General features: G+C 32.1%; 31 protein-coding genes across 31 annotated transcripts in view; 12 read left to right on the forward strand and 19 right to left on the reverse strand.

Moving 5' to 3' along the window:
* Positions 1–246, reverse strand: part of Tsp_02512 (netrin receptor UNC5A) — a 2,597-nt gene extending 2,351 nt beyond the window's left edge. Inside the window, exon 1 of the mRNA XM_003378789.1 lies at positions 61–246. Within this exon, the coding sequence (XP_003378837.1) occupies positions 61–246 (186 nt within the window). The remainder of the gene's footprint in view (positions 1–60) is intronic.
* A 140-nt stretch (positions 247–386) lies between these two features.
* On the reverse strand, positions 387–1,026 carry Tsp_02513 (hypothetical protein). The gene is made up of 3 exons (XM_003378790.1): positions 915–1,026; positions 577–692; positions 387–506 (listed from the first exon to the last, which is right to left on the reverse strand). The coding sequence occupies exons 1-3, from the start codon at positions 1,024–1,026 to the stop codon at positions 387–389; spliced, it is 348 nt and encodes a 115-aa protein (XP_003378838.1).
* A 5,666-nt stretch (positions 1,027–6,692) lies between these two features.
* Positions 6,693–7,682, forward strand: Tsp_02514 (conserved hypothetical protein). Its single transcript, XM_003378791.1, has 3 exons — positions 6,693–6,884; positions 7,310–7,471; positions 7,593–7,682. Exons 1-3 carry the CDS (start codon positions 6,693–6,695, stop codon positions 7,680–7,682), a joined length of 444 nt encoding a protein of 147 aa, XP_003378839.1.
* A 3,341-nt stretch (positions 7,683–11,023) lies between these two features.
* Positions 11,024–14,718, reverse strand: Tsp_02515 (hypothetical protein). The gene is made up of 12 exons (XM_003378792.1): positions 14,675–14,718; positions 14,540–14,555; positions 13,684–13,959; positions 13,543–13,594; positions 13,161–13,494; positions 13,014–13,095; positions 12,797–12,958; positions 11,951–12,666; positions 11,671–11,863; positions 11,351–11,578; positions 11,174–11,263; positions 11,024–11,104 (listed from the first exon to the last, which is right to left on the reverse strand). The coding sequence occupies exons 1-12, from the start codon at positions 14,716–14,718 to the stop codon at positions 11,024–11,026; spliced, it is 2,274 nt and encodes a 757-aa protein (XP_003378840.1).
* Positions 14,719–16,374: 1,656 nt separating this feature from the next.
* On the reverse strand, positions 16,375–17,601 carry Tsp_02516 (conserved hypothetical protein). The gene is made up of 4 exons (XM_003378793.1): positions 17,535–17,601; positions 17,145–17,210; positions 16,766–16,926; positions 16,375–16,464 (listed from the first exon to the last, which is right to left on the reverse strand). Exons 1-4 carry the CDS (start codon positions 17,599–17,601, stop codon positions 16,375–16,377), a joined length of 384 nt encoding a protein of 127 aa, XP_003378841.1.
* A 719-nt stretch (positions 17,602–18,320) lies between these two features.
* Positions 18,321–24,081, forward strand: Tsp_02517 (putative SH3 domain protein). Its single transcript, XM_003378794.1, has 12 exons — positions 18,321–18,333; positions 18,693–18,758; positions 19,443–19,527; positions 19,566–19,720; positions 19,776–21,215; positions 21,280–21,395; positions 21,492–21,623; positions 22,034–22,282; positions 22,347–22,520; positions 22,586–22,909; positions 22,966–23,086; positions 23,633–24,081. The coding sequence occupies exons 1-12, from the start codon at positions 18,321–18,323 to the stop codon at positions 24,079–24,081; spliced, it is 3,324 nt and encodes a 1,107-aa protein (XP_003378842.1).
* Positions 24,082–25,090: 1,009 nt separating this feature from the next.
* Positions 25,091–27,528, reverse strand: Tsp_02518 (hypothetical protein). The gene is made up of 5 exons (XM_003378795.1): positions 27,235–27,528; positions 26,890–27,163; positions 25,916–26,052; positions 25,455–25,700; positions 25,091–25,213 (listed from the first exon to the last, which is right to left on the reverse strand). Exons 1-5 carry the CDS (start codon positions 27,526–27,528, stop codon positions 25,091–25,093), a joined length of 1,074 nt encoding a protein of 357 aa, XP_003378843.1.
* Positions 27,529–28,802: 1,274 nt separating this feature from the next.
* Tsp_02519 (26S protease regulatory subunit S10B) lies at positions 28,803–31,900 on the reverse strand. The gene is made up of 3 exons (XM_003378796.1): positions 31,598–31,900; positions 30,674–31,555; positions 28,803–28,976 (listed from the first exon to the last, which is right to left on the reverse strand). Exons 1-3 carry the CDS (start codon positions 31,898–31,900, stop codon positions 28,803–28,805), a joined length of 1,359 nt encoding a protein of 452 aa, XP_003378844.1.
* Positions 31,901–32,791: 891 nt separating this feature from the next.
* Tsp_02520 (WD repeat-containing protein 51A) lies at positions 32,792–35,265 on the forward strand. Its single transcript, XM_003378797.1, is given in 13 exon segments — positions 32,792–32,825; positions 32,942–33,042; positions 33,207–33,291; positions 33,327–33,430; positions 33,497–33,585; positions 33,645–33,756; positions 33,812–33,888; positions 34,088–34,227; positions 34,246–34,311; positions 34,390–34,523; positions 34,605–34,673; positions 34,747–34,857; positions 34,936–35,265. 13 exon segments carry the CDS (start codon positions 32,792–32,794, stop codon positions 35,263–35,265), a joined length of 1,452 nt encoding a protein of 483 aa, XP_003378845.1.
* Positions 35,266–35,621: 356 nt separating this feature from the next.
* On the reverse strand, positions 35,622–41,139 carry Tsp_02521 (sarcolemmal membrane-associated protein). Its single transcript, XM_003378798.1, has 13 exons — positions 40,939–41,139; positions 40,611–40,876; positions 40,491–40,560; positions 39,260–39,427; positions 38,794–39,034; positions 38,354–38,484; positions 38,154–38,289; positions 38,036–38,098; positions 36,623–36,685; positions 36,421–36,537; positions 36,259–36,334; positions 36,022–36,181; positions 35,622–35,726 (listed from the first exon to the last, which is right to left on the reverse strand). Exons 1-13 carry the CDS (start codon positions 41,137–41,139, stop codon positions 35,622–35,624), a joined length of 1,797 nt encoding a protein of 598 aa, XP_003378846.1.
* A 1,093-nt stretch (positions 41,140–42,232) lies between these two features.
* On the forward strand, positions 42,233–43,585 carry Tsp_02522 (enoyl-CoA hydratase/isomerase family protein). Its single transcript, XM_003378799.1, has 5 exons — positions 42,233–42,411; positions 42,579–42,798; positions 42,913–43,026; positions 43,117–43,410; positions 43,508–43,585. Exons 1-5 carry the CDS (start codon positions 42,233–42,235, stop codon positions 43,583–43,585), a joined length of 885 nt encoding a protein of 294 aa, XP_003378847.1.
* A 406-nt stretch (positions 43,586–43,991) lies between these two features.
* On the reverse strand, positions 43,992–47,429 carry Tsp_02523 (putative filamin/ABP280 repeat-containing domain protein). Its single transcript, XM_003378800.1, has 9 exons — positions 47,354–47,429; positions 46,673–46,846; positions 46,475–46,585; positions 46,155–46,358; positions 45,923–46,075; positions 45,322–45,855; positions 44,538–45,251; positions 44,257–44,454; positions 43,992–44,176 (listed from the first exon to the last, which is right to left on the reverse strand). The coding sequence occupies exons 1-9, from the start codon at positions 47,427–47,429 to the stop codon at positions 43,992–43,994; spliced, it is 2,349 nt and encodes a 782-aa protein (XP_003378848.1).
* Positions 47,430–49,058: 1,629 nt separating this feature from the next.
* Tsp_02524 (putative filamin/ABP280 repeat-containing domain protein) lies at positions 49,059–56,628 on the reverse strand. Its single transcript, XM_003378801.1, has 15 exons — positions 56,607–56,628; positions 55,829–56,166; positions 55,632–55,745; positions 54,431–54,551; positions 54,139–54,366; positions 53,613–53,789; positions 53,055–53,218; positions 52,823–52,982; positions 52,455–52,755; positions 52,190–52,343; positions 51,929–52,121; positions 51,287–51,534; positions 50,025–50,316; positions 49,840–49,968; positions 49,059–49,150 (listed from the first exon to the last, which is right to left on the reverse strand). The coding sequence occupies exons 1-15, from the start codon at positions 56,626–56,628 to the stop codon at positions 49,059–49,061; spliced, it is 2,733 nt and encodes a 910-aa protein (XP_003378849.1).
* A 4,389-nt stretch (positions 56,629–61,017) lies between these two features.
* Positions 61,018–61,689, reverse strand: Tsp_02525 (hypothetical protein). Its single transcript, XM_003378802.1, has 3 exons — positions 61,672–61,689; positions 61,149–61,516; positions 61,018–61,081 (listed from the first exon to the last, which is right to left on the reverse strand). Exons 1-3 carry the CDS (start codon positions 61,687–61,689, stop codon positions 61,018–61,020), a joined length of 450 nt encoding a protein of 149 aa, XP_003378850.1.
* Positions 61,690–62,324: 635 nt separating this feature from the next.
* On the reverse strand, positions 62,325–67,501 carry Tsp_02526 (putative calponin y domain protein). The gene is made up of 13 exons (XM_003378803.1): positions 67,395–67,501; positions 67,108–67,178; positions 66,565–66,746; positions 66,277–66,361; positions 66,108–66,205; positions 65,789–66,044; positions 64,951–65,157; positions 64,757–64,888; positions 64,112–64,254; positions 63,218–63,343; positions 62,699–62,748; positions 62,453–62,552; positions 62,325–62,351 (listed from the first exon to the last, which is right to left on the reverse strand). The coding sequence occupies exons 1-13, from the start codon at positions 67,499–67,501 to the stop codon at positions 62,325–62,327; spliced, it is 1,584 nt and encodes a 527-aa protein (XP_003378851.1).
* Positions 67,502–67,843: 342 nt separating this feature from the next.
* On the reverse strand, positions 67,844–68,326 carry Tsp_02527 (filamin). The gene is made up of 2 exons (XM_003378804.1): positions 68,020–68,326; positions 67,844–67,929 (listed from the first exon to the last, which is right to left on the reverse strand). The coding sequence occupies exons 1-2, from the start codon at positions 68,324–68,326 to the stop codon at positions 67,844–67,846; spliced, it is 393 nt and encodes a 130-aa protein (XP_003378852.1).
* A 4,066-nt stretch (positions 68,327–72,392) lies between these two features.
* Tsp_02528 (protein Wnt-2) lies at positions 72,393–76,138 on the forward strand. Its single transcript, XM_003378805.1, has 4 exons — positions 72,393–72,496; positions 73,707–73,972; positions 74,666–74,958; positions 75,677–76,138. Exons 1-4 carry the CDS (start codon positions 72,393–72,395, stop codon positions 76,136–76,138), a joined length of 1,125 nt encoding a protein of 374 aa, XP_003378853.1.
* A 1,724-nt stretch (positions 76,139–77,862) lies between these two features.
* Positions 77,863–80,037, reverse strand: Tsp_02529 (ribonuclease P protein subunit Rpr2). The gene is made up of 2 exons (XM_003378806.1): positions 79,744–80,037; positions 77,863–78,672 (listed from the first exon to the last, which is right to left on the reverse strand). Exons 1-2 carry the CDS (start codon positions 80,035–80,037, stop codon positions 77,863–77,865), a joined length of 1,104 nt encoding a protein of 367 aa, XP_003378854.1.
* A 756-nt stretch (positions 80,038–80,793) lies between these two features.
* On the forward strand, positions 80,794–82,882 carry Tsp_02530 (twinfilin-1). Its single transcript, XM_003378807.1, has 7 exons — positions 80,794–80,833; positions 81,258–81,335; positions 81,389–81,567; positions 81,626–81,721; positions 81,774–82,007; positions 82,065–82,328; positions 82,739–82,882. The coding sequence occupies exons 1-7, from the start codon at positions 80,794–80,796 to the stop codon at positions 82,880–82,882; spliced, it is 1,035 nt and encodes a 344-aa protein (XP_003378855.1).
* An 859-nt stretch (positions 82,883–83,741) lies between these two features.
* Positions 83,742–85,655, reverse strand: Tsp_02531 (putative filamin/ABP280 repeat-containing domain protein). The gene is made up of 4 exons (XM_003378808.1): positions 85,432–85,655; positions 84,924–85,132; positions 84,452–84,771; positions 83,742–84,200 (listed from the first exon to the last, which is right to left on the reverse strand). The coding sequence occupies exons 1-4, from the start codon at positions 85,653–85,655 to the stop codon at positions 83,742–83,744; spliced, it is 1,212 nt and encodes a 403-aa protein (XP_003378856.1).
* Positions 85,656–88,074: 2,419 nt separating this feature from the next.
* Tsp_02532 (Ice-structuring protein) lies at positions 88,075–89,983 on the reverse strand. The gene is made up of 6 exons (XM_003378809.1): positions 89,813–89,983; positions 88,857–88,884; positions 88,685–88,731; positions 88,427–88,553; positions 88,325–88,382; positions 88,075–88,102 (listed from the first exon to the last, which is right to left on the reverse strand). The coding sequence occupies exons 1-6, from the start codon at positions 89,981–89,983 to the stop codon at positions 88,075–88,077; spliced, it is 459 nt and encodes a 152-aa protein (XP_003378857.1).
* A 2,660-nt stretch (positions 89,984–92,643) lies between these two features.
* Positions 92,644–96,040, reverse strand: Tsp_02533 (conserved hypothetical protein). The gene is made up of 4 exons (XM_003378810.1): positions 95,922–96,040; positions 93,751–93,835; positions 93,223–93,311; positions 92,644–92,800 (listed from the first exon to the last, which is right to left on the reverse strand). The coding sequence occupies exons 1-4, from the start codon at positions 96,038–96,040 to the stop codon at positions 92,644–92,646; spliced, it is 450 nt and encodes a 149-aa protein (XP_003378858.1).
* A 968-nt stretch (positions 96,041–97,008) lies between these two features.
* On the forward strand, positions 97,009–98,385 carry Tsp_02534 (conserved hypothetical protein). Its single transcript, XM_003378811.1, has 3 exons — positions 97,009–97,054; positions 97,684–98,210; positions 98,275–98,385. Exons 1-3 carry the CDS (start codon positions 97,009–97,011, stop codon positions 98,383–98,385), a joined length of 684 nt encoding a protein of 227 aa, XP_003378859.1.
* Positions 98,386–99,538: 1,153 nt separating this feature from the next.
* Tsp_02535 (cGMP-dependent protein kinase, isozyme 1) lies at positions 99,539–104,111 on the forward strand. The gene is made up of 19 exons (XM_003378812.1): positions 99,539–99,575; positions 99,689–99,893; positions 99,964–100,130; positions 100,339–100,452; positions 100,544–100,713; positions 100,796–100,873; positions 100,948–101,042; positions 101,096–101,161; positions 101,245–101,319; positions 101,389–101,421; positions 101,490–101,616; positions 102,178–102,317; positions 102,562–102,651; positions 102,714–102,855; positions 102,917–103,080; positions 103,150–103,338; positions 103,393–103,459; positions 103,514–103,601; positions 103,999–104,111. The coding sequence occupies exons 1-19, from the start codon at positions 99,539–99,541 to the stop codon at positions 104,109–104,111; spliced, it is 2,160 nt and encodes a 719-aa protein (XP_003378860.1).
* A 173-nt stretch (positions 104,112–104,284) lies between these two features.
* Tsp_02536 (conserved hypothetical protein) lies at positions 104,285–105,319 on the forward strand. Its single transcript, XM_003378813.1, has 3 exons — positions 104,285–104,388; positions 104,952–105,052; positions 105,213–105,319. Exons 1-3 carry the CDS (start codon positions 104,285–104,287, stop codon positions 105,317–105,319), a joined length of 312 nt encoding a protein of 103 aa, XP_003378861.1.
* Positions 105,320–105,801: 482 nt separating this feature from the next.
* On the forward strand, positions 105,802–109,679 carry Tsp_02537 (putative MAM domain protein). The gene is made up of 11 exons (XM_003378814.1): positions 105,802–106,087; positions 106,158–106,272; positions 106,360–106,513; positions 106,851–107,006; positions 107,951–108,058; positions 108,570–108,653; positions 108,827–108,905; positions 108,992–109,108; positions 109,174–109,331; positions 109,409–109,525; positions 109,593–109,679. The coding sequence occupies exons 1-11, from the start codon at positions 105,802–105,804 to the stop codon at positions 109,677–109,679; spliced, it is 1,461 nt and encodes a 486-aa protein (XP_003378862.1).
* Positions 109,680–112,656: 2,977 nt separating this feature from the next.
* On the reverse strand, positions 112,657–113,479 carry Tsp_02538 (hypothetical protein). Its single transcript, XM_003378815.1, has 3 exons — positions 113,390–113,479; positions 112,937–113,122; positions 112,657–112,833 (listed from the first exon to the last, which is right to left on the reverse strand). The coding sequence occupies exons 1-3, from the start codon at positions 113,477–113,479 to the stop codon at positions 112,657–112,659; spliced, it is 453 nt and encodes a 150-aa protein (XP_003378863.1).
* Positions 113,480–115,282: 1,803 nt separating this feature from the next.
* Positions 115,283–122,947, forward strand: Tsp_02539 (MAP/microtubule affinity-regulating kinase 3). Its single transcript, XM_003378816.1, has 9 exons — positions 115,283–115,312; positions 115,571–115,819; positions 118,067–118,115; positions 118,166–118,435; positions 118,500–118,759; positions 118,856–119,077; positions 119,152–119,488; positions 120,176–120,437; positions 122,521–122,947. Exons 1-9 carry the CDS (start codon positions 115,283–115,285, stop codon positions 122,945–122,947), a joined length of 2,106 nt encoding a protein of 701 aa, XP_003378864.1.
* Positions 122,948–124,263: 1,316 nt separating this feature from the next.
* Positions 124,264–125,910, reverse strand: Tsp_02540 (DNA repair and recombination protein RadA). Its single transcript, XM_003378817.1, has 7 exons — positions 125,752–125,910; positions 125,360–125,497; positions 125,171–125,288; positions 124,935–125,121; positions 124,641–124,884; positions 124,453–124,577; positions 124,264–124,387 (listed from the first exon to the last, which is right to left on the reverse strand). The coding sequence occupies exons 1-7, from the start codon at positions 125,908–125,910 to the stop codon at positions 124,264–124,266; spliced, it is 1,095 nt and encodes a 364-aa protein (XP_003378865.1).
* Positions 125,911–126,850: 940 nt separating this feature from the next.
* Tsp_02541 (activator ofheat shock protein ATPase protein) lies at positions 126,851–129,550 on the forward strand. Its single transcript, XM_003378818.1, has 9 exons — positions 126,851–126,930; positions 127,069–127,148; positions 127,211–127,407; positions 127,544–127,768; positions 127,829–127,948; positions 128,017–128,118; positions 128,244–128,413; positions 128,997–129,036; positions 129,500–129,550. The coding sequence occupies exons 1-9, from the start codon at positions 126,851–126,853 to the stop codon at positions 129,548–129,550; spliced, it is 1,065 nt and encodes a 354-aa protein (XP_003378866.1).
* A 3,494-nt stretch (positions 129,551–133,044) lies between these two features.
* Tsp_02542 (conserved hypothetical protein) lies at positions 133,045–133,618 on the reverse strand. Its single transcript, XM_003378819.1, is given in 3 exon segments — positions 133,045–133,169; positions 133,348–133,373; positions 133,392–133,618. The coding sequence occupies 3 exon segments, from the start codon at positions 133,616–133,618 to the stop codon at positions 133,045–133,047; spliced, it is 378 nt and encodes a 125-aa protein (XP_003378867.1).
* Between the last annotated feature and the right edge of the window lie 2,225 nt (positions 133,619–135,843).

The following is a 135,843-nucleotide window of genomic DNA, read 5'->3' on the forward strand; positions in this document are numbered from 1 at the left end:
ACAGAAGAAAAAAGCCAAGCAAAACGACTACTGCTGACCGTTAGCCATTTGCCTACTCACCCAAATGCCGTTGCACTTGAACTTGATCCGCTCAGCATACAGCGCCTTGCATGTCAGCAGTGCATTTTGTTGATGCGGCTGGCGACCACGAACAATGTAAGAATCTTCAGGTGCTTGCAACAATATTGGCTTCAACGGAAGTTGAACATCCGCGACAGAAGTCGTCGCACTGTCCACATCATCCATTGTTCCTAAAGCAAAAGTATTTTGACAGCCGTAAGAACAAAGAATGCCGCACAAGAAGAAGAAGAAGAACGCGAATAAAGGTCGAGTTAAAATAACAAAGGCGGGACTAAACGTCGCCAGTGATCAGATTGAATAAAGAGTTATGAACACGGAATGGAGCCACAATCAACGCTAGAAGCAGTGGCTTGGCAGTGATGAGTATCAGCGGTTGTTGTCTGTTCATCAAAAGTATACGAGCCGATCATGACGGCCAAACGCAACTGACGAAAATGTTTAGCTCAACCTGATGAGACTAGGCATACGACCGACCGATGACATAAAATAACACACGTCAGTAAACAAATCCCACTTTGAAATTTGCCATGTCGCCATCGTTAAACGGAAATGACTTTTTCTTGGCGCCAATATCTTTTCCAATTCAATCAACCGGCTGAACAGCAAGCGAACTGAAATCTAACAATTTCCATCAAACATCCATCCAACAAACGAGCATTGCAAAGAAGCTGCATACTTGAAGCATAACGGAACAAAGAAAAAAAAGCCAAAACTGCACATTGCAAAGCATGATTCGATCACATGTGCATAGTTAGAATGGAAAAGAATGTCGTCAAAAAAACAATAACAACAGCAACAACAGAACGTGCATATTATACAAAATACATTCCAACGAGCAGCGTATGAAAAAGCATGCCGAGCAAAACTGCCGTCCCTTGCGTGCAATTTGAAATTGTTCATTGGAAAAGGGAATCCAACGGACCGTTGAACAGAAATATGATTCATCATTGGTCAACATTGATCAACGCGGAACCAATCAGCGGCTAAGAACACGGCGGCGGCTAGTCGTCGGTGGCGATGAAGTGAAGCGCCGCACTGGCATGGCACGCACGGTAGGCGGTCTACGGGAGTCAAAATGATAATTTGATCTCCATCTATTTATTCAAGCATAACTAATCCATATGCTGCTGTTTGCAAAGACCGCCTTCACAAGACGTGCTCATCTGCCTCTTAGCTGAAACCACATCACCTTCCCATCTCACGCACACACTGGACAATAAATAGTTCTCAATTTCACATCGTGATGCACTGAAATACAGGAGATGAAGCTGATACAACTCATCGACAACAACAATCCACTTGTCTCAACTGTCTTTCGATATTTTCAAATATACTGAACAATGCATACAGTATAAAAAGGGGAAAGTTTTCTCAAAAAGAAAAAAAATTATTAGCTAACTCGTATCATTTAAATAAAATCACATAAAACAATGAACTGAAATAAAATGAAAAGCATGGTCAGCATGAAATGACAAATGATTCAGAGAATAACAGAGTGGAAACATTACTAGTGAAGAAAGTGAATAACTTCCAAGTGAAATAAATAACAAAATATATAGATATTTGTAATTTAAAAAAGAATCTTTTTATTCTTAATGACGTAATTAACTTTACAAACGATCCGACATTGCACAATTCTTTTTTTAATGTTTGCTGAAAATTCGAACAAAAATCATTACGTCGAAAAAGCCAATATGAACAGGATAAAGGAAAAAAAGAGAGAAAGAGATTAAGAGGAGAAATGATGCTTTTTGAAAGAACCGTATGTGAATGAACAATGAAACAGATGCTATATAACTTTTGCTTCGGATTGATTGATTGGAAAAATTTTTAGCTAAGCAACAGCAGTGGAAAAATAATAATAAAAAAGGTGCAGAAAAGTGATTCAAACAGACCAACGATCGCAAAGAAAGTGCAAGCTAACTGCAACAAACAACACGTTCAAGCAATTAGCGGCTAGTTGATAAAGTTTTTGAAAATGTTCACGGATATCCGAAACAATTTTTTCCATTTTATTCACGAAATTATTCGTTTCAATAAAATTTATAAACAAAAAAAAGAATTACTCAAAATTTAAAGTATTTTCAAGTGAATAGAAAGATATACAGCGGTCGGCAAAGATGCATGCTATTAAAGTGAGAATGAGTTGCATTTAATTGACTGTTCCTGTGAATGTATAAGATGCTGTTGCTGTTGTTGTTCATTCAACATTGATATATTTGAAATTGCAATTGCACAACAAACAATATTGCAATTATTTCAAATATGATAAATTAAATGAACAAATGATGAAATTATGAACCAAAACCAAAACCAATGAAAAAAACTGAAAAAGGTTCCGTGTGTATATTTTACTTATCGTGAAATTTTCTTTTCCCCTGAGTAGATAGGATGACGAGCAAATATGTTGGCTAATGTGAATATTAAATGGCCGAATAGTCAGCTGCTGATCACGTAAATTAGTGAGAAGCTAACGTTGTTCAGTGCTCGATAAGAGAAAGAGGAGAAGGAAAGTGAGCAAGAGAGTAAGAAAGAAAGAGAGGGAGATGGAAGAAATTCACCAAGCCTCTGGGCTATTATTGATAAGCAGAATAATGTTTGCATTTCGAATGAATCAGTCCAAAATTATGTCTGGCAGATTTGCCCACGCATCGATGGACAAAAAACAAAAAAAATAAAACAAAAGTATAATAATAATTTTATGGTAAATAGGTTTGGGAGAAAAACTTACCCAATTCTTATTTTGCAGGCAAAAAATTAGGCGCCGTTTCGATGGTGTGTCAGAAGGTCAAAAAAATTGCATTCATCTAGTAGTAGTGTTGGTGACCAGTTGAGTGCAATGGTAAAGATGGGAAAAAATCAGAGCGACTGGTCATTTCAAGTCATGCGATGCGAAACCGCAATGCATAGCTAGCAATTAGCCAGCAAGCTTGGGCGACACAGATTGAAAGATTATTATCACGGAAGACACCTGAATTGTCGCAGTGACCAGAATGGACACACCAATAACGACAATAGTAGCCAAAACAAAAGAGCAATCAAATGGACGTCACTGTTGGGTCGGACTGGGGTCAGCAAAAGGCGACTACGCCAACTAATCAAGTGCAATGAAGCAAAATGAACTTCGACCAACTGCTAATTACCATGCAATGCCACTGAACTGTAAAAAAGAAGCAGAAACATTACAAACATCTCAATTGCAAAACTTTTCACGCAATAACTCGTAGAAACCTTTTTATGTAATAATAATAATAATAATAATAACAATATTCATTTATTATGCACATCATCTGCAAACAATTATTCATGTTCAAGCATATTCAAGATACGATGAAAATTTAATGCAATTATTTTTTAAATTTTCACGTAAAAATTATTTCTATTCTACACAAATATATTTTCACTAAACTGACTTCGCTTGCATGCATAAAAATTAAAATAATACAAATATCTTATAATTTTCTCTATAATTTCAAATGAACACGTCAACTTGAAAAACATTTCATCTAAATTTGCATGCTATACAATAGGTAAAACTGCAATTTCATTAAGTTCTTCTTTTCAAATTCTAAAACCTTTTACAACTTTGCAAATGATTGCCGACAAAATTAAAATGCTTTAATGACAAAACGAAAGATATTCTTATCGAGTTTAAAACAGGAAGTTTTATGGGATTGGCACGTGTAAACTAGTAGTCTCCAGTAGGGAATTTCACGCTTTCATGGTCATTTGGCCTGCTGTGCTGTGTATAATTTTTCAATTCTTGAAACGGAAGCCGTTTTAATTTAAAAATCCTGTAAAGCCGGCAAATATACATGCATGCATACAGATACACCGAAAATTGTCAATGCAATTGATATTTCAATTCAGAAAAAGCCTATTAATTAATTAACTGATTTTCAAGATATTTTCAAAAAAAAAGTTTTTAAAAGAATTATAAAATTAAAAATTTTATGATAAATCTATAGCGTAAAGTGGAAAAAATTATGCAAGAAAATACGCTACAAAACAGCATATATAGATAGAAAATGCTGAAAAAAAGAACAAAAAACAAACAACCAAGTACAAGTAAAAGCAGTGATGTAAAAAATTACAATATTAGCAAACTTCCTTGATTTGTAAAAAATAATGATGAAATTGCAACTTTCAGATAAAGATCTGCAAACTGAAACACTATAAGCTATAGAACAGTGGCAGATTGCTGAAAATATTGTTCGCACATAAATCGACGCACACTGCCTAGACGTTGGAAACTGCGGAAGCCAAGTGATCATGGATGACCAATGGCGATTGGAAATAAAACAAACAAATACTGGGCCAAGCTAGGCCAAATGTGACCACTAAGATTGATGTCGTCCGGTATAGGTGCTACGGTGATCAATCGGGCCGCCCACTCTCATGCAGCCCACAACTGCGATACCCATAGCCAAGGTTGTGCTTGTGCTCACTCTTGTACATGGTAACATGTCGCATTTCCAATTCACTGACAGCACTGACATCTCATCACAACTGTTGACCGACCGCCGGTGGTCAGATTCAACTTCGTGACCGCGACAACGACAATCCTAGCTTTGTTCACTACTTTATGACCAATGGTCAAGGCTAAGATTAGGCTCGAAACGAAGCGAACCGATTTCCTCCCACCCTCTCTCAAAAAAGCCGCCTTGTCGAATTTAACTATTTCAAAAGATATGGTCAAATTTGTAAAATCGCCTCCAGATTGAACGTTCAGAATATGCCCAGTTCAAAAATTGTGCCTACCATATTTATTGGACTTCTGCGGATTTAACAGTTACAGCTCAGCTAATTGAAACTTGATGGTACACGGCGTGATTTGTTGTTAATCAAAGCAGGAAGAGTTTAAATTGGAATCGGAAAAATTAGTGCAAAGGACATTGACATTGAAAAAGAAATCCAACATTGTCAGCTTAATTTACGCAAGCTCCACAAGAATGAGATGACCGCTTGGCTAAGCATTGCATCCATTGCGCAGCAGCAGCAGCAGCAGCCGTTTTATGAGAAGCAAATAAAATATTCACCCAAAAGACTCGATGAATTTCATCAGCATCCAACAGCTTTCAGATGCAAAATTTAACAAAAAAACACTCTGATATTAATCATAGTGAAAGAAAAAATGAACATGCAGCCAGCCTTACACTGAAATGTTGTTTCAACAACAAATTTTTTTTTCCCAAACCAACCAATTCATGATCATGCTCGATAATGTCATGATCAAACAATTTTAAAAATGCTTCAAAAAACAAGCAAACTAAAGAAATATATTATCTTGTTATCGGTTACATTTTATAAAAATAAAATATTTCAATTTGAAAATGCATTTATGAAAAAAAAACTTTCAAAAGATATGGATTGCAGAACATTACAGTAATTGATGATGATTGTACCATATGAATGAATTAAATAATAACATTCAGTTTCGTGACATTAATTATTACTGTAATGAAATCTGAGAATCATTCTACAGTTTGCTGCTTTATTTGTATCTTCATTAAAATTCAGATACAAATAATAAGTAGAAAAGTGATAATTGGATAATCAATGAAAAATGGAAAATCAATGAATTCCGAGTCAACTGAATATGTTTTAAGAAGAAAATGCCAAAAACTAAATATTTATGCATTTCGCTTCGTCAAGTACAAGTGCAAGTAGTGAAGTAGCAATGCAAGGTTATAGTTGAAGCAGACAAACAAATTTTTCCCAATCTACCGACTGAGTGCCAACTGGCTATTTGAAGTGGACCGCAAAATGTGTAAACGATTATAGAAAAGATACGCAACATCTTTTGCAGACAAACTACAGAAAATTGCCTAGTCAGGGTCGCATAGTTTGTGGAATTCACGGCAAATTTCCTTGGTCATCACCACTAGACCAGAACAAACGCTTTCAACACTTCCCTCGACAAGTAGCCACTTTTGTGATCCACCAGAAAACCTTGACTAAAGTTGTCCTACTTGCCCTCTTAAGCTAAGCAATGTTGTTCAATGTAGCACTGCAAATGACATACTACCATGATTAAATATGTTAAAAATGAACAGCACTCAAAAAGTGAAACAGCAACATCTAATAGTAATAAAGAAAACAAAAAACCACCACAGCAGTTTTCTGTTTAATAAATAGTTAGTCTAGCAAGCAGAATCAATACCATTGTTGCACATATGCTGTGCTTATTAAAGTTCAAGGCTAAAAAAGGAACTGTTACAAAAAGTAAAAAAAACCTTTAATAATGAAGATACTTAATTTGAAAAATAATCATTATAATATTATTGAATAACCTTAGAATAGATTGCAAATGCTTGCAAAGGATGGCTATTTAACTGGCTAGAGCAGGCAGAGGAGTCGACTCTGAGATGATAATTCAGGCTAAAGATAAAAGCTTACCTTGCGTAAATAAATAAAGCTATATGTGGCATATATTGAACTTTCGGCGTGGATGGAAAATAAATCACAAATTGATTTCTCTTGTAACGCACCAAACCTCATGTCAAAGTTCTAGTGACTGAAAACATTGATCGACACACCAATAAAGGCGGTTGTTTTGTGTAATGAAAGATAATTGGATATAATATCTGATTCTGTTAGCCATTGCAGATATGGCAACTGGAAGAGTTTTGATTGGCACTGGTCAACAAGGTAGACAACTGTTCATCAGTAAAATTGACCATCGGCCGGAAATGGTATTGACCGACGAAACCTGGACAACAGAACGCCAGTCATCTTACAATCTTTCTGCAAATGCTGCCAAAAATTATATCAATATTCAATCTCAAAAACGATACACTAATGTTATAATTTTTTTAATTTCATAAATATTTATTTCTTTTACTTACCATTCAACACTAACTTACAACAGAAATTGCAAGCGTAAGTCTAAAATGAGTTATGCAAAAAGGAACAGCAAACAATTAAGAATGAAAAAAACATACAGAAAAATAGCTTAATATAAAAGTAAATTAGCTGTTTTATTTTTCTTAAATTGAATAATAATAATATGAGAAAATATGCAAAAGATAAAAATTTATCTCTACAAACAAAACATGCCTAATGTATTTCATCCGAGAAGCAACTTTTGTTTATAAATTTTTTTATTATTCACATTTTAAGTAATATCAGTTATTGGATGATTATTAGCTCTAGTTGAATATGTTGACTGATGAAATTGGAATGTGTGATTTGAAAAGCACGCAAAGATGCAAAACATTTAAATAAGGGAACAACCAGCGGCGATGATTTATTTCATGCATCGGCATTTGGGTTGGTGGATAAATTATGGAAGAGGAACGTTGTATATTCCACGAGAAACAATTTTTCACAGCTGGATGGAGCTGGCTGGATGGTTTCAATTGCCCACCGGCTAGCGGCTGATGTGAAAGTAACAAGTAGAAACAAAAGAAATAAAAGTTTTCAATTATGAACATTATTATTGGGATACTGTTATAAGAAGAAAAAATTATGCCGTACAAAAATGTATTTAAAACAAAATTCAATCTCAGTTTGAAAATATTAAAATGATAAATATAACAAATGATGCTAGCTATTTCAGTGTTAGCTACACTGAACGGCATAATAGTAGAAGTGTATGAAGAAAGCATGCAAAATGAATGTTCACATTTTTCCTATTTGAATTCAAGCAAAATTAATATAAAAGTAAAATAATTTGATCAAATAAAAAAATATTTACCTAATGTGAACTACAAGATGAATTTGAAATATGGAAAGTGCAATTAAGTTCAGCTTAAGCTTTTTCATGAAAAGGGAAAAGTTTGCATACGGTTGAGATTTCAAAGCAAAAATTAGCTGAACCATGCTGCATGAAGCAAAACATCAACAGGAGAAATAATTCAGAAGCTAACTTTTCACGATTATTAGACAATATCAGTGAAAGAGATGGAAAAATAGAAGCATTGAACGTAAATGGAAAGCAAAAGGTCGCGCTAATCCAAAGATGATGTAGATGAACAAAATTAACAAACAAACATCAAGATGAAACAACATTCATGGTCGGTTTGCTATGGAAAAGCTAGCCTTGAATAAAGGAAGGTCGACAGATTAGATTAGATGAGATGAGATAGTTCCTAATGATAATCGGTATATATTAATAATAAATGCTCATTCAAGCTTTTTCTTCATATAATACAAAAACGAACAAACACAAAAACCATCTACACACAAATGGAAACAAAAGAAGATGAAAGCCAAAGCAAAGCATTACCGCTAAAAAAACAAATTGACGCTTATTATATGGCAACTTATTAAAACACATCATTTACATATAAACACGAACGTTCATATCTGCACATTTCATTTTACCGCAGTCAGTTATATAAATAAAAAATTACAATAATAAAATTTAGTTACATCAATTTTTGAATAAAAATCGAAGGCACTGAATTTGAATAATGCACATAAATCTGAATGAATTGGAAAACTGAACATTCAGACAATATTGAAATTAACAAATTGAACAGTTTATAAATAATGATTATAATTTAACAAAATAACAATAACTGAAACAAATAACAACAACAATGTTAGTTAATATTGGAAATAAGATCAACAAGAACAACAACACCAATTAAACATAACGTCGTCAGCTCGCATGCACGTGTTACTTATTCAAAAGCAAATGAACAATGTTTAATTGAAGAAGCTGCTAATTAGTTAAATTATGAACAAATTACTTGATTTTTATTAATTGACCTAATTTGCCATCAACAAATTTAACATACCTTTTTTAATATTGAACAATGCCTGAAAGTGAACAAACAATGGGTGCAAATTTATCAATTCAAAATTTAAGAACAATTTTTAAAAGAACATAACATTTCTCTTAAACAGGTATGGTTGGTTTGGTTGCTTACTTTCATGTCTACCATAAAATGTCTTCATAAAAACGACCAGTTTTATTATATATACTTTTTTTCCCCTGTAAATCACATAAAATTTATGCTCCACTTCTTACATTCATTCGAATTAATGTTATTAAAAAAAATTCAATTCTAAAGTTCTCTTAAAACTCTATCATTTATTACATATGTTGTTTTTTCAAAACAAATGAAAAGAGATCGTAAAAAACAAATTTATTTCATTGAATTTTTATATACATGTAAAGTACTATTAATTTTTCACAGTATACTAATAAACCTTGGACAGAACTGTAAAGAAACAGAAATACTTTGACAAAATTCATCGAAAATTCGTCTATTAATGAGGTGATAAATGAATAAACGGTTAATCTGTTGTACAATTAGTTAGTTACTTGATATGCCTCAGAAGTGACTGGTTTTCAGAAGAAAATATTCAAATCAAATTCATCTAGATGCAGCATGGAAAAAAGAAAAAGCCAACTGATGAAGTGAATTGTGGAGAGCTTTGAAGAAAAAGCAAAATAACTTTTTTGATCAAAAGAACAAACTCCAAAAAGAACAACCATAACATGAAGGAGAAAATAACGGTTTAGCTAATGTTTTGATCTTGCTGACTTTATTCAGAGTTGAAAAGTCACAAACAATTTGAAAAACTCAAAAACCGTACAAAGTTGACGGCTGGTACGGTAATTGAGAAAAAAAGTTACAAACTACCAAATCAAATCAACGCTTCAGCGGATGATTCCTCTCCTTTGTTCGTTCGTGTTATTTTTTTTAAATTAAATCCTTCACAAAATGGCAAAGTAACAATAAAAAATAACCAAAAAAATGTTGCAAAAGTTATAGCATCAAAAAAATTTTCTCTGTTCACCAGTGAAAAGTTAGCTTAATTAAATTGTAATCAGACTTGAGCATTCGTTTCTACAAGAGAAATATTTAAAATAAGAAAAGAAAACCATAATTCAAACCAGTGAAAATTGCTGACAACATACACCAAATTTACATGCAAAACTTGCATTATTAACATTTATTAACAAATAGAATTGAAAATTCACGAAAACATCTTTAAAATGTTTTATGGATTTAAATAATTTTTTGAATTTTCACAATTCATTAATAACAAACAAAAAAAAGAATAGCAAATAGAAAAAAAAACTTTTAAGTAGAATCAAACGGCACTTGCAATAAAATAAGATAAATAATATATTTAAGAACGTAATTGAAAATTGAAAATTTTTTAAATCACATTTAAAAATGAAAATCATTTCAAGCAATCGTTTAAAAAATAATCACTCATTACCAAAAATAGCAACAAAAAAATTAAAAAACAAAAGTTTGAAATAAAAAATAAATAATTAATTATGAAGTAAGAAAAAGCTGAGAAAACCATTGCCGAAAAGTTGAATAATATCTTTTGATTGTCAAAAGAAAAACATTAGGTTTTACTCTTTAAATTGCATGAAAAGTTTTAAAATTTTTGTGCAACACGCAATGTTACAACCGGAAAATTTGAACTGACATACTGTAGCTGTTGACTCAATGGATTACGATAATAAAACTTGATTTTTCTTATTTAACTGCGTGCAAATGAAAAAGTGATCAACAAGTGACAGTTTGATCGTGATTATTATTGAAGATATAAAGACAATAAATTTAAAACTTATTCATATTAACTTCAATAACCAATGGTGATAAATGAATTGAATAACAATATTTTATCGCTGGTTTCTGTATATTTGCTCAAAATATTGTCTTTCATCAAGTATGTGTAAACATAAGTATAAATTCTAGTTAGTTGTAAGAATTTTCAAAAATTCTAACTTATGATATTTGAAAAAAGACAAAAGAAAAAAAATTACCTCATTATTTAAAGAGCTGTTAATAAGCTAGCTGAGAGTAATGGTTCGTTGTCAACTTCCTGCTCATAAGTGGAGGAGAATTGATAAATAACAATTCACCTTATTACAATGCATCGATAAATTTTAATTCATTACACAAAGCAAACAAATAAGGATAAGTGAACAAATAAAGATAATAATGATAATAAATCGCCAGCATCAATGTTTAGCATTCGATTCGCTCGAATTGATCGGCTTCAAAACAATGCTTTCCAATTCTTTATTTTTTTCTTTAAGCAGCTAAAATTACAAATTAAATCAATTCCAACAACAACAACATTACAATAATCTGAAAATCCGTCAGTCAACCTTTCTAAGTTGTAAAAGTCGCTCAGCTAAATTTCGATGACTCTCGGAAGGTTGAAATATTTTCGCAGATATCGATCGATATTTTTGACTCTAAAATTAAAAAAAAACAATTTTCCTTTTTAAAAAATTATTCAATTAGAGAATAAAGAAAAGAGAGAAAAGAGAGAGAGAATTCACTTTATATGTAAAATTGGATGCCGTTGGTATTCTTAAACTAGGTGATCGTTGAAATTGCTTTTCAGAAAGTAACCCATTTTCTGTACAGTCGTCCAGCTTTGATTCGGCATCTTCAACATTGCTACTATTCACCGTTGACTGACGTAAATTTGTAGTCGAACTTTGCTGCTGTTCAAATATTTTTTTCGGCTTGCGACTGCGCGTCATCAATGGCTGGAAAAGTGGATTCTAAATATAATTTTCAACATTCAAATATTTGATATACGATGAATATTTTTCATTTGATGAAAAAGCAAATTAAAAGTAAACAAAACCATTACCGCTCCTCCAAGTTGATCACCCCAAGGATTGTCTGGAATGAAAATGCTATCACGATTGTCACTTGGTTCCGCCTGATTTGTCGAAACAGTGCTCAATGTAGCAGTACGGCTGCGTGGGCTAATATGGTGAAACGATTTGGACAATTTGTTGAAAAAATTTGAAGCTGCTTCCATCTTTGAATTTCCCCTTGTACTGTATTAAAATTGGAATAAATAATTTCAATTCAACGGGATCAATTTGAAAGCAACGGTTCAAAGTGGCAAAGCACAACCAACTTACCGACCAGTTTCGGATGTGTCATCAGCAATAGAAGAGGATGTAGATCCTTTCTTCTTCTTCTTCTTCTTCTTATTCTTCTTCTTTTCAGCTTTCTTAATTTCTTGAGTTGATTTGCTATCCCCTGTATTCTCTTTGCTCTTCCTCAACAAAGGACGTACTATGGACGTTTGCAACGAATATTTGGACCTCGTTTTAGGAGTCACTGTTGCATCACTGACGGCACGCCTTAAAATTACACTCGATTTTGCGCCACAATCCTGCTGCTGTTCAACACCACCATCCTTCGACAATTGCTCATTGTGCTTATTATTTTGCTTATTTTTCTTCTTCTGCTTATTGATCAACTCTTCCCACATATCCAGGGGATTTTGTGTCAACGGTTTGATTGGCCGATCATCGCCAGGACTGCTGAAATTCGAACGCTCTCTAATACTACTGTAGCAGGGCTGACCACGAGCGAAATTTTCCGAATTTGAATTCGAAAATAAAAAACGACCATTTGATGGGGACAAATTCATATTGTTAAACGAAGAGCCAATCTCGTCCACACAGTGTGGCTGTTGATAACCAGGTATGAAGATCATTTCATCATCATCGTCGTCTGGTGACCGAGAAGCTGAATGCTGCAAAAGACGGGCGTGTTTCAATTTCGACGCTTCTTCTTTCGCTTTCTGCCAAGATTCCAGAACGCACTTTTCCCTTCTCTCTTCCTCTTCCTACACGAATACAGTGATGAATTAAATCATTCGACTATTCATCCACTTCATTCATATTATAAGACAATATATCAAAATAATTAAAATTGTCTAAATTTCAAATAATGAACAAAATCGAATAAAAAATCACCTTCAATTTTGACCATCGTTCTCTTTCTCGTGCATTTGCAATTTGCCTTCGTCGTTCCATTTCTCGACGTTCTCGTTCTACACGTTCTTGATCTTGCTTTTCGCGTTGAATTTCCAACAATTTCTCACGCTGTTTCTGTTGAATTTGTTCATCAAAAATTATCTGAAAATATTATAATTTATTCCTTTTTCATTAATGAATTTTCAATATTTTCTACCCTTTGTTTCAAAGCATTTCGGTGCTTCATTTCAATTTCTTGTTCACTTATTGGTTCAGTAGCCAAATTTCTTCGTTTATGACTTAAAAAAACATTGAAATTCAATTGAATATGCAATGAAATAAAAATTTTATTATTCCATCTTACACTGTAAAATCGTCCAATGCACCCGGATAACTACAACTGAAAATGCTGGCGCCAAACGAATTGCCGGACATATCGTAAGGTTCAATACCACTGAGTGACTGTGGTTTGCTGCTGTTTGGAGTACTGCAGTAATTGTAGGGCGATTTTGGACCGTTAAATGTCGTCGGTGACATGCTAGCGTTGGCAGAAACTGGTGAAAAAGTAAACGCATCTTGAAAAGCTGGCAGAATATAATTTTGTCTGAGACCATTAGTACCAGGTGCTGGACAAGATGAAGAAACAGATGCATTGTTGATTACATTGTATGGAGATGAGCCCACTGGTGACTGCAAACCTGCACAAGAGTTAAAATTATTACACTGATCCAACGGGTAAGATGCACTCTGCAACAGATCGTTTTTATCATGACGAACAACATTATTTCCAGTGTCAACCTAAATAAAAATGTAAAAGCTTTAAGTACAGGCAAACCAAGAAAAAAACAATTACAGTTGAAGCAAAACTTAATTTGTCGTTTATTCACCTGAAGTGAATTGGAGGTTGAAAAATTTCCACCATTAGAAAATTGATTCCCCAATGCATTATTCACATTGGTCAAAAGTGGAGTTCCTACAGATTGGAAATAATTTTGACCAAAATCTGCACACAAATTAGTGCAAGGCACTGGTATAAATGCAACCGGCGTCATGCCTGCAAAGCCAGGACCAACAATTTTCCGCTCGTTTAGATTAACAACAGGAGACTGAGCAAATACTTTGCATGATTTATCTTGGATTGCATTATTCACAGCAGAATCGACCTGAAACAAAAGCAAAATGAATAACAATAATTAATTAATTAGTTTCGTGGTCTACAGGAAACTGCACATTCATCATTTTACATTTCTGATAACTTGTTCCCATTTCGCAAAATCAAAAAAAATTTAACTGCTCAAATGTCAGCAATGAGTCATACAATCAAAACCTAACAGTTGACAAGGAAGAAGGTAGCTAATTCATTTTCTCATGTGGAGAAATAAATTTATGACGTAAGCTAACCGTTGCACAACTAAACAGCATTAATATTATAAATCAAACAAAGTGTCAAGGAAAAGAAAAAAATAAAAAGTACTAATATTTTTTCAATTATTACTTGAAACTGCTAATATAATTGTTTAATTGTAATTCTGTATTGATATAAAATAAAAATACAAGAATAATGCTTGAAGTAAAAAACGAGATGAAATCAAGCTGACATAAAACTATTTGCATGTAGTTTATCATTGAAAAACGGAAAATATATTTTGCCATCTTTTACTTACTTCGCATGTCCTCTTGACAACAATGCCGAAACAGATGTTGAATTTAATAATTAAAAAAAAGAAAAAATCAGTTTTAAACCTGACATACTGACTGCCTTGAACAATTAAAAAATTATCAATCATTTTATCCGAATAAAATTGAAAACAATTTTTAAGTATCATAAATAATTTAAAAAGAAAAATTATCCGAATGTATATATGATTATTGCATTACGTGGGTGAGAATAATTTTCGTTCATTTATTTGAAACTGTTCCATTTTTCCCCATAGCAATTAAAATGGAGAACATTTCACTAGAAAATTGTAAAAAAAAATTACCAAAAGCAAAATTAAATGAATCTTGAACTAGTTTAAACTGAATAAGATAATTTTTTATGTAGGAAAACATAACACGCAAGAAATGTAAAGCGGAATAGCCGTTTGTAAAACTGCATCTTTTTTGACAAACTGTTTTTTCCTTTATCAAATAAATGAGAAAAATTAAAATATGATTTGGATGATGATTAAAACAGAAGATGCAAATGGGAATGCATGTATGAGAAATGATTGATTCAATTTTCCTCAGCTGAAGAAGAAGAAGAAGAAGAATATCAGAAGTGATTGAAGTGTCAGCAAAACTGGAAAATGTTCAATAGAGGTAAAGTGTGATGATTCAAACAAAAATGTAAACGAATGAGAGGCTAAAATGCCTTAGGAACGCCACTAACCAGATTTTACAAACCCAAGCAAGCTTGTTCTGAGATGCAAAAGCAAAACGAGCAACTAGATGTTGGCAAGTATAAATTTTCAAATGCAAAAATCTAGCAATTCGCACACTTCCATCGCATATTTCGTGCACTGTGTGTGTGTGCGTGTCTGTTTATTTGTGCACACGCACACAGGATGGATGTTTGCAACAAGGTAAACAATTTATTTCACTGAAAATTCTTCCCACATAAAGAAAACAAAAAAAAGTTTACCAACAGGTTAAAGTTGAGCTTTTCGATCAGTTTTTGTCCTTTGCCAACGAAATACGACAACTTTGTTTGTTAAAATTGTAAATAAAAGATACGGAAACAAAAAATAATTAATGATAAGCTGAATCGAACATGACAAGCATTCAGCAGTTGCACAACTGAACTGCAAACCAATATATGTCACTGCAAAAATAAAATAATATATGCATAACCCCTCACCCCTCTTGCATACTCTCTACTGATCTCTGGTATCGAATAATGCTAATATCGTGCAGATTAGAAAACCTTTTTACAAGTTGCAAATTTTTTCCAACTATATGCAAAAATAAATTAATTGAAGTGTAATATTAAATAGTTAAGATGAGCAGCGGAGGAAACAGTAGTGAAACCACGCCTGATAGGAATGGCAATGCAAACAATTGTTATAGTGAACAATTCTTTGAATTCCAGCTATCACTGAAAAGGGCAAGTAGATTGAAGTAAACCGTCTTTTTCGTCATAAAGCTTCTTTCAGCAGAAAATTATTCCTTCAGTTCATAGTTTCAAAAAGATTCTTATCTAATTTTGAAAAATGTATTTCTTTTTTTTCAACAAAAATAGGCTGTAAATGTTCAATTTGAAAATTCTAAATACCACTCTTACAGAAAAACTGTTCTTTCAAAAACAGTGACAAACAACAACAGCAAATCAATCAGTCGATATGAAAACTAGAAAGAAATTTAAAGGCGTTTTCATTCCATCTTGATAAGAAAATACTTGACATAAATAGAAAAAAGACAAAGCAAACCGCCTTTGTTCATATTAAATTTCAAACAAAATTATGAAAAAATACAAAAATTTTCATATTTTTCAACAAAAATAACAAATAATATCCAAAAGCTTGACAGAGGAAGTTCAGTTTGTGGTAATATTAAATGTAAAATTGTGAGAATATGAGAAGAAATGCGATTTATAAGAATTAATAAAAATAGAGTTGAAAGTAAACCGACGAAGCCAGTTCACCGGACTTGACGGTCACCTTGCCGAAATGACCAATATTAATGGGGAACTATAAACTGCAAGGGTCGGACAATAAGCTTGAAGAATGTACATCATACGGTCTTAGTTAGATCTACCGACTGCGATAATTACGTCGAAGGTCAGTGTGACCGATTTTCAGCAAAATGTCTTAATGATGGTAGAAAAGTTTTCACTCTATATGAACAATATTTCATACAACGGCACTGACATGGCCACCGCTGAGCAGTTTCTTTATTACCAACCATCACAGATGTATAAACAAGTTAAATTTTACAAAAAGAAACAAAACCAACACACGCGGAAGTAGCAAACGATGCAATGCAACTTACACTTTTATTAGAGAAATTAATCTCTCCGTTATTCACCGCGTCGCCTGCAAAGCAGCCATTATTCGAAGTATACGGCGAATTGCGTAACGGTAAATCATTGCGTGATTTCAGCGGAGCACCCGAGCCTGGTTTACCAAACGGAAACCATTCTTCCGTTTCGGCTAAAATTAAAAACTCAAAAAACATCACACACCCACAAGTAATAAATAAAATTAACACGATCAAGTTAAACAAATTCACATCCACCCGATTTAATCAAGTCAAATCCAACATCATTTTACACATTGATTAATTTTGATTTGACGCTTTATTTATTATTTATTTGGAATTTTAATTTCAAATCAAATATTTTTTCACTTTTTAAATCAATAAAAACTACCTCGCTCTTTTGCCCACTGCTGACGTTTCCGATCCAACAGAGATAGATTCTTTTCATCAACACAAGCTGAAACTTCAGCCATAAACAGTGGTCAGTTGCTGCTAGTCAAAATCAACCGCAGTCACACGTCTCAATTTTTAAAACAAATACATCGGCTAGGTAGCAGAAAGCAAACCAATCACATGCAAAATAACAATGTCCAATGAATCTACGAAAGACAGGTGCCGCTTCAACATTCATACTGTAATAATCAAGTTAGTTTAACAAAAAATATAAAATGGGTAATTTAAATTTATATTCACATAACTGTTCGATATTGTATTATAACCAAATTTATAACACTAAAAATGTTTTCTACATGCAATTTATCAACGGGGCTGCAGTTCTTACTTTGTAATGAATTGAAATTATTTAGAATTCTTGCCATTTTAAAGCAGAAATGCATAACATAAGCCATTTTAAACAAATTTGAGCAATAAAACTGCTATTTTTTTCGAAGTATTTGAATTTAATTCTAAACAGCGATAAATTAAAAATTAATACCTTAACATTTGATGAAATAATTCATATTCTACAGTAAGTTGAAATGAACTAATCTGTGCATTTGATAAATGCGAAAAAAATTATGATAAAGTCAAAATCACAAACAAAATAAACTTGCATGTTTAATTAAAACTGAAATGTATTTTTTTAAATGAAACAAATAAATTAAATCATTACATGATTTTTGTGGTGAATGCACATAAATTGAACTTTACTTTCTTCACTGTATATACTTTAAATTAAACTTTAAAACTGCACTTTAAACTAAAACTTTTTTAAAAGATTTTTGTTGAATGCGATGATTAGAATTTCCCAGCATTCAGAATGTCAGTCAAATAGAGATACGCATAAAGTTTGCATTTAAACTGCATATCTGTACTTTCATTTCTGAACTTTGAAGTAAGGCTATTTTTATGTTTTTATTCTATTAGTAACAGCTGATACACAAGCGTAGCAATATCGTACACACATTAAATGTACTATGAACTAATAATACTGATAAATCAATCAATTTGTTTAAGATTATGACGTTTTATTCAATGTATTTAGCTTATAAATTAATTAACATTTCGTATTTTAACATAATCCAGCTGTTCAATGAGAAGTTACTAGCAAACAGGTTGAATTTTCAGAATGATATGCATAGGTATATGAACTGCATTCACTGGTTAAAGGTGTACGTTTGTAAACTTCCGCATAATTAAGTTTCGGCTTAAAGAATCAATTTTCATTTTGAACATTATTTTTTAATTCATATTGCGCTTATTTTTTTCAACTTTGCTTTCAGTACTGTTCAGTATTTTTATTGGCAAAGCATTCTATCAAATACATCAGTTCACAAATATGATAGTGCAAGTGCTTACAATAGTTATTTACTGCATTTATTTCAGATTTTTACCCTATAATCATAATCGTTTTGGTTCGGCTTTAGTTTCAAAAATTCCTTCCTGTTTAGCTAAAAACTGTTAATTATATATATATATGGATGATTTTTCATGTTTCTAGGTAAATTCATTAGGTCACCGACATTCAACGTTCCACTTACATACTGTATAACTGAAAGCAAATCAGGTGTTTTTAAATGTATTGCATTTATTTTATTTAGGCTGAAATCTATTATAATCTATAAATTAATGTGAACAAATTTAGTTATTTTTTATCTTTGTTAGATAAACGAATGATTTAATGAAAGGTAATATTTCCAATTTTGAGGTTCAACATCTGCATCTTTATTATGCAGCATTCTTTTGCGTTATACTGGTTAATTGCTATCTATGTTATAATTTTAAAATTTTGAGTGTATGAACTCACCTATTTAATCTAGCGGAAGAATAACTTGTATGGAATGCATTTGATCGTTTCGTTGCAGTGATTAAATAATACACAAAAACCTCCTGCATTTATAACGTTCATTCCAATTGTTAGGGCATGGAAATGAAAAGTCTAAATATATGGCTCCAGAAATTGTTTTACTACTTATATTTAAATTGAATACTTTAAATATTTATGCTTTAAATTTCTTGCACTTGAGCTGTGGAAAAATGAAATCGTAACATGCAGTCTAATTTTACATATTCTATGAGATGAAAGTCCATTGACAAATGTTGAAAAATCCTTTTTAGCTTGGGCTTTCGATTATGCCATTTTTTTTGCCATAAATCAAAAAGCCCATTTTTTGCGACGTCGGTTTGTTCAAAATGAATTCCAAAATTAAAATTATGCGAGCGTTGCATAATTTTCAAACAAATATTCCAGGCGACTTGAACTTCCGAGCTGGTGAAATCATTATTTTATTGAAAACTATTGATGCGAATTGGTACTCAATAATTTTGTTAATAAAGTTTGTATATTTGAAAGTGAAAGCATAATATTGTTTAGGTGTTATGGCGAAAGTGCCGAAGGATATCAGGGTATATTCCCTTCATCATATGTTTTTGAAGAGAATCTTCCACAAGTTCAACCTGGTCAGAAACTGCTTATCGCTCTACAGACGTTTCACGCACAAGCCGCCGGTGATTTGTCAGTCAACGCAGGTAAAAATAATGCAATTGCTATTTTTAAATTTGAATTTTAAATTATTTTTATCAGGTGATATTATTTTGGGTATTGAAAAAGTGGATGAAAATTGGTGGCGAGGCGTTTCGAGGGAAAAATGTGGTTTGTTACCCGCTAATTTTGTGCGTGAGTTGGACATGCATTTGGACAATAGCCAATTTCGAGAAAATGATAACGTTCCAACTAAACGGGCTGTTGTCTTGAAATCAATGAAAGCTGCTTTGCCTGAGGAGATAGATTTAAACGAAGGTGAACAAGTGGTCATTGAAGAATTTTTGGATAAATATTGGTGTCGTGGAACTTGTCAGAATCGTCGAGGCATATTTCCTAGATCGTTTGTTAAAATTGTTGAAGAAGAAGAAGAACAGTCCAGAACGTCGTTGAATGAATACAAATTTGCAATATCAGACAGCAAAAAAGATTTGCCGGCTAAACCGACAATGCCATATGCAATTGTAAAATACCAATTTGTTCCACAATATGAGGGTGAAATGGCAGTTGAAGCAGGCGAACTACTGTCGTTGATTGGTCACGTTGACAATGAATGGACATTGGTATCAGCCGAAGGGCGTGCTGGCATTGTTCCAACAAGCTATTTGAATATTATTATAGACTGTCCAACGGTCTCTGGTACTGAATTACAAAGTGCAATAGCTGAAGCGAATGCTAATCGGCCTGCTGTTACGGGTGCAAATTCTCATGCTCACTGGGCAAGTAGCAGTGGTGGTTTAGCTGATTTCAACAAATCGACTTATTATAAAGTTCTCTTTGATTACAATGCTGCAACTGTTAATCATTTGATGGTAAAGGCTGGTGACTTGATTACTGTTTTAAAAACAGTAGGAACTGAGTGGGTTGAAGCAGTAAATCAAAGAACTCTTTCGAGGGGACTCTTACCTCGCAGCTATCTGACAGCTATTAATGATTTCCAAATTCAAAACAAGCAAGACCATATGAAAATGTCTCAAAAAAGGCAGTTGGATATTGAATTGGAAAAATGTATTGCTCGTAATTTATTATCACTTGATTTTGACTGCAAAAATAGAAAAATCAGTGATTGCAATGTTGATTCGAAGCTGATCTCACCATCTTCATCCATCTGCAGCACGTCTCCATCTCCGTCGACGTCTAAATGTGCTACAGCACTGCCTTCATCATTGGTGATGAGTTCGTATATGAAATGCGATGACAGTTTTCTCAGTCCATCTACTAAGAAGATTCCTCCTCCACGACCGAAAACTCTTCCCGTTGTTCATCAAGAAAGTCCTCATTCCGGTGAATGGAATGGTCGATTGGCAAATATTTTCAATGAAATACTATCATCGGAAAAAGACTACTGTAATGAATTGATGATTATTGAAAAAGCATTTGAAAAGCACCAAACGGAGTTACATATGGATGATTTCATGGAAAAAATGAACATGCTTATTAATTTATCAAAATCATTAATTGGAAAATTGGAAAATTTGTCAAGTAACTTTGTCAAATAATTAATCACCTTTATTGTCATGTTTTACCGTTCATATTTATATTTCAGCGAAACCTACCGTACTTGGTATTAGCGGGATATTTATCGATATATCAAGATCGTTGGAGTCGGCTTATACTAGCTATTTTGAAACCCAAACAACAGTTGTTTCGAAAATTAATGAAGTGTGAACAGATATTTTCGCAGTCGTTTTTTGTTACAATCGAGCGTTTTAAATGTTAGAATTTTCTTTTTAATAGTATCAAAATCACGAATTGAAGAAAGTTGTATTGGAAAAGGTGATGGTTGATATCCGCAAATCAGCTTTATGTTGTTTTGACGTATTTTCGGCGATTCTTTGTCCAATACATCGAGTTATGAAATATCCTCGATATTTAACGGAAATGCTCAAGGTGAGGATCAGGGAATTCTTGATGACAAATGTGAAAAATGCTTTTTACATTTTTAGCACACACCTCGATGTTTTAACAAAGATCTACAGTTTGCTATTTCAAGCTTAACTTCAATTGCTCAAACAATCAACGAAAGCCAGCTGCAAGTCGATTTAGGTGAATTATTATTATTCAAGTATATACTGCAGTAATTGCATTGGTTGTTTGGTTTTTAAGTTACCAGATATAAAAAAGATTCTGTCGAGAGTTTGACCGATCGACTGGCGAAAGTATCTTTTCATTCTATGAGGAAAAAAGGAGCACGTTTAGGCATGCGACTGTCCTCTACGTTAGGCTTTACGCCACAAGTATATGAGACGATCTCAGGTGATTGAATTCGTTGCCTTAATTGCGAAATATTATTCAAACAGATCAAAGATGAAGAATACGACCGTCTGGAGAAGCAGTTTTTCTTTCAAGTGAAGAAGATTCGTGATTTCATGCAAAATTTGCAAGACGTCTGTGATAGGACTTTGTCCACTTTCAACATCTATCAATCTATGGCACAGAGTTTTCTTCCCAATAGCAGTGATTCGAATAATTCACCCTCACAGCAGTTCGCTTTGAAATATTTGAACACGTTCAATCAAGTGGATCCCAGATCTGCCGCGCAAAAACATGTAAATCACAATCAAACATTGTAGCCTGTATTTGTGTTTTGCTTAACATGCAAATCAACTGCAGATCAATGCATTGCAAACGGACGTCATTGCACCGATGGCGAAATTGTTGATCGAGGCGAAGGGTTTGGAAAAATTGGTGGAAAAACGTCGCGACAAACTGCTCGATTATGAAATGGCTGATTCCAAACTGCAGAAAAGTTACACCAAAGCTACTGAACACGTTAAAATGCACACGGTATGTAGACCAAAAAATAATTTTTTTTTGAAAATAATTAATCCTCTCACTTTCTGCATATTCAGAATATGCAACGAATGAAAAAATGCCAATCAGAATATGAAGCACTGAATAGACAGCTGTTGGTCGATTTGCCGAAATTTATCGAAAAATGCTTACAAACTTTTAATGTAACATTCAACTTGTTTATTAAGCATCAGTCGACATTTGCATGTCAATTTGGTCAACAGTTGCAACAGATGAATTCGGAAAGCAGTCAACCGTCTACAGATACCCATCACAAGCCGATCAGTATGGGAAATATTAATGTTCCCCTTGTAGAAACTGAAGGAAACTGTCAACAACCGATAGCAACCCCGAATTTGTTGTTAGATAAGCCTTATTATAAGGTAAATTGTTGAAATTATGTTATCTGTTCGAACTATTCAAATTTTAAATATTTAAGCAACAACAACAACAACAGTCGCAGAATTTGCAAAATTCAGTGAACTCGATCTATACTGAACTGCAAGCCATATTTACGGATACTTCGAAAAGAAATGAGTGGGTTCAATTTTCCGACAACAGTAAAATGCATTCCAATAATTTTCAAGGTGCTAATTATTATTGTTTAATGTTCTAATAATTTTTGTAACGAATATATGCATGTTTGTTATTGTTAAACAACACTAATATTTTATATATTTTTCTTTTTTTTTGCAGAAAAACGATGAAATGAAGGCAGAAAACATTTGCACTAAATCGTTTTGCATAATTATGCTCCAACATGTACTAATAATACTGATAAACAAACGACCGCTAGGGTTATATGCACGCTTAATTAAAAATTAACAATGATACACAGTAAATAAGTGAATAATGTAAAAATAAATAATGATAACGTATGTACTTACTTTTTCTAAACTTACATCTTTCTTGGATGATCAAGCAGCGAACAAAACAAATGAATAAATAAATAAATAAATAAGAGAATAGCCAGCGGATGATACTTTTTTGTTCTTGTTCAGTTGAGACGTGTTTTGTTGTCTTGCCTTGCATGCATGAACATGTATCGTCGTGTAAGCATTGAAACTGATGCTCGTGCGTGTAAATTATAGATGCAAATTTTTTAGATAATGATAAAAGCATATTCGCTGAAAATAGAGAATCAGTTGATGAGCTCAGTGCAAACAAGCCGTCAGGGGCAGAAAAGAGTGGATCAACGACGACTGATTGGCGTGAAGATGAACAAATACGAACCACGATGCTGTTGCCATCGAGATTCGCTCCGCCGCCTCCAGCTTCTCCTCCACATCCTGAGGGCTATTCGAAGCACCGATTAAATAGCACTGCTTCTTCGAATATAGAAAACGAAGAAGAAGATACGGTCGATTTTTGCATTGCTTTGTTTGATTTCAGCGCTTCTGGCCCAGACGAATTGTCCGTTGCGCAGGACGACCTGTTAGCTGTTCACCAAAGGAAAGATCTGCAAGACAACGAAGAATGGTGGCTTGTCGAGAATGAATTTGGAAATGTTGGTTATGTGCCGGCTAATTATTTGAAGCTTTATGCCGCACTTTAAAAAGCAAAGCGAAAAACAAGAAGATATTTTCCAATCCCTTTCATCATAAAATTATGATGCTGCCAAGCTTTTCTGTCCGTAGAACTGTGTCATCTTTTTTAATGTGCCGTTTCGCTTGTTTGCCTTAGTTTTATTTTGTTTTATCAGCATTTGATGATTAATCTTGACTTTTATCCATTGATGCACATTTGCTGCAGCCCAGAATGAAGATTTTGAAAAGCAAGCTGCTTTTTCATGACATGTTTTATGTTATCAAATCATTTAGAACATTTTATTCAGTGTGCAACAATGAAGAAGCATACCAAAAAGAATAAACGAATAAGCATTGAATGAGCATCGTTTTTTCAAGAATGGTAACTTTTCGACATTGCCATCTGTAACTTGTCTTGTTTTTCTTTCATCAGCTGACATTAAAAAACATAAATAATAATAAAATTATGCAAAACAAATCAACAAATACCGTTCGTATTTGATGCAATTTTTCTTTAATTTCTTGTTGATTTTTATAACTGATGCGATCACTCCTGGCCGAAGATTCCACTGCAACAGGTTGGTTGGAAACAGTTTGTGAAGAAAGTGCCAGTGAATGACGACCACGAACAAAATTACCATTCAGAAAACAAGTGTTTGAGGCATGATTATTATTATCATTATTACTGCAGGGTAGTCGTTTGTGAGTCGATTTCAAAGACAAATTACTCATCTGAATATCCTAAAATATACATAATATTAAAAAAAATTTTTTCTTAAAGCAATTAACAAGATCACATCAACATTTACTATTGGTTCAGGTCTAGTTTGCATTTCAACATTGTAAATTTGGTTAATTTCAGAATAAGATTTTCCTGATAACCGTTGACTAGATGAACCCGCTTTGTTCAATTGTCGTGCAGGAGATTTGAATTTAGATTGGCTAAACAGTTGTCTGATTATTTTGTCAAAATAATCGAGTCATAGAACAATTTATATATAAATCTAAAGAACAAAAGTAAAATTTATTAAAATCCACTTACACTAAAGATGTATCTAAAGTTGACTGCTGTTGAATTTCATTGCTTTGTTTGTCAGGACGAACCGTTCGTAAAGATCTTCGTTCGGTAGATAATTTTTGAAATGGTCTCACTACTGACATCTTTAATAAGGAATTATTATTATCATTATTTTGTAAATAGAAGATATTATTTAAAATAAAAGTGAAAAAAAGAAAACAAATTCACTTTAGCCATTGCACTTGAACTGCGAGGCATTGTATTCGGCCTTATGAGGGATAATTCATTTACTTGAGTCATTTTATCCATTTTTTTAAAACTTCTTCTATTTGCATGCTTTTTTAAAAAGTTTTCTTGATCCTCTAACACGTTCATCCTTCTTACACAAGGGATAATTGGCCGTTCATCTGCTGGAGTGCTCACCGTAGTATTACAACCAGAGCTGTCGTCTACTGAATCAACCAAGCAATGGGAAGCATAATTATCAATTACCGAATATTTTGGTGCAATTTTTGACGACTGATGATATGACATATGCGCGGATGCATGATCTAACGATTTATCAAATCTTTCTGCATTCGACGAGCTATTATTACTGGTTGTTTCACCAACTCCACTACCTGATGCGTGCTGAAAAATTCGTGCCTTTCGAATCATCGCAGCCTCTATTCTAGCCTTTTCCCAAGACTGTATCACTGATTTTTCTCTTAATTCTTCAATTTCCTATAAAACTTCAAAACTTAATTTCAATTTCAAAACATCATCATCAAACATCCAATAAATATGTGAACAATTATGCAAAATTTAAAATGCAATTCAAATTAAAAAAAAGAAATCTTTCGAACTTTCAACTTTTTCCATTTATTCAATTCACGTTGATTAGCCATCGTTTCTCGAGCTTCAATTTGCAAACGTTCTCTTTCAATGCGTTCCATTTCTTCCAAATCCCTTTGAGCTTCGACAATTTGTTGTTTCCTTTTCTCTTCAATTTGTTTTTCAATTGAAGCCAACAATTCAAAAAAAAGAAAAATAAAGGTAATTTAATAGTGCAACTTTTACAAATTTCATACTAGCTGCAAATTGCACTTGGACTGCTTTTCTTCTATATCTTCAAAATTCTTTGGTTCTGTAATATAAGAACGGCGCTTGTGTGCAAAATCTAGAAAAGGTATGTTTCTTTTCAAATGTAAAGCCAGGAGACAATAAAACATTAAAATTTAAATTCGCCACGTGGGATGCAAGAAAATTAATAAGCATCCCTCCCTCTATGATGAATTGTAAATAGAATTTACAGTATTGTGTATGTGCAATCAATTTATTTCCTGCAAAAGTAAAATATTTTAATACATGAATAATTATTATTTTAACAGATTTTCATAAATTTAATGCACTGAAAAAAAATAATTGAATTAACTGCTTCAAAATTAATTATACTTTTCTACAATTAGATTATAGATTTTCACAAGCGGAATAATGCACTAATCATGATGAATATTTAATAATAAATTTGAAAACACAATGCATGCAAACAAAGCACAGAAATGTGACATTTTTATACGCACTGCTGTTTAACAATTATCCATTCGTTGATGGCAAGTTATCAAAGATGACCTAATAATGTATAAAGCAAAGCCAGAAAACAAAATTCTATGCATAAGGCATGCATAGAGAGAGAATTATTGAAAATTGCAATTCGCTTTTCTCAACTGCGACAGAAAAAAATCAATAAAGGTGAGCATGCAGAAACAAGTTACAATGTCTTCAAAGTTACAATTAAATAATTATTACCTAATAAATTCAAGTCAATAATTTCACTTACTTTCTAAATTTAAAATTGGTGAAATACGCTCCATGTCTCCAACAGGAGTAGCAAATTGATTATTGGTGTGCGCCTCTGCAGGAGTGCTCATTAATTTGTTGTTGCTTGGTTCTTCAGAAAATTCATAATTAAAAAAATCACCAGAAGAAACAAAAAAAGGCATATTATCAGAAGCAGGGCAAACATATTTCATTCCATTGCCATGTTTACTCTTGCGCAAATCAATCTGTGATAAAGCTCTCATCGGTGTGTAAGAACATCCAGCGTTCTCTATCTAAAAATATATATATATATATATATACATATTTCATTTCATTATGAAAAAATATTTGCAAATTTTGAAACCTTCGAACAGATTTTGCTGTTGTCGGTTAATTCTAGCGCTTGAGAATCATTAAAAGAAGGATTCAACGCTGTCGAAGCTTCAGAGTCAGAACAAGTCGCACAAGGAGCAAGGGAAACAACAAGTCGACCTTCATTGTTTAAACATCTTGAACATGGGAATGGTAAAATTTTCATCGGAGTGGATGATGAACCATCAAAATCCACATGATTAATTTTAGAAACACCGTAAGGAAGGTGAATTCGAACAGATCTATTTCGAAGATCATGTTCACTGCTATGACGACGAAGCAGCATCGCGTTCCCATCATTAAAATGAATTTCCTATTTATTTAATTTAAAAAATTGAATTTTTTAAAAACAAACAACATAAGCACATTTGAATTAAAACAATGAAAACTGAATGAACTAATGACTATATTGAACAATACATGTCGAATCTAAATTTTAAAAGTAGATTTAAATTTTCGTTAAAATAAACACTAGCTTAAAAAGAAATTCATTTAAATATAATTACACGTAGAAAAGCCAAGAATCGAACATCACAAATTACATGCATACATACATATGTGTAAGCTGATAGTTCTACTTAAAATATAATTCATAAACGAACAACTGCCAAAATTCATAGATTTCAAATCAACACTTATGAAAATAATAAATGCAATTATTACCTGTGTGGGAAGAGAACTGGTGAGAAAATCGGATGAATTTCGCCTAATGTTCCCGAAAACTGCTTTCAACGGCGCACCACCACCTGGCTTGCCGAATGGAAACCAATGCTGTTCTTCGGCTAAAACATATCTCTCACTGTATAACAAATTACAAAAGTAAACTAGCAGCAAACAATTTAAAATACAACAGCTTTCATTTCGCTGACATTACCTTTCTCTTTGGCCCACTGAGCTTTTTTTCGTTCTAAGAGCGAACTGGAAGACATACTGAAATGTGCAAGTTAAGAAATTATCGATTTCAGTTCATAAATACAGAAATTTAATAAGAGCAATTAAATTCACTAGACATTGTGAAGCAACAAAGACTTTACAAATGACAACTGAACTGAAATTAATTTGGGCGAAAATATCATACATACTGTAATAAACAAAACAACTTGCTTTCATTTTAAAATGTTGTACTGTAAAAAATAAAGTATAAATGAATTACTGTACAGTAAGATTGCTAAAAGTGGAACAAAATACATTATAATTTTTTTTAGACGAAATCACTTAAAATTACACATTATAGCGAATAATTACATAAATTTAATCTACTAATTTCTTTTTATGCTGGCTTTGTCGTGCTTATATTGATATTAGAGGGCGGGCACACTTTTGGATAAAATAAGCGACTTTCTAAGATTATGAATGTTCACCACATTTTTTAAATTAAAAATGCGTAAAATCAACATAAAATCGTTTACATTTGTCTTACTTTACAAAAAAAATAAATAAGGGAAAAATTATTGCTTCTTTCTCAAGAGACAACGCTCAAAATGAGGTACATTTATTATAATTTCAATAATGCAAGCACTGTGATCTAATCAAAAACACCGGACTAATTTTCAATGGCAATTATGCTTTGAAAATCATCGACCTCTGGCGACGCAGTTGTCGGAGCTCTTCTTCCAATTGACGGCAATTTTCTTTCAATTCATTGTAACGCTTAAAATCGAACCCATGTCGGTCGGCGGCCTTGTAGGTAAAGCTCATCGATAATCGTTTATCTACTGATGGATACTCGTTGCTCTGCAAATGTAGAAAACTTTTTAAAAATAAATCAACTTTACAATCACTTGTCCATAAATTTCACCTCACGAGTAAGCAAAAAATAACAATAAGAAAACAACATCGAACCATAAGTGACAAAATACGTCACCGGTTCCATAACATCCCAACTGTACTCCCACCACGTAAAGCGTGCTAAAATGCCGGCTTGAATTCCCAAAAAACCCAAACCTAGCCACATTAATCGTTTGCTTTTCAATCTGGCCTTCTCCGACAATATTTGTAACTTCTAAATTAATTGTAAACCGATGTTAGGAAGAAAAAAGGTTTCTTGTAAATACGTTTTCAAGGGGCTGCAATTCTTCCTTCAAAAGTTTCAAATTTTCAGTGATCGTGTTTTCATTTGATTTCTGAGCTGTACCAAATAATTCCATTAATCTCACAACATCTGTGGATCTTGTCTCCAACAACTTTTCATCTGTTCAAAAAATGTTGTATAAGTAAGAAAAAATTAAAATTACAATCAAAATAAACTTACAAAAATCTGGTGGAACTTGCACTAAATGAACGCTGTCATTGATGCGAAGGTAAAATGTTGACTTCAAAAGCGATTCAAAAGGTGCAGAATAAGCATAACGTAAATTGTCTGAAAAAGCATCTTTCTGTATTATATACAATAATTTCATAAATGCTTGTCTCAAAATTTTGCATATTTTCTAATGCAGCAATATTAACAATTAATTTGAAAACGTAAAATAGACTTGCTGCTTTATTCTTCAACCGAAATAACATTCCACCAATCAAACCAACCCTCTGATAGTTTCAAAAATTTTCACCAAAGCTGAAAAGTTTTAATTTTCCTTTATCAACTTGAGTAATTAAATAAACTGTCATATGAAATAGTTCAAAATTCCAAAAACCAATATAACATTTCGTCTTTCATTGATAACCAAACGCTTTCGCTGACAATAAAATGGATTTTAAAATTATTAAAATTTCGATTAAATTTCTTGACTAGCTTATTCAATAAAATTCTAATCAACAGATGAAAATGAAAAATATTTTCATGCGATGCAAATCATACGAATACGATGATCATTTTAAACTGTTGAAAGATGAGAAGCAATAAAATTATTTTGCCCATTAAAAAGCTGAGGCAAAAATCTGTCCAGAGTCACATCACCTTCTCCGTTAAGTATATTTTACCAACAACTGCTGAAAATATGTCTAACTTCAATAATTGCAAAATATTCATTCTCAATCTTCAAAAAATCTCATTTTATTAACCAATTAATTAATGTAAAAAAATCACAAGCATTTATATATTACATGAATTAAATACAAAATCATCTTGCTCACTCACCACAGGTGTAAAACTGAACCGAGCATACATTTTGGTGTTCTTTACGAATCAACGATGCAATGTCACCGACAGTAGCAAAATAGGGCTTAAAGACAAGTAAAGTTTTTTCCGGATGAGCAGCATTTGGAATTGTCAGTGATGGCCAACCGTTGTGTAGCAAAAGTTTTACTTCTAAATTGTACAATCATTTAACACAACACGTTTTTTTGTTAATCTATTTATTTCACAAGTTATAAATAAATAAATAAATAATAAATAATGCAAGAAATGAAGCACTGAGAAATACTAATCATCAGTATGAAATATATAATTTAAAAGATAAATATGTGCGATTTACTGCTATTTCAAATCAAACAGGCTTATAATCTAATTTTGATTCTAATTTCTTCGCTTCGCCAACTTTTCGAACGGCTTTCATAAAATCTTCTTCTGTTACATAATCACGTTCACCTCGAATAGCCAACAAACCAGCTTCTGTACAAACATTTCTCAAATCAGCACCGCTGAAACCGTCAGACAATTTCACCACTGATTCAAAATCGATGATTCCTTTTTTAGTTATTGGTTTTGCGTGGATTTTGATAATATCTAACCTCGCCTGTTCATTTGGCAAAGGAATTTCAATTTTTCGATCTAAACGACCCGGTCGAAGCAACGCTGGATCAAGAGTATCTGGACGATTTGTTGCCATGATAATTTTCACCTTCCCCAATGCATCAAAGCCATCCATTTGATTCAAAAGTTCCATCAATGTGCGTTGTATTTCTCGATCAGCAGAGGTTCCTTCAGAAAACCGACGACCACCGATTGCATCAATTTCATCCATGAAAATAATACAAGGCTGATGATCTCTCGCGTAATTAAACATTTCACGTATCATTCGAGCACTTTCACCAATATATTTGTCTACAATAGCGCTTGAAACCACTTTCAAAAAATTGCATTCCAACTGACTAGCAACGGCGCGAGCAAGCAACGTCTTACCAGTACCGGGTGGACCGTACAGTAAACAACCTTTGGGAGGATCAATACCAACACGTATGAATAAATCAGGATTGGTTAGAGGCAGTTCAACGACTTCCCTTAGTTGTCGGATCTGTTCAGCTAAGCCTCCGATCATTGTATAACTAATATCGCCAGGATCCTCATGAGACATGTTGTATACGAGTGGGTCTACTTCTCGAGGAAGTTGACGCATAATAGTTAAAGTAGTCATGTCAAGCGCCACGCGTGTGCCCTGAATTAATTTTTTCTTATCAATTGAACGGCGACACCCAACCACATAACGAGGGCCGTTTGTAGCTTTTACAATAAACTTATCCTCTGTCAACTGTTTCAGCACTTCACCAACTATTTGACCGACACTCTGCAACGCTTTGAGATCATTTTCCGTTTTATCATATTCTTCTTTCAATGAATTGACGTGAATTCTAATTTCTTTGAGGCGTGTTTCCACGTCCGCATATTCAGCCAATTTCCGACGATATTCTTCAATTGCCTGTTCGTGCATTTCATCTCCTGGCTTCTCCGATTCTACATTCATCATCATTTCAACATCAACACTTTTCACAATTTCCGTCATGATTAAGTTTTTTCCTGTAACATTATACATTTTTTGATGCCAACAATTGAGAACAACATCAATTTTGAGAGTAAACGCGCTCCACACACACACGGCTTTGCGGACAATGTTAAACCCAATCAATTCACTGTTAGATACTTTCAATATTAAACCATATAATTAATATTAAAGTACTGAGCAAAGTGAAAAACTGAATTACAGTAGTTGAAAATAAATAAGGATCGTAAAAAAATACACTTAAAAGCATCTTACCACCTACTATTGACTGCACTTTAGAAGGCATGCTTCTTCAAAATAAATAAATAAGGAAACTAGAAATCATCACTACTGCAGGTAAAAAAATTTCTTAAACGACGGAAGCATCACAAAAGCATAGAAATTACACAAGCAATAAAACAAATCAGTGATACTAAAAGAAAAACATCAGTGAGCAAAGGAAAGTGATAAACAGAATAAAGTAAAAAAATTTTTTAAACGCGAAAATGTTTTACTTACACCAACTGACAGACACGTCAACAAAATTGGAATCTTATTTACATCACACAAAAACTACAGTAATCCTACAATAAAATAGAAAATAAGACTTAATAAAAATTAATAAAATATTAAAGCAAAGCTGTATAATAATAATTTTTAAAACAGCAATTAAAAATAAAAAATTAAATTTTTATGTGAGTCGCAAAGTGATTCGAATTATCGTATTTCTAAACTTAAAAAACTTTATTTGACAGTGGATACAAACAATAATAGATTAAAATCAAAAATACTCATCATGATATCATGTCAGCTTCAAAAACTTAACATACAACAAAATTATTTAGATATTTAAAGACAGAAGAAGATTCTGAAACCATACGCAAAATTATTTAAATGTAAACAACAAAACTAAATATGATTAATGTTTTAACTTATTATTTCAAAAACAGTAAAAAAATCTACAAAAACAGTTGCTTTAAACATAAAATCATTTTACACAACGGACAATTAATATAAACAATCAGGTTACTTCAGTAAAATACAGTAATTTTCAAAAGTTTACAGTATACTTCCCTTTGCTTCTTGTCCAGCTTGGTTTACAAGAATCCCAATCTCAGCATTGTTCATTTTTCTACTGGATCAAAGCAGCATCTCGAGAAAAACTGGTAAATTTGAGGATTTTATTCTATTCGTTATGCTTCGTGCTTTATTATTTTCTGTCATATTAAAATTCCATCATATTATTTTATTTTAAATAAATCGTAATTTTTAAAAGATATTCTTTCACTACGAATCATTTTTTATTGAGATAGCCAAAATTTCTTTTCAGGCAGATCCGGCTTTGGAAAATTATTTTAACGCCCACGCCGATGCTGTGAACGCACTCGATTTCAACGCAGATGGCAACCAACTAGGTATAACAGTTTTTCACATTATTGTATTAATACAGGTTTATTGAGCCAGTGCTCTTCAGCAACAGTTGGTAAGGATGGGTTTTTGAAAGTGTGGAATTTGAAAGCACAGACTCGGTGTTATACTTATCCTGATCCAAAGGTAAAATTCACAATCAAACATTCGAGCATTCACTAATGTGCACAGTTGTATAACTGTCAATTTCAGCCGGCTGTTTATTCAGTACGCTTTTCTGCAGATGGTCGACTGATCGCGTATTCTTCCAACAATGACATTATTTTTCGTACACCGACTGTGTTAGCTATTTACAACAAGCACTAGCTATTCACTACGTGTTAACATGCTATATTTACAGGAAATCAAAATCTCGTTCATTCCGGGCTCACCAATCAACAGTTCGATCTATCGATTTTACAAACGCGATCAATCATCAGTTAGCTTCTTGCGCAAATGATAAAACAATCAAAGTAGAAATCAAATAAAATCTTACTTTGTGCATAAAGTTTGTATAAAATGTTTCAGATTTGGCAAATCGATGACGTTAGAGAGCAGTTCTTTTATTCACTCAGAGGACACCATAACTGGGTTCGCTGCATCCGGTAAGGTGCTTTCCTTCAGTGGTTATGTTCTGTTCGATCATGCAGAAGTGCATTCTGTAATTCAACTGCATCAGTTACCTAAAGGAAATACAGTATCTTATGCTCAAGATCATTGAAACTAATTGAAATGAATTTGATAATGTCTTTTTTCTTTTTCACTTAAATTCGATGCATTCATCTGTTCCTGTTTAAATTGCAGCTTTTCTCCGGATGCGAAACTTCTAGTCTCCGCGTCAGATGACTGCACTGTGAAAATTTGGGATTCTCTCAGTCGACGGTGTGTACACAGCTTTTCAGACAATGAAAGCGCCGTACTTTGGGCGGAATTTCATCCGCAGAGTTTTTATATTGCTTCAGGAGGTATAGACAAGACTGTTCGAATTTGGGATTTGCGAATGCTTCGCTTGATTCAAGTATTCAAAGGTAAATTATTACATCAACAAGTTATTCCTCTGACGCCATGCAAAATTATCAATTAAGCATCAAAGTAAAATCGTTTAGAACATTTCTCTCCTGTAACGGGAGTGAGTTTTCATCCAAGCGGCTCGTATTTGGCATCAACATCACTGGATAGTACAGTGAAAATTTACGATCTGGGTGAAGGACGAGTCACGTACACTTTGCATGGACACAAAGTATGAACTGAGCAAAAATAGCTGTTTTATGATAATTTTTTTTTCATCGTAATGAAAATTAAAAAAAAAAACCAATTTCAGGCTGGTGTAAGCTGTGGACAGTTTGACCATCGTGGTGACTTGCTCAGTACTGGTGATTTAAGCGGAAAAGTATTTTTCATCTTCAACCAAATATTGTTATTAACAACTGCAAATTTACACATGTATTTATTTATTTATCCAGATATTGATGTGGAAGGTGAATTTCACGCTACAACCGTCTCCGTCGTCCGTTTCTCCAATCCGAAATTCACTGGCCGACAGAATTCGTGGTCATCCATATCAGCCAACCGGGGTATGGGTTTCACAACTTTCATTATATATGGGTTTGAAGTTTCAAATTTTACAATTTTCCAAATTCATTTCCATTCAGCTGCCAGTTTGGACAGAACGACATGATCGTGGAACAGACGAAATTGAACGACCAAAACAGAATGCCAACTGTCAAACATCACCTGAGCATCATGAAAGACGTCGCTTTGTCCCATCGGATGATGTTGCTGCTGCCGGTACAGCATGTCAACACTGCGAACAAGCATTGCAAGCGGTACCGAAGGATTTGAAAAAAACACTCAGCGACATTTTACAACAGCTGAGCTTACTCACCGAAACTGTTTCATTGTTGGAAAAAAGACTTAGTCGTAATGAAAAAAAGGTTCAAGAAGTATTAGAAACAACTCGTCGTAATGGTGGTAAATCTTGAATTACCTGAAATGAAATGTACGCATGTTTATTATCGATTATCGATTATTATTATTATTATTAGTGCTTTTCTTCTTCTTATGCTTTAACCCCACCCTATTTACTATTTTAAATTGTTAATTAGCAAGACCATAATAATACCACAGCATCCTTTTAAAACTGTTGAGCACTGATTTATTATTATTATTTTTTAATTCTCTTGTTGCCAAAGTGAATGAAGAGAAGAAATATTAAAACGTATCTTTTTTACGACACTTTTCGCCAAATTTTTTCAAAATAAAATGAAAACATCAGCTTCTGAATTGTATGCATGCAAGCTGATTACATAATTTTAAACTATTTTACAAATAACACTTTTCACATGTTGTCCAGGGTAGCAGTGAGACTGCTGAACCAAGGCAATAAAGCCATCACAACGCCAACAATCAATATAATACATTGAAGAAGTGTAAAAAAAGAGCACTGAAAAAAAGTACAAATTATTTTATTGTTGTCAGCTTTCAATTAGTTGTTCAGTGAAAACAGAAGGCAACTTACTAATCCTAAATAGCCGCCAAGTTCTTCGCACTGACATGACTGTTCTTTAATTATGCTGCTGCGTTCAGATGGAAAAAGAATATTTTCTTCATTCGAAGCGATGACATCTGAAACGTTCATGACTCCCTGGTGATTTTCTGTTTCATTCAACTAAATGGAAAAATAAATTTTTTAATAGTTAATAATAATTTTAGAAAAGTATACCAAATTTCCAACTCACTTGTAGACGCAGTAGATCTGCTTCTTGGTTAGCGGCTATCAATTGTGCAAGCCAAGAACTTTTTTCCTCATCCAATACCGTCTTTTCTTCGTGCACAGCATTGTACGATTTTAAAAGTTCTGCATATCTCGTTTGCAAAAGTGAATTTTCTTGCGCTGAGCTGAAAAGAAATATTTTCTCTTTTTTAAATTAAAATTGCATACTAAAACATATATGTATTTCCAGTTTTACACATACAGCTTCACTTCTTTTTCAACAGCTGCAATGCGTTGACGTAAATTTGAACATTCGTGCTTGAGTGATGCAAATTCTGCTTAAAAAATAAAACAGATTTTTTAACATCAACAAAAAATATTTCAGCGAAAATTTTAAAATAACAATTATAGCAACAACGGCTACCTTCGTTACATGACAACTGTGGCTGCGGCGCATTATTTTTATCTTCAACGGAAAAAGTATCCGTGCAACCATCTGCACCATCCAACGACGAAGCTATGCTAAGTAGATTCCACTCACCTATATAAACAAAAATAAATAAACGCATATATACATATGCTTTGAAAAAAATTTTTTTAAAAATAATTTCACTCTTGTGCAATACCTAGAACCTCTTCTGCTACATCGGCGTGGTGATCGGTTTCTTTGAGAGATTCTTTAAAGATATCTAGAAAAATAGAAAAACTTTATTTTCAAACAGTTTAATCAGTTTTAAACTTTCTCCAAATTTTAAAACGCTGTACTATTAATAGACCGAAGGCAATCTTTAAGTAGGTTATTACTTCTTTGGTCATCACTCGTTAACATGCCTATAATAACCATAATTCAAAACGAAATTGTTTTAATAAACAACAATATTACCCTGAATGCACATCATCTGAGTGTAAACACTCTGCAAATCCTTCTCATTTCGCCTCAACTGATCCACAAGTTGCTGATTACTTTCCACCGCTCTTCGACAGATACGTTCGTGGTCAACTAATTTCACTTACAAAAAAAAGGTACATTAAATATAAATGTACAGCTCAAAATACAACTAATATTAGCTTGTACAAATACAAAACATGTGTAAACTTTTACACTGATCCCATTTAATGGAATGAACAAATAAAAATTTAACCTTAGAAAATAATTTTAAAAGACAACATAAGCTACAACCACTGCCGTAATTGAATACATACATTTTCATACAAATATAAATTCAAAAAAACATTCATTGATAAATATGATAATAAGTAAATATTTTTTCAAATGTGAACGTATTTATAAATAAAATATAAATTTCTCAATAGATTTTATTACAAATAACACTGTTAAATTACTACATCATAAAAAGGTAAATTCAAACAAAACTTAAAATCATAAATTACAGAGAAAAAACATATATTAAAAATCATATAACAGTTAGAAACATAATTTAAAAAATATACACATATCAAAGTTATTATTAATAAATAATACTATACTTTTGTATTTGCCGATGATGCATTCATTTTTATCACAAACAAAAGTCAGATCAGAAATTTGAGCAAGCAGTTCAGTGCATCTTGCACAATGCGCTTTGGTTTCATCGCCTTGGCCATTCATGTCGTCTTCCAATTCATGATCACTAGAATGACCATTTTGGAATGCGTTTTCGGGAAAGTTCTTGGAATATAACGTCTGCTTGAAGCTCGATTCCAGTTGACAAACTTGGTCTATCAAACACGACAAAAGTATATTATAATATTATATATGTATATATGGGGTAATAATATCAACCTTTGAGAAAGGCAACTAATTCTTCGTTTTTAAATTTCTGGTACACCACATTTTCAAACCGCGCTAAATAAAAATGCCGAATTAAAAAAGCACATTTTAAGTAATAACTAAAAGTAATACCCATAATATCTGATACAGCTTGTTCAACTAAAAAGGATAATCGATCGTTTGATGCAAGCAACTGCTCTAAAAATTAAAAATTATTATAAAAACGGCAATTCCATTACATCAGATTACTTTGCAATGAGAAATTTACCTTCTAAATGCAGAGCTTTCTGTTGACTATTCTCTAATTCTAATTTTGCTTTCCTGAGATCTTCTAAAATATTCATCGATAAAGCTAAGCCACGTGAAAACATTATGTCAAAAAGTACCAGTCAAATCTTGAGCTTGCTTTCGACTGAATTCAAGTGCATCAGCAAAACTACTCGGCTCCAGCATATGCTCCACTTCGCATTTTGCTACAGATGTATTACTACTGTTCAAATTAGCATCGCGGTTCTGTTTAACCTGTGGGTAGAAAGAAATCTTTTAAACAATTTTCACAATTTACTGCAAACTGGAGTAAATTTACATTTTCGCTGCTACTATCTTGATCAATCAATTCACTCTTGAGCTTTTTTATTACATGACAATCGTTTGATAACAACAATTCAGTAGATTCTTTATCCAATTCTTTGGTATCTTTTAAATTTTCTTTCGAAACTGAAATACAAAGTTAAATGAAAAATCAAAATATGATAATTTGAAATAAAAATTGAGTTTCAATATTATACCTATGGCAGAACTTGGCACAATTTTATCACGATTAGCGAGTGCTTTGTCAGGCTGAAGTAAAGTATAAATTTATTAATAAAAACAAAAAAAAAGAAAAAATTTCCATAAAACGGTACCTCCATTTTCACTTTATCGTTGATCTCATTTTCTTGCTTAACAACCAAATGAACTTGTGCTTCCAACAGCTGACATTTTAATTCTGCTTCCTAAACCAAAAAGTAAAAAGCATGATTACACCGAACATGCAAAAATATGAAGATTGATTAAAAATATATGCCTCGAGATCTTTATTCAAATCATGGACACGCTTTAGACATTCATTGTGCTGCTCTGTAACTAATGCCAGTTCTTTTTGTACAGCTTCATAGTCATCTCGCAGTTGACCACACTGCTTCACCGTACTTTCTAAACACTGTTCAACATCACCGAGCCTCTGTAATGCATCCAGTTTTTCCTGCATTACACGTCTAATAGCCTCCTGCAAACAAGAGAAAATCATTATTTAAACAGGATAAATCTAAATGCAAAGTGAATAAAAAAATCAATACTTTTGCAGCATTTTCATATTTTTCCTTTTCATCAGTAAGGCTTAGCAGTTGATTACGTAGCTGACTTTCTGGAATATTCTGTAAAAACATGAAAACTTTCTCTTAAATTATCCTTGCATGAGACAATCTTTGAAAGAAAAATAATATGATAATACCTTACTGCATATCCTCAACTGACTTTCCAACATTTCAATTCTGGATAATAATCTGTCCTCATCGATTAAAGCATTCCAACATTCATTAGTTGCATCCTGAGTAGTTACCAGTAGTGCTTGCAAAGCTGTCATTTTGCTTTCCATGATCTTTTCACGGTAAACTGCTTCCTGTAATATACATATTAAACTGGATAAATTAAATGATCACTTTTGCAAAATTTTCAATTTAGCAAACATTTATTATTATCAATGAAGAAATTAGAAATAAAAGAAATCAAATTTGAGCAACATAAATTAATTTCTAATTCTTTCCTTTTTTAAATTATATTAATTCCAATCAGCATACGTGTATATGATATATTGTAAAGAGAAATTCGTCATTATTCTACTGATTGAATTTAAAGTTGTGAATCAAAAACAACAGCACAGATTTATTTAGGTTGTTATTAGAAAATTCACATCATCAATAAGAAATCAACGAAATACGCAAATAATTAAAAATCACCACACGATCACTATTGCCAGCTGACAACTAAAACTAAAACAGCCGTTGAAAAGCTAATCACGAATGAAAGAGAAATTAAAAATCCTTCAACTGTTGTCTGCGTGATGAATTTATAAAAACAAATAAATTTTCAAACAGCTGTTGCAGGTGGCCAAATCATTTCACAATATGACAATACATTTACTTTACCAACGAAAAATTGCTTTCGTGAATAAATAAAATTTTTCTTTCAACAGTTTCAAAAATTCATAAATTCAACTGCTTTGGCTTAGGAATTAAGGGGAAAGACACAGTAGTACCCAATCTTAACTGTAAAATACATTCTCAAAAAAATTTTATTTAATCAAAATAACTTGAATGAAAAACTAACGCCTCATGTCTGATTAAATGAGTCTGAAGTATTAAATGCTAATGCGCAGCATGCGTAATAAAAAAAATGTTGACATAATTTAAAGATTTAATTGAAAATTAGCTGCTATATTAACATAATTATGCCATGGAAATTTTACATCGCGACCTGCTCTTCTGTCAATGATTACATTCCACTCAACAGTCAACCAAACACAACCTATCACGAATAGCGCAGTTTAAGATGACATTTTTGGTTAGAATTAAGTTTAAACATAAAGTGCCAACGCTTTCAAAAGTTGAAAATTTCAGTATCCACTTAGTAAAAATTTTTGAATAAAAGCAATTCATTTTCACAATGAAAATACAAACACGCACTCGAATGTATTGCTGCACTTGAAACAATTCTTGGTTGGAAATTGCTTGACTAGCATCAATATTGTACGCACTGACGAGATTTGTCATTGAAGAATCGGTGCTAAAATATGAAAAACATACCAACATTTCAAATACATCAAAACCAAAATAAAATACGTTTCACGAGGCAAAGCTTCAAGTCCATTCGGATGGTAAAGACGAAGCATTGCCACAATACAACCGTGAGAAAATGAAGTGCCATTACGAGTATTTTCAACAATTTCCACTCCAAGTTGAATCAAATCACCAGAAAAAACTTCCTTCGGCAAACTTTCTTCGGATGCTTTCGAAAGACGCTGACCGTTAATGAACGTACCATTGCTACTTTTCGTGTCTCTCACATAAAACTGAAAAATTAATTAATTATGCTCTTCATCTGAATATGAAGAACAATATTATAAATACTTACACTGCCATCTTCATACCAAATCAAAGCGTGATTTCTAGACAGCACTTTACAATCAAATACAAAGTTATTGCTTGACGCCTGCAATTTGGCTAAAGAGCGACCAATTTTAACAGGCTCATCGCTGAGAGCTACACGACGATGCTCAAATGGGTGACTATTTTCACAAGGCGTTAAAACAGCACAAGCAGCACCGAATTCCATATTCTACAAAGGCACCTAAAGAACAAAAACAGTAGGAAGACTTTAATCAAAGCACAGAACTAAAACCCATATACATCATCTACATGTACGTGAAACATCAATTACGCAAATTTACAAAACATACTAATTTTCAAAAATAAACACATACACACTATTTTGAAACAGAACATCACATTTAGAAAATCATTTCTGTAAACAAAATGCTGTTCACTGATTATTTCTAAGAATCAATTCATTTGCACAAACATACCACACACAAAAGGATTAAATTACACAGTGAAGCAAAAAATTAAAAAATATAAAACGTACAAGAATCCACAACCATCTATCACACTGAAATTATTAACCGATCAAGAAAAGCAAGAAACAATGCAATATGTTGTATAAAATTAATTTAAAAATTAATACAACAACTACACATTGGCTTCTTCGAGTTGATCATGCATAATGAATATTACGATAGTTAAAGATGATTAGGTATAAATTTTAATTCGATGACAGTAGATACTTCGTTGAATTTTCTTAAATCTGAATTATTAAATTCAAATGAAAATTTAATTTTACTAAAATTTATACAATTTATTTTTCATATCTTAAAATTTGTTTTCAAACCTGCTTCATTGTATTTTGAATAAAAAATAACAAATTTTGAGCTAGATTTCGAGCTATTTGAAATATTAAAAATTTCAAAATTTCAAATATTAAAAAAAACAAACTGCTAAACAGCTAAACATATATTGAATAAATGGATTTTAAGTGTGATATTTAGCAAGTTTGGCCTGTGTATGAGAACTGTGAAATAAAGAGAAATTTGGAAGAAAAGGTTTTATTTATATTATAACTGTATTAGTAAAAAGAAATCAGTACCTGTTCAACTTATGGATTGCTGTAGTTGTTGCTGATAGTTGAACTTTGGTGCTCTGTGATCAATCTTCCGTAAAACGCTGCACTAATTTCAGTGAACTATCAAAACTGAATGAACGCACAGGTCAGCATACAGTAGAAAACACTGTAAATACAGTGTTTTTAGAGAATTGCTTATATTGGATTGTAGTCAAAAAGAATATTCTTTACTTTGAATAAATTTGTCGAGATGAATCTTCGTACACTTGTCTCAACGGTGTTTTCAACAGTGCATCGTTGTTTTTCTTCCAACGCACAGAGTTTGCCTGGATTCAATTATATTCTCCTGAGTCAACCGCAAGAACACGTTGTTCATGTCACGCTAAACAGACCAGAAAAGATGAATGCTTTAAACGAATTGTTTTGGAGGTACTTCATTAAATATTCATTTTGAACATATGCAAATTTTAAGGTTGCATTTTATGCTTTTTATTTCAGTATTTTGATAATGGTAGATGCATTTAGTAAAAATGTTTTTCATTAAAAAAAGGTTAATTAAAGAAATAATAAAATTTACTTTTATGGATATTATTTAGAGAAATCGGAGAATGTTTCCAGTATCTTTCGACGTATGGAAAATGTCGTGCAATTGTTTTGAGTGCCAATGGCCGTACATTTTGTTCAGGAATAGACTTCAATGATTTGGCAAAGTTCGCATCCATTGCGTATAATGCAGATGAAGATGTTGCTCGTCGTGCTTTCAAGTTGCGTTCAATGATTCAAAAATTTCAAAACTCATTCACCACTCTAGAAAAGGTAATTTATAGTGTGTAAATGCATTTATTTTTTTTTCATGCAGTTTACCCATGAAGCGCTCTTTTGTCTGCCCATTTTCAAGATAACTAGCTGAATTGATGTTTTTTCTTGAAGTGTTCAAAACCTATAATTGCTGCTATCAATGGAAATTGCATTGGTGCTGGCGTTGACTTGATCTGTGCTGCTGATATACGCTATTGCAGCGATGATGCTTCTTTTCAAATACGAGTAAGTTACAGTATTTAGAAATGAAGGTTGCTGTTACAGTAGTCCATGAAGTGGAATAAATTATTACAAAAGAATCATTTTATAAAATAGGAAGTGGATATTGGAATGGCTGCCGATGTAGGGACGCTTCAGCGCCTTCCAAAAATTGTTGGAAATCACAGTCTTATGAGAGAATTAGCTTTCACTGCTCGATCAATGTTGGCTGAAGAAGCTCTCGAATTTGGCCTCGTCAATCGAAAATTCAACTCACATTCAGAACTTGTAGATGCTAGTTTACAAATAGCTGCTAAAATTGCCGCTAAAAGTCCCGTAGCTGTCCAAGGGACCAAGCTTGAATTAAATTATGCAAGAGATCATCCTGTTGACGATTCATTGCATTCAGTGGTGAGTAGTATAACTGTGATTGTATTTTTTTGTTTGCAGATGTGATATATGAAAATTTTCTTCCCTGCAGGCCAACTGGAATATGTGTATGTTGCAGAGTGAAGATGTGATGAAAGCAGCAAGTGTTACAATAAATCGAGAGAAAAATGAAGCGGTTACATTCGATACATTATGAAAATGAAACTTGAAACTTTAACTTTAAAAACGTTCACTTTACTTATTATTCTTTTCGATTTCTTTTTTTCTTAATTCGCAGTCATTTCAATACGAAATTCAAAGTCATTCATCATTTTACTAATTTGAGAAGAAAATCATACATTTTAGTAAGAAAAAAGAGTACCACCTTGCATTACACCAATTATTGCTAATCAAATCGATATATCAATAAAGCACGTTGAAAATTTATGATTAATAATATATTTTATACGCAGAAGAAAAAAAGAAGATAGATATATTAATTACGATGCAAAGAGAATGAATGGGTAGACTTAATGTCAAATAATTGAATAATTAAATAAATATTTGTGTTTGATTACTGTAGTAATGTTTATATTTCTGTGGATCTATATGGATGTAAGTTTTCAAATTTGAAGCATAAATGGACTACCAGGAACATGCTTATTGCCATAAAGTACGTGAACGAAGCAAGTGCCACGTTCACGTACCATATAGTTAATGTGGAAAATGCCACGTCCTACGTGTTTGATGTGCGTCTCTTCGGCAGGTCCTTTCTGCGTCATAACGCAAACAAAGAGCAAATCTTGTCCTAAAAACAGAAAAACAAGCGCAGTTAGAATTCCGTTGCAACAGGCTGATACTTGTCAACTGATAACATGATACATGTACCTGCTCGTGAGCAATCGACGTTGAAAATATTCTGGCGACTTGCAAATGCCTTTTTCAAGCCGGCTCCTTGGCAAACTACTAGCGCAGCATCACCATAATATTTCGGCACTTGCATTGCGGCACCTTCGCTTGATTTCGACACAGTATTGATGTTCACTTTAGAAGATTCGTTTATGCCACTTCCACCCAGATGCTGGCCTGCAAATAAAGGAGGAGTTAAAAAAGGAACAATTAATAAACATATTTACGGAACACATTATATATATATATATATATAATACCGGTGACATTAATCTTGAACGGTGATCCAGGAATATGAATTCCGTTGTACTTGATGGTTACGAAATAGTCACCAGGCGCTAATGGCGTGTAGCGTACTTTGTAGCCAATTTCCACGTCGTATGCATCGAGAGTTGCTTTGCTCGGTCCATCTAATTGAACTTGTAAATTTCCTGGTCCGACGTGACATGTGTTGATAGTAAATTCACATTTATGTCCAGTGATGCCAGATCTTAAACCTTCACCAATTACGGTAACACCGATCGGGTCGACTTCACCTTTCGGTCCAGCTCGAAATCGGAAAGGTGAATCTTTCATGTGAATACCATCGAGTGTAATGTGCAGATAATGATTACCGATCTCTTTCGGAACAAATCTTATCGCGTACGACTCTGTATTGTACAAAACAATGCAAATATTTTGTGAATTAAAAAAATACGTAACACTGCAATATTTTTTACCATGTTCTTCAATTGGAGTGATGAAGCAGTCGTCAGTTGCACCAGAAGGTGAAAATACTTTGGCATCGAGGTTTCCTTCAGCGCCGTGTGTGACCAGGGTGAAAGTAACTGGCTTGTTCACAGCTAAGCCGTAAGAGTCAGGAAAAGAGCAAACCTCAAGTTTCCTCGCCTCGCCCGTTGGCGACGAAATGTACACTTTAAAAGGACTGTCCGGTATGTGTTTTTCATTAAATTTGATTGCCACATTGTAATCTCCTGAACAAAAAAAAACCACAACATTGCGACAGAAAAAGTTCATGAAGAAGAAACCGATAAGCTGAATCACCTGGTTTAGTCACACAGTAAGAAATGTAACCATCGCCGGTTCTATATTCGTGGTATTCTAGCTTTGCTTTTGATGGTCCTTCGATGTAAATTTGCAACGTCCCAGCACCCGCTTCTCTAGAGTAGATGCTGAAAAAGCACGGCATATTCACTTCACCACTAATGAGTCCAGGTCCACCGGCATGCACTTTGTGGGTTCCACTATCTTGGAACGGACCCACCGTGTACTGGAATGGACTACCAGCGATATGCTGTCCATGTCTCAGTACGGACAACGTGTGCACGCCCAACATTTGCGGCGTGAATCGAATCAAATAGATTTCTTCTGAATCTTCACAAAGTTCAACGTCTTCAATTACACCTTCAGGATTCATGACGCTTGCGGTTAGATCAATCGCCGAAGATCCTGGAATTTTCAGCGATACATGACAATCATCGCCTGGCATTACACAAGGTGATGCTGGGACTGTTTGTTCAATTGTTTCAGTGACTGTACCAACACCTTTGCCTTCACAATGCAAAGTGAATGGACTACCTGGAAGGGAAAAAAAATCTACATTGAAAAGGAGCAAAATTTGGTTTCATTTTGTTTTCAATAAAACCTGGTACGTGGTGATCAGCAAATTTCACATTCAACACATACAAGCCAGGTTCAAATGGTTTATAAAATATTTTGCACGTTTTATCTTTATTGTCTTCATATTTGATTTCACACCTAGACGGGCCTTCCAAAGAAACGCTCACACCTCCATATCCTTAGACAATAATTAATAAAAACAATGGTAACAAATTCAAAATACAATATTGTTAAAAACACACAAACTTCCCACTTACCAGCTTGACGAGTATCCAACTGGAAAGAATTAAACTCTTGAGTAATTGCTTGGCTAGTTCCTGCACCAGTCACTTTCACTTTACTGGCGTCGCCAACATCAGCTTTATTGACCGTTATACAAAACGGTGAGCCGTGAATCAATTTGCCACGCTTCTTCACGGTTACCAAGTGTTCTCCTGGTTCACGTGGCGTGAACGACACTCCTGATAAAAATATCGAAAACAAAAAGTTATTATAAAAAGTAATTTCATAAAAAAAATATATATATTACCCAAATTTCCAGAATCCAACCTTCGCGTCAGACACGGTTCTTCAATACCGGAAGGACTTTTGATAGATGCACTCAGTACACTAACGTCCGGATCGGTAACTTTAATCGACACTTCACTTGTAGAACCAACAGAAATTTGTGCTCGTTTTCTTCCTTCTCCTGTAAAAATAGTTCATTTTACGTTATAGTTGCTTAAAATACAAATACATAAATAGTATCAATTATTATAATTGTTGCTGCTGTTACCAGAAACAGTCGCTTTGAAAGGTGATCCTTCGATAGTCTTTCCAGCGTACTGAATGTGAACAGTATATTCTCCAGGTGCTGGAGGAATCCAAGTAATCGAACAAGTGCCATCTTTATTATCGTGGCACTTTACATCTGCTTTGGCTGGACCTTCGATTTTAACTGACAAACCACCTACAGAAAATCAGCAAATACAACAAACAAACAAACCATCAATAAGCATTAAATTGTTGTTTATGGTAACAACAACAAAATCGGCATGCATAATGCAAAATAGTCGAGTGAATAATTTAAACAAACGTACCAAAAAAATTTTCAGTTAAACAGAAACAAAGCGGTTCATTTACAATACTAATATGACAAAAAATTATAAATCGAATACGCATCAGTGGAAAAATGCAATCGTTGCTTTGGAAAGAAACCAACTTTGAACATTAGTTGAGATTGTCTGAAATTAAATTCTTCTGTTTTTAATTTAACAGCAACTTAATATCTGTGCAAAGAATTCAACTCTGATGCAAAGATTCTATAAAAACATCCAGCTGAAATTTAATATACTGTGTTTGCTAGCTTCAGTTTTCAGAAGCTTGTGTTCACCGTTCTGAAGAACGTTTGACGTGAACGTCAGGTTGAACAGAGAAAGAGGAACACTTTCTTCGTTGAGTAAAATACGAAACTAACTTGTCGTTCTCAGAAAAAACACGACATAAAAAATGCGTCGTGTAAAACAGTTTTTATAGATTGAAAACATGAACATCTGAATTAAAAGATTTTACATTAAACTTTTCCCACAAGAGCATCCATCTTCTTCATTTCCAGCTTAACTCAAAATGCTGCTTTTATCTGAAAAAATATTTACAAACTTTCCAAGATGCATTTTTGCATAATAAAATGCAATAGGATGTTATCCGAACTGCATTTCTTCAGAACGTTCATGCTGTATGTTCATGAAAAATATTAACAATAACTACAAATATGCATATAAATCCTCTGTGACATTCAATCAGAAATCTATTAAACTACTTGCTTTACAAATAAATATTTCTAAAAATATTCAGTTCATTTTATTATTTAAAACTTCTTAATACAAATAAATTACGGCTGCTCAAAGCATAAAAATAAGTAATTCATTAAAAAAAAGAATTTATGAATGACAAGCGTGTGGATTGGATTATTAATAGATAAATGCACACAGATACGAAACACAATCAAAATGACAATAATGAACTGCCATTTACTTTGCGCAAACGATTTTCACTTGTTTCATCAGTTCCTATTTTGAAGTAAAAAATAACACATACGCGCGTATTCTGCGATAACGTTTTCCGCTTTGGATAAAGAAAAATATTTTACTTTACCAGCATTTGAGCTAAAAACAATATTCAAATATTGTAAATAATTTCTGAATGTACAATTTTCCCACCATAAGTTTCAAAATTGAAATTTTCAATTTGTACAGTAATTTTGAAAAGCATTTTTTAAAACCCTACATCTATCCATCCATCTGCATATTTACGTACAAATGTTAATACAAATCTTAGTGCGCTTTAAATACAGATTAAATTTTCAATAAAATTTGAATTTGAAAAAGAAAGCATGCTATTCATTTATTGACATACTGCTCCCTCAACCGTCAAAATTAATAACAAACATTTTAACTGTCATAGAAAATGTCAGAACAATAATGTGTGACATGAACAGCTGAAACAATTAACCAAAGTATACTTTCAATAATAATCAATCAAAACAATCAAATTGTTAAAATTTTCACAAAACCACAGCGCCAAAATCAATGACGCAATTAGCAAATCTGCAATGCTGAGATTCATATTTTAAGTCAAAAATATGTTTACCAATTAATTAATTAAGAAAAAATATATTTCAAAATGCTGAAATTATTTTTTTTAATTTATACTTCGGTTTGCTTTTACTTGATCTCAAAAAGTAAAAAAAAGCAAAAGCACAATTCAAGCAATACATTTAAATAATACTATTACTGCTAGTATACATTGAGTACAGTGAAATTGTGCATTTTGAAGAGAAAATAATCTTTGTTCAAAAGTTTTCAAAAAGTAATTATTGTGAGTGAACACTGCTCGAATAGAAGAAGAAGAAAAACAATTAACAAAGAAAATGCAGGTCGAACAATGATTTCAATTTCAATTTTTCAAAAGCAGATGCATCGCGCAGCTGCTTGATTTACGTCTTGAAGAAGAAAAGTTCAATCAAATTTCAACATGAAAAGATTTTTGTGCATGATAAAAGCGGTGGTGAGTAAACAAAACAACAAATAAAATTTATTTTGTCAAAAACTGTGCGTGTTTTATGATAATGGATGGCTAATATTGCTTTTGAACAGTTGCACAATGAATAAAAATAGACAACTCTATTTCTCCCGAGCCAAGTGTAATATTACATAAACGCCTATGCTATAAAGATGCAGTTGCGTTGTTAATGTTTTCACACCTCTTGCAATAGCTGGAAAAAGTAACAATTCATCATTTTACGTTTCAAATATTTAACATATTGATGCAATTAAATATCCAACTATAACATCTATTTTCACAACTATTATCCAATATTTTCAACGTGGCCAATGAAGCCAGCCATTCTAATATATAATAGCAGTGGTGGTAGTAGTAGTAGTAGTAGTAGTAGTGGTAGTAGCAAATTGATCAGACTATGATGTGCAACGCAGATTTCAGAAGCTAATGACTTGTCTAGTTGAGAATATTCGAAAATTGAAATATTCCTCGCACTATTAAACACTTACATGCAAACAAGCGCGCCTCTATAACCGAAAACTCCATTCATCATAAGGAAAAGTATATATCTTAAACTGCAGTTATGTGACAATTCACTATACCTTCTCTAGCTACTAAAAACTCAACGAAAAACCAATCGCAATTCAGTAAAGAACAGAAATACCACATTGAAAAAAAAAACACTTCACTATGTGGATGAAATGAAATAAAGCAAAGCAATGCAAGCAAATGTGAACACTACAAAGCAGCCAATTAACAACTCCAGTACTTACCAGAAGCCAAAATGCTGCTTCCTACAAAACACCAGTCAGTACAAAGGAAGAAGAGAATAAAGAATGCAAAATTTGCAAATTTAATGTAAAAAGTAATAAATAACAGTGATTAAAATGGTTTGCTGCCTACCTCCTCTGGGTTCCCTCGCGCAAACGGTGAACTGAGCTGGCTCACCAGCTATTCCAAATGATAAACCATTTCCGTATGCAGTCACATAGCCATCGTCGACTTGTCCAACGTGAAAACTAAATGGACTGCCTGAAAGTAATTGTGTTTCAAATCTGCTTTATTAAAATTATAAAAGAAGCAAATACCTGGTACGTGCAGACCATCATGTTTGATTTGCAGTTCGTGCAAACCGACTTCAGACGGTTGATATTTAACACTGACCGATCCATCGGCATTGTCACGTATAATAGGGGTGTCAGTCTTTTTACTCGGCATCACTACTTTTGCAGTCAACCGTCCTGTTCCTGGTAAGGCGAATGTCCAACTCTTTTCTGAAAATTCTGTTTCAGCACTGTTGTCTTCAGCAATACCGCGGCTCACTACCACTGGTGTTGCGATTAAAGTTTCACCAACTGAACCACGACGCGATAATTCTCCCTGAAACACAACAGCGCATATTAGAATAAATATAATATAATATAATATCTATGATTATGAAATTCAATTTTTATAAAAATTGCCAACTGTGACAATAAAATAACGAAAATCAAAACAGAGCAGAAGCCAAAAAAGCAAAAATATAATAAACAACAGCAAAGATCCTATTATGAAAGTATATTCAAACAAAGCAGCAGAATGTTGAGTAAATTTTACTATGGTAAAGAGTTCCTTCCCCTGACTGCACGCATGCAGGCGCAAACTGAGGCCACGGCAGCTGTGTAGCTGCTACGATAGTTGCGGCCAATTGCTGCGACTCCTAACCGACAGCAATGCAACTTGCCCTACACCAATGACTTGTCGCTTTTCAACAAAGCCCAATTTTACTTAATAAATTCATTCGGCTACATAAAACTAAACGTCGACAAATTAAACGCCTGCTCATCTTCATCAACAATGGAATTCATTAATTTTTGCTTTCGGAAAGCTAACAAAAATAAACACCAAATTGCAATGAAACTACGCTTAATAGTCTGCTGTGATTCACTGAAGAACAATTTCCTACTGTATTAATTCTCAATTTTATAAAATTGATACTTTTTGAAAATTCTTATTCCATAATTCCACCAATACAAAACAGTTCATCATTGAAGTCAAGAAAAAAAGTCAAATAAACATACAGACTAATTCAAATCAACTAGCCCTTCCAATCGACTAACATCACTAATAATTAAACAAAATTAACAATTATTATTCTGTTGTAAGGTTCTGTCCTGTTTAAATTGCTCAACTCAACCGTTGTGCCAACAGTTTCACTTAGGAGCAACATTTTATATAAATGTTATCATTTGAGCAAGATCAAATTACTCGAAAATTTTTTTTTCACAAATACACTTTATCTGCATTACACAAGGAAACAAATATAGTTCGTGCTATGCAAATACATTTATCAAAAGAATGCATTCATTACCCTGATAAACCATTGCCCTTTTTGCAAAATTTGTCCTCCATAGCGAACAGTTATCCGATAGAGTCCAGGATTTGGAAGTGTGTAGAAGAGCAAGCAAAAATCATCATGCTGCTCCACCACAACGTTAACTATTTTAGTAGGAGGTTCTGCGGACAAAATTTGACAAGTAACACGACCACGGCCAGCAGGATCAGTCGACACTTTGATACACTGTTCTTCACCAACAGTAGCAGTTTCGAAACGTCCTTCTGAAAATTATTACAATAAAAATTAATGAAATTCCAATTTTACATAAATAAATATATTTAAAGCTGAAACTCACCTTATTTGGGTTGAAGAAACAAATGACCCGTTGATTTCAAATAAATATCAAGCCGTTTAGCTATTTAATTTAATATTTCATAATGAATAATGAAGGTTCTCGAAAACATCAATGATTTTTATGCATTGGATAACAGAAGTATTTAATTTCGTTATCATGCAGCAAAAGTTTTCCCTTTTCATCTTAAGGTATCTTCATATTTTCACAAATATACCTTGTTGAACAATAAAAATAATCTCCCTCAAGATAATAAAACGAAATTAAAGTTAATAATTTTCAATTTAACTAAACGGGAATAAAAAAAACATAGAACTCCATACCTGCAATCTGGCATTTCAAAAAATCACCACCAACAGGCAGTACACGCAAAGCAAAAGGACTATTCAGTACCGGCTCATCGCCATACTTGATCGAAATGTCATAAGTGCCCGCAATATCCGGTATAAAAGCAAACTTATCCAGATGAGTGCCCTTTTCTGTGTGCTTTGTTGAAACCGGCAAACCCTCAGGGTCCTAGCAAAAAGGTTTCAGCATCATAATTAGGGAAAACAAATCAGAGTAATTATTTCTTTTAAAGAAACCTTGATCATCACTTGCAACGCTCCATAGCCTGCCTCAGAAATATCAACAGACAATGTAACTGGATCACAAACGTAATAAAAATTTTCGAGTCCACATCCGCGCACCTTTACTTTTTTTGCTTCGCACTTCGGCAATACGCGCATACAATATGGACTAAAAATATACTGTATAAATTCAAATTGAAGCTAATAAATAAACAGATATATATATATATATATATATATATATATATGTGTGTGTGTGTGTGTGTGTGTGTTTGCCTACCTGTTTGGAATTTCTTTTCCACCATATAAAATGTGCACTTTGCAATTACTGTCAACTGCCGGTGCATAATAAGTAACTTTGTACACACCATGAGCTTGTTCGACAATTTCTGGCTGTTTTGGCGCAGCTCCACATTCTGAATCAACCAACACCTGCAACTGAGCTGGTCCACTTCTTGTAGTGTCAACCAAAAACTGCAAAGGAAGATCAAATCGACAGTTCTTCGATTCCAAACCTGGACCCCAAGCACGCACCAAATTCGGATCTAACGGTGGCTCGATGAGTGCAGTGAAAGGACTACCTTCAACAGTTACCGTGACAATTTAGAGGCAATTAGTCAAGGTACGACAAATAACAACCAAATAAACCTGGAATATGCTTTTCAGCAAATGTGACGGAAATTTTATATACTCCAGCCTTTGAAACCACATACTCAACAGTACATGAACCATCAAGATTATCCGCAGTTGATATTGTCGACTCTGAGGGCCCTTCAATTGCTATGTTCAGTTTTCCAGATCCAGCACCCTAAAAATTATCAAAATTACCATAGTTCTGATGACTAAATTCCAAAGTAATGAATTCAATTTCAAATCGCACCTTTGTGTCCACGCGGAAACGACAAGGAATACCGACCAGACCAGCTTTCAGTCCGGCACCTTGAACTTTGCATCGTGTTTCATCATGTCCGTCAACTGCATGCACAAGCAGAGGTTGCGCCGTCAATGGAACATCATCATATGAAACTTGTAGTTCATGTTTGCCTGAAAACTTGCTTTTTTATATGCATATTATTCGTAAGAGCAAATTATATTCCATTTGTTTCATAAATTTTCAGCAAACTACTTTAAGTAGCCCCTGTTAATCAATCTGTCACAGAGTCGGCCTTCAGTGATTCAAAAAACTATTACACAAACACAAAGAAATTTCACTCCTCACTAACGTCGTTGCATCAATTTTCCCATTAGATACAATCTGGCAGGTTTCCTTCAAGTACACCACATCACGTTACATCACATCACATTACATTACATTACATTACATTATACATTACCTACCCAAATATTGCTACATAAAAGTTTAAATACGATAAAGTATTTCATATAAAAATAAAAAAGTAAAATAAAATTTCTAAATATTTATCTAAACAATACGAACCTTCAACAATTGTCGAATAAAATATTCGATAAGTTCCATCCTTTTCATTTTTGACATGACATCTTGCCATATTCCCATCAGGTGATCGAATGGCGCAGCTAACTTCAGCATTGCTAATTTTCTTTGTCAACGCCGTAGTGTCGACAGTAAATTCACTTATGGAATTTATGAATACTCCTACAATAATTATATTTCACAGTTTGTAACAAAAAAAACTGAATTGGCGATTCAGCGAACTGAACATCATCTCTGCATTGTGATATCATTACCAACTGGCCAATTAACAGTTGAAAATAATGCGTTGCATTATTTAAAATTTATACCTGTCAATGCAGTTGAATTATTCATACAATGCAATTACATATTTTAATAATCAAATAGGATTATTTATTTCTTCACACTTTTCAAGCTGTTAAAATTATAACGTCTGCTTTAAATTCATCTTTTGAAAAGCACTTAAAGAACTTTAATACTTCAGAATTAAGCCCACCGTTTGAAAGAAATTGAGTTTTCAACAAAAACTTACTTTCTTCAAATCCTCGAATAACCACACTGCTTAAATCTACATGAGGCTTCACTTGAACTTTGTATGGCATGCCAGGTATCGATGAACCAGCAAAACGTACGTAAATATCGTATTGGCCAGGTTTATTCACTTTGTAATAGACAGTGTACGAACCATTTCCACAATCGGAAATTTGAACATCCACTGGCGAACCATCAGCATGGTTTTTCATGCAAACTTCAACCTTGCCTATATTGGATAAGTAAAAAATGCAAACTAAAATTACTATTCAAATACTGTTTTCCACATTCACCTGGTCCAGCATCTGCACAGTCAACAAAAAAATGATTTCTATCCTTCGTCCGAACACTTTCTTCAAGTCCAGGACCGTACATTCGCACAAGATTCGGATTAGTTTGTTCGCTAACATAAATCTAAAATGGCTTCTTGTGAATTACGACAACTTCAAAACTGCCTGAAATCAACTCATTCAAGCAGCTTTTGTACTATTTTATTACATCCGAAATATATCGACAAAAGGAAAGTTGAAAAGCAAAACTGGCCGTTCAAAATCTATAGATCTTAAAATTTGTTTAATGCTTAAGTCAAATCTTAAAAGCAAATTCCTGTATCTACTTTAAATGAATGTTAGTTTATAAAAATACGAAAATGAAAATCTGCATTGAAATTATTCTATACAGTGTTTTCGTTCTGAGTTCAAAAACAAAAAAAAACAAGTAAAATGACCAAACTCATTCACTGGAAACTAATTAAGTAGCAAAATTTCAATAATCGACAATATATGACCCAAATTGTATAATTTGACCAAATTGAAAATTGTGCATCTTTTTAAATTAAAATGAATTGAAAAGAAAAACAAAATATATTTTAAGTCAGATTCACAGTTCACTTCGACACTTATACTGAAAGCATTTCCTAAAGTGATATGAACAAAAAAAATCGTAAAAGAACGGAAAGCAATATAGTGAATGCAATGAGTGCAATAAGCATACTTCATTTTTATGCTAAACTGAAACTATAAACTATGTCATCAGCCCAGACAGCCGCAAAATCCCTCCTGTTTCATAATCTATGATCATAATTAACAATTTGCATTAGTGAAATTTATCAAGCAACCATTTATACTGTCCAAGATCAATTTAATTGTACCCCTTCAACATAAGTTCCAAGTAATAAAATTAGACATTTCGTGTCTAATTTTTCAAAAAAATGTCATTAAAAATTGCTGCTCTGACTTAAAATAATTGCTTTCTTCTTTATTATTTGCAAAATACGTTAACTTTCGAGAAGTAAACACATCAACTGACACCCACTATTCACCATACCTGATTATCCGTTTCTCAAAGATTAACAAGTGAAATGGCAATTTCAGTAGCTACATAAAGTATATTGAACAATGTGCAAAATTAACTTTTTGTAATGTAAAATCAATTGTAGAAAAATAAAAAACAAAAATTTAATCATCAGCATTGATATAACAATTATAAACTCACTTTGAAAGGTGATCCAGGAACTGACTGATCATCAAAAGTCACCATAATCCAGTGTCGCTTGCAACTTTCGGGTACAAAAGAACAGCTATAGACATTATTTGCAATTGTTTTTTGCTTAAATTATAAATAAAGCTTTTTTAGGTAACATAAAGAGCAGATCAAAATAAAAAAGCGTAAAAGTGCAATAAATTTTTTACTTGGATATTCATTTCCATTCCATCACTATCCATCGCAAAAATTTTTACAGCACTATCACCAGCTCGACTGGCGTCAACTGTAAAAGTAGAACGTTGCCCACAAACGTGACCATATTCACTGATTCCAGCTCCAGAACATTTAACCAATTCCGGAATGCATCCCAAATGAGATTCTCCAATTTCCACCATATAAGGACTACCAGATATATTCACATCGTTGGTGAGCACGTGGATTGCATACTCGCCACAAGCTTTCGGTATGTAACATATTTCAGCTGAACCATCTCCATTGTCATGGCAAGTCAGTTCAGCTTTAGAAGGGCCGTCAACAGAAAATCCTAAAATATAAAATTTCCTCATTTGTCACTTATTAATGTTAATTATTAAGGATTATTTATTAAGCATATAATTTTATTACACTGCACACAATAACGTTACATGTGTATAAGATGTATATTTGTCTGCTATCTTTGCTTTTATCTATCGTTGGTATTAAAAAATTTTAATCTATTCTATAATCAATTCTACATTGCATTTTGCTACCTCAGTGCAATCTGAAAGTCAAAATCAATTTCCACTCACTTCACAGTGACCAAAAAAAAGAGAAAAAAACATGCGAAAAAGCACGAACAAATGCATTATTAAGCAAATGCTAATAACGTCGGATAAAGAAATAAACTTGTCACTGGATAGTCTGATTTTAGTTTTAAATTGAACTAAAACATTCCATTCTGTCTAGTGAGAAGCTTTAAAATATCAAAAAATGCGGCTAATTTACTTTTTGAATAAAACAATCTCATTGCTTAGAGAAAAAATTAATAAAATGCCAAGGACTCGCTCAATAAAGAAGCAAAAAACACACAACAGAAAACAAAAGTACAACTACCATGAAGCACAGTTTTATGTTGAATTTCTGACTATTTTTCTAAACCATATATAAACTTATTGCAAAATGTTGTTAAACAGTTGCTTTCAAGTAGTAAAAATAAAGTAAAATAAAATGATTAAAAAGCAAATTTAAAAAGGGAAAATTTCAAAATCAAAATTGTATAAATGCAAAGTGAAACAATTCACAGGTTATTCGCCTCAAGATGTTACACAGCAAAAGATGACATATTCTGCAGAGAACAACAGTCGGCTATAATAATCACGATAATAAATTTATCATTGAAATTTTCCAACAATTAAATATAAAATAAAATTTTACAATTTATATTAATTGCTGATCACGTCATCAATTGCTACTGTAAAATGAGTTCCGGGTTCCAGTGCAAAGCATTTTCGTAGAGTAAAAAAACAAAATCCATTTAACCTTACTAAGTAATTTTCCAGAAGCTTATAATAGAACTTTGTTATTAGTCATAAAATTCCGTTTCCAATCAAGCTAAATAATTTCACATTACCACACGACGACATCAAATGGTTTCCTTCAAATTACTATTCAAGCATTGCTCATTTGGTGAAAATACTTTTTCCAATAACAAAACTTATGACAACTACAGAAAAGAGAATTTTTTCTTAATACTATAATAAATTTAAAATCGTAATGAAAACAAAAACCCTTCATCCATTTCACGAAATATACCACTGGAAACAGTGCAAATGGAATGTGTCCAGAAAAGTATTGAAAAACATCTTTTATCAAGAAACTTTTCTTTCAATTAAATAAATTAATTCATCACATAATACGCATAATTGTGAGCGAATGTATTCAGATGAAAATTTTTGATATAAGAAATATTTTTTTATTCATACAGAAAGTAACTCTGCATGTGTGTGTGTGTGTGTGTGCGTGTTATGCACGTCACCAGTTGTTTCTCTCAGCGCGTTGGAAAATTGAATTTTCATTATTACATCGCTTGGCAATGTGATGTGTAGCACGATAGTGTACGATCACGATGTCTTCAAAATGCCTTGCGTGTAATGTCACATCAGCCTCAGTGAACAAAGGAAATATTACAAAGGAAAACACTTATTCATTCTAATTCATCACATGTGTAAATGCTTGGTTTTTTTTCTTCTTCAAAATAGCAAAGTAAGCAATAAAAAGAGAAATTCTTGAACATTAAACTACCAATGCGTACTACGGCTGACGACAAGCCGTTAGCGCTACTAATGCAAAATTGGGAAAATTTCACCGTTTGCAATAACATCAATATTCCGTTTGTAATTTGAAAATTTTAAAGCTCTCATCAATTGTGAACTTGATCAGTTCGTTTAGACCATCAAACAAATCCATCAGCTTGCTCACAAGTCAATTTATCGACTCAATCATAAAAGCAAAGAAGCCGCCGGCATTGCCGAATAGAAATATTGCCAAACAGAACAACCTCCCTAGATGATAGTGTGTAAAACTGGCCAACATTTGAATTCAAATGCGGCATAACGTTGCTGCAAATGGGATGGCAAACACTTCCATCTATATACATATACTCATCCGTCCATACATCTGCCCTGCCAGTCAGTCCTCAAATCCATCAGTCTTGCCTTGACTTTAGGAAGTGAATAAATGCAACATGCAACGACTGGAAAACAGTCTCGGCAAACAAAATCTGGTAAAAAATAACCATCGATTTTGATCACTCTTTCTTGACAGAACCTTAACATGAGAAAATGTAGCAACACCAGTAGGATTTGGTATGCAAGCAAATGCAAGGGTACGGCGGATCAATGGATTTAGCCGACGTCTCCACCGATTAACGTACTTCTTTTCCAGTCTCCAGTTGGTTGATCATCACATTCAATTGTAAAGTTTGCAAAGTTACTAGAATCAATACGACCTCACTATCAGTGTCGATTAACAACAACCATCAAGCTGAAAGACGAAATAACAGTAACTTCAGAATTTAACCAACCAAATAAATAGTCGACGTATACCGAAAGCGCCGATGACTTACCTCTATAATTACAATGACAAAGTTCGTTGTTGATCGTCGAAATGGAACATTTCCATTTCATATCCGTCCCCCTCAATAATATTGTCACCCTGTTGTCATCACATCATCATATAAAACATTTCAACTTATCCCATTTGTTTTTCAAAATACAAAAATAAAGATACTGATTTACAGTTGCACTCGGAAAATAAAAACAATTCTCTTCTCAACAATCTCATACTATATTAATAATTCTATTTCAATTCCAATTACACACTTAAACAGAAGACCATAAGTGGGAGAATGAAAAATTAAAGTCAACGTAACTAATTTCATCGAAAACCAAACAAACCACTTTTATCCAAAATTATCCAACAAGAATAATTAAATTAATCTTACTTTTTGCTCAATCAAGTAATTCATTATTTGAATAAATATAAGATAATTATTGAAACAACACTCCTAATTAGGAGATGAAGTGGACTACAGTAAACTTCATGCAATAAAATATACATATTATATGATATTTCTTGAAGATAGAAGTTAAAAATATTCAATAAATTCATCATCACAAAAGCTGCCTAGTTCCATTTGAAAATGAATGATCTGAAAACATTTAAATGAGCAGAATGCATGCTTACTTCTAAATAAAGTTGCAAATGATCTGGATGATTAATTAAGAGAGAAAAAAGTTCTCATATGACCAACGTGAACAAACTCATATTACACAGAGTTTTACTTTGTCAAATCAATTGCACAAAATGCGACAAATTAAATAATAATAATAACTGCTTGGATGAAAATATGTTTAAAATTATTTTTGAAAATTTTAATATCTGAAAAACAAAAGCCAACACAAAAGCAAGTTATTGTTAACAATTACGAGTCACAATTTCAGAATGAACAATGCGAGAGAAAATTCTCCTCAACATTATAAAGTCATTTCGTACTTACATGATGAACAGAACAAGAAAAAACAGATGAAATGCAGACAACTGAGAAAGCAAGCTACTAGAAAAGCTTCAATAATTCGACAAGCTTCTATTTATAAAAAATATTATCTTGCATCATAGCACAATTTATTATTTCATTTCTCAGTTCAGCAAACTGGAAATCAATTGCAAAAGTTAAATTTAGAAAAAAATAACGTTTTTTAAACTCCTTGCAACATTACCCACGTATCGCTCTCAGCGACATTACAAGTGCATATAAATAAATAAATAAATACAAATATATGCAATATATATATATTTGGACAACAAATGGCTATTGTTGGTAGATTTTTGAACGCAAATTAGCTGCATATAATTGCAAGAAAATTATAAAACTGAAATATTATTTTAAAATCTTTCAGTCGTACGGTGAAAATAGAATCGCTTCTTATAGGGTTCAACTTAATTATAGAAAGAATTTAAAAATAGAGTTTCAAGTGTGGAATAATTTTTTCACGCTTCGTATGTTCGATTTATTTATTCTCAAAATCGAGCTTTATTAAATTCACCATCATTTTACAATGAAAAAAGTTACTGTTTCTTTGAAAAATAAAATTACAAAATAATTATTTCGAAAAAATGGCAAATTTTCATGATTTGTGCGATTTGTGTTTGCAAACGGTGGTCTTATCAAACATTTTGCTCTTTTGGAAAATTATTTGAAAAAATTTTCTAAACTCAATATAACTTATGAGAAAATATTCTTGATACAATTATGTAAAATATGTAAAATGAGCACGGATGAAAATTGTTAGGACAGGTTTTCGATGAAAAGTGCACGAAATGTGCAGAATAAAAATAAAGGAAAATGATTTCAATGATAGCTGTAGGCTCACAACTGGGTCAGACTGCCCCTGGCCGACGTCAACAATCGATGTAGAAGCAACTATCTTCCATTTTTGAATTTGCCTCCCAAAGGAGAATGCCTTTCAAGCTTTTCACGAAAGCGCCCCGGAAATGCCGTCATATTCGGCATTCAAGCATGCAGCAATGAATTAATAAATCCATGTCTCATTGACAACAAAAATTCTCATATTGTACAACAGCAACGGTATTTGGCATTCTTTACAAGCATAAATTGTAATAAGTAAAATATTAATTGCACCTGTGCAATTTATTGAAATAAATGCCGCTGAAACAATGCACTAGGCATTAGTCAGAATTGAATAGTTCATCTCACCAATGAAAACAAAGCAAAATGACGTCATTGAAATGATAAACCACTGGCTAAATAGAATTGGTTGAAAGAGCAGGAGGAGAGAGAAGCAGAGAAATAAGGAGAAAGATGAAAAGAGGAGGGCGCGAGAATCGCTGAGTCGAGCTAAGCTTGCTCAGCTTTACGTAGAACTAACTGATCAGCCGAGTATAGCGGGATGTGAATTTTCCTGCAACATAGTGATAGAAAGAAGCAACAATACAAGTGGTCGATGCAATTGAGAAAAAAACGTCTACTTCGGGCCTGCGTTCCAACGAGAACCTGGCTTCAGTCTGCCAAGATGCAGCTGACGCAGGAATGTTGCAAGAAGCATTTCCAGAATTAAACAGCTTCGGCGGAGTGCTGTTCGTCGGCGGCACAGTAATGCTGACTGCCTCGTGTTTAGGATTAGTGGTCTGTCGACTTTGTCGAATGCGTCGCAAACAACTACAAACCACAACTTCACGTACTCTACCTTTGCCAATCGCTGGTCAGCACGCAAGACATACAATTCGAGTACGGATGAACGATGCCAACAAATCTGAGACAAGCATCGTTCACAAACACAGACGACGTTCAAGCCAACATCCGCATGTCCCCACTGCTTGTGTTTTACGGGCAGATTCTGAATTTCACGTTGTGCAAAAGTTCAGCCGCTTACCGTTGGTCGAAAGTGCCACTACAAATCTGGACCGTAACTACCCAACTAACACAAAGCCTATCCACTAATAATAAAGTACATTCTCTCTTCAAAGCAGAAACATCTACACATTAAAGAACAAGAAAATAGTATCCCATCTTCATTATACATGCTGTTCTGTTGTTCATTTTCTCTTTTAATATACATATATATATTTCACGTTCATTTATTAATTTTTATCACTTTGCAACTCTGCCAACAGTGCAACTAGTAAAATTGTTTTCTCTTTTCTTGCTTATTCGCTTTAGCAATTTCTTTATCAATTTTGTCGTGAAAACAATACACTCCTTTCCAAAACTTTCCATATATACACAGACATAGGTATGCACATGCATACAGAATATATACATACAGAAGTATCCTATGTGAACAAAAGTCATAAATTTTCGTACAAAATAAATGGAGCATTGAGTTCAGAAATGAAATGATAAAATATGGAATTTCTTTTCGACTGATCAAATCTATCTATTAGGTAATTTTCTTCTAACAATCGGCCATCATCTCGAAAAAATCTTTTAACAAATCCTAAATGGTCTTCAAACATTTTCAAGCTTCAATGTTAAATAACATAATATCAAAGTGACGTCAGGGTAGAAAAAGGCCATTTTGATTATTTGATCGCCAGACGAAATCAGCATCTGCTCAAGCGTCGATCAAGATTGTCCTAGTCAATCTGCAAATTTCTGACACAAATAGATGAATCATCGAAGAATATGAGATTCGGCTAAAAATTCTACCAACGTGTACACTCAATGTCAAACTACAAATTCTTATTCAAATTCTATTTCTCATGCAAATTGTACAGGTGAGAATAAATGACGTATGGAAGAATGAACAGTTTCGAAAAATTTCAGCATTCACCACTACGCGGAAAATCATCGATCCATGCAGAGGGCGGAAAATCAGCAAACCATTATTGAGCAATAACCTAACACCACTGCCAGATAATAATCGCCGTGCACTGGAAGGCAAATTAGTTGATAAAATAAAGTTTACAATTTTTATGTTTACAGTGCTGATTAATATAATCCCCACAAAAGAATTCGAATAGAATCAAATTCATTCCCGTCAATATGCACATATAATTGCAGTGAATGTACAAATAACTGGCAAGCCAATTGTATTGAGTTAAATTCGAAATAAGCTGCCGAAATCTGCTGGAATATGTACACGCATACACAAAAAAAAATTCAAATCTCAGAGTATGAAACATTTCAAAATTAAAACTGAAAATATGAACAGTCTGCAGTTGCACATAAATGTTTCACATAAAATACAATTTATAATGTGTCTATGATACTGAATGTCACAGTTGCCTGACAAAAGAGGAATAAACAAAAATAACAAAAATCGTATGAATGTAAAAAAATAAACCAAAATTTCCAAGCATTTTTACAAGTGATATAACACAGTTTAGTATTGTTTGCATCGAATGCAAAGTTATACTTACTGATTACGCTTGCAAAGACAGTAGAATACGTTTTTGACCTTTTGTTAATTTCTTAATTGAATATATCACGCATTTATGAAGCAGAAAGAATTTACATTTATTAGATCTCATTCAGTGAGAAAAAGTTGCTCAGATGAAAAATATTATAAATAAATAAAAGTTGACAAAAAGCAAACCTTACCTAGACCGCATCTTTCTCCGTTGGTTTCTACAGTAAATTTGCATGGTCGATTAACCACACCACCTTGCAATCCAGGACCAAATGCACGAATTTTGGACGTCATTTCAGAATCTACCATCACCTGAAACAATTAAAATTATAAATAAACATTTAAAACAAATAGAATACTGTCAACGCATAGTGCAATCGAAATAAACGCATGCTACTACACTTTATAGAAGTACATTGAAAACAGTTTCAAAATGTAACAGTAACAACAACAAACTAATTGATGTTTCCCTTGAAGAAATAGCTTGACCAAAAGAGTAGAAAAGAACAACTGATTTAACGAACAAATGCTTCAAAAAAGAGGCAAAATGAGTTTTTGAGCTTCTTGTCCAATGCACATATTTTAATGAAACATTTTTTCCAAACTTTCTCAAGTTCAAGTTAGACAATAAATACTAATTAGCCATTCTCAGAATGCAAACTGAAGAATGCAAGTTAAGCAATAGTAGCATTCTGATGAGCTGAAAAAAATTTTGTCCATAATTTAACTCATGCAAAAACAGATTATCTGACATCTTTGGAAATCATGATACAACATCTCCACAACTTTTCAGCATTTCAAATTAAAAAATATTTTTTAATATATTTTTGACGTATCATTATTTTTTTAGATACGAATCTCCATAATCAGTATCAGTAGTATTAAGATTATTAAGATGGAGATGATATTTTTTTTAATATTGAAGCACATCAATACAAACACAACAATCTTTTGACAAATTCATCTCTTGCACCACATGTTCATCACCATCATGGAGATATTTGAAAAATTCGCAAAAAAAATAAATTTAATTTCATTTTTCTACCAAGTATTTGGATTTCAAAAAAAAAGAATGCTTACTTCAAAAGGGCTAGAGGGAAAATCTTTCCCATCATATTTGATGTGCAGAATGTGAAGACCAGCTTGTGTTGGCTGATAAATTCCTTCCACTTTCAGCGGACGAATGGAAGTGTTTTTTCGATGAATCGGCACAATGCTTCCATCTTAAACAAAAAATCCGATTTCAACAGCCAGAAATCACTGTAAATTGCTGACAGCAAATTTGACCATTCGACAGTGTCAAATTGAATACACAAAAGGAATAAATAAAACAAGCTCCATAATGAAGTCATCTTTCCATAATTTTTATTTCTTCTCAATGATAAAGAAATTAATTGCTTACAAACCAGATCAACTGGTTGGCAACTTTGTTCAAAAGCCGTCTATTTATGCAGCTTATGAATGTGCCGCCAACATAACAACAAAATATGACTTATTACAAATTTTGCATTGCAAAAATTAAAAAAATAATCATTACAGTATTTCACTCTAAACTACACAAAAGTATACAATTTAAAATTTATAATGATTATTGGACACTATTACATTAATAAAATGTCAAACTTAATTAATCAAGTAAAATTAATCTAATAATTAAACTTTATAAATTATTAAATTATGAATGAAAATTCTTTAACTATAACAAGAAAGAAAGAAAAACAATACCAGAATGTTTAACGATCATTTCAACAAGCGATGCATCTGCATCGCCGTTGCAGAGGATTCGAACATCGACCTTATCACCAACTCGAATTCCAGAGTTTTGAATACCACGACCGAACACTTTCCATTCAAAAGCTGCAAAATTGATAGTTAGTTATAAAAGTTTTGAATAAGACATATTTTATGTAAAATTTTACATTCCGATGCAACCCAAACTTCATATGGGTTGTTGTTCAATACAGAATGATCGTCATAAAATATGTTTATTGTGTGCATGCCGACCATGTCAGGCGTATATTCACAGCGCAACATATCACCACTCATTCGTCGAAATCGTTGATTAACACTGTCAGATTTTCCATTCGGATTCAAAATCTGAATTGCAAATTTCTTCTCATCACCGCCTATAATTTATCAAAAGTAAAGCGTCTTAAATATATATATATATATATATATATATTTCTCGTTCAATACATCAAACGAAAAATAAATATTACTATAATTAGATGTATCATATTAAAAAATGAAATTAAATTTTGTTCCATTAATTTTCAAATAAACCATACAAAGATTAAAAGCGCATATGACAACTTAAGCATAGCATACAGCAGAATATAATGCACTTTTTCTTTTATTAATTAATTAGTGAAAATTTTATCTTGAAATTTTGATGTAATGTATTGAAGTGAATTGAATTTTGATGGATGTATTGAAATGTAAATTTTGTTAACAGTTTTGAATTTAACAATAATATTTTTATAGCGAAATAAACTAGTATTGGCCAATGACCGTTCATATGTAAATGAAGTAGAATGAATGTGAAAATCAGTAAATGAAGAAGGTGCTAGTTTCATTTTCATTCATTCATGGTCACTGAAAGAAAGATTTATCGTTAAATGACCGCAAATTTGGTCAATGGCCAGCCAAAACGCTGTCACAAATTTGATGCTTATCAAGACAATTTTCTTTCCAACATGCTGCATTCAATTGAACATTCATTTATCAAAACAAAAATCAAAGTGGAATAATAATTACCCGCCATATAAATATCAAAATGTGTAGTCTTTCCAGAAGTAACACCTGACTGTAGACCAGGACCAGATGCTTTGATTTGCAGAATTTGTTTCGTTTTTGTAACAGGATATTCTAATTTGTTACTGTCAGTCTTTCCAACAACTGACGACCCAGTTGGTGCTCCAGGTTGTAGCTTAGCATTCGGATATTGGCTCAGATAAGTCATCATGCTCATTTCATCCACATCTGGATTAATAAATTCTTCAGGTTCTATTAGCTGCAAAAAAAAAGATTTGGTGCTAACAGTTGAGCTGGTTAATTTTAAAATTCGTCAATTCACCTTTGGAATGACCAACCATTTTTCTGCCAAATCCATAGCAATGGTGGTATTCTTCAAAGCATTCGCTGCTTTCCACATCGACCATTCTGGACATAAACCTTCAAAATAGACAATACATTGCTGTTAAAATTGACACCACAAGAAAATTCTACTATAAATTAATTGTTACCTGGAGCAAGAGAATCTACCAAAGCACCGAGAGGTCGTCCGTCGCTCCATTGTGTTGTTAAATTAGTCAGGTGAAAACCAGGAATCTGAATAACAATTTCGAATAAATAATAGTCAGACAAATAATCAGAAAAAAATTTTAGTAAATTTTAATTAACACAACTATATCTAATAAAAAGTAAATGAAACTTAATAATTTGAAAATTTTCATGGCATATTAAAATGAGGAATATATTTTAAGAATGGTTAATTTTAAGCAACTAATGACAATAACATCGAAAAAACAAACCTTGGAATTTAGCCAATCAAGAAGACGTTGCTTAGGAGGTATCGGAAGTTTATGCTTGTTTTCTTGATTCTGCCGATTTTTTTCATTATCCCATATTTGTGCATCAATGGAATAATGCAAAATTAACGTCCATACCAAACCCAAAATTAACTTCAATCTTCCATCAACAATATCAGAGCTATCTAAATTGAAATACGTCGAGAAATTAATAATTTTTTGACAATAATTCAATGAGAAAAATGCGGTAATATTTTCATGATGCTTGCAAATAATTTTTAATGTTTCTATTAGATAAATGATACATTATTCCCCATAGTCTTAACACAGCATAATAAATAAACAGTAAAAAAAGTAATATACTTTTAACAGATGATAGAAATAGCAAATTACTGTATTGGTTTGTATATTGCAGAGTTTATATAAAAACGTGTTCAAAAAACAAAGATTAAATAAAATAACTGCAGTTGAGAGTGGAATTGAATTTTCATATTCTTAATGATTGATAATTGTTCAAAAATTTTACATTATTCTTATTTATAATACTAGAGATACTAGAAATTTGTTGTGCTGAAAAATGTGAAAATTGTCGACTGCTACCGTAGATTTTGTTGCTACTGCTTTCAGAATAAATAGCAAATAAATAGCAGTATTATAATAATTGAAAATAAAAAAGAATGAAATATGAAAAACAGATATATTTACAACAGTTAAACGGTAAGTTAAAAGAAAGAAAAAACAAGTCTTAGCAAACATCATCAAACGGTGACTTACAGGTGCCCTTCACCTACAATCAGCCGATTCGTTGAATTTTCATAATTCGACTATTTTACTTTATTGCACATAGAACAGCCGCTTCCAAGGACAAGTAAAACGTGTCGTTGGCCGACCACTGGTCACTATCCCATTGTAGAATAATGTTACAGATCAAAGTATTCATTAAATATATAAAATCAACCCGATACAAAACGTAAAAAATGCTACATAATATTACAAATTTGCAAGCATATAAAAAACAAGAGAACAACTGCAAATCACCAACTAATTAAAAAAATAGCACTGAATTATATAAGTATACACACATATATATAATTATACAAAAAAAAGCAATAGCTGGTTTTTCCAAATTCCAAATTTAATTTTTTTCGTCTGAATGAAATGGAATATTTAAAAAAGAAAATTAGAACTGAAAAAAAGAAACAACCATGAATGAATGAATGAATGAATGAAGCAAATTCGAAAAATGCATTTTCAACAAACGGCCATCAATTATCCTCGTTTTTTACCTATTAATCAGTTGTAAGGAATGCAAGTAAGTCACCAAGTCAGAAAATGATATTGAATGTTGAATAAATGTAACGAATGAAACTGGAAAATTAATTTTTTCAATTCAATTTATAATTTTTCAATTTATAATGTAGAAATTTTGAAAATTTTTTGGATGTTTTTTTTTCATACCTATATTTACTAGCTTGATTCCTTCGACAGTTTCTAGAAATGACAAAGCTACAGAAACGTTTTCCAATCTCTGCGATCGAAAATTTGGCTTTTTGTTGTAACGTGGCAATTTTTTCTTCGACAACACCTCCAAAAGACGAATAAGCAGCAGACCGTCGGTGAGGTCCGTTTCCAAATTATTCACACTACAGTCGACCATCTTCAGGCGTTCATTAACCCAACGCGTGAATGTGTTCTGTTGGATCGTTTTCCATTTTGCCTTATCACGAGACTGAATGGCCACCAAATCCATCTCCTCATTAACCATTATAGGGTATTTTATTATGTTCACGTTGAAAATGTGAACAAAAATACAAAAATTAAAAAATTTGTTATCAATAACAACAATATACAAAAAAAGCAACGCAGCAATGCAAAAGCAGACCAAAAGCGACGAGTTTGTCAAAATGCCGCCGGTTGATTTGCTCTTAAACAATTGTTCACGTGCAGCCAAAACTTCTCAAACACGCTATTCGATGCCAATTTAGGTCAACTGATTCAAACTAGCGTCATCTGTCGACAACTGCTTGCAGGCAATCAAAGGTTATATCACTTCCTTTCGTTGTGTGCAATTTCCCCTCCCCTCCCCTACCCCTACCCCTCCCCCTACACTGTACCCCTTTGCCTCTGCATTGGTGCGATTGCTTAATTTACATATTTGTGCTTCATCTGCAACTGAACACTTGCAAATTACCTTCTTTACTTATCCATCACACTAGTTATTCACAAATAAACATTCTACCTCCTACATCAACAAGTAGAATCTCAATCAAATTTACACATCTGACAATAATTGAAACTACATTTTCAAAAAATGTATATAAATTTAAAAATTTGGAAAAAATCGCTTATACACAGTATAGAATACCAATTAGTATTTACTTGGTATTTATTTATCAAATATATCTTGTGCAAACAACAGCTTTACTATCATTGGAAACATTCTTACCTATTTAAAAAGCAAATTCGCAGAATTTGCAACATTAAAAAGAACACAACATACAATAATGTAAAATAAAATGAAACAAACATTCCGACATTATTAAAAATAGAAATTGTGAAATAAAAAAAGAATTTAAATATCATATTTAAGTGAATTATATTCATTTAATAAAAACAAAAACGTCCATTACTGTTGTTCGTCTTCAACTACGTACGCAAGCGAACACTAAGTGAAGAAAACACTGAATAAAGATAAAAAGTTGCTTGGCAAAGCATCAAAAATGAATTTCCTCCTATACTTTCAATAACTGTATTTTCACATCTTGAACATTACAATTGCATATAAATTTAACAAAGAATGTTTGCAATGTTCAAATAAAATGAATAACTGACTAATAAACCTCTGAACATGGTATTTAGCTAAATTAAACTGCAACAAAACAACTCTCTGAGCAACAACTATTGTTCGTATTCGCGATGATAAAAATAAACAAATTCTGACGCTGAAATGTTATCAGAAATATCGTCATTCTACGTAATATGCAAAAATGATTATCATAAATGTCAAATTTTGAATACCACATCTTGAAACGTACAATAATAACAACTCTGTCAACTTTGATCAAATTGGTTGGTTTCTGATTAAAAATAATAATAATATCCAACTATGCAATGAGCTATTGAACTATAATAAGCGTCAATTATAAAACAAGAATTGCCCCCTCATACAAATGAAAAATATGAAAACAAAAAAACGGCAGTTTTACAGTAAAAAATAAAGCTTATTATTTTGGATAAAATTAAAAAAACAATATATACAATGATAAACATATACAAAAATTTGTATTACACATCTTTTTATACGAGCAAATTGCAAACTAAGCATTATGTCATTGGTAATATAAATTTAATTTTGCAACTCATTTAACATTAATACTTTAACTTATTAATATAATTATTTACATTACGTAAATCATTTATTATTTGCTTTTACACATTCTACAGTTGCACGTGAACAATAGCAGATAAGTAGAAAGATTAGACAGAATTTAAAAAAGTAAGTATTATTTTACGATACATTAATTCAACAATCAATTATCTTTCACAGTTAGCTTTGATAAAACAAATGTATTTACTTTTATTAAATTTCACATAAAATTCTGAAAATGCAAAGGCACCTACAAGTTGAAATTTTCTTCACTATCTAAGTGACATTAAAGTTAAACATAATTCTGTACAGCAACTGTATATCAATAAACTGACTTCAAAAAGTATTTGCATTATATATATATATATATATATTCTTATTTTCTAGTACATGATAAATTGTGCAAAACGCTTCAGAAATTCTAGCAAAGTAACATATCTGAAATTTTCTTAAACCTTCATCATAATTTTCCATTTCACCCATTATTTGAAATAAAAATAACTATGAATTACGAAAAATATCCAACAATTAAAACAACAAAAGTTACAATAATTAATTTCAATGAAGGAACATCATGCATATTGTCAGTGTAGATCAAATAATATATATGAGCTATTTGCATAAAAAATCTTTTGAAATGCTAATTTTTCTTCTTCTGTGCAATGAATGCACTTTCACATTAATTTTGCAAAGTTGCTTTAGTTTCCTCAACCAAAAACTTTTCCATTACAATTTTTTAAAAATAATTTTAACAATATTATAAGTACAACAGAAAATATAAGCATTGTGATGGCTCAGCAAATACTTTACTTATAATTATTGTAGAAATGCAGAATACACATACATATATTTATAATTTGAAATATTTTCCTCTTTAATCTTTAAATTCAAACTATCGTAAGTCTTACTCAGTTACAAAGAAAATTATATTTCACAAACAACAAAATAACGAAAAATAAAAATAAATGCTTAAAAAATATGACGACAACAATTATTAAAAATAACGTAATGCAATGAAATTTTTGAGCAAATAATAAATGCAACTTTTAATTTTTAAAATTGCCTCTAATTCTCATTTTCCTTTGCTTCTCTTTTTCTTCACTATTCTGCTTGCATGTACATTAGCAAAGAGTTGCAACGGTCAATGTAGTATTAATTGCAAAAAAATAATTTTTTTCACGATAATTTTCAGTTTATGATTAACAAACAACGTAAACAGCTTGGTCAAACAACAAATGCTTCATTTAAGAAACATTTAAACCGGCTAAAACAAAGGATTGCAAAGTATTCTTTCCTGAATTTGTATTGCCATCACAAACAAACAGAACCAAAGACTAGTAAAATAACTACGAAGAAAGTGAGAAAAAGAGAAAAAGTGAGAAACGGGCAGAAAAAAGCAATACCAATGCTAAAACAAAATATACGATAAATACAAATTATATATATATATATATGCATGTATTTTATTGTATGTGTAGAAGAAAATAGTTTATGGGTGATATATATGTATAGTTGTGATATGAAAAACGACATTAGCCATTCACGCTATTTCACGCAGGCTAAATAAGTGGATGATTACGGCAAAGTCGATTTGAAATATTGTCCAATCTGCTGTGTCGTTTCTGAAGACGTTGTTTACATTTAGAGTCACTAATGCCACACAGGTCCATACGGTTTATCAAATATTTGCTAATCAGTTGGAGCCTATCGGGTGGTTGGTGTAGGCTGAGAGCACAGCAGACTCAATCTATTCAACAGGAAATTTCAGCTGCTAAACCAAGACTAAGACTCCTCATTATAGACACACACACACACACATGCATGTATGCATATATACGTACATACATGTAAGTGCATATACAAAGAAAATGAAGATTGAATCGACAACAGTAATGATGAATGAAAAGCAAAAAAACACCCCCAAAAAGATCAGAGGTCAAAATTGAAGAAAAAAAGTCAGCTTTGACGGTAAAAAGAGAACGCTTTCATCCAGACCGCCCAAAGCCTCGAGGTCGAACAAACCTGAATAGAACCCCTGACCTCGACCAATCTGCAACTCGTTATCGACTGCTGACACAGTGCGAATATCATCCGAATAATCGCTAAATCGACCGTGTGAGATGCTGCTTTATTGTGCGCTTCTTCCTGCAAGCTGTAATATTTTTCCGTCTGTAATCTCATCTATCAATGTCAACACAGAATGCTGACTTGGGACGATTTGCTTTAATCGTTTGACGTCGGCCTCCGGTACTCAGTGACTCGAGCCTGGCTTCGCTGAACGAGCGCGACCGACAACATTGACACTGTGCTTTTTCTTCAATTTCTTCTCTTGTTTATTCATTAATTAATTAATTAATTGTGCTCGCGAAAAAAAATCCCTACTCACATTTCATGCTAACACTAGCAGTGTCAATTTCCCTTTTCAGGACACTATCCATGACGTGATGATAATATACCATGCCAGATGACCAGCTACAATTCAGCTCCAATTCTACGTCACTGCTGGATTTTAACTGTTTATTCAATTTTGACTTGCCTAGCTACACCTGCCGGTTCTATCGCCTGGTGGTAAGTGATCGACTTTTCTATTTGCATTTGCATTTGCATTTGTATTTTTCAACCCTCTCCTTCTTCTTCTCTCACCTCAACCATTACTCATTACAACTCTTAACGCTGAATGTCAACACTTCATTTCTGCAAACAGTAACAAATTTCACATTTTACACTCTCTCATACATTTACCTGCTATGAAATGAGAAAATGCAATTCATAATACTGCTTCCCTCTTTGAACATTTTCACTGACCGTCTAACTATTGACAGAGATGAACTGATAAAAATTGATCTCTCTATAACTTGATGACCAATTTCCGACCGAGAGGGGTAGTAAAGAGGTACTTTAATGTTTACCAGATAATACATGTAACCTTTCTGTGATAGACTTTCAACTGTATCATAATCGAACCAAAATATTAGCAGCTAGCTAGTTATCTGTAACGAGGTTTCAATCTTCGCAAAAAAAATTCCCCATTTGAGAAGGAAATGAATACCATATTTCTCCATTAAACAGCACAATTGCCTACGGACTGTTATCCTTGAAAAGTAGCCAAAAATAGATTGTTCGTGTTTCAATCTGTCCAAAATGCTCAATGGTGGTGAATAATTGGTCCACAGAGGCAACGTTTCACCAGAAGCAATTACTTGCATATGGCAGCTGAAAATTTTCTCCAACTGACATTAACATACATTTTCCATTGAAAATGTTGGCATTTTTAATATTGCAAATTTACAAATTACCCATTTTCCTTTTCTTCCAAACAAACGCATTCATCTTCATTTAAAAAATAATATTCATATCATAAAAAATTAGAAAACTGTCCACAGTAAAATGAAAAATGAAAGACTTCTCTAATAATAACCAACAAAAAAGGAGGGGCCAAAATAAAATACACACACGCACAGATACAAATGGATATAAAAAGCAATGATATTTCTATTTGGCGTTTATATCTGCTGAAGAAGAGGTGATTACTTAATTCATTACCTTTCAAAAATGAACATTTTACAGTGATTTAAAAATTTTACAATGCAAAGCACAAAACTGTTTGCACACTAGTCCATGCTACCTCAGCGTGATCATTGTTGACATGAAATGAATAAATATTAATTAAATTTGTTCTCAGTAGCTTTCTTCAGAATAAATTGATTGCAAACAAAAAAAATTTTATTTTTGCTATCAGAAAACTATTTTTCCTAATAATTAATTATTGCATTTCAAGGTCTACAATAGCGCAACTTTCAGCGCATGCGCCCAAAGCTGACAACGGATTATCATCTGCACCTAGTCATCGTGCTTTGTGCGCCCAGTTGGAAGGTCTCAGTCCGGGCCAAGCGCGCATCTGTGAATTATTCGTAGACCATATGCCAGTTGTTGGCTTTGGTGTAAAAAATTCGATAGAAGAATGCCAATGGCAATTTCGCTATCGTCGATGGAACTGCTCCAATCCCAACACCGGTCAAACTATAGGACCGGTACATGCCTTGGGTATGTATTGAAACTTTTGTCAAGTAAAATTAACAGTTTAAAAATTAAAAAAATATTTTCAAACACTGAATAATAATAATAATGCATATAATATATGCTTGACATTTTGGGAATAATCTTGTCGAATTGATTATCACTGCGCGTTGCAGTTTCCACACTAGTCATTATTGAACAGTCGTTAAACAAACGAATCTATTGTTTATTATTTTTAAATTTGTTCACCATGAAATATAGCATATATACGTCAGCAATTCAAATATTTTTTGCATTCAAATCGAGTAGTTTATGTCATCACTCATATTACAAATAAAAAAACAAAAACAAAAAATTATTGTTACGGCTTAACAAAAATCAGTTTCATCCAATTATTCTCATTCCAAATTTCACTAGCTAGTAAATATTTTGCAAAATTTATCAATCAACAAACACCATCAACGGCCCAATGAGGAAATTTCATTGTCATTTATTCTGAGATTGATGACAAGAGATATCTAATTTCCAGCATTAACATTAGCGCTAATTAAATGTATACTGATAAATTAGGTTGTCAAATTTTGAAAATGAAATTTCAATATGAACTTTAATTTCAAATTCTATTGAGAAAACTGATGAGAAATAATAATAATAATTATTATTATATGGAAATAGATGTTCACTTGATGTGGACATGTTTAAAATTAATGCTGAATTCAGGTACACCAGAAGCAGCGTTTACGTACGCGATGCTTTCGGCTGGGGTTGCACATGAAATTAGCAGAACGTGCCGTTTGGGACTGTTGAGCAGCTGCGGTTGCAACCAAGAAAAGCGTCCGCCAAATTTACAAAGATCTTGGATGTGGGGAGGATGTGGTGATAATATCCACTATGGATGTCAATTTACTCAAAATTTTATCGATATCTGCGAACGTGAAAGAGACTATCCAAAAAATACCAAAGAATATGCAAAATCACTGATGAACCGCTGGAACAATGAAGTTGGCAGAAAGGTAAATCAATTCATTTGCAATTAAGCTGCATTATAAATTGTCTAAGCTAGCCAATAATTACAAAATAGGCAATTCATTGATTTGATATAAAAATTAAAATTATATGTTTAATAAACAACGCTCTCAAAAAATAAAGAAATTTCTGTCGTCAAAAGCAGTTAATAAAATACAAATTACAAATTATTATTACTAACCATATTTTTGTAAAATGCAAATTTAAAATAACAATTGTAAAGTTATTCAAATATTTTTAACACGTAAAACTGAAAATTCTAATATCATTTCAAAAGTATAAAAGAAAAATAGTCTCTTCTTCTTGAATAAACTGTCGAAGTCGATATAGCAAAGATGTACTTTACTAATGACGTAAAGCGTGTAAATATGATAAAAGAAAAATGCAATAAAAAGAAGTTAAAATAAATAAGTTAGATAAGTTTAAGATAAAGTAAATAAATACATTTAATGCTATAAAAACATACCAGAAATATTTAATGGTATTTATTTGGAACAACTTAGTGAAATGAAAAATCAGAAACATAGATTACTGATTAAAATTCATGTATGCATTTTAAATGATAAAATTAATTTCTCTATATTGTTGGAACAAATAGCATTAAATATTTCTATTTATTATTGTTAAATAATTATCATTACTGTTATAAAACAGTATAAGCATGTATATGTGTAGCATGTATTGTTTCTTATTATTGCTTTTAAGGTAATCAAAAGAAAATCTCGGGTGACATGCAAATGCCACGGTGTTAGTGGTTCTTGTAGTTTGAAAACTTGTTGGAAACAGGCACCAAGTATTCGAGAGCTGGGCCAAATATTACTCGACCGTTATGATACAGCAGTACGTGTGAAAATCAATCGACGTGGCAATTTACAACTGGTGAAAAATGGTAAAAAGCGTCGAGCTGCTCAAATGGACCTTGTATACCTGGATGATCCCCCAGATTATTGTCGGTATGATGAGAAAAGCAGCACCGCTGGTACAGAAGGTCGAGAATGTAACAAAACTGGCCACGGAATGGAAAGCTGTGAATTGCTCTGCTGTGGCCGTGGTTACAACACCTTCAAAAAGGTGGTGACGGAGAAGTGTGAATGCAAGTTTGTCTGGTGCTGCAGAGTTGCTTGCAAAACATGTCAAACAAAAATCGAAGTGCACAAATGCAAATGATTGCTTGAGAGCCGAAACAAAAGGCAGCAGACCATTTCTGCCATTCTTCCAATCCCGAGTCAACCTACTGCCAAAGCCGGGCATCAGGGTTCAGTGTAAATCTGTTAACGGCATGACAAATTCTCTGTTCCGCTTCTGCTCGCATTTAATATCCCCATCCACAAGCAATAGTCGTCGCACATCTCTCTTCTTTCTTTTTTGCCAGCCAAAATGATCTCCGTCACTCCCGCATAGCAAATACAGATAAATTAGCATTAATAATTACATAATCGAAAAGAAAACTGCTGCTCTTGTTGTTACAAAATGATAAAATCTACTTCCGTCTGTCGTATGTTGCTGTTATTTGTCTGTCCTTTTATATCCTTGAAACCAGAGTGTTGTGGAAATTGTTTTTATTTGTCGTGCTAACTGTTGATTCTTCAATAGAGCAATCTGCATACTTTCACTGGCTTCAATCAACAGAAATTTTTAGCGCTGGCTTGTTTGTCTGTACGATAAAAATTCTATCTCTCAAGCGGTAGTGATTTTCGTCCAATCCTGCAGGATGAACGTTAATTTTCTCAAACCGAAACAATCAACTCAGTTGTTCGAAAAGACCACACAAATTGTGATGCAAACAATAAAAGTTGTTTTATTTTTAAATTACGTTCATTTCCAATTATTTTTATATTACTTCAAACAATTTAAAATATACAATGAATTGAACATTTCATTTGTCAAAAATAATTGTACACAATAATTATTACGAAATGCTACATTCATTCCATTTTCAGATGAAAAATAAAACGCACCAAGTAAACTGTACTATACAAAAATGTACACATCAAATTAGTAAAATTTACCAACCGCTGTTTCTTAACAGAAAAATAGCAAACAACTCACAAATTCCTTACAGTTAGATGTTAATAAAAAGTTGTCGTGCACACCATATTCTCCAACTTTGCATATTGTAATATTTACGTTAATATACAACAAATGTTTATAAAGCTATTCAAACAAAGTTAACCAAAAAACACCACAATATACAAGCAAAGATACATCTTAAAGATCTAACGCCCAATTTCTTCATATTAATTTTACACAGACATTAACAAACTATAACAACAAACAAAAAAGATAAAATATCTTACCTGAATCATCAGCTATTAACGATTTGACAAATCTGGACGATCTTCGTACTGCATTTCAACGCCACCATTTTTGAGATAACGTTTAAAATGTAAAAAATGCATATCAAACTAAATTAAAATAAGACGTCGTGTAAACTTTAACAAATGTTGTCATTCTCATTTTCATGCATCGCACCAGAAGAAACTGAACAAGCCATTTCATGTACATGCCAAATTCATAAATTTTCGTTACAGTAATTATTGATGTTCATGCTTAATTATATGATGACGTCCTGAACAGTTTTTTTATCATGATTTTCTTAAAATACTTTAATTCAACAAAATCATTTAAGTATTTTGGGGTTATTATGGTTATTTTGAAAATATTTTGAAAATAACTATCATGTGAATGTACAAAATGTGATCATTTGTTTATTTCAAAAGTTTGGCTATTTATATGGACTTTATGTGCTGCAGAATGAAAGTTTCAAAAATATTTTTTTCCATCAGCACCAATTCATATAATATAATATAAAAAAGAATAATAAAGAATATAAAAAAATATTCGTTCTTACAAAATAACATATACAGTAAGTAATGAAGAGCGGAATTTATTCAAAAACCTTCAATTGGAAGCCAACTAAAAAGTTCAAGTTGAAGTTGCGCATCGAGCTGGTCCAATTCTTTAATTGAACGGACAAACTGATCATTCATGCTAGCCTTAATCACCACTTCATCACAACCACGGCATCGCAACGAAACAATACGTTCCAATTCGTCGACAACGAAAGTAGCAATTGAACGTTCGATTTGTCTAAACTTTACCAATATACGATGAAATTGCAGTAACCAACGTGTTTTGGGATCATTTACACGACACTGGCCAAACTGAGTTTGAACAAACTCATCAACATAGACAACTTTCTCATCCAACAATTCCAAAGCTGGACGTACTTCAGTTTGGAGTTTGAGAAGTTCATCTTCGGCAGGAAATTGATTTTCCAATACAATATGACGATGATCTTCAATTAAATGAATTATACGGTCGAGTTCTTTGAAAAAATGAACACAGGTCTGCTCTAAAATATTTCGCTTCAACGGTGGCAATCTACTAGTCCTCTGTTGAGCCATTTTCGCAGCAGCTTCATCTTCAGCTTTATTAGCTTCAGTTTCCGCATCAGCTCCGACGCTCAAACTTTTCAAACTCGACGTCCAACAACTGTCTACTGATGAATTTTCTTCATTTTTTTCATCCATTGTTTCAAAAACTGCACTATTTGTTTCTTTGGAACTAATTGCTGAATATGCCCTACCGTAGGAATTACTGTACAAGCTGTTCACTGATCCAAGTAAATTCTTCTTCACAAAGTTGTTGCTGTTGCTCATTGCTTGTCTTCTGATCAGTGAAGAATACAAAGTGCAAAACTGAATCAAAAATCAAATGCAACTGAACAATCAACTGAACCGACATCAAGTTATACTTGAACGACAAAATGAACGTCATTTCTACAGAAACATCGTTTCATTGTCAATTTCAATTCCTGTGTTCTTAATTGTTTTAGCCAACGGCAATGTATCGTCAAGAATATACATATACATATATATATATGTGAACGTTTATTGGTAAATAGCCTTGGTGAATGAAAAAAACTAAGAAATATTCGGTCATCAACATCTGACATAAATTTATCATTAACGAAAACTTCTTTCGTTATTTTCGCATTAAATTTTTCACAACATACGAAACATTTCAAAAATTCATGATTTATTAATTTATGTAACTTCATATGCACGAATTAGCTTTTTTTCCTACAGATTGCTCCCCTTAATACTTACTCTCAACTTGGCGATTCGACGATTAGGCGATAAAACGTTTCAATTCGCGATCATTAGCGCTTCAACTTGCCTATTTCAGGGTCATCTGCTTCACCCAGATTTCTTATAATTCATTGATTAATGGTTGCAATTACACTTCCAGCAAAATACGATCATACAAATAAATAACCATGAATTAAAATTTATCTACTCATGAAATTTGCTCTATAATATTGTATCAATTTATTTTCAGACAATGACACAGACAAGATTCAAATTCCTCCATCAATTCGTATATAGCTACTAATTTTTTAATGTTGTTCTACAAAGAAATTACTCGCATTAAAGGCACAGTGCAAAATTCTGCAGTTCACGTCAACGCCAAATATAGCCATTAACAAATGACAAATACTTAAATACGAAATCATAGAAGATATTTATTGAAATGACTCAAATATAAACAGAAAATGCATATTTAGAAATCTGAATTTCACAAAATGATCAAGCCCATATAAATCTCAATACAATTTTCTAAAAATATCACAAATACCAATAATCTTATTCTTAATGCAAAAGAAAATTTACACACTATTTACTTTTTACTGATGCCTCCTGCTCTTGCTTCTCTATTGCCAAACAATAATTTTTATTTACTGGATATCGCTTATACGTACCACATACTTTACAATGGATTTTCAGATTTGCTCGGCCCATTTTACATATTTTTATATTTGCATTTTTCAAATGAGGAAGCAGTAATGCATGGCATTTTTTACAGAATGTTCGTTTCATTTCTGGGTGCAATTTCACTTGTGCCTTTTGCTTAACCAAAACCATGGTGTTTGAATAAAAATGAGAAAGAGTTTTCATCGCATCATTTTCAACGTTTGATACCAATGAAGCAGCAAGATATAAGAAATTGACGCGCTGATACATCGGTGATAATTCATTACTCCTATTCTTCTTTTTCTTCATTGTAATTCAACCAGTAATCAGCACTTTCTATTAAATCTAGTTGCTCTTTTGTTTTCTCAATGAACTGGGTACTAAAGAAATGGTGTCTTAAAGAATAAGTATCAAACTAATATGTTTTTTACTTTTCGGCAGTATTTTTCAATCTAAAAGTACATTAAATAACCATAACAATTAATCAATAACTAATTACTTACACGGATATAAGCTTTGTTGATGCAAAATCCAGCTGTTTCAAACTCTAAATTATGCATAAACAATACAATACAATACAATAATAATAAATAAGAAAAAAAAATACAGCTATTGAATTATGCAAGCAAGCTTCATGTTGAACGGAGCTTCGAACTGTTGAATGAAGAATCTAAAAGAAAAGAATATTCGCAATTATTAATTAAAATATTCTAAAGACAGTGATATAACAATATTTAAATATGCCATGAAACCGAAACAAAATAAATTATTTACCTCCGATGAATGAGAACTTTTAATTATTTGCGATAAAGCAGCTCCAAATGAAGAAACTGATTCATGAGCTTTAGCTTCGAGAATACTTTTCCCTTCAGAAGAAAGCCGACGTGGCATCAAAAGTTTCGACAAAACACTTATCTTGCATACTGTAAGTAATTCAAGTTAACTTAATATTTTTTTTAATAATTAAAAATTCATTTTCGGAAATTGAATAATGTAAAACAATTGTATTATTAGACTAAATGTAGCAAATACAAAAGCATTTTTTGAATTAAAGCAAATTATGGAATGTCGGTTAATTACAGTAAACAATGTCTTTTGAAAATAGGTTTTCAGTTTATCGAAAATAGTGAAATTTTATGAGATGTGAAAAAAGCACTTTCAGTATTGTAGCAAAGATTTCAAAATCGAGGAATACAATTGCTAGTACGAACTGAATATTTCTTAGAACCTACATGACATTCAAAAATGAATACTCTTTGTTTGAATGTAATATTGATCTGGCCGGTCATCTGTACGCGTTCTCAGGCTGTGATGATTCATCAAGATGAGTCATAGTTCAGCTGGATTTACCATATTTACAAAGAAATTGTTTTAGCGATAAACGTGTCTGTTTGTTAGATCAGATTTAAATTTTCATCATGTCTCACCAAAGTGGAATTCGTTGTGAGTAGTTTCACATTTAATTTAAAATAACATATTCTTGAAATTAAATTTTATATGTTTTAATAATTATGAAAAATGATTTTTAGCTTCGACTGAATTAGTTCAATTTTTCACTTCATGTAAAGAGGGTAATATACGTCTTGCCAAAATCAAAATTCAAGATGGTACAATTTTTATTTCTGCCATATTGTCGATTATATCTATTATCTTATTTAAGAAAAGCTTATTTTGGCTTGCCAGTTTGCAGTACGTTCCACTTGGGATAAAGATTATGAATCTTACATTGAAGAATGTCTAGCCGATGAACACGCGTGTTATATTCTTGCCAGACTTGATACACAACCAACGTCAGGCTTCGATTGGTTATTTTTATCTTACATTTCGGAAAATGCCCCTGTAAAATTTTTAATTTTTATAATAATATGATAAATATGCATTTGAAAGAATACTTTAGGTGAAAGAAAAAATGCTTTACGCGTCTACAAAAGCTACACTAAAGGGAGAGTTTGGATCTGGCTCAGTTAAATACGATTTTCAAGTCACTCAAAGAGTATGCCGATAAATTTGATTGAATTTTTATAAGCTAAAATTTGAAAATTTAGGAAGAAATGGATTTACATTCTCTTCACCGTTTAATTAACCAAAAAGATGCGGGTGGTGGGCCCTTAACTGAATTAGAAGAACAGATGAAGAGCACACACGTTAATCAGCATTGTGTGAATTCGTTTCCAGGCTACGAGACAGCTGTTGTTCGTGGAGTCCGTTTCCCTGTTGATCAAGATGCTTTACAAAACTTGTGCCGCTTACGAGATGGCGAGATCAACTATGTGCAATTGGTAAATGGAAATGTTATGTGCGTCGTTTCTATTATTCTAACAACATTAATTTTGAAGTCTATCGATACACTGAACGAAGTGATTAAATTAGTTACTGCTGACAACATTCCTTCCAATCGTATTAGCGAATGGATCCCTCCGAAGTCACCACGTTATCATTTCTACGCACCAAAGCTCACAAAAGCGGCTAATGTCATAATCTTTATTTATTCAATACCACCTAACGGTTGCACAGTCAAGGAGCGAATGTTATACAGTAGCTGCAAAGGTCCTTTTCTGGATACCGTGCAGCAGGTTGTTGGTTTAAAAGTTGATCGAAAAGTAAGCCAATGACATTTGTTTGCTGAGCTGCTCAATTATTAACAAGCTTACAAATAGTTTCATAGAACTTGTTTGCATAAAACTTGCTTAGCTAGTAGACTCTTTCTTGTGAATCACTTTTATTGGTTTAACATGGGCCCTATTTGTTCAGGATGATTAATTTATTGTAAAAATTTATGTAAAGTGGTTTGCTTAATATTGTATTTCTTGTAAATTTCTTCAGTAATGAACAATGTTGATTATTCTGTTATCCTATTATAGCTCACGTTTCATATTTTATCGAATCACTACAAATGTTATATATACTGTAGTACAGTAAGGTATCGCAGGTTCAAACTTCTTTGTAATATATGATGAATTGTAAAGAGTTATAAAATTGCAGACTGACTTGATACGTTAGTATGTTTCAGATTGAAATCGACAGCTCTGAGGATGTAAATGATGAATTTTTGATTGGAGAAGATATTTCTGTGAAGCAACACCAGAAGTTTTCGAGGCCAAAAGGCCCGAAGAAGCAACGAGGCGATCCAAGAATTCATAAAACTCCCTCCTGAAAAGTGTCTTTTCAAATCAATTATATAGCCGACAGTACATACAAAATATAATCGTAATTCAACAATAATAGTGTGCTATAAAACGTCGGTATTAAATTAGTGATTAATATTTCTAAAATGCTTCAAATGATTTAAAAATATTTTTATCAAAAAATTGCTCTTTACTTAAAATTATTTGATCTGTGAGAACTGAAATTTTATATTTCAATAGATTTTCTCTTCATTTCTTTTAAAAGTTCAGTCATTTTTCTTGAGACATTTGTCACTTCAGTGAATAAAAATTTCATGATATGCGCATGTTGAATGTGGAATGTTTTCAAGTAGTCATTTCATAAGTGATGTAACATATTTATATTAAATTGTTAAGAGTATTATTGAATTTGGAAAGAAAATAAGCAAGTCCATCAATTCTCGATACACGCGTTCACTCGCTTGATGCGTTTGTCAAAAAAAGAAGAAAAAACAACCCAACAGCAATGCAATGAAATAGTTATGGATTTTTTCATGATCAAAGGCAGACAGATAAATGAAGAAGATGAAAAAACATTATATATGCCTTATTGGGAACAGAATTTACAACCGTGATCACCAGAACAGTTAACCATTGCGGCTTTCGATGATTTGTGATTTGCTGGCATTTCTGCAATTCCATGCTCAAGTTGTATAATTGATCAAGTAAAGAATTTAATGACATGAGAATACACAACACCAAAGCAGAACTGAAAGCGTTAATGGTTGAAAAATCAATGATTTATCATCTGCAATAAGAGAAAGTACATTAATACTAGAAATATTTTAAAAAGTAATGCTGACAATTTTCTTGTGCAAGTAATATAGCAGAAAATAGTAAGTAATATGTTCAGAAACCGAGAAGTCTGCTTCCATCTTCGTAAAGTTCAGCAAGTCTCAACAGTATGAAATGCTTAGCCTGTTCGTCGTCGGCTAACATTTCAATGCACTCTTCCAATAAAAAAACAAAAGATGTTACGGCAGTGTATGCAAATGCAGTTTGAAAAATGTTTTTAACTTGTAAATATGAAACAGTCAGCTTATCGCCAGCAAAACTTTTCAGACGATTATAGTAAAACTGTAATACAGTTTCCATGTACTTACGACGCAACGTTGTAGATGTGCTGATGTCAAAGAGGCGACGCAAATCATTGCAAAAAGAACCACGATGTGCAAACTGCCAGTCGATAATTCCTTTTATGGAGTTTCCAGCCAGACCATCGTCATTTTGAAAAAAGAAAATATTGCTAACCCACAAATCCCCATGAACCAAAACTTCTCCAATTAATTCAGTGTTGCAATCAAGCATCTGTTATATAGATAATTTCTCAACTATATTATTTATTATAAAATATAACTACTGTCTTGAACTCGTTCAAAAAAAAATTTAAAGAAAACAACGACAAATCATCCATGTTCACAAGCACAGTGTAAATTAGCATAATTTTAAAAGTATTCAATACTTGAATTAAATTAAATTAAATTAAATTACACAATAATTAATGCATTGCTGATTGAAATAGTAAAAGAAAAATATACATAATTGATAAAAAAAATTACCTTTGAGATGCTTTTCAAATTCAACATTTCTTTCACTTTTTCTACATTTACAGAAGAAAAATATTGAGAATAAGAGTGAACAATTTCATCGACTTTATCGGATATATTGTCAAAATATTGCTCTATGCCAGCTAGCAATGTTTCGCTTGTTGGCAAATTCGTCTTCCAGTCAACATCAGTGGTCAGTGACCATGCATGAAGCTGAGCCAAAGCGCCGGCTAATTCCAACAACTGTTCAAATTTTAAACCTGACGACAAATTCACAGTCCTTCCATCATTGTTCAAATCTTCCATAATAATGATAGGAGGTTTATCACAGCCTATAACCTGCTCATCATGCGTACACTAATTACTGCAGTGGATAATGTCACGAATGTAAAAAAAACAAACAAACAAATTAACAGCATATACATGCGCATGCATACATACAAAAATAGATATGCGTGTGTGTGCAGATTTAAAAATAATTTACCTACGGGCCAACAAGCATAGCATTTTGGCACAGGTACATTCACTGCATGGTCGGTGAACAATTTATAAACTGTGCATTCAACGTTGTGCATGACAGGCAGTGGATTGCTTTTACCTTTCAACGAAGATTGAACCCGTTGCAATACTCGTTCCCATCGCTTTTCTTCAAGCATTTTCACAATTACCGAACTTGGCAAATTTACAACTTCACTACAAAGCCAATTACAAAAATAAATTTTATTTTCAGCAGAAAAAAATTTTACATCGAGCAGCTCAATTTATAGTTATGAAAATAATAATTATATAGCAAATAAAATGAGGCAACAATTTCAATCGACAAACACAACATTCTGAAATGATTCATTCAACTTTACCTTTGCTAATGCAAAAAATAAATTTGAAAATAGTCCATATTGCAAATTGATTGATTGATTGATTGATAAAGAATATTGCATTAAAGGAAACAAATAAACAAATAATAAACGGTATATTTGCCGTTCTGAATTTACCTATTGCACCTCTGCTGACATGCCCATTGTAATTGTACTTGAATGAGATAAGACAAGAAACCGGTATGCTCTCCAATAGAAGTCGCGGTGAGTGATAGCAGATGACAGTTGTTTGAATCAAATTTGAAATAATCTTTAAGTGCTTCATAAATGTCCCATCCAGTAACTGAAGATTTGCACAAATTGTCTTTCAAAAACACGTCATCGACAAAAACTTTTTCCATGTGAATATTTCTATAAAATAATAAAATTTCAAATTGCAGAAATTGTTGAATATGAATTTATTGTTTTGCGTGGAAAAAGTTTAATTATATGCAATAAGCATCAGAAGAAGCAGAAACAATCACAACAACAACAACAAAATCAAACAAATAATGTTATATAATAACCATTGTAAACATTAATGATTGTTACAACAGGAAAAGTACTCCAGCATCAGTGCTTAATCAATTCAACCACCATACTGTGTCAGGGATGCCAAGTAGGATACAAATTATCAAAAAAAGAGAAAATCATAAAAGCAATCAATCTGTCATATCACGTAAGATTATTTAGAAATATAAAATACACAGAATTCTAATTAAAATTTTACATACTACTTTGATTGCAATTGTGCAATGGAAACGGATTAGCAGTATTAAATAAATTGAATATAATTTCTTCGAATTTCTTATCACATGAAATGAGCAATGGACAATTTTCTTCTAATTTTGAATGTGAATATAAAAAATTTTCAATATTAAATCTCAACTTTTAATATTGCCGTTTGATTTCAAATGACGACACATAAAATGGAAAAATTGTCTGAATTTTTAAAAGCATGAAAAAAAATACAACCAATAAACAGAATTGGCAGTGAACACAAGAATAAATATCTGTCAGCTTTTGAACGACATCAACAAAGCTAAAAAGAAAAAAATCGAAACTTTTCTCTTTTCGACAACATCACCACCACCAACCACAGCCGCAAATAATATAATAATAATACTCTCTGTGTGCTCGCGGTAACCAACATCCCCCCCCCCACACAGACATGCATCCCCCTCATACACAAGCAAATATCTTTCATAAAATGGATTTTTGGTAAATTTCTATCATTTGTCAATTTTGTTCGTTTAAATTCCATCCATGTCTATATGTTATGATGTTCAGGGTTCGATTTTCATTTCTAGATGTATAATAATTGATTGAACTGCTGAATTTTGTATACGTAACAGCATTTGTTGCACCACAACAACTTATTTACTCTTATAACGAATCATCACTTTTATTACATGCGACAAAATCAACAACACTGCTGCAAATTTCCATTCAATTTTCAAAGTAAGTAAAAATATATATATATTTGAAAAAATTATACATTTTTTGTTTAAATTTAAATATAAAACTTTCACTGCTAAAAATTATCCATTCCATACGTTGGAGGAAAGAGTGCAAAATCTGCACATTTGGATGAACAATTAGAAGAATATTTTCAGCATATAATAGCAATTATGTTGCAAATAATTTGTTGCAAATATAAAAATCGATAGTCAGAAAAGCAAAGCGGAAATTCAGTGTTTTACACATGTAAACATAAAAATCACATCTAATAACAACACACTAATTGTATTTCAGACAATTTCAATTTTCCCAATCAATGCACCATTTGCATCTTTCGTTCGATCATTGAGCTTTTCGGAAATATCACACATTTATTATTCCTACTCATTTCAATTTATTAAAAGAAAATTTATCTTTCACTATCTTTATCAAAAATTTCACATTATAATATCAACGGAAGATATCAAATGTACTAAAAACAGAGATAATGAGCAATTGTCAATTTTTGAATATTTAATTTTTTCACTCTTTACAAATTTCATATTATGCCTACAACTATTGATTCCAATTTATTAAATCTGATAAAACAATAAACACACGTGCAAGATTGTTGTTTGAAATCAATGCTTAAAGTTCAGTTTTATTCAGCTTCAAAAAATACATATATCAGTTATTAAAGTTCAAATAAATTTATTTATTTTTTTAAAACAACTATCCAAATTAAATTCATCAAGAAAATAAAATCAACTTTTACACACACACACACACACACACACACACACACACACACACACACACACACACACACACACACACACACACACACACACACATATATATATACAAACACATGTTAAAGGCTATATGCGTTTCCATTTTGCATACTTGAACAATTCTAATCCAATAAACAATGTTACAACCAAAATTGCAAGGCAAGGAGGAAATGACAATTGGAAATTTCCTTCAAAAATAATTAAATAAAATACCCACAAATTTCAGGCGTTCAATTTTAACCTCAACTGAATATTTGCTTCAGTAATTGAATAATATACTAACTACTATGAATAAGAAAATAACAAAAACGAAACCAGCATTCACTAAAACGAACCAATCGATTTATTTATTGATAATAAATAATTAAAATGATATACTCATTTATCAAAAATAATTCTACAGTTAGGTTTAGCATCATATTCTCAATTGAATTCTCTTCATTGGTATAATTCATGCAAAAATTAGACACAATGAAGTTTAACGGGTTTAAAAATCTCAAGTTGTTCAAAAAAGAAAAATTTTCAACCTCTACCTTCTTTATCTTCTCTACAGTAATACATTCACGTATAATTTACTTAAAAATATTAAAAATAATTAAAAAAATATATAGTTCAGTTTATTTATTTCCATTTACAACAACAGCATACTATCCAACAAGCATAAATGAACGAATGCTTTGTATTTAATAAAAAAAAATGAAATGAACAATTTTGAATTAATAAATCGTAAAAGGTTATAAAAATTTCAGTTGTGCACAATTGAAATGATTGCGTAAGCGAAGAAATGGAATAATTACCCCAGAATTGAACTTAGAATGACACGATGACCGTGATCATCACATGCTGAAGTGAAATCTGAACTTCAAATCAGAATATCTATGTCGAAGGGTGAAGCAAACTGCTCTTCATCAAACCAAACTGAACCAATAAACAAGTTCCCATTTTATTAAATACATGATCACTAAAAAGCACAGAAGCTGCAGTCACAAAGGTCACTACGAAATGGTTGTTCAGAGAACAAATATCCTACATTAAATTAAATTATATTTCAAAAAAAAACTGAAAATAATAATAAAATGGCAAAGCATGAAGATATTTCAATGGGAATATTCTTTCACAATTTAATCTTTAATATTCTATCGTTCGATGCAATTTACGTTAAGATTTTTGGGTTTTCTTTTCAAATAAAGTACATTTCGAATATCTGCAGTATACGAATTTTGAAAAATTCATTAATTACCACAAATATATTTAAAAATTCATTTCTGATTAATAAATAAAAATTGGAAAATTTTTTCTTTAAAGTTGTTGGTTGAACCGAATATTAACTGCCCATTTTTCCAGTTTCTTTGATATACTGCAAAACTGGTAATAAAAATGAATAAAGAGGAACAAACAAATGAATGGAATAAACGAGTGCAAAGCTAGGCTAGCTGTTCAAAGCATTTTGACGCTTGAAAAAGCAAAAACGTCAACAAAATCAAATTGCCTTATTTCAGCAGCTGGATCGTTCCCAACAACGCCTCACAATTTAAAACTGTAAAAACAGAAATGCAAAATTGCAGCTGAAACTTGTTCTCAACAACTGACAAACAACAACAACAACATGAAATAAATAATAAGTACAATTAATTATACATAAATAAATAATAGGAAAATTAATCAAATTATATTTGAATAATAATCAATAATTCATCAAGATCATTAGTAGTATAGCAGATACATAAGCAGTTAAACAATATGAGATCTCTCAAAGTTATAATGATGAAAGAGAATCATTATTTTTAAAAACAAATCTGTATCTGACTCAAAAAAACAATAATAATAATAAATTAAATAAAAAAATTCATAAAATATGATGATAACTGAGTGCATTTGAAGACTTGTCCGTTGCTTGAAGACAACATTTCAAAATAACACCCACGTAGACACACACACACACACCCATGAGCACACAAAAATGCAGATGCGATTAGTTAGCTGTTTACAGTAAAAACAAACAACAACGCATCAAAGTAGCCTATTCAAATAGTGATGCATACAACACGGGTAAAATATATTTATGATATGAAAATGGGAAAAAAAAGAAAATATAAAAAAAAAACTTATAACATTTATACATACGTACGTACGTACGTACGTATGTATAAATGTGAAAAAGCATAGATGCATACATGATAAATGCAATAGAAGCAATAATAATAATAATAAATTGTGAAAAATGAGGCGAAGAAATTTAAGTAAAAATAGGAGAAATAGGAAAATTTAAAAATCCTGTTCAAAACGTCGCCAGCTTGTTTGTTGGCTAGACTTGAAAGCGCGGCGTGCGTAAAAGACTGGTTTTGGTCAAGTTGTGCAACAGCAGCAGCCGCAGCAATAGCAGCATCAGCATCAACAGCAGCAGCGGCAGCGGCAGCAGCATCACTATACAGACACACACACACACACACACACATAAACACACAGTTCATTGCCATTCTGTTCTCCTATTCTACACATTATCTAACATATGCAATTGCTAACATCTATTTTGCTTTGAAGCAGAAAGAAATCAAAATTTTAATATATCTATAACTATTATTATTAACGAACAACCACATCTACTACAACACCAACGACATTCATCTACTGACAGCCAATATTATTACATTTATAAAAATTAAATTGTAAGTACACTTCTTTTCATATTCATATTTATTTACTTATACATACATTATATATATATTCTATTTACTTTCTTCTCACCTTATCAATATACTACATCCAAACTGGATTTTTGAATTTCAAGGTGATAATTCTCATTTTTCACACTTATTACATCACTTACTTCACTTTATATTTAAAAATATAATAATAATTTAAATTTTAAAAACTGACATTAGTGATTATTACAAAAATGATTACAATAATTACACTATGACATACTCCGCATCTATCTGTCCATCCGTTCGTCTCTGCTTGTAAAATTATTATATAGCACTGCTACTTCAACCAATGCAACAACTGGTCGCTCAAAAACTTGTAAATCGTCTTCACACTCCAATTCAATATATATATATATATATATATTACTTGCAGTTCAGTTTCATCAAGATCATAATTATATATACCTGTTGAAAGAAAACTTTATCATAATTTTATAAATTTCAAATCAATTTTCACAAAATTCAAATAATAACATAACTTTTGTCATCCAACTTTTTGCAATGATGAACAACTTCCTAAATGTTCGACAATAAAAAAAAATTGGTACATATTTAAACTATTCTTGTTTTCTTTTTGAAATGCACATCCATTATGCATAAATAATATTTGTATAGTACTGAATATTGTATGACATATTTTTTATTGTAATTTTTAAACATAACCATCTCATCACGCGCATATTGTAAAAAAAAATTCCCCTGTCCAACATTGAAAGTAAAAATGCATAAATAATTTTGAATAATGAGAAACAGATCGCTCGCTGGCCTGAAAAAACAATTTTCACTTTCACCAAAACTGTGTTAACAATGCAATAAAACTCAAGCTGACGATAACAATTAAACTTTCCGTTTCCAATTTTATTAAGCAAAAAATACAAACATGTATGTATATTTCTTATAATTCATTATATAAAAATGATAATTTGTTATATGAAAAGCATATTGGAAGAAGGGAAAGTTTTTCTTTTTCTTTTGTAAATATTACATTATTGTTCAGTTATTTAAAAAAAGCAAATTCAATTAAAAAAGAAATATCAAATTTGCAATTTAACATTTTCTTCTTGTCAGTCTCGATCCTTATGGACAAAAATTATTTATTACAATTATTATCACAGTCCAACTGTCATCTTCATCTAACTATTCGCGTCAACCAAACAGCATAACGTCGATTTCATCACTGTGCGATAATTTTGAAGTGTAAATTTCTATTGTATATTGACTTTAGCGTTCGATCAGACTGCTTGCTAACGTACTATCATCATGTGATGCTAGCAACGTCAACATACATACATACATACTTTTATGTATATACACTACTTTTTAGCGCATTAGCTTTGATCTTACAGTTTCGTATTTGCATTTCTTACAAAAATAATTCATTTTACAAAATTTCTTTAGAACAAAAAAATCTAAATGTACGTTTTTTTTGTTTTTCCAATTTATGAATTAATTTAAAATATATAATAATAAACAAACTAATTGTGATCATATTAAATTTAGAAAATTGATAGAAAACAGACAAAATCAAGATCAATAAGTAATAAAAATAAAATTCATATATCTTGAATAACATTTGCGGTTGCAAGATCAACAGCTTCTCAAATAGCCGATTAAATTGAACAATTAATCCCGATAGGTGTATTGTATTTGACATGAAAGACACTATCCATCTCAGAACTGCAAGTACAGTAACCGTAGATAAACTATTTATAATGCATAAATTACATTTGTGAATCAATAAACAAATGTTCAACAATAGATAAAATAATAATAATAATAATAGTATAAATTCAACAACATACATAATTTGTATTATTAGACTCCCGGACGCCGACAATAAACTGTTCTCACTCGCAATTTGGATAAATAATTTCCGCTATTACTACTACTACCACTGTTGTTGTTATTGAAATCAGGAAAGCAATTTTATTCCCTCGTTTTTTTAAAAAAAACTTATTTCAAACATAAATGTAAGTTTTTTATTTTTCTATTACAAATGCTAAAACATGATTATGCAAAATTCTCTGCTGCCCAAGGGGAGAATGAAAAACCACTTTTTACAATAAATCACTATTCATTCGTGTCAATAAAAATATTTTAAAATCAAATTCCACAAACTAAATTGTTAAATATTACCAACAAAAAGTTAAACTTAAATAATATTGGCATCACAAGCATTCAAGTCATTTAATTAAAATGCAACCAAATAAGTGAAAACCGAATGACATTTATGTAATATTTTCTGCCTCCCTCGCCCTTTTAATTCTTAGCATACTGATAAAGAAGACTTCGTTTGAAGCAATCGTCTTAAATTTAAAACTTTGAAGTAAGCTATTTTCAAAGAGAAAAGAACGAAAATAAAAAACAACCTGGTGACGTCAACAGTTATTAGCAAATTTAAAATGATCAGCTTATCTTAAGGCAATACCCAAGGTGAGAAATAAATGAATGTATGAATCAAGATAGCAGTGAAAACCAAAATAAACAGTCACATTGTTATTGATTTCATTTGATTTATCATCATCATCATCATTTGCACATTTCTTTAAGTTTAATCTTTCTTGGTGTCTTAAAATTGGAATAAAAGTGGAGGATTGGAAAAAGAATATAAATTTAAAAAATTCACTCACTTATAAGGCAAACTGACTTGAAGCTGTTTTAAAATTAAAACATATAACCGTTTAAGTCAATTATATTATTAACATTTAAAAATTTTCATGCCGATGTATGAACAACAATATTTAAACACAAAAAAATATATATATGCAAGCAAATGATAAATAACTCCTTTTCACCTTAAGCAAACCATAACTTACACTTTTGCATCATTTATTATTTACAAAGAGGAAAGATTATTATCAGTAATTTTATTTTCTTAATTCCAAAGAATAAATAATAATACGGATAACAAGTATGAAGAGTAAATTTCAAAAATATTCTGCGCGCAATGTAAAATATGTAAAAATGAAAAAATGAAAGCAAATTTATACGCTATAACCAATATTAGAGAGACGACATTTTTCCAAAATGAATAGTCAAATATCAAAAAATCAATTTGCTGCTGCTGTTGTTGTTTATGCTTGTAAAAATGTAAAAACATGAATCACGAAATAGCATTGCTTAGTTGCTTCAATTTCAAACTTCATTATCAACTATTCAGTCTTCGAAATTCAACTTTATTTCAGATCAAATAAAAAGTAAATAAATAAATATGATACAAATGCCAATTCTTACTTCCCACATCAAAATTTTCGACAATTTCTTGAACAATGTAAAAATAATTAGATATTCATTCATTCGGTAAAGCAAGCAAACGTCACTACTAGAAGCTTGAAAACACATTTAAAATTAATGGTAAAATTTCAAATGTACTACAACATCATCTTACTACTCTGCATGATGTTTGTTACTTTTCCTTTTGCATGTGTCTGAATCGACTATTCTACTTATTTGCAAACATTATCATGCAAATCTGTCATATTGTACTCGAACAGTTCATCATAATTATAAATATATACCATAATTGCATCCAAAAATTTACAGTGCACCTCATCTGAATTGGATTCATTACTTATTAGCAAGCACAATGAACTAACACTCTGTCTGAAAATAAATGAAGTAAAACCACTGGATAAGGTAAGATGCTTTCAAGAAAAAGATACTTTCAACAAAACTTCTTATGCTCTTTGCTAGAATTTCCAATGTCAATTCTAATTTTAATACAGTTTATCAATTTCAGAAATTTAATCTTCACCGTAATGATCATTTTTAACAAAAATGCATTTAAATGAAACGTACAAAACAAGCATAAAAAACATGGCAATGTAGGTCGATTAAACAAACTGCTATATAATGCTTTTTCATTTTTGAAATTTCTTTTACTCATTTCATATTCATTAATCATTGGAAAATATTTTCCTACAATTTCTGCAAGCATTAAGCATCTTTTTATCCTCGTTACGAAAATATTACAATTATTAATAATATGATCACATCAGAAGTTTATTACATCTAAGAAAATATGGCTAATATGAAAAGTTTCCAAATAAATCTCGATACAGATTGCTTATTTTTCATAAAATAGACATAACAGATGAAATGATCAATCACATGTTGAAAGCTGAAAGAAATTTCATAGCTTTCCATTTTCATTAATATTTAATTTGTATGTTTTCATTTCTGAACAAGTAAAACCCCACAAATTATAATTTGAAAATTCCCATTAAGCATCAAAATAAATTGTCACACTAGCAATTATTTCCAAAATTTCGTGCATCATTTCAGGCTATTATAAACAGACAATTTTTCTTTTTTTTTGCAAATGAACTTATTAATATATGCTAAAAATTTTCAAATAAAGAATAACTATTTTCAATTCACAATTCAATTTTAAACTGAATCTTTAATTGAAATTGTTGAGCATCGATTTGAAATAAAGTTCAAGCAAATAATACAAGATGAATTTAAATACCAACAGTAATTTGAATAAATTCAAACAGTAGAAATACGGTTCTATGTTGATACATGCATGTATATGTATACATATTCATACAATAAAGCAATATTTCAATAAAAATTCAACAAGTTGCATTTAACAATATCATATTAACGGTGGACGCGTTTGATTTAATTAAAATGATTCCAAACAGTACAAGATGCTATTCGATTTCGCAAAAATAGCAACGGCAAATTGTAAATTAATTTAACACTTGATTATTGTTAACCGAAAGTTTAATGAACAACCATTTAGTAAACCATTACAATTAAATCATCATTACTTAAATAATAACAAATATTTCACTGACACACACAGACACGCACAAATGTGAAGATTTCATTCATATAAAAATAGCACCTGTCAAAACTTGCATATACTCATGAAAACGTGCTTTCTGAAACTAAGCAAAAAAAACATTTCACGAAAATTGATATGTCCATAGCAAAAGTTTTTTTGCTTCTTTTGATTATTCTGCAAAAAAATATATACACAGATACGTTTATCGTTTCTTAGCAATTGTTCACAAGTTGCTTTTCAAAAATTTCAAAATAAACAGCTGAAAAATAAGTACTCGCACATCTCAAGTGAAACTTATGCGAATGACTTTTTTAAAATTTCTTCTCATCATAAGCTACAAATTTAAAGGTGATGTGCATAAATAATTGAATTTGAAATTTTACTTTGAATTTTATTTGAAACAAAAAACAGATTAAATTTCTCAAAATTTCGGTACATTAGTTATTTATTGTAAGATATTCGCCCAATTGTGTACTGAATGATTACTACTGTTCAGTGAGTATTTTTCAAATCTAACCTTGACAATTACAACTATCTGCATTTCAATCTGAAAGTCAGTCAACAATTCTGATGTCTGAAACTTGATTTTATCGTTCACCTTGAACCGTAACATTGAATTTTTTCCTTTTAAACTGATCTGAAAATTTTCCTTCGTCAACATGGTTTTTAATACTTATTGAAATTAATAAACAACTGTCATTCAATTGAATAAATAATTTTTGTAATAAATACTTTTAAATAATGAAAAAAAATCTTCAAAAAACGCTTCTCTACTGATATACAACAAATTGCGCGCGTCATTTTATCAGCAACTTCACACTCTGACGCGTTTCAATCAACTACCAATCAACCAGCGCAACGAATCTCAGTTCTCAAAGTTGACGTTGAATAAACTTGGCTAAGGTACATTTTATTCGAGTCGATATCAAAGTTTTCAGTTTGTCACGGCAAATTAAGGTAATTCGCGGCTGTCGAAAATGATTGCCTCTGCCGGTGGCCCTAATCGAATACATCTTTCAATGGTCAATATCCAGGCAATTACATCCGGCCAAGACAACTTCAGCTATTTATATGTTTTATCATCAATTTCAAACAATTAATGTAGAAAATTATATTAACCTGCGCACAGTTCTGCTAAAAATATTCCCAGAGTACCAAAAAAAACGAAACGACTTCTAGCGATAACAATTTCTCATTATCAACTGCCATTGTCATTCACACCAAGGTAATTTTGCTCTTTTTTTTTCTCTCATTTAATTGCTTCTATTAATCAAGTAATCAATTAGTTGAAATTTGTCAAATTGTGATGCGCCTAATAAATAATTATTTAATCCTTACATATTTCACAGCATTGCTGTAAGTGTGAAAAATTATAAAACAGAATTATTGTAACTTTACAAAAAACCCCAACTATAAACTAGTGGATCGCGTAGGAAATTGAAAAAAAAAACGTTATATACATAGTATCAAATTCTTCTTTCTTTGTAAATAAAGTGTTGGAGTGTTTTAATTTTTGTCCAATAAATAACAAAAGTTGTAAAGTTAATTGCAGAAAACAAGAAATTGTTCTATTAAACAAGTCATAAACGTGATTTTCTTGTCGGTGTGCTCTACAGTAACGCAAAAAATTCGGAACAACAAAGGAAAGTTTAAAATCGTTGACTACAGATTAAAATTATTATCACTATTGACGTTCTTCATGGTCATTCAACGTTAAGAATGGAAAATTTCTACGAATATAAAAACTCTAATTCTAAACGTTATTGATGATATTTTGAGAGAAGAGTTGACAATAAAAGCGAAAAATGATCATTTACGCTGCACTCAGAACACGGTTATTGTTAATGTATAAAATACTAATAATAATAATAATAATAAAACACTTACCAGTATGTAGAGCTTGTTGAAATAAATTGAAAAAAGAATGCAAATATTAAAGCAACAAACAGCTACAAAGAAAATTGTGGAAGAAATAAAATAAATGTTTTACCAATTGAATATTTTACATTTATTTGATTTTCAAGCAAGTTAGTTTCAAATTGACCCAATTTACTTTTCAAAAATTTTAAAAATTTTAAATTACATTTATCATTCTTTTGTTATTATTTTTTTGTAATTTAATAACTTTTTTAAATATAATAAACTAATTTCATCATGAATTTTGCAAATTTTCAAATTACAGTTCTTATTTATCTTTATATTTCAGAGGGTGAAATTGATAATCATGTTGTTACTTGGTGATAAAACTTTAGGAAAATAAAAAGATTTAAATTGCGATGTATAGCATATTTTTAAATATCTATTTTTAGTATGTTAAAAAGTGGGAAAGAAAAGTTTTTTTTTAGAATGACTTGAATTTTCATGCTTATTTTTGATGAACAAATGAATAATTTGCATTGATTGAATGAAAATAATTTCAAGAATTTGTTGATATTTGATATTTTACGTAATAAGAGAAGAAAAATTAATGGATAAAATTTGAAATAATATTCGTTTTTTGTTTATCTTTGCTATTTTTAGATCTTTTGATAGAATAAGAAGAAAGTAGTACTGTAGAATAGAAAAGAAAAAGTGGATTTTAAATATAGAGAAAATAAAAAAAATCAAGTTAATAAGAAGAAGAAAAATATGAAAAAATATTTGCAATCATTGTTAGCACATCGGGTTAAACGTGGAAGTAGTGGGGGTGGGGGTGGGGCTTTTGGGGGTAATTGTGGTGGAGATGTAGGCGATGGGACCAACGATGGAACCTGCAAAACGGGCGCCAAGACAGCAAGAAACCGGTTTCTGACCAATGACGTCAAAACGGCAACGTCAACGTTGAATAGTTGCAGCGCCGCCGCGTACGGCGGCAAGACGCCGGCTAGCGATACTTTGTCCGTCAGTTGCAAGCAGAACGACAACAACAACAACAACAATTCCAAAGCCGGGCTGACGAAAAGCGTCCCGACCACGCCCTCTTCTTCTTCATCATCTTATTCTTATTCTTCCTCTTCTCCGGCAAAGCATAATCATCCGGCGGCAAAGTCGATGAAAATCAAAATTGGCGGCCGTATGACTGATATTGCAGAATTGGAACGTCTACTTGACGAAAAAGACAAACTAATTATCCAACAAGACAAAGATATTAAAATTCATCTGGCAAAAATTAAACAACACGAAGAGCAAATTAAATCTTTAAAAGTAAGCAATTTCATCATATCTATACATTTCTTGTTTACTTGTTTGTTATTTTTATTTCGAAAAGTTGTTGTTTACTATAAATGTGGGACGAAATTTTCAAAATTCAACGCGCACCAACCATTTGGCAGCAGCTTTGTTTGTTAAATCGATGAGAGACGCGCACATGCAAGCATAATAGATCGCATTTATCTATAAACTGCTGTAGCGCGTTTATTATTATTATTATTATTACTACTACTACTGGTATTGCTGTCATCAGCTTATTTCTGTTTGAATTATCAATTATGAAAAAAAAAACTTTTATATTATTAAAATAATTAATCGAAAAATTCCTTGTCAAATTTCGGCCACCACATCTTTTCTAGCTTATTTTTCGTTAGCAAACTGAAAGGTAGTGAAAGAGAGACACACAGGAAGCAGAACGTTTCTAGCTGACATGTTGTTGTTCATGAGCGTGCTTGCGTGTGCCAGCAAATTTTAATGGTGGCACCAACCGATTAGCTGATGCTATTTCCCATCCCCTCTTGCTACATTTCCTTATTATTTCTTTTTTTTATTTAAACGAAAACGTAGCTTTTATCAAAAATTAACTGTAAATTTCTCATTTATTTAACCCTATCAACTTGATGAACAAACTTATTTATTGTTATCCTTCAACTTACGTATATATTCATTCACTGGTGAACGCTTTTTATGCGACAATGTGATGGATTTAAATTTCCAAAATTCACCATACATGTAAATGTATTTATCTTTATAATATGCTCTAACGCTTACTCGATTCTCTATTGAGCAACAAATGCGTCTTACGGTTGACATTATTATTATTATTATTTTTGGTGTTGTTGTGAATTATCATTATGAAATCAAAGAAAAACAAAAAAAAAGCTATACATTTGAAACAATGATAAAGGAAATTACTAATCAAAATTATATAAATCACGCACCATGACCTAATTTATCATAAATATCTAAAATGTTATTTGCTTAAATATTTTGATAATGAACAGCAGCAGGAAGTTGTAGCTTCTCCGCCTATTTCAATTGCATTTCTGATGGAAAACTTTTCAAAAAATAAAATAAATAAAACATTTCCATACAAAACTTTTTCACAGTGTTGATTGATAAAGAAATATTCACTTGTTTATTTGTCTTGTATTATTTTTTTTTCTTTTGAAAATATTTCAAGATTCTAATCAACGATAAAGGTCATCAATTTTGGCATTTGAAATCAGTTTAGCGAAATGGAAAAGATATTTTCCAATGCAATTTACGCAAATAGATGAATGAATTATTTATAAATTGAAAGCAAGTGCAGAATGAAATGGATGGATCAATCTCATTTCATGCGTTTTATTGTTCAACGTATAAATCGACTGACAGACATTTAATCTGATTAATTAATTAATTCATTGGTCGATCAATTTGACTAAATTTTAAATAATAATAATAATGTTCTTGTTGTTTTTTGTTGTCAGTCAGAATGCGACAAACTGCGTTCAGTTTTGGATTTGAAAGTCGGCGAATCGCCCACGTCGAGGAGCAAATCCAGCGACGAACTGAGGGCACAGCTCCAGATGCAAGCAAGTATGGTCGGCCAGGCGGCAAATGTGAAGAAGCAGGGCGTCTCGGCCGAACCGAACACTTACAAAGACAAAGTGTCACTGATCCATTACAAGAAGAGTGGACAGTAATAATAATTTTAATTTTAATTATTTCTCAAGAGAATTTCTTTTTCATTCATTTTATTCAGGTCCAAGCAGTTGATAAGAAATGCAATTTTGCAAAATGACTTCTTGAGGCATTTGGATCGTGAGCAAGTTTCAGAAATGGTCGAGTGCATGTACGAACGGGATGTACCGGAGAATGAGTTTGTCATTTGCGAAGGAGCAGCCGGTGCTCATCTCTACGTTGCAGCACGTGAGTTTATTCAATTCTGATTCATCATCACCAATTGGATTTTTCATTTTGTACATTGGCACCGACAGTTTCTGTTCTACTATATCCGATGCTTGTTTCGCTTTTTTTTAGCAGCTTGTAACTGTTGCTCACTGAACGAAACAAATTTAAATGACAACAATTTCCAGTTGTTGTATTTTTTGGCTTAATATTTTTTTCTCGTATTTAGAAGGTGAATTACAAGTATTCAAAAATGAAAAGATGCTCGGGAAAATGGGTCCTGGCAAAGTATTCGGCGAACTTGCTTTGCTTTACAACTGTACTCGTACTGCATCCGTGAAAGGTAATACTTCAACATCATTTAACATTACTTTTATTCTCTGACTTTCCACTTTTTATTTTTATTATTCATTTTTTAATATTAAAATTATTAGCCATGGGACCGGTGAAACTTTGGGTATTGGATAGAGCAGTTTTTCAAATGATCACCATGCGTCTTGGATTGCAAAGGCACGAAACGTTGATGAATTTCCTACGCGACGTGCCACTGTTCAAAAATTTATCCGAAGACCGAATCAGCAAACTTGCCGACTCTATGGATTTGGTAAAATAATTATTCATAATTATTTTCAACTACTTCAACAACAACAACAACAATGATGTTTGCTTGTTCTTCTTTTTTAAAGGATTATTTCACCGAAGGAACATATATTATACGTGAAGGTGAGAAAGGGGATCTCTTTTACATCATCACATCCGGAACGGTGAGATTCATTTGATTCGATTTCATATTAAAAATTTCCATTTTTCAAATAATCCTTTTTTCTTCGTTGCATAGGTTCGTGTTACGCAGCTTATTGATGGCAAAGATGAACCTCAAGAAATTCGAAAATTGCAAAAAGGTGATTTTTTTGGAGAAAAAGCATTGCTGGGGTAACTTTCTTTTCTTGATTAGTTTTCAATATTAAAAATTTATATATTTTCAGTGATGAAGTACGTACTGCTTCGATTATAGCTGTTGATTCAGTTGAAGTTTTAACGTTGGATCGAGAGTAATTTTTAATACAATTTTCTACTATTTTGCATTTCAGATATTCTTAATCATATTAATAATCATTGTATTTTATTATGATAGATCTTTTCAAAAATTGATCGGTGATTTAGAAGAATTGAAACGTGATTACGGTGACGAACAACGAGGTGCTAAAAGGTAAATATTCAAATTATCCCATACAAAACTACTTATCATGTTGTTTTACAATAAATAATTTTTCATCAGATTGGTCGATAAACGAATTTCTAGCAGTGACGGGTAGAAAAATTTTAATATCACTTGTTTTAGTAACGACGATGATTTTGGCATTTTTTTTATTTTTACAGAACTATCGATCGTTTTCCTTCAACTCCTACCAAAGTTGAATATGACAATGAAATTGCTGCGTTGGAATTGACTCATATGCAACCAATTGCAACTTTGGGAGTTGGTGGTTTTGGCCGTGTCGATTTGGTAAGTGAAATCAGAAAAAAAATTTCATTTTATATTAATTTATTCATAACGTTAATATAACGACATTTAATGTAGCAGTAAATGAGCTTTTGCAGCTGAATTTCAGCTTCAATTTTTGTAATATTTATTTTTTGTATTTTAACAATATGGGTTGATTTGGTTCGACATTTGACGATTTGTCAGTTCGATTTGTCAATTAGCATCAAGTCAGCTTGATGAAATTTCAGAATGGGAATTCTTTTTTGAACATACGCTGCGGTTGCTTGGAAATTGTTCTGTTTGACCATGACAAATTATATTTTTGAAAAAGAAAAATAGGTTATCTTAATTTTTTTGATGCTTAATTAACCAGTTTAAATTGAACAATTGACAGATGAATTCACCTCGTGATATTAAAAGTTTTCACCTTTCTCGTGTGGAATAACTTTAATGCATTTTTCGTGTTTTGCATCAAAGATCACGTTTGACTGATTTTTACAATTGCAATAATAGACGCATAAATTGAATTGCATTTGTAGTATTTTATTGCATAGTAAATGCAAAATATGTTGTACTGTATAGGTATTTTTGATACAAAATCCGACTAGAACGTTCGCTTTGAAAACGATGAAAAAAAAGCATATTGTTGACACTCGCCAGCAAGAGCACATTTTCAACGAACGTAATTTGATGTTTGAATTTCGTTCACCATATATTGTAAGGTGAGATTTCTTTTCTTTTCTTTTCTTTTCTTTTTTTACACACTACAATAGGATAATTAATTTTCAAGTTCGTTAAATCAAAAAAAAATACAGAAAGAAAACATCCATACTATTGATGCTAAATATTTCTCTTTGTATATGTCTATGGGCGTGTGTTATATTTTCAAGTTATTGAAATTTGATTCAAATGAATGTAAGAAATAAGCTTAATATATATAATAATCAATGCAATACAATACAATAGGTTGCACAAAACGTTTCGTGATAAGAAATATGTGTACATGCTGTTGGAAGCTTGCCTTGGTGGAGAAGTATGGACAATTTTGAGAGACAGGTAATGATGAATGATGTGAAACAACGTTTTTTAGCGTAATATTTTAATATTTTGCATTTTAGGGGTCATTTTGACGATTTGACAGCCAGATTTTATGTTGCCTGTGTTATTGAAGGTTTGGAATACCTTCATAGAAAGATGGTCATTTATCGTGATTTGAAACCTGAAAATTGTTTATTAGATGCTACTGGTCATTTGAAAATTGTAATTATTATATCACAGTTATCAATAAATTTCTGAATCATATAAACAGTATAATTTGTAGGTGGACTTTGGTTTTGCCAAAAGACTGCCTAGTGGGCGAAAAACGTGGACATTCTGCGGTACGCCGGAATATGTTGCTCCGGAGATCATTCTTAACAAGGGTCATGATCATTCGGCAGATTTTTGGGCTCTGGGAATTTTTATTTGTGAATTGCTCATGGGACGGTGAGTGGTGATTTCTATTTATGAGTTTGAAAAATGAGCTATAATTTATCAATATTTTCTCCTCTTCAGACCACCTTTTCAAGCTTCGGATCCAATGAAAACGTACACTTTGATATTGAAAGGGGTCGATGCGTTGGATATTCCTAATCGTCGTATTGGTAAAACGGCTACCAGTTTGGTGAAAAAACTTTGTCGTGATAATCCAGCCGAAAGACTCGGCTGTCAATCCGGTGGATATGATGATCTTCGCAAGCACAGGTTATTTATTCCCATTGTGTATTGTTTATTTGTTTATTTTGATTGTGTTTATAGGTGGTTTGCCGGATTTGATTGGGAAGGACTTCGCAGTCGTTCGTTACCACCTCCAATTATACCCAAAGTGAGTTTGTTAGTTATTTTGAAAAATGAACTCGAAAAGATACTTTTTATTCAGATCAACGGTCCTACGGATATTAGCAATTTCGATCATTATCCAGCCGATTATGATGTGCCACCGGATGAACTTTCCGGCTGGGATGAAGGTTTTTGAAATTGTACCCTGAACGCAGCAGCTAAATTCTCTTTAAGACAAGAAAATATGCTTTTTATTTTATTTTTTTTTATTTTATTTTGATCGTCACGCCGATTCTCAAAATGATGTTGCCTACGTTGTTTAAATAATTGCTTGTTTATTTATTTTCACAGATGTGAAAATTTCCATTTTTCAATAATAACTACAGCTCATATGTGTTACCTTTGTGTTGTTTATTTATTTATTTATTTATTTTTGGCATTTAATCGTTTATTCTTTCGTGTCATCTTGTTCATCAGCATGATGATGATGATGATGATAATGCATTACTGGAGCATTTTTTGCTTTGTCATTTTTCAATGTGTTTGTGTGTCTGTCTTGATGATATTTTTCTTATTATAACAAAGGCAACGGTTCTTTTCCAATACTTATTAAGATGAAAAAAATTGCATCTGCACAAGTGTCTGAAACTTGGCCAGACTTCGCTGAATGCCAATTGTCACTTGGTTGCCTTACATGAGAATATTACTGTATTACTTGTTTATCTTTGAAATTGGAATTTCATTTTTTCCACTCATCTCTGCTCTGTCGTAGTAACCTTTACGGATTGCTTTTTTTTCTTCCGGTTCTTCTGTCACAACTTCCAACATTTCTCTCGTCGGCCAAGAAATGTAACCATCATTTATGCAATAAATGTTCTATCACTTTTATTGGTGCCCGGCCAACACCACGGCCGATAAACATCCCGCTGAATATGAAATGCTCTCTTTCGTATTTGTAATTCGCTTTTTGCTCATGTTTTTTATTACAATAAATAATTAGAGTGAATTATTCTTTTCTTAATCTAATTTGAAAATACATTTGAAACAAAGATTCATCATTTCAAATGACCAAAAAATACCTGCAATAAAATACGGTAGAATTGAATGATAATTAAGTAAAGTTCAAGTTTATACTCGGTTGTTTTCTTCGTTGTTGGTCAGTCATTTGCATTCGAATAAATATTAATCAATTAATAGATAATCGAAGAAATAAGAATCAATTAATAAACACAATAAAGTCATATAAATTAGACAATATTTGCAACTGAGAAGTTTTTTATTGTTCTTTTTATTTTTACATAAAAACGACAATAAATAATAAGATTATTTAAAGTTTGTGAAATCAAAAAAATAATGTTGTAATACTTCGCCTGAAAAAAATTTGGAATAAAATAGATAGAAAATATGTAATACTTTACTTTTATTATTCCTTTTTTAATAGAAAATGTGACATTCTACTGTAGCGAGGTTGATGATGAAATATTTCGATTAAATTGTTTCTTTTTTGAATTTTTATTTTAAGAAAAATCTTTTCTAAGTGTTCAAAAATGGCGAGACAATAGCTTGTATTGTTGTTTGAAAAAAGGCGACCGAAAAACCTACACGCGCAAAGGTGGAGGCAATTTTCGCCAAAGGGTACGTATGTATATATGTATACGTAGTGATGTTTTCTTCTTTTTTTTGTAACAACCTAATATGGATGCCTTGTATTTGAGAATCGTAAGAAACATGTAGATTTATTGATGGAATAATATTTATTAATTATATTTTGAATAAAAATAAGATTGACTAAATGACAGAGAGCACGATTTGGACAACGATCTGCACTCGATTGACCCGTTTTCAAATAGCTGCCAACGTTGACATGAGCTCTTTGAAAAGCCTTATGCGACCCTTCAACGTATAACCCAGTTTAATAGAGGAACGATTGAAAAGTGCCTCCGCATGTTGAATGCGACCACTGCGAGCTGGCGAGTTCCACTGTTCTGTTGTTCAATGGCCGGATGTTACTGTTTCTAGTTAACGTCACTGAACTTGATCAACCAAAAATACTGTCTCGTACTTTGCATCCTTTGTAAAAATTTCCCCATACCAAGCGGTCTGCTTTTCTGCATACAATGCGGATAACATCATGCGCAGGCTGATAAAAAAATCTCCATCTTCTTCCTCACTGGCAAGAAGTTTTCAGCAATATTCCATATTATTTTTCATCTCTTTTTTTCACATCGGTATTTATTTATTCATTTGATTTGTATTTCAAATTATACTTTTATTTCACTATTTTCAGTCCAACCATGCGCTAGGCATGCTAGAGAGGGAGGCAGATCCAAATATCGTAAGTTTTATTGTTTGGTTTTTAAATTTTAAAATTACAATGAAAAAACCCTCATGCATGTAGTAGTAGTAGTAGTAGTAGTAGTCATGAATGAAATCATTTTTGTAGCTATTGATAAATATGTAACACAACTTGGAGATATACCAATGGTGAGTGGTCAGGCAGCGCAACGATTCGAACCACACATGGCCGCTTTGACGTGTAATTTTGAACCAAACGAACCGTGCGCATGGGGTAATTTACCCGGCGGTGCTCTGCTGTGGAAACGTGTACGTTTCAAAGAACCGAAACCGAGCAAAAATCAAATGAAATCGATCACGAGCAAATCTGAAACTCCCGGTTATTGATTTTCTGATTTATTATGCATATATATATATATATATATATCTTGATTAATACATTTTTCTAGAAGGTGCATTTGCGGTGATTGGATCCGAATCAGGAAGAGGCGAAGGGGAGAATTATGTCGGTTCATTAGTGGCAACCATTCCGTGCCAAAAAGGACCCGGTAAATTGTCATTTGAGTATGTTGTGTTGTTTTTCATTTCATTTTTCAAAAATTCCAAATTACAAAAGTAGTTTTCATTTTTAAAATGCTCAACGCTTCATAGTCATTGGACAAATTCGCAATCGAACGATTTGACCGTCTGTGTGGTTCCGATGCAATCATCAGAAGAGAAGCGATGTATCGGCTCAGTAAGACGAACAAGTCCCAATCCAATCCGTTTCACCATACCAGCACCCGATGATGAACGTCCATTCCAGGTGAAAGCATTATCATATCTAGATATCTAGGTGGATAAATAGATAGACAGGCAGGCAGGCAGGCAGGTTGGTGGGTAGATTTTTATTTTGTCATCATCATGTCAATTAATTCACTTAGCTTCACTAGTCAAATTACCCTGAACAATTCAACTAACTGTCGGTGTTACCCAATTCTAATTCTAAACGTGATTCAAAATGAATTTCATACAACAATGCAATCGTTTAGCTTGAAATCAGCAAGCAAACAATTTCAAAATATAGTTCAAACTTTTATATTATTTAACAACCAAATAAGTACATAAATAAATACATACATACATATATACTATATGTTCAGGAATTAATTTTGAAAAAAAAGCAAACAAACAAACCAGAAAAATATGATAATACTGAGAAGAATGTCAACATTTTGCGGAACATTGCATCAATACTGTTGAAATATTCATTTCAACCAGCCCTTTTCAAGGATATGATACTTCCTAACCAGTTTAATGTTTTATTTATTTTTCCATTTGAATAATTTTATTTTCAACAATTTTGTAAAACATATTTGCACATTTATTCTTTTGAAAATCGATTAAAAATTTCTTGGTTTTCATTACTATACAATACTCGTCGTATAATGTTCGTTATATAAAATCAAAAAGTTTCTTTAAAAACACAATTGATATTATCATCTGGGATATTTTGAACAGTATTCAATTTCATCAGTACTCAATTTTTTGCTCAATCTATGCTTTAGCAGGACGAAAATTAGCATACGCATAAAATGATTTCTGATCGGTATTGTATTTTAACATATTTATAGTCGTGTGTTTGCAAAAGAACAATGCATTTGAAAAAAAAACCGGGTTATGCATTAAAATAGTTCACATTGTAAATTTAAAGGAGAGAATACCTTTTTTCCCTTCTTTTTTGCTTCCAACTGTTTGCTAGCTCATCTATTGAATTTGATTTCATAAAAAACAATCTTTAAATAAATTGAAATTAATGTATAAAAGTTTTATATTCATAAACTAGAAAATAATAAGGTCGGCAATATTTACAAGTAATGGCATAAATTTGAGCATTCCCAAGCTGTTTATCTCTCTTATACTTTCTGTTAATTTTACACATTTCATTCTTTTATTTTTGTGATGTTTTACTACAATTGGTAAGAAGATTGTTTTTATCGAATTTTTGTTTCGACTTGAATTATATTGTACATGTATGTAAAATGTTGACAATTATTGTTGCCCTTTTTGATGTAACAAAATTTAAAATAATACAGTAATTGTTGATGTTGAGGAATTAATTTTACTGCAACGTTAGCAAGATGAGAATTGAAAAAATTACGTATCTGCTCAAGTTTGTCAACATTACACGTTTAATATTTACATTTTTTCTTTGTAATAAATAGTAATTTTAATAAAATCATATAAATTATATATTTTATAGATTCGAATGGAAGTTCGTGGATTTAGTCAACCCGGTTTTATCATGATTGACAACATTAATTACGAAGCTGACTTATGCGGTGCGCCATCAAAATTTGCGCTAACCAAGGTGATATTTTGTTCCCAATTTATTAAAATGACAAAAGTAGAAGCAATTCTTTTTTTTAATAACCAGGAAGTTTCAAAATATAATTTTTTGACGTGTTTTGAATTTTGCAAAAAAAAAGTGTGAAGAAGTTTAAGAAAAGATTGATTGAAAGTTTTCAAAACGTCTGAGATGTTGCGCATTTTACGCAAAACCAAATATCTTTGCTATATTGTGCTCTGTGGAACCGTAGTGAAATTTTAGTTTAAAATTTCCTTGAATTCTGAATGACAAAAATTGAACAAAAGAAGCATTTTATTGAAATTCAATTTTTCAAAAATAGTTTTTCATTTTCTCAGCTTTAACAAGTTGTATAAATTTTGTGAAAAAGAGCCTCAGTTTGAGTTAATATTATAAAATGATAATTAAGATTTTGTTCAACATTTTCAAATAGATTTCACTGATAGTTGACTTATTTAATAATTATTGAAGCATCAATGAGTGGGGGTTTAAAAGGCTCTTTTTCACATTTTAGGAAAATTCGCTGCCCTCAGATCGAAAATTTCCCACTGCTCCAGTGGTTTTGCCGAACCTTCTCAATCTTGGACGTTTACTGAAGGTAAAATTAAAACGAAGAAATGCGAAAAATGGGAACGTTTTCATAAACATTAAGAAAAAAGCATATTTCGTAACCACAAGTAGTCTTTTGCTTCTCATAAAGGAAGGGATTACGAAAACAATATATCATTTTGATGTAATTTTTTTCATGATAATTATTTCCAATTGTTTTAGCCAACGGCAGTCAAGCCGAAGCCAAATCAGATTGGAAATAGTCGCTGTGTCGAGTTACTCAGTTGTGATTTTGAATCTGGTAAACAGATAATATTAAAAATTGATAAATCATCTTGTAAAGTATTGGTTGCGAAATATTGAGATGTGAATAATTTTCTGTTTCAGGTACAAGTTGTTTCTACGATGTGAAAGCAAGTAGAAATGGTCAGTGGAATGTTGGTTCTGGTAGAACCGGCAACCGTCTTACTGGAATACGTGTTGATGGTTCTGGCAATGCGAGAGGTACGATTATTATTATTATTATTATTATTAATGGAATAATGTAAATTTCAATAATGATTTTAAAGGATATTACGCATTTGTTGGTCGAGATTATCCGGATGTCGATGGGGACGCCAGTTCAAAACAGTCTGTTTACATTTTGCAGAGTCCGGAGACAACTTTCAAGAAAGCAGTTAAACTTTATTATGACGTTTTCTTGAAATCTAGCAGTCCAGAATTGAAAGTTGGTTATTTTATAAAGTTCACAGATACAAATAAATAAATAAATAAATATTTATTGTTTCAATCAATTATTTTAAGGTATGCATCAATGATCTTTCAGTATGCCCAAAAGTGTACACGTTGAAAAACGTGCGAAGCACTAGTGACGGTTGGCTGAGGCGTGAAAGCATCATGCTTAATCCAAGCTCAAAAAGAGTGAGTGAATGAATAATCAAATGAAACCTTTCTTAATGTATTTTATTGATTCACAATGCTTTTTCAGGTCATGTTCATTGTCAAAAGTTTGCCAGCAAACCAATACGTTGCTCTCGACAACATTGCCATAGAAAATGGGCAGGATGCTTGCTAGACACTGTTTAATGTTCAATTTTTAAAAATAGGTCGCGGATTTTGCTACAGTAAATATTTGTTTTCTTTTTTTAAAATATTGCTAAATTTTCAATAAATTATGCACAAATTCAATCGGATGGATTAATTGATTGAAATTATTCTCTCCATTTGTTATCAAAAGTTATAAATTTTGCAATTATAATGTTGGAATGATGTTCAAAAAATTGTTTAAAAATTTGCAATTAAATGACATTAAAATGTATTAAATCAAGTTCAAAATGGAAAAGCAGAAACAATTTACTTGTTTAAGAAAAAACTGAAATTGAGAATATATGATTTTTCAATTTTATAATTCAATTTTGGCTACTTCTTTTTGAATGATTCAAATGTAAACATTTAATGAATGGAATAATCTGGATAGGTGAACGTTGTCAAATATTTGTGTTTACCAAAACGCTGTGAGTATGTGTGTGTGTGTGTGTTGAATAAAAGTAAATAAATAAAATTTCATCTTATACTTTGTTGAAGTGAAAAAAACATATTCTTTTTCATTATGCGAACGCATTTGCTTGAAAAAGCTTTAGTTTTCCTCTTTGATTTCTCATGCTCGAAAGGGCTCTATAGAAATCAGTAGACATTTTTCTTCGATTTTTAACTTTGATAAAAAATAAAAACAAACTGATTAATTTCTATTGAAAGGGAAAATTGATTGATAAAGACATTTACCTATTGACTGCTCATGCTTTTTCTTCTATTCATGCTTAATGAAATTACATCGATTTCAAATATGCCTAAAAATGGAAAACTAACAAACCAACTGAACAAAAAACTTTCCTATTCAATCTAATGCAATTCATCAATAATACTTATATAGATATTCTTTTATTGCAGTTGTTTTTTTTTAACTTAAAAATATTTACATTACTTGTAATTCCAATTTAAAAGTATTATTACTCATGTTTGTTTGATAAAAGTAAAAGTAGAGAATAATTTTTTTTCAATTGCATTATCATCTCTCTCGTCTATAATGCAATAGTATTGTAAAGTAAAAAAGAAAATAAACATACTGCATCTATTCATTTCTTCCATTTATCAACATACGATATAAAAATAATATTTTTGCAACAAGTAGCTTTTCGGATGCAAGATTTTCCATTTAAAACCTTGAATTCAAAATTAACACAGTAAAACTATTTAATTGATCAGTAATTGCATTAAAATTAAACAAATTACGTGAAAATCAGAAAAATTTCATGTGAAATTTGTGTCATTAAAGAATAGTAAGTCATATTGACTACTTGAAAGGAATATTATTTTCAAGGGAAAATATTTACTTAAATCACTAATCGAAAGTAAATTGTAAAGTATGAATTAAACAACAATAACATTTCACAGGTCTATGTAAGTGCGTGCAAGTTTTGATTGTGAAAATTAATCATGAGAAATAAAAACCTTCGTAAGTTAAATTTAAATTAAATAAAGATTATATTGACAAATAGTTGAAAAAAATTTTCAAAAACATCAATTTATCGCTTCATTAATTCAATTTGTCTTTAATATACTTTGAACGTTTTACCGTATGGCAAAGTAAAAATGTAATAACAGGTGTGAATTTGATAAATTATTTAAATATAAATTTTAAAATAATTAAAATATCATTATTATGAACTGTATAAATATTTAAAAAGTGAATAATGTTCAATTGGGTACAATGCGACGTTACATTATTTTCTATACTGTAACCAACTAGTTTCTTTCTGTAAGTAATGGAAGTTCAATCCTGCTTGTCAAAAAGCATGCATCACGATCAGATGGGAGTCGCGCCTTTGTTCATTAAAGTTTATTTGAGGAAGAAAGTGCAGTTTTTTGTTATTTAAAAATCGAAAGTAAACGGTGATAAATTTTCTTTGTGCCATACTGATTGGAATTTTTCTAGAAACAAAATTGCCGTCCATTTGGCAGCTGATTTTTTGTCATTTGTTGCGGATAGTCGATTTTATATTTCTTTTTTTGTTTCGACCACTGGCTAAAAGTGCAGAAAGCTATGCGGATGCAATTTTTGTGTAAAATTTTCTTGGTCCTTTGATGCGCTATTTTTGTCCGGGTCGAGATGAGCGTTCTTCCTCGCACATCTTTGCAAACGGTTCCCGAAGTCAGCGCCACCGTATGTTTGATTCTTTTTATTAATTTTTCTTTTTTTTGTCTTGTCTTGGTTTAAAATTTTGTGCTCAACTTATTTTTGCTGAGTGTTCATGAGTTGAAAGGACTTTTATTGAACATGTACAATATTCGATTAACATCAATCAGTTCGCCTATGGCGCATGCAGTTGAGAGATGAACGCATGTGAAATTGTCTCTTTTACTCTTATTGAGCGATGCAGTTTTTGGTTTCGCTTAGATGGTTCAGCATTCATTGAAGAGAATTTAAAATCTTTTGAAATATTATTTAATAATGTTTATCTTTCTTATCTTCTTCTTCTTTCTCGTATAGGATGGATTTTGTTGTAGTGCTGTTCGTTGAATAATGATTTAATCAAACGTAATTTAATTTCATATTGTTGTTGTTAAAATTGTACATGCCAATTTTTGTCTAGCTTGTAGTTGTTATTTTTCATTTGTTTTACATAGTTGTCGTTTTTAGCGTGGTAGATATTGAGATTTCTTAGTCATGGTCTTGCCTTGAGCACTTTTTCCTGGTCAGCGTTGTTGTTTTCGCTTCAGCAATCGATTCAGCCTGTTGTAGTTAGTGTTTGAGGAGAAAATGAAAGCAATGTGCTCAGAAACGGGCAGTAAAATTTCCACTAGCTTGTATAGCTGGCAGGCATCTGTCACTGTTCGTTACATTCATTTTCTGTTCGCATAACTTTTTTTAATTTCAAGCAACTATAATTGTGTTAATCAGCGTTGTTGTTGTTGCTAGTAGTGAAGAATAAAATGAATTTAGTTGGAAATTATTATTATTATTATTATTATTATTATTATTTTACTTTGATATTTCAGTTTGTTAGAACAGTATGTATGTAGTTGACGTTCTGCTTTAAATTTGCTTTCCTTCGCCAAACTGGTCTGTCGTCAGCAGCAATTGTTAAGCCCAAAATCGTCAAGGTCGGCCAAAGGGAGTGCTCTATTGCGCCTTCTTCAACTTGTTGCTTGCTTATTACACGAACAAAAGCCTTAAACGGTTCGCAAGAATTGATTATTAAAATTAAATACATATAAAAATATTGATGATAAGTATTTTTGAATTTGGAAAAAACGTAAACTTGTGCTTGTTACGAGTCGCTTTTGTTGCCGATCGGCGTCATCGATTCTAATGCTTTTGACGTGCGCGCATAAAGTTTTCGCATCCGCGGCTGTGATATGTATGTATGATGTTGTGCTGTTGACTACTGCTTGCTTCGCTTGGCTAAAACAAAACCTCGGCTTGCTTCTTCGACGAAAAATAGCTTCACTCAGTTGACACTTTTTTTAAATTAAAATTGATTTATTAAAATTTTAATATTAAAAATGTTATGTTTATCTTCTGTAAGATGCTTTTGTAATGTTCGCCAGTTGATGATGATGATGATGATGGGAGCAGTTTTTATAGAGGCTTTGATTAGATTGGCATTTTTGTTTCTGCTCTTGTAGGTGTGGGTTCACAAAAGGAAACTGATGACCATTGTATGCTTCGTTACTTTACTATTGTTAATTTCCCACGGATGTGTCGATCAACAATCAGCTGCTTACTTTTTCTAGCCGTTGTAATTCTTTCTTAAGGTCAAGTGTTACTTGTTTGTCAAAAAGAGGTGCTTTCTTTTTGTTTGTAAAAATTACCATGGACACACGTAGACGTTGTAGCAAAGAAAACAATATTATTTATTGTTCTTGATCATTTCCCAGCAAGAAAAATTACGAATAATATTGTCATATATGCATACATTGCGGCTTTTCAGCGTGGCAGTTTAAGCGTTGAATGAAATTCTTAAAAGTTTGCTTTATTTATGTTAAACATTTGCAGTCGATTCTTCTGTTGCGTCGTCGTCGTCGTCGACTGTCGTGAATGCAAAATACATTGACGCTGCTGCGCGCATTGCTTTTCGTTGGCGTCATCAGCGGTGCAATTGTTGTTTCTTCTGACAACTTTTTGTGCCAAATTTATTTTCTCTACTTTTACAATTTTTTAAAATATATTCAGTAAAACTGTAAAATGCTTTTCACTTTTCGACTGTCCTGCAATGAACTGATCGTTATTTTATGAAACTGTTCGCTGTTCATTCACATTCTTATGAGATCTGTGTATATTTCTCTATCGAGGCTTTGTCACTTTTGTTTCCTGCAACCTTATTTGCTTTTTATCAATTCTTCCTACAGACAGTGTACATTCGAGGCAAGAGTAAAACTTTACAGTATAGATTTTTTTTAATGTGCAACCTTTTAAGAACTAAAACAACTTGAATATGTTCTATATTATTTTATAAGTTGACTGACGTTTTTTTGCTATTAAAAATGGAAATTATTGATTTTCTCTGTTATCACAATTTCTATTCATTTCGATCTAGATACTTTACGATCTTCCAGTTTGTTACAATTTCAGAAATATGTTCACTATCACGGCTTGTTTATTTTCGTAATTGATGGCATACTGTATGTTGTACAGTTACTTACAGTTAAATGGTAGTCAAGTATTTTACAGTTTTCTAGGGGAATTTTGTCACTTTTGCCATTATGATTTCAATTCATTTTTATGGCACATATGGTTTTGTGGTTGTGTTTTGTATGTATGTTTTTTTGATGTTTCGTAATGAATGCTGTTTGATACACTATGCATGCAATATATATGTTGTGTATGATTGTGCAGTTGTTACGTTTAATTTATCACCACTGTACAAGTAATTATATGTATATATATATATATATATATATATATATGTATATTGTTCGTAGTGCTTTCATTCAATTTATACATAAACATGCAGCTGTTCTTTTTCTTCATGAGCCGTTTTTTTTCAATTTTTGGGGAATAGTTGTTTGTTGAGCGTGGAGTAAGTGTGGTGGGGAGAATATTTTCTCTTGTTTTTGGTTCTTCTTCTTCTTTTTTATTCGAAAAAAATGTTCCACATTATAAAGAGCTCAGGTTTTACGAAATTGCGAGGTATTTTTATTATAATGTGTCAACAATCGGTGTGTGTATAAAATGTACATATTGGTTTAACAATAGAAGCTGTTGAAGCGGAATTGCGAAATTTTGCGACAAGTGTCTTGAAGTAGAATTTGGTCATTGAGAGAGAGCAGAACGAAAAATTACTGGTTTTGTTTATCGTTGTCACAAGTGGGAATGTTAAACACGATGATGAAGTTGCATTGCACATATTTCAGCGATTGATGAGCTGTGCTGAGGTTACTGTGCGGCGTGAATTACAGCGATGCTTTATCATTCAATTCCAAGGCAGCAATTTTGTCGAATTAAAAAAGTAAAAACATCCGTATCAGTAAAATGTATTTTGGTAACAAACTATTTTTACCTAAATATATTTTTACTTTTTATCTTCAAAATAAAAAGTATACTTAAAAAACTACGCCAATTTATTGGTCGTTTTTGCATTGCTTTTCTAATATCGATCGTTCTTTTTATCACGTGAGATGAAGTTTTTGGCAGAATTGATGAAGTTTGTGAGTTTGTTTTTTAATGTTGATTGTGATGATTATATTTTGAATTTGATTGTTGGAATATTAATTAATTATTCACCAGCAGTAGCAGTTTGTTCCATCAGCTCAAGCTTTTCCGGCAGTGTTATTTTATTATTATTATTAGCATGAAATATTGTATACTGAAAGTATGTATGCTTGTTGTTATGTTTTGTTCAATTGGTGAATTATTTTCTAAGGGGCATTTTGAATTTGATTAATAATTTAATAATTTATTTGCAGGAAAACCATAGTGGTCGTCACGGCACAAGTTCTGTCTGTCAAGGTAGCAAAAGCATCAGTACGTCGACACGGGTCTCTTCTCGAAGTCGTGCTCAAGATGAACCGCACGTCGGCAACTATCGTCTGCTCAGGACGATCGGGAAGGGTAACTTTGCCAAAGTTAAACTGGCCAAGCACATACCTACTGGTCGTGAGGTAGCAATTAAAATTATCGACAAGACTCAGCTCAATCCGAGTAGCCTTCAGAAAGTGAGTTTAAATTTTTTTTTACATATGACTAAATAATTGATTTAAAAAGTGACTTAAATTGGAATATAATTGACAAGGTGTATATAGTTTTTATTAAAATTTAAAAAAAAGGAAGGGAACAAAAAAGCTTAGTGTTTTGCATTGATGTTGTTCATTTTTGTTGTTTGTTGGCTTGCTAGTTGCTAGCTGGCTGGCTGGCTGGCTGGCTGTTGTTTGGCTAACCAGCTAAAACTATAGCTAGCTAGCTGCTTGGCTGTTTGGCTGGTTCATTCGAAAGTTAGGAAAAGGAACGTTGTTGTTTCTTATGGCTAATGAACGCGGTTGCAAATTCAGCACCAGCCGCGACCGTTTTTCTCATTTACCTACGCGTCTGTTCTTCTTTTCTTCCGTTGCTTTCTTGAATGATGATGCTGAGCACAGCCGCATCCGGAACACACAGCACGTCGTCATCTTTCTTGTTTTCTTTCATTTAAATTCACTTACTCACTCGTTTGCCTCTTTCTCATTTTCCATTTCTCTTGTTCTTGTGTATTCTTGCACCTGGCATCTATCATGCAAGCCTCTCTAATTAACCATTCTTTCATCTATCTGTCAGCCAGTTCCCATCTATATATACCTATATATATGTTCATCCATCCATCCGTCTAAGCACTTATTTATTTAGCTAGCTATTATAGCGCTATCAGTTTATCTAGCAAGCTAACTACTGGGTATCACTAACGTTGACAATTCTCTCTCTCTCTCTCTATAAATATAAATATAAATAAATAAATAAATATATATATATATATATAATTCAACATAACAAATAAATCATCATTATTATTTAAATTCACATTCTTTTGTAATAGTCGGTTTAATTATGTTTTATATCTGCACACACACACACACACACAAATGTATATTTATAATCGATTATTCTTTTGCTATTCGATATTTTTCCATGACAAGTTGTTTTTTAATTAGTAATATTTAATATATTGATGGATTGATAAAATGCAAGACAGGAAATCATATGTGCTATGAAGTGCGAAAACATATTGTCATTTAGGTAGGATAATTTTTTTCAACTGATGAGGTAGAATTATGCAACTTTGATGCAGAAAGAGTGATAAGATGGGAATAAAATTGAAAGAAAGAAATATTGATGGCTTAAAATTTTTTAATTTTTTCTTGACCGTCTCAATTAGTCTGTTTAACTTTTGCGTCAGTGAGTTACTCATTTCCTGTAAAACTTTCACGTCAGCATTCTTCGATTATTATATTGTTATTAAAGATTTTTTTTGTTGATACTCGTATAATGCAAAGCTTTCAAAGTGAGCGGAGATTCTTTCAAATTTTTCTCAATGAAAGTTTTTTGAATGCTTAAATTTATGCGCAGCAAGTTCAGAAGAGTTAATGAGAGCAAAGAGCTAGTAGAACTAAGCAGTCGTAGTAGTTGTTGAATTATTTTTTGCTGATTTTGCTTAGTACAACGATGTTGGAATTTTATTAACAGATAAATTGTTTTTCCAATCATTATTTTCCATCAGAATTTGCAATACAAGCATTTGCATTACACCATGCTTGCTTACATTATGTAACACTTATTTGCCTGTTCTCAACTTTTTCTTCTCAACTGATCCAAATGTTAAACAAATGACATATAAATTCTCTTCAGCATTATTTACTTTGAATTTATAAAATACTTCAAGTTTGATTGATTAATTGCTATTGCTGTATTATGTATTATCAGGACGGAAATTCATTTAGCATTCTCCAGCAGATGTTCTGTGTTTAATGCTAGCCAGTAATTCTTTTGTGCTAATTTAGTTTTAGTTTTAATTTTATTTAAAATATTTTTGCACAAAGGTTTTGCTTTAGCTGTTTAATGAACTTAAGGAAATTGTTGGCTATTGGAATAACGAAAAGTAAGCTGGCGATGAAAAGTATTGAAAAATTCATAAATAGAAATTGTTAAGAAGATTTAAGAAATTTATTTAATACGCTGCATTTGTTGAATTTTAATACAATTTGCGTTTAAAATTTAAATCAACATCCTCTATTATTAATGAATACTCTTCCTGCATTTTTATCGTACAATGTGATAAGTAGGTACATACTAATTGCGTTTCATCAAATATATATATATATATATATATGAAACAAAATAAAAATTAAGTGAAATAAAATAGACTTATATTCATATATACTCTAAATGCATATACAATTTATTTTATTTGAATGTTAAATTATGCATTTTTATAGTTATTTCGTGAAGTTCGGATAATGAAGATGTTGAATCATCCTAATATAGGTAAATGTGTACTTTTTCGCACAATAATTTAACACACGTTGAATTTTTAGTGAAACTTTATCAAGTTATTGAAACTGAGTACACACTATATTTGGTGATGGAATATGCTAGCGGCGGTGAAGTGTTTGATTATCTAGTCGCACATGGTAGGATGAAAGAAAAAGAAGCAAGAGCAAAATTTAGACAGATTGTTTCGGCTGTCCAATATTTGCATCAAAAAAATATTATTCATCGTGATTTGAAAGCCGAAAATCTTTTACTTGGAAACGATATGAATATAAAGATTGCTGATTTCGGGTTTTCAAACGAGTTCAGTTTAGGTAGGCTGAATTGCGTATGATTTGATCTGTTTTTTCCTATACTTTGTATAATAATGAATATCAGGCAATAAACTGGACACATTTTGCGGAAGTCCTCCGTACGCTGCACCGGAATTGTTCCAGGGGAAAAAATATGACGGACCAGAAGTGGACGTTTGGTCTTTAGGTGTCATACTGTACACACTTGTCTCGGGTAGTTTGCCTTTTGATGGACAGAACTTGAAGGAGTTACGTGAACGCGTACTTCGTGGAAAGTACCGTATTCCGTTCTATATGTCAACCGATTGTGAGAATTTACTGAAAAAATTTCTCGTACTCACACCGGTTAGGCGCGCTAGTCTTGAGGTGTAGTATTTTTTTACGATATAACAATGATAAGAATAATAATCTCATGCGTGTTCATATGTTCGTATGTTGCAGACAATAATGAAAGATCGTTGGATGAATATTGGCTACGATGACGACGAGCTGAAGCCGTACAAAGAACCACCTCGTGACATGTCAGATTGGAAGAGGATTCAAATTTTAATTCATATGGGATATTCAAAATCCCAAATTACTGAATCGTTGCAGAGTTGCAAATTTGACGATATTTTTGCAACGTATTTGCTACTTGGGCAAGAAGTAACAAAATCGGTCGCGGTAAATAGTTAAGAATTTGTTATTAATTAATTAATTAATTAATTTATTTATTTATTTATTTATTCATTATACAGCCTTATTCAAACGTGACCAATGCGCCTGCTAATCCGAATTCGTCCTACGCATCGCGCATTACTGCTGTTGTCGAATCAAACGGACCTCCATCAGGAACAGCTGTAAACAGTAATAATAGCAGCACTAGTAATCCTTATAAGGTGCCTAGGTCATCTTCGTCACAAAGTGGAGCAGCAGTTGTTGTGGATAAGCGGCGAATGTCTGTAGCTACAACTGAATCGACTGCTTCTGGTCAGACTTCTTCGGTATCTAACGCTAACTATGCCAATGCGTCGCAGAATGTTCACCTGCGACAGAATCCCAAGAACACTGTATTCGCCGCGGGTGGCAGCTCAGGTTCGTCTCAGTTTAATCTTCTTTTGTAATTTTTGTAAAGCAGAAGATTTCACTCGGGCTTAATTTTTTTCCCACTGCCTGCTCTAATACTAGTAGTAGTAGTAGCAAAGTTAAACTTGCAACAAATAATAGCATGTTTGATTATATATGCATTGATATGCAGTGTTATTCGTTTGGTTTTGTTGATAATCCAATGATTAGTATGTGTAGTGAAAACTTTTATTTTGCATATTTTTTTATCAAAAATTTATCACAATGCAGCTCAATACGCGTAAACATTTAGCTTATATGTTTTTATCATTAAAGTGATGTTACATGTGAGCGTACGTTGTAGACTGAAGAAGTATATTTGTTATCCGTTTGCATGAATCATCCTGAATTGGAATGCTGTGAAAATTTCATTTTGCTTGGCGTTTTGAATGAACTGAGCATGTGACTGACATTTGTTAAAATATTTTATTTTTGTTGCACATTTGCAGAAAAAATTGATTTCGATATATATATGGTTTTCAGTTGATGATGATGATTCTTTTTTTTTATGTGTACATTATTTTTAAAGTTTCCTATTTGGGAAGTGATCGTGTGAACTAGTTGAATGAAGTGTGTGCATTTGTGAATGCTGTTGCTTTCATTTCTTTTCTGTGATCATGAAACGAAGTAAGAAGCGGTAATATTTATTTTGTTCAGCTCTCACCGCCAATCTGCTGTCTGGTAACAGTGGAAGATCTCAGGAGTCTTCTGCACTTTCGCCTTCATCTGCCGCTGTGCCGTCGTTGGCTGTTCTGCCGGCAAATACGGCTATTGTTCAGCGGAAGTCAGGCCAGTTGGTTCGAGCTTCATTGCAGCCATCCAGTATGAGATGCAAGGATTTTGTCAAGGAGTCGAAAAACGATTCATTGCATATTACATCTGCTCGTAATTCTGTTCATACACAGCTGCATGGTACCAGGTGAGAACGGCATAGCAGTTGTTAACAGAGATAGTTTAATTGTAGAAATACAGTATCGAAATTTTTATGTATCTAAGGTATTATTAATGAAATTTACAAATTATTTATTTATTTGTTATAGTGCGGTGAATTCTTCGTTATCGTCTAATGGTGTGATAACGGCGGAAAGTAGCAATACTAGGGATAAGACTGACCAAGCGGTGGCGACAGCTGAACAACATAAGAAGCACCAACAACAGCAAAGCGGCACTTCAAAAGTGAAAATGCCCTGTTCATCAGGCTCTACACAAGCGACAAGCAGCAATGACAACGAAAGCAGCAGCAGCAATACCAATAGCAACGATGACAATAATAAGAAAAATAATAATGCTATTGACAATATTACAATTAGCAACAACAGCAACAACAACAACAACAACAACAACAATAATAATAATAAAGTATGGAGGTTAGCCGAGACATCGACAAAATCAGCTGCAGCTGGTGTGATCATAAATGCCGATTCACCGGCAAGATCAAGCTGTACGCCAGTTGCGACTAAAGGTGCATTACCGTTGCTAGATGATGGAAGTGGAGCTTCGAAATTGGATGGATTTTTGGAACCGCATCAAAAATCGCTTTTGCACAGCAGCCCGAGTATGCCACCTGTATTATTAAGCAAATCAATCGGTGGCAGCGGTGTGAATAGTGCGACCGGCGACAAAATTGCGCACAGTAACGCTTGTATTGAGGAAATAACTTCAATGCTTCTATCTGCGCGCAGTTCTTCACAGACCGTGCAATGCACCGGTGCAGCAGGGAAAATACCGACGCCAGCTAATGCGTCAACTATATCTGAAAAGCATCACCAACATCAACATGTGCATCATTATCATCAGCCGCAACAGCAGCAACAACAACAACAACAACCGCATGTAAGCACTACCAATTCGGTCAGTTCACAAACCACTGCTGGCCATTTGCTTACAAATGCCTTTCAACGGCAAACTCGTAGTCGTCAGACTTTTCATGGTTTGACTGGTTCGAAGACGCCTGCTGGCCTTGTATGCGTTTGTTGTGTTCATTTTTGCTTTTGTAAGAATTTGCTGCAAATTCTGTTTCATTTAAGATTTCACCTGCCATGCGCGGCAAGCACTGCGTTACACCCGGAGATGGCACACCCCGTGGCGGTGAGGTGCTTCTTCATTCCCAAATTCCGCCTTCAGGCGGCCATCAGCACCGCGGTAGTTTTTTATCCAAGTTGTCAAAGTTTGCTAGACGGTATGTTTAATTTTTATGAATATATATATATATATATATATATGCATGTACGTATTTTTAGTTTTTAGTTTTTTTCTTTAAAGTTGCTGTTTATTTAAATTCAGTGTTTAATCAAGGAAAAATCAGTTAGTACTTTTGTTTTACATACTAAATGTAGAATGCGTATTTGTGTGATTTTGTACATGTTTGTTTTTTTCATTATTCTAGTTCCTTCATGAAGCGTGTATTTCAGAATTTTTATGCAGCAATACATTTTTCATGAATAATTAAATATTTATATATGTATAATGCAGTGGTTTCCAAAGTGGGGTCCATGGAGGCATTGCTGGGGGTCCACGGAGACATTTGTAGATGTCCATTCTTTCATTTTATATAATTTCAGTTGAAATTGCTAAGAATTGTCTGACATAACGCGCCATGTCGATGCTTCATTTTACACATTCAGTTCATTCTATCCAATACAACACTTGCTATAGTTCCAAGCCCCCTTACCGTACTTCTTTTTATCCCTGCACATCAAATGAACTGTAGGGGTCCACGGCCACATGAGGGTTACCGAGGGGGGAGGCTGGTCCATGGCCAGTTCAACTTTGGGAACCACTGGTATTATGCATGTATGTATATATGGACGGTGTACATGCGTCGTGTATATTTGTTTGTGAATGTGCGTGTGTGTTTGTGTGCAGTGCTATATTTTTGTTTGATATTAGTATGTATTGTAGAATATCAATTGTATGTTTGTATGGCTTGTATAATTTGTTTTTATTTTTGCTCATTTGTTGTGTATCCAAGCATGTGTATGTAGAATTGATGTTGATTTTAGCAGTTCGTTGGCTCAGCATGATTTCACTCCCTCTTCTGTTCGCAGGACCAGCGGCGTGACGGCGCCGGTGTTTCCAAATTCATGCATGGCCTCCAATCCAGCTGGACTGGTGCCGCCTCCACCGACGAGCGTCAATTACAGTTTCACTATTGGTGAAATTGCTGAAGTAAAACCGCGTAGCCTTCGATTTACATGGAGTATGAAAACTACGAGCTCGTTGGCACCGGAAGAAATGATGAAAGAAATACGTAAAGTATTGGACGCTAATAACTGCGATTATGAGCAGCGTGAAAAATATTTACTTCTTTGTGTGCACGGCGATCCAAACACCGACTCGCTGGTGCAGTGGGAAATGGAGGCAAGTTTATACGTGCATATATGTTATGTTCTGCTGTGTAAAATATATTGTAATTATTTTCTTGTTTAAGGTTTGCAAACTTCCCAGGCTCAGTTTGAACGGAGTGCGCTTTAAACGCATATCTGGCTCTTCAATTGGATTCAAAAATATCGCATCCAAAATTGCCCAAGAGCTTAATTTGTAACAATCACTGGCGCGTCTGGCTTTTCTGTTTGTTAATTTTCTTTCACCCACTCTTCCCATTGGACATTTTCATTTCCCTATATTTATTTCTATCTTTATAATTTTTTTCTTCTTTTTCTTTATTATTCTTCATCAGAGAAATGCACTGTTTTTTATTTTATCCGATGTTATGCGAAAATGTGATAGTGTGCCTGCAGCCTGATTTTTTCCCAAATTTTTGCTTTTCATTTTTCCACTTTTCGTCCTTTATCATTGAAATTAATTTTCCCATGTGCAGAAAGGAAAATTGAAATTTTCAACAGTTCAAGCAAAAACGGAGAGATATATATCACACAGATGCACATCAGAGTGGTGTTGTCGTTACGTCGTGGCCGTTGCCAGCGCACGTCGATATGATAATTTTGGCAAGCAGTTTGTCTGCTTTTTTTCATTTCTTCTGTTTGTTCGTTTTCATTTTTCTCTCCTCTGATGCCTCCGCCGACCACATTCCTCCCGAAACGCGCATGTGGAGGTTGTCGCTCATGCTTGGACGGCACCTCTTTGGCTGTTTATACGGTGATGGAACCACTTTAAAGTAAACTAAACAAAATGTTGTATTTTACGATAATAATTATTTTGTCGTCTATTATTTATCATGATCGAAAATAAGAATTAACGTGTGTTTTTTTTATCATCATCGATGGTTAGTTTTGTGATTCATACGCACGTACATTACAAGCCGGTGCGCGCTGCCATGAGATAGATAGATATCCGCTACGTATTTCTGCCGTCAGCTTTGCGCAAGCATTGGCAAAGTTTGATTTGTTCAAGCAGTTGTTAATTTAATGAATAATTTATCCGCTTCACATTTATTTTATACTGTATATTTGTATTCAATATTTTTTTTTCAAATTTCAAGTTTCGCACGCTGTTCGTTTTGTGTCTGTGCTTTGCTGCATGTAGCACAGCAACGCATTTTCGCATTGTTAAGTATTTCATTGTTGTTTTTTTCTTTCTGAATCAAATTTATTACTGTTCTCCCATGTTCTAGGTCCAAAATGAGAAAAACGCAACAAACAAGAGTAAAATTAATTGGAACAGAATTCAACCTTGTCTCGTAAACGGCAAAACAGATAAATAAATAAATAAATATACACACTCTGTTAAATGAACGAGAAAGGAAAAGAAGACAATTTCGTAACTGTTGCAGCACTGTTGATAATTCATTCTTTAGCATCGCCAATGCCGGATGACAAGATCGCGAATACAGCTTCAGATTCTGGCAAACAGGGTGAATCGTAAATCTTGCATATGCGTGACTCCCCTCGGCCTTTGCGTAAGTATAATCTGTGTAAAATTGGATATTTTTTTCAACATTTGCACATCAATCATGAGAAGGCTGTTAATTTTACCTGGTTGTTGATGCATGTGCCATAATGTTACCTCCAATTGGCTTTTTCGGATCAGCTTGAAACATAGCTGTACCACCGTCCACTTGGGCAACGACTTGATTCGTAATAAGAACGGCAACCCCAAACTGAACAGCAAAAATATCAAATTTATTCCTTTTACCAAATAATATACTTCGTTCTCGTATTACTTCGTCCGCTAATCTGAGTAGGTAACGCAAAAATCGACCCAGATGCATCTGACGAGCCGAAAGTTCCCCACGTCCAGAATAATCGGTCCGATACAACGCTGTAGCACTGTCAACAATCAATAATGCATAGCGTGATTCAGACATCATCGCTGATGCTTGGATCAACAGCTGACTTTGGTGATCAGTGTTGTAAGCTCTAGCATAAGCTACGTTATCCAGCACATCCGGACCAGAGAGTTGAAATCTGAAATCTTCCGTTTCATTTTCTGTTTTAAACTGCTGTAAACTGTGAACCTGTCAGCAACAGATAGAAGACGTTCTGGTCTGAAGGTTCCTTCGGTATCGATGTATAGACATTTTCCTTCACCTCCACCCATATCGACAGGGAGCTGACAAGTAACTGCCAACGTGTGACAGAGTTGCGTTTTTCCAGTTCGAAATTCACCAAAAACTTCAGTTATTGATCCAGTCTCGATACCACCTGAAGTGAAAATTCAAACAGTTCTTCTTCATTCAAAAAACAGTATTACCTTGAAGTAATTTGTCTAGCTCTTTACTACCAGTGGTAATCTGAATTATCTCCGAACGTTTCTGATGAAAATCGGTAGCCGTGGTAAAACCCATTGGTACCAATTTTGACGCTTCTGACTAAAATGTGCAGTTGACAATTAACTGACTTAGCTAATAATTTAAGAAGCAAAAACCCATTCAAACCATACCAATATTTTATCAGCTTTCGCTTCGCTGATCCCTTTTATATCGATTAACACTTTCTTTGGAGTAAACGCCACTGATTCGATGGTGTAAAAGCCCGCTTCTTCCAACTTCTTGATATCAACATTAGGAATACCAAATTGCTGAAAAAAAGTTTAAAAATTAAGATTTTAATATCTTTATGCGCAGTCAATTAAACCGCTAAAAAATTGTGCATTTCATTTACAACACAAAAAACGAAAATATGAATGCGAGAAACATGAATAAACACGCTATCATATAACAATAGCTGATTCACATAACTTAAGCAGTGGAAAATGTAAATCACTTGCAAAAAATACTCAAGTGGTAGTAATTCAAAGCTATAAAAATTATCTATAACATGTTCATTAATTACTTCAAGTCTGGAAATGGGTTGGGGTCCAAAATTTTCTTCCATTTCCTCCTGAGGCATAATAACATTTGTCGATTCATTAATGTCTTTGTCCACAGTCGCTTCTTTTTCTTTCGCTTTTGGTGTTTTCTCTTTCTGACGTCTTTCTCTCTGGGCAGACATTTTAATGTAGCAGCTAATGAAAAATAAAATCAATAAAAGCAGTAAATGTATATAATTCAGAGTACTGTAAAAAAATTAATGAAAATTAAGATTAAACATTTAAATTTTCTATGTCATTAAAACCTGAAAAAGAAGTTTACAGAGATAAGGATCTTTTAAAATCAATGCATCATAAACGTAAATTACTGCTTTAAATACAAATTAAACAATTTCATCAATTTTAAATATTAATTACAGTAAAGTATAATGCCAACGCATACGGTAGGTAGTAGTGACACATCAGAATATCAAAAATTGTTTTTCCTGCTCAGATATTCCATTTTAATGTTTTTTAAATTTAAATAAATTATTATATTACATTATTTAAATAGTTTCCAATAATTCGGAAATCTAAGTACAAAAATTTTCTTTTTCCAAGTGTCCAAAAGTGTGCAGGTGTGAAACTTGCTGCAAAAATTACTTCATAACAATGCAATGCTCTAAAAGAAGGCAGAATTTTAAGATTTTTATGTCATACAATCATGCATATTTATAAATCTTGACCTAAACCAGGTGCCTATTTAATATATAAATGTAGCAGTTGCGTATTATTAATTGAAAAAATTAATTATGTAAAATGACTAATTTTCACCTTTTGATGCATAACATATTTTATTGTCCGGATAACTGTAGTTTCGACCAACAAAAGCACACTTTTATTTGAGCCTGCTAATCATTTCTAGTAATTTCTACGGAAACTGAACTTCATTCATATTCGTTGTTCTTTTTAGTGGAATCAGTTCTACATTGGTTTGTGGCTTAAAGCGCTTACAGTATTTATTTACTGTGAAGATTATTTCTGAACTGAAGTTGATTTTTATTTAAAAGTGGCGGTTATTGCTGCTTGAAAAGCTTTTAATTACTGATATACTGAAAAAGCAAAGCAATTTTTCTAACTAAAATGGCACTGTGGGGACAAGGTGATCCGCGATGGATAGTTGAAGAACGTCCTGATGCAACTAACGTTAACAACTGGCATTGGTAATTTTAAAATAGATATTTTCATGGTCAACACTTTAAAAATATGTTTCTTCTTTTAACCAACTGTGAAATGGATGATAGATTGTTATGAATGCGTTATTTTATGTTGAATTTTGTCACAGAATGAAGATTGTTTAGGACTGAACGTAATGCAACACCGTGGTCAAAACGCCGGTTCTCGGAGCTTTTGGAAAATATGAAAATTGATTCAGAAAGAAGTAACTTTGTCCAGCATTTAAATTAATTAATTGCTTCTTTGCTGTACATTTCATCTTTGTAGTTGAATGTGTGATAAAATCGATTGCAACTGTGGAAGGTGAAGCTACAGCTAATAATCGTAAAGGAAAATTAATATTTTTATTTGAATGGAATATTGTGCTAAACTGGACAGGAAAATTAAAAGACGGTAACAACGAAATTGAAGGAACTGTGGAAATTCCAAATTTAAGTGATGAAAATTCAATTGATGAAATTTCGGTAAATTTTGCATTTTTGAATACGGGTATATTTTGATTTTTGAATAAATTTAGTACTGTTGTTATTTTTATTATTAATTTTACTTTAGTGTAATATTTCTTATTAGCCGATTATGGCGTCAGCATATTAATTGTAGATTGAAGTGACTTGTAAAACAAGTGATGCTGAAAGTGATGAAGTGCTTTCTGTAATGCGGAGCGAAGGTGTCCCTATGATAAGGAAACAGCTTGCTACTTATCTGGATGAATTGCGCAAAGAATTTGGTCAGAAGTTGATTCTTCCAACAAAAGACAATACATCACCAGTAGTTCAGTATAAAGAAACGAAGTCAGTCTCTGAAACGTCTCGCATATTTCAAGAGGTTTTGTGTATTTATTAATAGTATTTTTTAGTTGGTTTTATTCTTAGAATTCTGTTTTAGAATAAAGATCGCAGTGCAAATAAAAATTCTGGTGTTTTAGAAGCTACTACTTCTTTAGATATGAAAGATACTTTTAAATGTACCGGAGATGTTTTATATACCTTCTTCATTCATGCTCCAGTTTGTTATGCTTTTATTTCAGTCAGTTGTTTTTAGTTATTTTTCTTTTAATATTTATTCATATTTAGTCAATTGAAATGTACACTCGATGCCCTTGTACCATTAATGCTGTTCCCGGCGGAAATTTTACAATGTTTAATGGTATGATAACCGGAAGCTACATCGAATTGGTATGTATGCATGTTAATTGCGTAACGAATGATGCAGTTCAGCATTTTAATGTGCTGTAACGTAAAAATGCAGTTGTCATTAACATTGCACATAGTTATTATGGTTATATTTTGTCATTTCATAGGTGTTGAACCAAAAAATTGTAATGAAATGGAGAATGTCTACATGGCCAAGAGATCAGTTCTCTGTTGTAACTCTTTTATTTGAACAAAAGGACGACTGTTCCGAAATAGTTTTAAATCAGACAGGTATCCCAGCTTCGCAAGTTGAAAATACTGAAGATGGATGGAAAAGGTTTATTGTAACGTTACTAATTTATTCTCCATGAATAAATCACGTTTTCTTTTAGACATTATTTTAATGCCATCAAAATGGTATTTGGTCTTGGCGCTCCTCTGATTTAATGGTGATATGAACTGTCTGCGTAATGTAAAGTTATTTAAATAAAATCGAACATATCAGTTAATATCAACAATATCTGAAAGCCGAATGAAAGTAAAAGATATGATTGATTGACTGTTCTACTTGTTTTAATAAAGAGATGAAGTGTATGTAATTTTTTAAAAGTAAATTTTCTATAAATATTGTAGTACGAATATTTATTTATTTATTTATTAAAATAAAACTGTTACGAAAATCCGAAGTTCTGGATGATGCAATTGAAATTCTTTACTGCATACGGTACTTTCTAAAACAATAATTCAATACTTGACAGTCTACCGTATGCAATACAAAATGTTGTTTAGTCGACGGTTTATTGCCTTCTACAGTTATACTCATATAAAAAAACCGGTGAGTATTTATGAAATAATATTGAAGTATAATATGACAAAAGTATCATTTTTAAATTTGTTCATGCAAATATTTTGTGTTTAAGTTTGTTAGCACAGTTATTAGCGAAAGGTGCACATTCTTGCGTTTTTTATTTGCTGAATACTAGTATTTAAGGCGAATTATTAAAAGTATTGAAGTTTGTTGTTTTAAATATAATTGTAAAATGAAACATGAAAAATAAAGTGCAGTTCTAATTGTCAGTAAAGTTTTTCAGTACATGATAATTTTTTTTCTTATATATAAATACGGGTACATTGACTATTTATTGAAATTGAATATTGCTTTGAAGTTTTTCATCCCCAAGTAAAGAGATATCTTCTGTATTGAATGCTAATTCTTGACTTTTGGAAATTGTTTTATTTTCTCATTGCGTTCCTTTCTAACCTCTGACACCAAAGTTAATTTTTTTCTGTGCTGAATTTTTTAGTTATTATTTTATCGACGAATTTGATGTTTTAATTGTTTCGCAGTAATGATTGAACATTCGAATTTCCTTAACTAGGTTTTATTTCAATCGACATATTTATATAATAAATCAGTTTGCAGCTGCTGAATAGGATGGCAGCACAAAATCATATCTCAGTAGTAATATTTTGATTCGAATGCATGGTAGAGAAATTATAGCTTTTAAAACGTTTTCTCTGTTCTATGTAAGAATTACGGTTTTATCGTACGTTTAAATTGTAGAGTGGAAAGTAAAGTTGAATGGCATCGGATCAGTTTGGCCGAGTAAAATTTCTTCGCGCAAGCATTGTTACCACTACATTGTAAGGTAAGTGAATATTTTCTTATTCTTTGGCAAATTCACGAAAATATGGTTAACACATTTCTTCTTCAAATCATATTTGAAATGAGTGAATGTTGAACACTGACAGCATCAGAAATTCAATTTATGCAAAATTTGATTTACTGTAGGTTAGAAATGCAGGTTTAAAGGGAAATGTTTGATTCAGAATAACATTTGACGTTAAGTTGGTGATGTTTGTTTTGTTTAACGTGATTTCAGTTCATCTTGTTAGTTTTTTGAAAGCATCTGTGAGTATTGTTTATTTATTAATATGTTTGCTGCAGTGTGAGTGTTGCATTACGTATATTTTCAATTGCATTAAACTTTGGTTTAAATGAAAGATGCGAAAGATCAGATGAGATTTTTCACATTCATTATTTTATTACTTTTGTATTAATTTGATACTTTTTCTTTTTATGCGTCATTTAATTCTGTCTGGTAGTTCATTTTAGCATTTAACATTTCACGCAGCTTATTTTCAAGGGAATAGGTTGAACCATTTTTACTTTACGAATGTTAACTTTGAAGATTTTCGATCACGCAAAATGACATTAAATTTCAGTTTTGTAAATTCGAGAAAGTTCGACTAGATTCATCTGTTTTCTTAGAATATTTCAATTACGTATACTTTTTTGGGTTTGCTTAAGGTCATCTGACTGTGACGGGCTGATTAGTTGTTTGATTGTTGACATTCGTTTGTGAATTCCATTGTATGGTATATTTTAGTTGTTGCTTTTTATACTATCATAATAAATAACAGCTTTTCTTTAATTTTTTTGACGTAAAATTTGATACACATTTAATGAGTTATTGTGGGTTATTATTGTTTCAAATAATTGTAAATAAATAGTTGTGAGAATTTCTTTTTTTGAAATATTGTTTAATAAAAATTTTCATGTATGTTATGGTTCAGAAGAAGGGATAAAATGTAATGTAATTAATCAAACATAGTAGTACTTGTGCCAGCGAGAACTTTTTCTTTAATGAAATGAATTGATCCGCTTAAATTGCTGATAACGCACAACCGTATTATGCTCGTAATTCCATCTGTCCGCCAACGGTCGTTTAACAACTCTGCCGGACATGTGGTCAATTTCGATTTGAGGAACATCTACATCCTCCATTCATTAGTAACGGCAATTGCATCACTTGAGCCGAAAAATAATGATAATAATAATAATAATAGCAATTTCGACAGCTGCTTTGAGTTAAGCTTTTTTTCTTCTCTTTTTCTGTGCTGATCCTTTGTCAAGTCTGTTTCTCTTTTCTCATTCATCAGGGTTGCTTCCATTATACATACTAACAATGGAAAATTAAGAAAAAAACCAATATGAAGTAGATTTTATAATATTTCTTGGCTTTGATATTTGACAAGTACTGAAACGCGTTTTTCCATCATCATCATCATCATGAATCGAACATGTCCCAAATGGTTTTGCCCAATCGATGCGTTGTCAGGCAATGCTCCAAGTGAACTGGACACGTGAAATCTAGATGGACAACGTTAGTGGTAATGTTGTCAATTGTGATAAAGCTGAGTTGACTAATGTTACCAATATTTTTTGTCCGCTCTTCCCGAGCTTTCATTAGATTTTCTACAATTAACATTCACTTTGTATACGAGCGTTGACCACCACCACCACCACCTACGTTGGCTGGCTTGCTTGTTTGCTATTATAATTATTACTGTTATTATCATTATTGCTAGATCTATGACCGCTATTTTCTTGATTTAATTTTCAAATCAATTATTATTGTAGTTCTTTTTCTCTTCACTGTATTCAAAATTTATTATTTCTATCAATGGAATAATTAAAATTTAATCACCAATATAAATATCTTTAATCGATGAATAAATTCACAAATACCATTATCCATTTCATTAGGTTGGAAATATTTTCTTCAAATTCCACATCGAAAATGTTGAACTTGTTATTTTAAATAATTTTATTACTTGCTAAATTTCCAGTTGGCCGATAATTATTATTGCGTTTTCTGTGTTTAAAGGAAAATTAATTTTGGAAAAAAATAATTATTATTTTGGTAATAATTTAGCTTGAATGCTGCGTGATTTGCCACGTGTAATTTTTTTCTTTCTTCTTCAAAAGAATGCATTTTAATTTTGTAATATTGTCCGATTTTATTTATTTGATGTTTTATTGTTGTTGTTGTTTGAAAATTCGCTTTCAGTGTAAAATTAGCTTTTCTGATGTGCAGAAAATGCATGCTATTAATGTTGAACGTGTGTAAGCTTGGTGCACAATTTTAATGCGTGGTAAATTTTTATTTCTGTTAAATCAGTCAGTTGCACAAGTGGCCGCAATTGACATTCCCGCGTCGCTTATTGACTTTTTTTTATACATTGCTTACAATATTCAGCTTCTTTTTTTCTCACCGTCACAAGTGGAATGTTGATGAAAGTGAATCGTCCATAATTCTTCTTTTTTATGCTGCACTTTTTATTCGCCTCATTGATCAATCATCACATTGTTGTAAAAATGTCGATTGGCTATTTTTTTCGTATTTTATAAAGTAAAAATATTTTATTCAATTTATGAAAGTTTTTTTGTCGTATGTATTATTATCATCTTTATTAGTATGCAAGTGAAGAAAAGGTATCTAATGAGCTATTACATCTTAATGATCGAATTTTTCCTATGCAACATTTTGTTTAGTTTACGCACGCATCATATTTCAAGACAAATTCTTAACGGGCATTTTGTCGTAAATATTGCTTAGCGACAGCTCTGCAAGCCGACTGGTGCTGTTTTGAAAAATTTTCAACTTTTCTTTTTATTATCAATTTTATACAAATTTTACCATTTCTTCTTTTCTATTTGCAATTCTTCAAGTATATATCTTTATATTTTTAGAGGATAAGTTTCATGATTATTATTATTATTATTCATTTTTTTAATATTAATTACAACTTTATGAGATAAATCTGAAAGTTGATGAACGTGACTTCTTGAAATAGTTGGTATCTTATCCTAGAGTCGTTGTGCTTGCCTTGAACACTTCTTGTTATAGTCAGTTTTATCAATTTTCTTGAATCTTGCAATCTACCTATATATCTGTTTACTTATTTATCCGTTACTCGTCGAATTATTATTATTCACGTGTGATGTGCTTGAATTCGTTTTTGTTTACTAAAATTAAGCTGCTGAGCTTGAACACAAACACCAGCACCATTGCATGAATGATGAATTTATTATTTTTCAAATTCAAATTTATTATTTTTTTTAAATGCTCAATGACAGAAAATTTTCATTCGACAATTTATTATTGGGTATTGTTTATTTATTTACGATAGCTTGCCTGCTTTTGCCACTTGACGCATCTTTGTCATAGTAGTAGCCTCTGCTGCTACAACGTTCGAATCCCACGTTTTCAAGCAATATTCTATTTTCATTCCAAAACTTATGCATACTGTGAATTTTGTTATTATTATTCAAGAATCAAGTTCAAATTTTTATCATTTATTTATTTCACTTTTCGGTTACTTATTGTTTAAATTTGCTTTTGGTTTTTTTCGTCTTTGGGTAAATATTAGTAATCATTGTTCAATGAGTAAACTGAAATCTTAAATGGTGACATTTTTTTTAACCTGTACCGTATACTGCGTATGTATGTCTGTATATTAATAATAACTTTTTGTGGGTGTGGTTTTCTTTTTCTTTTTTTCCTTTTGGAAGAACGATCTGAACGTTTGGAGAAATTGCATCAAGTCTGTTGCCGATTGATTCACCACAAATTAGCCTTATTTCCTCCTGACGTGAAAGACAAAGACCATCGTGACGTATGTCCGTAGGCTTTTTGCGGACTTGTCGATCCATTCGTTGCCCACGTTTTTTTCCACTTTGCACTTGGGCTTTCATTTGAGCGATGCAATTTTGTTATTTTTCACGTTACTGAAAATTATATCAGGTAAATTAATGCAATTGATTATTTCAATTTATTTTTATTTGCCAATTTTATACACGCAACAGTAGTGACTTTTTTCTGTATTTTTTGCACACAAATCACAAAAATATGCAAATTTAGACGATTCGATCAAGCGACTGCAGAATTGAATAAGATATAAAAGAAATAACTTTTTCTGAATACTTTTCCACAAGGGAACTTTGAATTACTATTTTCAATAAAAAAAATATCTACAACTATATGCATAATAAATGTTTGTAGGTCTGAATTTTCTGAATGCAAAAACTAAAGTCGTTGAAAGGCAATGTTGCTGTTTAATGATAAATCCAAACTTTGATTCTGTTCTATTGCATAAGCAAAGACTTTTTTTTAAAACTGTTTTAAGAACTTTACACTAATAACAACAAAATATTCTTTTTGACTATATATATATATATATATATATATATATATATATATATATGTCTCAGTTTGTGCAGGTGAATTTAATTGAAATGAAATTTTCATTTTTCTTTCACTCTGTTCCATTGAATTGGACTTCTATTTATGACTGTTCTTTAATTGCTTTTAATATTCATTTCAAATCTGTACTATTGTATTTGAAGTTTTATCTATTTCTTCAGCATTGGTATTTATTTATTATACATAGGCAGCTTCTCGACAATAATAAGCATGTTGCTGTTGTTGATCAATTTTTAAAGGTAACATTTAATTGGAAAATATGTCTGATGATAAAAGTGATCAGATTATTGATTTTGAAAATATAACTTATTACAACTTTCCTTTTTTGAAATATTTGTCTGATGTGTTTGTTATTAAAGCATTTTAAAATTAATAATAATTCCAATTTTATAAAAAGGGTAGCGCATTTTTATTCCAAATTAGCATTCAAGTTATTTTTTTGCACTAACTTTGACATCTTGGAATGTATTATTAAAAATGAAAAAAGTATTACATGTTTCAGTTTGAATTTTATAATTTTATCTACATAATATCAGTGATATATTATTAACATATGTACGTTTGTATTTTGTGCTATTCAAATGAAGGAATAATTAAATTTTGTATTAAAGAATAATTAAGTTTTTCACTTGATAAATTGTGAATAGAGGTGACGTGTAGTTGATGTAAACATTTTATGAATTAATACTGTAATAGAAGAAGCAGTTTAACGAATCTAGCGATATTTGAACTGCTTGTTTGTTTTTTTTTTGTCCTAGCTAAAAAATCTCAAAGTGTCATATTATTATTATTTGCATCTTATTCTTTTCATAATTTTGTTACTGTTCATCCGTCACTATTGGTGACTGTTGTTCAACGTTAATTTTCCTTTGCTCAATCAACGGCATCTAATTTGAAGTGTAAAAAAATCTTTATTTATTTATTTATTGCACATTAAACTTAATTGGATTTTACTGGAAAATAAATAATGTTTTTTTGAAAGTTTTATTCCTGTCAATGATTTGACAAAGAATTACACATTGAAAAGTGCTTTTGTATGCTTTCGATTGACATCTGACTCGACATTTCACCACAAATTGCCAGCATTATTATTAATAAAGCACACTTTTTCACACGTTTCTCTCTTCTCTGAATCATCTGTATTTTTGATATTTAATTAATAATCAAAATTAACATTATCCAATTTAGTGGAAATTCTCCATTTTATTTGTACGATATCAGGCAAAGCTAATAATGTTCTAGCTGTTATGTTCATGTTTTGGAATACAATAAATTGCTCTTTCAATGAATTTTGAATATTTTATATCAATTATCATATCTGTTTTTGATGAATAATTCTTTCTCAAGATGGATTTTATTCCTCTTGATCTCTTTCTCTCTCAGATATGCGTGCTGTTTGTTTGTTGTTAAGAAATTTTCTTCCATCTTGCTTTGATTAATGTTGGGTAAATTTTGCTTGTTCGCTTATTTACCATCTTGTGCAGTGTTGGCGTAAGCTAGCATTACGCGTTTGTTGGCTTTTGGTCTTGTTATTGTTATAACGAGACTGTATTGAAATACGTTTCTCTTATTATTATTCATTCGACGTGAAAATTATTATTATTCTTATTTTTATTCAATGTTTAACAAACCTGGTATACTATAGACTAGCTGAACGTTTGGTTTTCTTCTCATTTGCTAGATTTTCTCTTCTTTATTTAATTTTCCTCTTTTTTTC

This window comes from Trichinella spiralis, assembly GCF_000181795.1.
Source record: "Trichinella spiralis strain ISS 195 chromosome Unknown Scfld2, whole genome shotgun sequence".
Lineage (NCBI taxonomy): Eukaryota > Metazoa > Nematoda > Enoplea > Trichinellida > Trichinellidae > Trichinella > Trichinella spiralis.

Coding starts and splice junctions, on each gene's coding strand:
- Tsp_02513 (XM_003378790.1), bottom strand. CDS start 1,026: ATGAATCATATTTCTGTTCAACGGTCCGTTGGATTCCCTTTTCCAATG. Junction 693..914: donor TGCTTTTTCATACGCTGCTC/GTTGGAATGTAT, acceptor GTTAGATTTCAG/TTCGCTTGCTGTTCAGCCGG. Junction 507..576: donor AGTGGGATTTGTTTACTGAC/GTGTGTTATTTT, acceptor CATTTTCGTCAG/TTGCGTTTGGCCGTCATGAT.
- Tsp_02514 (XM_003378791.1), top strand. CDS start 6,693: ATGGCAACTGGAAGAGTTTTGATTGGCACTGGTCAACAAGGTAGACAA. Junction 6,885..7,309: donor CTCAAAAACGATACACTAAT/GTTATAATTTTT, acceptor CATTTAAATAAG/GGAACAACCAGCGGCGATGA. Junction 7,472..7,592: donor GGCTAGCGGCTGATGTGAAA/GTAACAAGTAGA, acceptor ATTCAATCTCAG/TTTGAAAATATTAAAATGAT.
- Tsp_02515 (XM_003378792.1), bottom strand. CDS start 14,718: ATGGAACAGTTTCAAATAAATGAACGAAAATTATTCTCACCCAC. Junction 13,495..13,542: donor TAAAAACGATCTGTTGCAGA/GTGCATCTTACC, acceptor ACTCTTGTGCAG/GTTTGCAGTCACCAGTGGGC. Junction 12,959..13,013: donor GAAATGCTTTGAAACAAAGG/GTAGAAAATATT, acceptor TAATATTTTCAG/ATAATTTTTGATGAACAAAT.
- Tsp_02516 (XM_003378793.1), bottom strand. CDS start 17,601: ATGGCTTATGTTATGCATTTCTGCTTTAAAATGGCAAGAATTCTAAAT. Junction 17,211..17,534: donor TAATTTCAATTCATTACAAA/GTAAGAACTGCA, acceptor CTGAAGTTTCAG/CTTGTGTTGATGAAAAGAAT. Junction 16,465..16,765: donor TTAATTTCTCTAATAAAAGT/GTAAGTTGCATT, acceptor TGCAGTTTATAG/TTCCCCATTAATATTGGTCA.
- Tsp_02517 (XM_003378794.1), top strand. Junction 22,521..22,585: donor AACACGTTAAAATGCACACG/GTATGTAGACCA, acceptor CTGCATATTCAG/AATATGCAACGAATGAAAAA. Junction 22,910..22,965: donor TAGATAAGCCTTATTATAAG/GTAAATTGTTGA, acceptor TAAATATTTAAG/CAACAACAACAACAACAGTC.
- Tsp_02518 (XM_003378795.1), bottom strand. CDS start 27,528: ATGCTGCTTCGTCGTCATAGCAGTGAACATGATCTTCGAAATAGATCT. Junction 26,053..26,889: donor ACCAATTTTAAATTTAGAAA/GTAAGTGAAATT, acceptor AACAAATTGAAG/AGAAAAGGAAACAACAAATT. Junction 25,701..25,915: donor ATAAATGGAAAAAGTTGAAA/GTTCGAAAGATT, acceptor CGAATTTTTCAG/CACGCATCAGGTAGTGGAGT.
- Tsp_02519 (XM_003378796.1), bottom strand. CDS start 31,900: ATGACGGAAATTGTGAAAAGTGTTGATGTTGAAATGATGATGAATGTA. Junction 31,556..31,597: donor CAAACGGCCCTCGTTATGTG/GTTGGGTGTCGC, acceptor AAATTAATTCAG/GGCACACGCGTGGCGCTTGA. Junction 28,977..30,673: donor CAAAATTAGATTATAAGCCT/GTTTGATTTGAA, acceptor CTACATTTGCAG/AGCAACGAGTATCCATCAGT.
- Tsp_02520 (XM_003378797.1), top strand. CDS start 32,792: ATGATTAATGTTTTAACTTATTATTTCAAAAACA. Junction 33,292..33,326: donor CGCAGATGGCAACCAACTAG/GTATAACAGTTT, acceptor GTATTAATACAG/GTTTATTGAGCCAGTGCTCT. Junction 34,674..34,746: donor CTGGTGATTTAAGCGGAAAA/GTATTTTTCATC, acceptor TTATTTATCCAG/ATATTGATGTGGAAGGTGAA.
- Tsp_02521 (XM_003378798.1), bottom strand. CDS start 41,139: ATGGAATTCGGTGCTGCTTGTGCTGTTTTAACGCCTTGTGAAAATAGT. Junction 39,035..39,259: donor AGTTGAGGATATGCAGTAAG/GTATTATCATAT, acceptor TCTTGTTTGCAG/GAGGCTATTAGACGTGTAAT. Junction 38,099..38,153: donor GCAAGCTCAAGATTTGACTG/GTACTTTTTGAC, acceptor TGAATATTTTAG/AAGATCTCAGGAAAGCAAAA.
- Tsp_02522 (XM_003378799.1), top strand. CDS start 42,233: ATGAATCTTCGTACACTTGTCTCAACGGTGTTTTCAACAGTGCATCGT. Junction 42,412..42,578: donor TTAAACGAATTGTTTTGGAG/GTACTTCATTAA, acceptor GATATTATTTAG/AGAAATCGGAGAATGTTTCC. Junction 43,411..43,507: donor ACGATTCATTGCATTCAGTG/GTGAGTAGTATA, acceptor TGTATGTTGCAG/AGTGAAGATGTGATGAAAGC.
- Tsp_02523 (XM_003378800.1), bottom strand. CDS start 47,429: ATGTTCATGTTTTCAATCTATAAAAACTGTTTTACACGACGCATTTTT. Junction 46,847..47,353: donor GTTTTTTCTGAGAACGACAA/GTTAGTTTCGTA, acceptor GATTTTCTGTAG/GTGGTTTGTCAGTTAAAATC. Junction 44,177..44,256: donor CGTCGATTGCTCACGAGCAG/GTACATGTATCA, acceptor TTCTGTTTTTAG/GACAAGATTTGCTCTTTGTT.
- Tsp_02524 (XM_003378801.1), bottom strand. CDS start 56,628: ATGAGATTGTTTTATTCAAAAA. Junction 55,746..55,828: donor GAATGGAAATGAATATCCAA/GTAAAAAATTTA, acceptor TTATAATTTAAG/CAAAAAACAATTGCAAATAA. Junction 52,122..52,189: donor CGTTGCAAGTGATGATCAAG/GTTTCTTTAAAA, acceptor CCTTTTTGCTAG/GACCCTGAGGGTTTGCCGGT.
- Tsp_02525 (XM_003378802.1), bottom strand. Junction 61,082..61,148: donor CGTTGGAACGCAGGCCCGAA/GTAGACGTTTTT, acceptor ACTATGTTGCAG/GAAAATTCACATCCCGCTAT.
- Tsp_02526 (XM_003378803.1), bottom strand. CDS start 67,501: ATGAATACTTTGATCTGTAACATTATTCTACAATGGGATAGTGACCAG. Junction 66,206..66,276: donor GGTAGATTCTCTTGCTCCAG/GTAACAATTAAT, acceptor TCTATTTTGAAG/GTTTATGTCCAGAATGGTCG. Junction 64,255..64,756: donor AATGATCGTTAAACATTCTG/GTATTGTTTTTC, acceptor TTTTTGTTTAAG/ATGGAAGCATTGTGCCGATT.
- Tsp_02527 (XM_003378804.1), bottom strand. CDS start 68,326: ATGGTTAATGAGGAGATGGATTTGGTGGCCATTCAGTCTCGTGATAAG. Junction 67,930..68,019: donor AATCAAGCTAGTAAATATAG/GTATGAAAAAAA, acceptor TTAATTTTCCAG/TTTCATTCGTTACATTTATT.
- Tsp_02528 (XM_003378805.1), top strand. CDS start 72,393: ATGACCAGCTACAATTCAGCTCCAATTCTACGTCACTGCTGGATTTTA. Junction 72,497..73,706: donor GCCGGTTCTATCGCCTGGTG/GTAAGTGATCGA, acceptor TTGCATTTCAAG/GTCTACAATAGCGCAACTTT. Junction 73,973..74,665: donor AGGACCGGTACATGCCTTGG/GTATGTATTGAA, acceptor TGCTGAATTCAG/GTACACCAGAAGCAGCGTTT.
- Tsp_02529 (XM_003378806.1), bottom strand. CDS start 80,037: ATGAAGAAAAAGAAGAATAGGAGTAATGAATTATCACCGATGTATCAG. Junction 78,673..79,743: donor ATCTGAAAATCCATTGTAAA/GTATGTGGTACG, acceptor TTTTTGATTCAG/TTTTGCACTTTGTATTCTTC.
- Tsp_02530 (XM_003378807.1), top strand. CDS start 80,794: ATGTCGGTTAATTACAGTAAACAATGTCTTTTGAAAATAG. Junction 80,834..81,257: donor ACAATGTCTTTTGAAAATAG/GTTTTCAGTTTA, acceptor AATGATTTTTAG/CTTCGACTGAATTAGTTCAA. Junction 81,336..81,388: donor CAAAATCAAAATTCAAGATG/GTACAATTTTTA, acceptor ATCTTATTTAAG/AAAAGCTTATTTTGGCTTGC.
- Tsp_02531 (XM_003378808.1), bottom strand. CDS start 85,655: ATGGAAAAAGTTTTTGTCGATGACGTGTTTTTGAAAGACAATTTGTGC. Junction 85,133..85,431: donor TGTCAGCAGAGGTGCAATAG/GTAAATTCAGAA, acceptor TTGGCTTTGTAG/TGAAGTTGTAAATTTGCCAA. Junction 84,201..84,451: donor ATTTGAAAAGCATCTCAAAG/GTAATTTTTTTT, acceptor TCTATATAACAG/ATGCTTGATTGCAACACTGA.
- Tsp_02532 (XM_003378809.1), bottom strand. CDS start 89,983: ATGTGTGTGTGTGTGTGTGTGTGTCTGTATAGTGATGCTGCTGCCGCT. Junction 88,885..89,812: donor CCAACAAACAAGCTGGCGAC/GTTTTGAACAGG, acceptor CCAGTTTTGCAG/TATATCAAAGAAACTGGAAA. Junction 88,383..88,426: donor GTTTGGTTTGATGAAGAGCA/GTTTGCTTCACC, acceptor TTTGAAGTTCAG/ATTTCACTTCAGCATGTGAT.
- Tsp_02533 (XM_003378810.1), bottom strand. CDS start 96,040: ATGTATTCGATTAGGGCCACCGGCAGAGGCAATCATTTTCGACAGCCG. Junction 93,836..95,921: donor ATAAAATGTACCTTAGCCAA/GTTTATTCAACG, acceptor ATTTATTTTCAG/ACAGAGTGTTAGTTCATTGT. Junction 92,801..93,222: donor TCTCTAATATTGGTTATAGC/GTATAAATTTGC, acceptor TCCAATTTTAAG/ACACCAAGAAAGATTAAACT.
- Tsp_02534 (XM_003378811.1), top strand. CDS start 97,009: ATGTTTTACCAATTGAATATTTTACATTTATTTGATTTTCAAGCAA. Junction 97,055..97,683: donor TTTATTTGATTTTCAAGCAA/GTTAGTTTCAAA, acceptor AATCATTGTTAG/CACATCGGGTTAAACGTGGA. Junction 98,211..98,274: donor AGCAAATTAAATCTTTAAAA/GTAAGCAATTTC, acceptor TATTTCGAAAAG/TTGTTGTTTACTATAAATGT.
- Tsp_02535 (XM_003378812.1), top strand. CDS start 99,539: ATGGATCAATCTCATTTCATGCGTTTTATTGTTCAAC. Junction 100,874..100,947: donor ACATCATCACATCCGGAACG/GTGAGATTCATT, acceptor TTCGTTGCATAG/GTTCGTGTTACGCAGCTTAT. Junction 101,617..102,177: donor GTTTTGGCCGTGTCGATTTG/GTAAGTGAAATC, acceptor TGTACTGTATAG/GTATTTTTGATACAAAATCC.
- Tsp_02536 (XM_003378813.1), top strand. CDS start 104,285: ATGTTCTATCACTTTTATTGGTGCCCGGCCAACACCACGGCCGATAAA. Junction 104,389..104,951: donor GTAATTCGCTTTTTGCTCAT/GTTTTTTATTAC, acceptor ATCTTTTCTAAG/TGTTCAAAAATGGCGAGACA. Junction 105,053..105,212: donor CAATTTTCGCCAAAGGGTAC/GTATGTATATAT, acceptor ACTAAATGACAG/AGAGCACGATTTGGACAACG.
- Tsp_02537 (XM_003378814.1), top strand. CDS start 105,802: ATGCATGTAGTAGTAGTAGTAGTAGTAGTAGTCATGAATGAAATCATT. Junction 106,273..106,359: donor CCCGGTAAATTGTCATTTGA/GTATGTTGTGTT, acceptor AACGCTTCATAG/TCATTGGACAAATTCGCAAT. Junction 108,059..108,569: donor CAAAATTTGCGCTAACCAAG/GTGATATTTTGT, acceptor TTCACATTTTAG/GAAAATTCGCTGCCCTCAGA.
- Tsp_02538 (XM_003378815.1), bottom strand. CDS start 113,479: ATGGTAATTTTTACAAACAAAAAGAAAGCACCTCTTTTTGACAAACAA. Junction 113,123..113,389: donor AATTACAACGGCTAGAAAAA/GTAAGCAGCTGA, acceptor ATTTAAAAAAAG/TGTCAACTGAGTGAAGCTAT. Junction 112,834..112,936: donor ATCGGCAACAAAAGCGACTC/GTAACAAGCACA, acceptor GAACCGTTTAAG/GCTTTTGTTCGTGTAATAAG.
- Tsp_02539 (XM_003378816.1), top strand. CDS start 115,283: ATGAAGTTTTTGGCAGAATTGATGAAGTTT. Junction 118,760..118,855: donor AATTTCTCGTACTCACACCG/GTTAGGCGCGCT, acceptor CGTATGTTGCAG/ACAATAATGAAAGATCGTTG. Junction 120,438..122,520: donor ACACAGCTGCATGGTACCAG/GTGAGAACGGCA, acceptor TGTTGATTTTAG/CAGTTCGTTGGCTCAGCATG.
- Tsp_02540 (XM_003378817.1), bottom strand. CDS start 125,910: ATGTCTGCCCAGAGAGAAAGACGTCAGAAAGAGAAAACACCAAAAGCG. Junction 125,289..125,359: donor CGAAAGCTGATAAAATATTG/GTATGGTTTGAA, acceptor TGCACATTTTAG/TCAGAAGCGTCAAAATTGGT. Junction 124,578..124,640: donor TACTCAGATTAGCGGACGAA/GTAATACGAGAA, acceptor TTTGCTGTTCAG/TTTGGGGTTGCCGTTCTTAT.
- Tsp_02541 (XM_003378818.1), top strand. CDS start 126,851: ATGGCACTGTGGGGACAAGGTGATCCGCGATGGATAGTTGAAGAACGT. Junction 127,949..128,016: donor CCTTCTTCATTCATGCTCCA/GTTTGTTATGCT, acceptor ATTCATATTTAG/TCAATTGAAATGTACACTCG. Junction 129,037..129,499: donor CGAAAGGTGCACATTCTTGC/GTTTTTTATTTG, acceptor ATCAGTTTGCAG/CTGCTGAATAGGATGGCAGC.
- Tsp_02542 (XM_003378819.1), bottom strand. CDS start 133,618: ATGAAAGCCCAAGTGCAAAGTGGAAAAAAACGTGGGCAACGAATGGAT. Junction 133,170..133,347: donor ATACGCAGTATACGGTACAG/GTTAAAAAAAAT, acceptor CAAAATTCACAG/TATGCATAAGTTTTGGAATG.